This window comes from Anabrus simplex, chromosome 3 (assembly GCF_040414725.1).
Source record: "Anabrus simplex isolate iqAnaSimp1 chromosome 3, ASM4041472v1, whole genome shotgun sequence".
In the NCBI taxonomy this organism is placed as follows: Eukaryota; Metazoa; Arthropoda; class Insecta; order Orthoptera; family Tettigoniidae; genus Anabrus; species Anabrus simplex.
The window spans coordinates 33,882,500-34,026,678 of NC_090267.1; the positions used below are offsets into that span (position 1 = coordinate 33,882,500).

Genomic DNA, 144,179 nt, shown 5'->3' on the forward strand with positions numbered 1-144,179 from the left:
ACAGGTTATTATTAGTACTATGCTCTAATAGATTTACACGAAAGATACACACAAATACGGCAGGCAAGATACGGTACTATCTAAATATACTGTATCTACACTACAATTCTCAGCTGAAATGTGGTTATATGAATTTTTACCGCTGGTGGATTACTATTATTTTCCCTACTATGGAGGACGGTGAATAAAAGTGTCCTTAAATGCTGAAAAATAAGAGGTTGTTTACAATAATTTCTGTCAAAACTACGCCGGGGGCTTGAACTGCAATATTATTGAGATATAGGAATTTGATTATTAACTTTTACTCGATGAATAAACAAAGGTGGAAAGTACAAAGTATGCAGGGAACTAAGACTACAAATTATCAGAATATAGTAATCAGCTGATTTTGCATTTATTTACACAAGTACCATGTGCATGTAGCAACAATCGTCAACAATACAAAAACTGTTAAGTACTGTAATTATCCAGTGAAATTACCGCATATTCCCTTAAACTTCTTTTAAATCGAAGTTTACAGGTGAATCGTGTTATTTAATTTAATCAATTATTACTTTTGTGATAGTTTGAACGGATATCTATACAAAATATCGGAAAAGTTGCAGCGGAAGTTACAATGAGTTACAACTCCTTATGATAATCTGCCTTTGTAGGTATTATATCAACAGACCTACAGATATTTAAAAATATTGTTTTGAAAGTTAAAATTATTACCTAAAGTATTTCGTAAACCTAAATTCGAACAAGGTACACCTAGCTAGCCTACTTAACCTAGAAAACAATCTACTGAGCACCAAATGAATTACTTGTTATAAAATTCAAATAAATATCACTACTCCCAATTTCTACCAACAAGCACTAAACACCAATATATAAACAGCACTAAATGGAACACACACACAAAAAATTTAAACAGTTTCAATAGGTTTTAACTACTTTATAACTACAATAATCATTTTGGGGTAACTATACAGCTTGAGTGTGTTCGGCTGATCTGTAGCATACTGCAAGGATTAGATTTACAAAGCCCAAACAGTTCTACTGGACCGATTTTTCCACAGTAATTGCCTGGATCAGACAAGAAGAGACTCAGAAAATCCTTTGTAAATAATAGAAGTGACAAAATTCAAGAAATGACCATAAAAGGAGCATGAGGAGATACCCTGGAGCTCAAAATTCAGCTGATCTTCCTAACACAGGATATTCTGTTAGAAAGTTTGTAGCATCGAGATGGTTACAGCTTTCTCACAATGAGTGGCTGATAGAAGATCAGTTAGGTGAAGAAGCCTATGTTGAAAAGAAAAATACCTGTGTCTTTGTTGTGCAGACTTGAAAATAACAGTTGGTACTATAATTACTTTTCTATGTTCAGTTGGAATGTATGCTTGATTGGATGGATCCTTCGATTTATCGTTAACCGCCATCGTAAAATTGAAGGACCTAAGGCAAACAGGGATGGGCTTGCTGTAAAAGAACAGGAAGATGCTGGAAGAACAGTTGTGAAATTTGTATAAAAGGAATCTTGTAATGGAGTTGAAGATAATCATCCATCTTCTCCCACTCTATAGGAAGATTATTGTGGAATCATTAACCACAAAGGTGACATATAGGAAAGATTTGATGCATTTTTAGGTTGCCCATTTTACTTCCTTCTATACCTTCTGTTGTATCAAGGCTAATATTTATGATACTCCTGAGAAAAAGTGACATATTGGTGTAGAACTACTGTTAAGAATTGAGAGAAATTCTGGGTATTACAAAGAAGAACTGTATGAGTCATTGTTTCAAGATGTGTCAACTGCATAAGACCAGTGGGAAGAAGGTGACTACCTTTGCTAGCAGCACGTTAAGAGAACTTCAGTTTTTGAGATAAATGGTGTTGACATGGGACCCCTTCACGCCTGTCAAAAGAAGGTTTGGATTTGTCTATTCACTTGCGCCGTCTACCAAGCAGTTCACTTGGAAACTAGACAGTTCCTACAACATTTTTGCAGATTTGTAGTCCAAGGGAGTCCCACCCTTCAGCTAATGGAACAAACTTTATGGGGGTCTCTAAAGCTTTCACCGGTTTAAAATGTAAAAAAGTTAGCCAAATACAGAACTGTGGAAAGGAATGAGTGGAGATTCAATCCACCAACTGCTGCATGGTGGGGTGGTTGATTGGAAAGTTTCGATCTTCTGTAACAACTTTTATGGGCGACTCTTCGGAAAGAGACAGAAGAACTGTCTAGTGTATTGTGCAATGTTAAACAATGTTGAATTCCAGGCCCTTGACCTATGCCTCAAATGATGGTTTTGATCCAGTTCTTATAACTCCATCAATGTTCCCTCAAGGCAGTAAGGACATAGATGTACTGATTGTGACAGCATCCAAATCATTGATTTGGGCTACCGACTGAATTACTGGCAACTAAAATTGGAAACCCATAGACAGCGTTTCCAGACTGGATACAGAGTGTGCTCACATCCAAGAACAAGAAACACAACCTAGTTCTTGAAGAGGTTGTTCTCATAAGCTCAGACAACAGTAAGAGAATTGATGGGGCACTTAGGAATCTTGACCAGACCAGTCCAGCGGTTTTGCACTTTCCTTCAGAGAGTTGGGGTAGAGAAACGAGATACCCTAAATAGTTGAGCAATTGTCAAGACACGGAACTTCCTGCTGTTACAGTACCTGATTATGCTGGCCCTTTCATTATGAAAACAAGACATGGAAGTGTGGTGAAGTTGCCATCAAGATTTTATGATTGATTCCAACAATAGAAATGTTTAGAAGCTCACTATTTGAGTTAAGTTCTATTTGTTCACACTACAGAATTTGTAACATGTAAAGTGTTGAGACATAATGTCTCAAAGTGGGAGTTTCTGTGTGATGTTATTTATCTTCAAGAGAACTTTTCTACAAAGTGAATGATCATGTATTCTCTTCGTAACTTTTAGATAGTTGTTGTTTGCAGTCATGTTGATAAATGTAAAGGTTTGCAACCTACATTAAAATAAACACTATTCTTGTATGAATCTGTACGCCAGGTAAGCTTACAAGTTATGTTTAAGTTGTTTAAAACAATGTATTTTGTGCCGTATCAGAGTGGATGGTATACAGTCCATTTAAGGGACAAACTGTTACATGTCGAAGTTACCTGGAAATGATAACCAACCAGTACTAACTACTGTTTACACATTTCTCAATGAACACTTGCCAAACAGATACTTTGTCCGCAAAGGAGAAAATGACTAGGGGTTCCGCAACTGGCCCCCGAGATCACCAGATTTAAGTGTGACTTTTCTCTTTGCGATAGCTCCCTCTGTGGATCAGTGGTAATGTTGGCCTCCGGATCTCAAGATTGTGGGTTCAAAACCAGCAAAGGAAATTGGAAATTTGAAGTGCAGCAGAAAGACCATTTGACGCTCCATTTCCTACAACGTTGGCATGTAAACGATCACATTTGGTGTTTACCTGACAAAATTAATAGAAAATCAGCTGTAGATTTGCTCTGGCCATAGCCATCAGAACTGATGCAGAGACAGCCCAGATGGCATCAAATCAAAATGTCTACACATGGTAACCGAGGCCAGACGACTATTATTTCCTCTGGAATTGTGTGAAGGACAGTATGTACGCATCTCCACTACCCGCAAAACTGGCTGATGTGTAGGAATGCCTCAGTGAAGCTACAAGATCAATTACGCTGCAGTCTGGTTCAACGTAGATTATCGCATCAACGTTTGCCAAGTAACAGTTGGGCACACGCTGGGTGTTTATGAATACTACGGGAAGTAGAAGAACACGTCAATAAAGTTACACAATATATATATATATATATATATGATTGGCTGTCCCCGTGGTGTAGGGGTAGCATTCCTGCCTCTCACCCAGAGGCCCCGGGTTTGATTCCCGGCCAGGTCAGGGATTTTTATCTCGACCTGAGGGCTGGTTCGAGGTCCACTCAGCCTATGTGATTAGAATTGAGGAGCTATCTGATGGTGAGATGGTGGCCCCAGTCTCGAAAGCCCAGAATAACGGCCGAGAGGATGCGTCGTGCTAACCACACGACCCCTCGTAATCTGCAGGCCTTCGGGCTGAGGAGCAGTCGCTGGGCAGGCCAAGGCCCTTTCAAGGGCGTTAAGTACCGTGTTTCTAGTAGTGTTTCTGAATTAACCCTGTATTTCTGCAGTAGTTCTACTATATACAAAGGACGTCCAGAGTATTGCACAAAGAACAACTTGCACTAGGGTAGCAAAAGGAACGGTTATTAAGTATGTCCTTGATTTCTGCACAGTAAGGAGAGGTGAGGTTGCACTGCTCTGATAAATGTTAAAGCTCCTCTACTTCAGCTGTTGAAAATGAAAATTGTCGTAAGGTCATTAGTAGGAGAACAGAGGATAAAACTTTTGCAAGCTGCTTTACGTCACACACACACAGATAGGTCTTATGGCGACGATGCGACAGGAAAGGGCTAGAAGTGGGAAGGAAGCAACCATGGCCTTATTTAAAGTACATTTGCCTGGTGCGAAACCACGGAAAACCATTTTCAGGGCTGCCGACAGTGGGGCTCGAACCCACTATCTCCCAAATACTGGATATTGGCCGCACTTACGCGACCGCAGCTATCAAGTCGGTGAGGATAAAACTGACCTCGTGACTGGAAGGGCAGTTTGTTAAGAGATAATTAGTAAGAATGTTAGAAGAGGGACTACAGAAAATCAGATAGTAAAAATTTACATGACTTTATTCCATGAATTTCACAGACCTCAATCAGGTTTGCCATGATGGGAGAAATAGGAAACTGGCAACACTGGTATCCAAAATGAAAGACTTATGTGAAAAGTTCCTGGAACTTAGCATTATCATTTGTTTATTAACAAGTTATCACACACATGGAGAATCAACTATACAATATGAACCTACAAACAAGTAGTTGCCAACATACAACACAAGTCACTTTGCAACATTATTTTTCTTTTTACACATTTGAGTTAAAAAAATCAATGATTGATATCTATTTCATCTCTCTCCTTTCCTTTTATCTCTCAGCTTTATAACAGAATTCATTGCAATGCACTGTAATCCTCCAAGTTCAGTAGCAACTAGCTTCCTGAAAAACTAAACTTTTGAAAGACTAATAACTCTTAACTTCCATATTACATCTTTAAAATGTTAGCATCTTCTATGCAAACATTCCTGCTGCCACCTGGCAACAAAATTTTCAAACATATACACACACACACATTTATCCGAGGGGAAGATAAACATGAATATAGTATCAAACTAAAAGTCATTATTCACAATTATTCACTGAAGCACAGCCCTGATATCATGTCTCCATCGGGAAAAGAAAAACACAGAACTAAATATGATACACGTAGCTCATTTACTTTCCAGTATCAAAACTAATAAATAGTTAAAACTTAAGTGTGGTTCTTCAGATCGATGTCATACTAGCAGAAACCTGTGGAACGCAGTTCTTTACAACTGGAACTGCCTAAAATACTCATCTTAGGATACGTTATCAGTCAGATTCATTCCACTAGAGCCATTATTCAAACAATGGGAATGTTTTAAAATATTGATATGAGCCTTTCCTAAGGATGCAGCAACACCCTTGTCATACATATTAACAATAATACCAATTATTTAAGAATGTACAGGCTTCTTCCAGTTGTAAATATGTGTACAGATGTAGAATCAGCCCCAAAGCTAAACCTCAGTCATGCCACTTCTTTAATTACCATCCTCTCCCATTCTTATTCACCGGGCTTGATTTTCATTCCTTCCAAATACATCACCAAACTATTGCAAAATAAACAGGGTAATTTTCAAAAGGCTTTCAAGTCAAATAATTCATTAAGACTGGGAGAGGGAACTTGAAATTCAATTCTATTTTGGTGAACAGAATGTAGGACATTCATTTTTTGGGAAGACTACCAATTATAACATGCCAAATCCTTTTGAATAATTAATTGCTTTCATTAGTCTATCATTCAATTTCTCTTTAGTTTCATATTCTGGTAGGAGGAGAACATTGAAACACGTGTGAGCCGTTGGTAACCTGCAATGAGAAAATCACAGGATTAATGACGATACAAAACAGTTAATGATTTTACTGTCCTGAGTCAATCACAATAAGCACATATGAAATTTTAGTACACAATTTATGTAATCAATAAATATAAGATGATAAAAATACTATGTTCCCTTTCTACTGTTTCACAAAGAGTACCTGAAGAAACATGACACAATATCCATGCATACAGTGATTATCCTCAGGGTTAATATATTTTACGATAAATTTCAACCTTTGGCTAACTCATCATTTCTTATCTCTAGCAAGCCGGGTGTGGTAGTGAAACGAGCCTCCTCCAGTTTGTCCTCATGTTGTTTCATATATGCAACACGAGTTTCAACCTCTGATTTCAAGGTCCTTGAAAATCTGCTTCCCAAACATCACAAGGTCTTCTTCTTGGTCTCTTTAAAGGAACACCACGGTCATATTATGCTTAAGGAGTCCCCTGAGGATCCATTCTCTTTATGTGACCATACCATTGCAATCTCTTCACTTCGAGGCTCTCCGGCAAGGTTCTTTCCAATCCAAACTGTTGTCGGATAGCCACATTCCTTATTTTATCCATTTTTGTTTTTAGTAGACAAGAATGGAGGAACTTCATTTCTGTTGCCTAAATATGATTCTTTGTTGATCCAGTAAGTGATGCTGCTTCCAGACCATATGTCAATATAGGTACCAAATATATTCTGTACAAGCTGATCTTTGAAATTAACGGAAATGTTTCATCCCAAAGTATTTGATGTACAGCATGATAGAATGTGGAAGCTTTCTGTATTCTGTTGCTAATTAACTGTTGAAATTAAGTCATATATACGAGGGAGAACCCAAAAATAACCATATAACATTTTTAAAGAATACACAATTTATTCTTTTTGTGTTACAAACATTAGTCACCTTCAAAGTACTCTCCATTAATACGTAACATTTTTCCACAGCGCGACACACCTTTCGTGCTCGTCCTTTCGGATGTCTTGCAGCACACCTTCAATTCTCTTTTCACCTCAAGAATGTCTGTGAAACATCTCTCTTTCAGCTCTCTTTTCATCGGGGGGAAACAAAAAGAAATTATAAGGTGCGCGATCTAATAAGTAGGGTGGATGAAAAAGCGGTGTCATGCATTTTTTGCCAATAAATCACGCACAGAAATGCCTATGCACGCTGGAGCATTGTCAGGGTGGAAGAACCAGCCCACTCTTCCACAAATTGGGCCATTTCAACTGAATACTCTCACACAACCGCCTGAAAAAACTCAGGTAGAAAACTTGGTTCACCATTTGATGTTCGGGGACATAATCTGAGAGAATCACACCGTGATCGTCGAAAAAACAAATCAATATGTTCTTCATGGTAGATTTGACTTGCCAGGCCTTTTTAGGACGAGGGCAGTTGGGTGTCGTCCACTGCAACGACTGTTGCTCTGTTGCGGGTTCGTACCCATAATGTCACGATTCATCACTGGTGATGATTTTGTTGAAAAAGTTACTGGTCACTTCCAAATGGTCCAACAAGTCACAGCAAGCAGCAACACGAGCTGCCTTTTGATCAGGAATCAACAGGCCAGAAATAAATTTCATTACGATTTTTCTCAATAGTAAACATTCAGCTACAATGCGTTGCACTAATGTACACATAAGACCAGATAATTCAGCAAGTTCATCAATAGTACGTCTTTTATCCTCGACACAAGCATGCAAATTTTTATCAGGTTTTCATCAGTTTTGGGTGTGGAAGGCCAACCCAGGCGTTGAATGTCTTCAATCTATGTTGCTGTGTTTGAATCGTAAATACCACTCAAACACTTGAGTTCTTTTCAAAGCACATTCTTTATAAGCTGTAGACAACATATCAACCACATCCAATATAACCTTTACCGAGCAGAAATCAAAATTTCAACGCCGCATGTTGTTCTGGAATATTAGCCATTTTATAACTGTTAGGTTCTTCTGTCTGCTGAAACTAATTATGAGTAATAAATTTATAAACTATCTGCAAGAAAACATACGGTACAAGTATTATACCTGAAAAAGAAAAAACTTAATTAAAATAATAATAAAGTTATTGGCTTTAAGTCCTACTAACTACTTTTACGGTTTTCGGAGATGCCGAAGTGCCGGGATTTAGTCCCGCAGGAGTTCTTTTACATGCCAGTAAAACTATCGACATGAGGCTGACATAGAGCCCCTTCAAATATCACCGGACTGAGGCAGGATCGAACCTCTCAAGTTGGGGTCAGAAGGCCAGCGCCTCAACCGTATGAGCCACTCAGATGGCACTTAATTAAAATATAATGACATGTTTCATTCTCAAAAGAACATCAGATTCTATCATCTTAAACAGAAATACAGAAATGTTTATAGTTTTCTAAATAGTTAAGTACTTATGAACTTGAAAATCTGGAACTTATCGTAATGAAATCCTGCATTCTATGCTGGAGTGGATAGGAAACAGGACTTCATTAAGATAGGTTCCAGATTTTTAAGTTCATAAGTATATAAACAAAAATAAACATAAATGTTTATACTTTTCTACATATCTGAGTGTGATTTCACAGAATCTGATGATGTTCTTTTAAGAACGAAACATCTCATTCTAATTTAATTAAGCTGTTCCTTTTTCAAGTACTTTATAAATTTATTACACAAAATTACTTTCGGCAGACTGAAGAATCTAACAGTTATAAAACAAATGAGTCAAAATTGAAAAGAAATGGCTTCAGATATTTTTTTTTTTTAATGAATCATTTCACAAAACACAGGTTAGAAAACATGTTACACGAAAACTGTCACAAGGGCTCGCTACGCCACTTGGTATACTGACTCAGGAGGGGTTACTTAACAGCCACCTAAAGGGACGAGTCCAAACTGCAAGAGCAACGTACACAGCGAATTGCTGTACATCCGATCATTTGACACTTGTTTCTTTCCAATACTAACTACTGAAATTGTGTTGCACACTTGTTGAATAAGCAAATATTGCTGTATCTTTTCTTACACAGTGTACAGTAGACCTCGATTATACGTTCCCGGAAACTACGTTTTCCCGGATTATTCGTTCAAATTACGTGGTCCCGCGTGCATCCTAGTTAAATCACGCTGTAAAATTCATGCATTATCCGTTCCTCGAAGGAGCAATTTCCCGGATCAACCGTCCAGAAATTTCAGTCCCATCAATGCTAAATCCTCGATGGAGCGTTTTTCAAGAAACTATATCTCACGAAAGCATAGCTATGCCATACTTACGGATCTCGGTGTTAACGTCCCGTTATTGCGATATAGAGCAAGTCCTGTACTCGAAAAGCGATAGGAGGTGAACTTGCAAAAGGGACCATCTTAGTATTGCAATCGGGCAGTATTGTTTAGAGAATCCTCGAAAATCATAAAGCAGAGAGTGTTCACAGCAACTGGAAAGAGACACAGTGTATTTCGACAGCTCTACCTGAAGACGGATCAAGTTTCGTTAAATGTTCGTACTTGTAAAACGTGTACATTATGTCCAGGGTTAGATGTTTCGTTTTTTTCTTCGATCGTATCGCCAAACAGTTTTTCGGCACTTCCCTTGGGGCACTGCAGTCACTGGGTTTTCAGGCAGGAATCAAAACAGGTCCTTCTTAACACAAATTTAGTATTTTAATATTATCGCATACGATTATGCTATAGAGACCGGAACAGATGTTGCATCTTACATACATAAAGCCATGGGAGGTTTTGGGTTTGCCTATTACTGTTTTGGTCCTAATATAAGACTGGGAATTTTACGTTTTTTTTGTGAAAATGTTATAAAAAACGCAGTCCTTTTATTTGCCATGTTACATTTAAAACGTTTGTAGCATTTCCCACTCGTACTAACTTGTACATTTCTACTGCTTGTATCTTACTATCTTGTGTCTTATTAGTTACCAGTGTTTCTAGTCCGTATGTTACAATTGGTATGAAATACTGTTTATATAATGTTAATTTCGTTCTCTTGGGTACTTTGTCATCCCATAAAAGCTCTCCAACTTGTTGATAAAATGTTGTACCTTTACTTAGTCTGTTATTAATTTCAGGGTTGATTTCATTACTTCCATTAATAATGCTACCCAGATATGTAAACTGTTCAACATTCTCTAACCGTTCTCCCTCTGTGTTCACTTGGCTTCTCTTTTTCTCTTTTCCACAGTGCACGACTACAGTTTCCTTTTACTAATTACCATTCCAAACTCCTTCAGATTTTCATTCCAAACGTCCAGTCTCCTTTGTACTTCCTTTTCTCCCTTTCCCCAAATCACCACATCATCTGCAAATACCAGTACTGATACTCTGTTTTACACGTTTTATGATTTCATCCATCAATTTAATAAACAATAATGGCAACAGTGCACTTCCTTGCTTGAGACCTTTTTTCTGTATAAAATGTTTCAGAGTCACCACTCCCCACTTACACACTGCTTTTACTCTCATGATACAACATTTTTATCTTATTAATTAATGATTTTGGTACATTCCTTTTCAGTAGGCATTCCCATACATGTTTTCTCTTAACTGTATTATAAGCTTTTCCCAAATCCAAAAATACGAAGATGATTTCCCTGTTCCTTTCCAAAGGCTTTTCCATTATCGTTCGCACTGTAAATATCAAGTCTATTCAATCTAAAGCCGTATTGTCCTTCATCTAACTGTGTTTCTATTATATCCCTCAGTCTTTTGTCTGTGACTTTTTCCATTATTTTTAGCCCATGTGATAATAGGGTTATACCTCTATAATTTTCACATTTTTTCCTTTTTCCTTTTTTTGAACAATGGTACAATGCTTCCTTGTTGCCAATCTTCAGGTATCTTTGCATCCTTCCATATGGCATTGAGGGCTCGGTATAGCCAATGTAGTCCAATGCTTCATGCTGCCTTAATCACATCAGCATTGAATTAGTCTTTTCCACTTGCTTGACCTTTGGTCATTGCTTTCACTGCCCTTTCAAGTTCCAATCATGTTATCGGGTTCTCTTCCTTTTCTCCACCTATTATTTCCATTTCCTTATCTCCTCCTTCCTCCGAGCAGTCATCCTCATTATAAAGTTTTTCAAAATACTTTGCCATCACCTTCTGAAGGCCCTTTTTGTCATGTACTATGGATCCATCTTCTCTCTCTAATGCCTTGATTTTTTCTTGATTTATTCTTTTTGATTTTATTACTCTGTATAATAGTTTCTGATTTCCTCGACTATCTTGCTCAATTTTGTTGGTTAACTCTCCCTAACATTTCTCCTGTTCTTCCTTGATACTCCTCTTTACGTGTAGTTTCAATCTTTTGTATTCCACATGTAACCTTTCTATCTTATTCTCATCCCTCTGATACTTTTTTGCTTTTCGTTATCCATTTCTTTCTTCAACTTGTTTCTTTCTTTTATTTCTTTTTTATTTTGTCTGTCCACCACCGTGTCTCCTTTCCTTTAACCTTTGCTTTTGTTTTTCCGCATACCTCAATTGCTGCTTCCACAAATGTCTGTCTTAATTTGTCCCACTCTTCTTCTTCACCCCAAATCCTGATCTTTGGTTTCTTCTTCAATACAATTTTAGGGATTTTTACTTGTTTTAATTCCACAATTAATAATCTATGATCACCCTCCATACTTTCACTGGGGATTATCTTTGTATTACCGGGCAAGTTGGCCGTGTGGTTAGGGGCGCGCAGCTGTGAGCTTGCATCCAGGAGATAGTGGGTTCGAACCCCACTGTCGGCAGCCCTGAAGATGGTTTTCCGTGGTTTCCCATTTTCACACCAGGCAAGTACTGAAGCTGTACCTTAATTAACGCCATGGCCGCTTCCTTCCCACTCCTAGGCCTTTCATAACCCATCGTTGCCATAAGACCTGTCTGTGTCAATGCGACGTAAAACAAATTTGTATCTTTGTATTCATGACGTATCTTCCCCATTCTCTGTCTGTTATTATAAAATCAATGAATGTTCTATACTGTCCATCCCAACTATATCGGTTGATCTTATGGCTATTCCTCTTCATAAACCATGTGTTCTTTTTTATCAGGTTATTTCTGATACAAAAGTCCAACAGTTTCTCTCCATATTCATTTCTATCGCCATACCCATGAGGACCCAGAACATTCTCATATCCCATTCTATCAGTTCCCACATGAGCATTCAGATCTCTCATTATCATGATCCCATCTCCAACAATATGTGTTTCCAGTTCATTGAGGAACTCTTCTTTTTCTTCCATGCTACATCCCGTCTGTGGAGCGTACACCATGTAGATTAGAGAATTAAGAACATCAGTTAAAAAGGCAAAAAGAGATAGAATTCAAAATATTAGAATCAGAGAAGAGCTAAATATAGAACTGTTAGTATAGAAGATACAGAAAGCAAGAATGAGATGGTTCGGACATGTAAAAAGAATGGGAAAGGAACGGGTAGCAAGAAGGGAATTGGAACGAGAAGGTAAGGGAAAGAGACCAGCTGGAAGACCGAGAAGAAGGTGGATGGATCAGATTTGGAAGGACATTAGAGAAGCTGGATTGGATGTGGCAGAATTAATGGAGCAGGAAAAGTGGAAGGACAGAAAGGAGTGGAGGAGGCTTGTTAACCACACCCGGGCGACTGGAGTGGGACATTGATGATGATGATGACGACTAACTTGTACAGCGAGTGCGCTTTCCAGCTGAGTTCAAGGTCATGGATAACCATAATTTCCAAAGTTTTGATGACATTTTTTCTCTTTCCAATTTCTGATTAGTGACGGGCAGAATTGAATATAGTACATTTGAGAACTTTTAAGAATCAATATTTGCATTGAAAACCATATTCTCGAGCTCAACATAACCTTTAAAAGTCTATGTAGGCCTAATTTACGCGGTACAAGATTTCCAGAAACTGACTATGAACAGTATACCGGTGACCAAATTACAATGAAAGATTTAAAAGAGATATTTTGCCGTCCTGACGGGCGTTTTTGTATCTGATGTGCTTTATTTTATTAGATTAGAGAATTAAGAACTACTTGTGGTCGATTGTTATTTGTCTTGGTGTTATTAGATTTTTCGAAGATTTTGGCTGATCAAAGTTGCTGAACTGAAAGAAGTTTTCACAGAAAACTGACAAAGTTTCCCCGATAAAACTGAATGTAAAGTTTTTAACTCGCATACTAGAAATTAATGTTTGAAGCCGGCCCCGCAATCTAACTTGCCTGCCTGTCACCTGGAGGGCCCGGGTTCGATTCCCGGCCAGGTCAGGCATTTTTACCTGGATATGAGGGCTGGTTCCAGGTCCACTCAGCCTACGATTACCTTTAATTGAGGAGCTATCTAATGGTGAAACGGCGACCCCGGTCTAGAGAGCCAGGAATAACGGCCGAGAGGATTCATCACACTGACCATGCATCACTTCGTAATCTGCAGGCCTTCGAACTGAGCAGCGGTCGCTTGGTAAGCAAAGGCCCATTGGGGCTGTAGTTTAGTTTTGTGTAGGCGTGTTTGTAAGATTATAATTATACATATTTCATTTCTGTGACATTTAGCCAAATTGTTGATGGTTCATTCGTTCCTGGAATTTCAGTTTTCCCATATTGTACGTTCTTTCTCCGTGGTCCCACCAAAAACGGAGAATCAAGGTTCCACTGTAGTACTATTACAAGTTCAAGATAAGATTGCACCCTCCTTGTTTATGAGTGGTCAGTCCTTGGTGATACAGTGATCACTTTCACTCCAATGTCGCTGGCCCCTGACCAATCAACACAAATTCCATCCCAAATTCGTCCCATTGTTTCTTGCACTTGTAGCAATCCAAAATTATTCTCTAAAATGAATCCTGTCCTGTCGGTAATGCAAGACTCATGTGGTGACTGTACTCAACACACTGACACACTCACTGTTCGTCCCGCTGTCATCAACCAACAGCAATAAACAAACACTAGCGCCTCCTAGCCCAAGTACAGTCATATCTTGAATACATAAAACTAATAAACTGATGGCTTAATTATGGTGTATCATCAGATCTGATGTTGTCACTGGCAGTGAAACTTTGTGTTCAGATTCAGTATTCATTTTTGTTTATTTTCCTGTAAATACAAAAGCACAAGAATAACATACCTCTTAGGGCAATGGAAAGAAACAAACAAGAAATAAATAGTAATATGTGTAAAAAGACATTAACTAAGATAGGAACATACCTACACTCAGAATAAACAAAATAAGAGGTCAATGAGGGAATAGGGAACAACAGAGAGACAAGGGCAAATAAGAAAACACAGAAGGACAAGGAGAATCTCTCAATTTTCAAACACTGATGTCTTCACACAGATGGGCTCTTTCCCCTCTCTTGTTTCTTTCAATTATTTATATTGACCTGTTGGGTTCCTTACCTTCATCTGTGTCTTTCCTGTGTTCCTATTCTTGTAACAACCATATTTGCCTTTATCTCTTTCCTTTAGTGTCTTTATCTGGCTTTTCATTTTTATCCTATATTCCTCTCATCAGGACTGGTTTTGTAAAGAAATCAAGTCTATATGTGGTCTGACACCATGGTTAGCCAGTTCGAGTTCCCTTGGTCAAAAAGAATTTCACCATCAGAATGTTGGCCAGCAGGGTAGGAGAAGTGGTGGTATGAAACTTCACTAGAATGCATGCCAAAAGCCTGGATTCAATTCCAAACCTCTCTGCAGGGTTGATATGGAGTGAGGGCATATGACGCTGTTGATAGTGATCCGTGTGCCGGACTGAGCCATTTAGCCCTGAGCAGACCACGTGCTGATGCCCGGTTTCACCTTCTCCCTTCATATTATCATATATCATGTCATTCATTTCATTTTATTAACTCCTCTGATGAGATTGACGCCAAGAAGGCCATCCAGTTGTAAAAATTCACTACAAAGATTCATCTTGCTTCACCTGCAGAGAAACGGGACAAGGGTTGGGCATACAAACATACACACATTTCATATAAACATAGTTCTTATGGTTTATTCTCTTCATGTTTTTGAAACCTTGATGTTTAGATTCCTGAAAAGAAACCGTAACTCTCCTCATATGGCAGAAGCCCCCAAAAGACTAAACATGCCTGGTATTCAAGCCATGCAGACATAGCAAAGCAAACCATCTCCATACAAGCCATAAATGCCCTTGAGGAGTGGAAGCCAAACACTCCATCTATTTGTAACCCAGGAATTAAACTGGTACTAAATTCTGGTGTAAGGCTGAGCAAACCCCAGGGCTATGTGTCTCTGCAGAACTGGAAGTCTAGTTTCTAAATCTTCAACTTCCTGATTGGGAATCAAACCATATCCTTCCAGAAGAAACAAGCACGCCTTTACCACTCTCCAGGCCATATAAATATACATAAACAAATAACGATTATTATTATTATTATTATTATTATTATTATTATTCATTATCAGCATAAGTACAGCAATCCCTTCTTAATAACATGGTTTAACGTTCCATTACCCAGCTTTATAATTGGGGCAGTTATGGTTCATCTTCTTTAGCCTTGCAAAGTGGGCCGTTATCCGGGTGACATTCTCAGCACAGCCTAGGGCATGGTACTAAGTGGGTTGAAGAGACAGCCTCCAAAAATACCAATAATTATAAAGCTCACCTATAAAAATGGCACTTACCTGTCGGAATCAGGACCATTTCTAGCAATGATCAATTTTAATTTGCTAAGCCCTCCTACAGGAACACGGTCACTGCCCGTTGCAAACTGCAGCAATTTTCTTTTACTCTCTAGGGGCATCTTGTGGACAATGTCCCAAAAGTTTTTAATAACAGGACTATCTAATGCGTAACCACCATCATACTCTGTAGCTTCTTCCAGTTCATTGAAGTCAAAATTCTACAAAATAAAGTAGTGTAAAATTTGTTACCACAAAATGTACACTTTAAAAGGAAATGTACAGTGAAAGCAACAAGACAAATATCAAATACTGTCCACAATGAAAACAATAAATAACACATTAAAAACATGCAGATAAATGTCCATCAAATCATCTTTAGTATAAACAAATAACCAGTCTTATGTGGAAACTGAACTGTAACTTTTAAAATTCCAAAACTCTCTCAGCGAGAATCTACTAGGCCACGACAGTTCAAATATGCAGTTAGAAACAAAGTCAGTACCATAAAATATGACTGGGGTACGTACAATAATGAAGGTTCCTCAACACTTGACTAATTATATAAATTATTTCTTTCTAGCCTTCAAAATGAAAATAAATCAGATATATTCTCTGAACTTTCACCCCTTGTGCAAAATTCCTATGGAATTAAGCCCAGAAAGAGAATTACGTTCTTAAAATCATCCAGTCTTTGGAAAATAAAACTTCCATGGGTGTAGAGGAAATTCTCATACAACTCATTTAAAATTGTACTCTGTATCCAGAACCTACCTTATCAATGAATTATTTTCAAAAAGTCAGTTTTCTTATCTCTAAAGAAATAAATCATCCGTCCTCCAATGAGGGTGACCATTTGGATCCGGAATACAGTTTCCATTTCAATGGAGTTTAAAAATGTCAAGAAATGAAACTTTAATCGTTGAAGCTGTTATCTTCTTTTTTCCCAGGGTTAGTGGGGGAGAAATGTCAATCACGCTCTCAGATACAGATGGAAGTGAATGATTTGCAGATAGTCCCTCAGTATCTGTATTACTATTTTTTCTAACTCGCAGAATGGAACTTTCAAGTTTTGTAGGAAGTTTGATGTCTGACTCTTGCTCCAAATAGCAGGCCTCTGACAATCCACCGATCGATAGGTATTTTATACTTAGATGAAAGGTAAAGCAAGCATGGATTATAAATAGGTTGCTTTTCTAGGTCCACATCCCGAGCCTGATCCAGGTCCCTTTCAAAGCAAATGGTGGGATCTAAAACAACCGCTTTAATGTCCTCTCTGTTGATGGCTACGATGTCCGCCCTCCAATTAGAGTCGTCAGTAGAGACGCAGTGAACCTCCTCATTCACCTCCCATCCAAGCTGTCTCAAGCCTTGAGCAATCGACGATCTTACGCGGTGGTGGCGGTGGTTGCGCATTAGTTCAGTGCTTCGGCAGAATCCCAGCACATGTCCAAGGGTTTCTGTCTCGTTTCAGCCATTTTGGCGGCAACGGGTTGTGTTAAATGACCTACCGGGAACCGACCTGACTGCGATGAGTTTGCATGTCATCTTCACTGCATTTATGTATTCAGAGGAGGACAGAGGTGATTTATGAGTCATCCAGGAGTTTGCTTTCGGGCAGTCTGAATATAACACTACTCCTTTTCCTTTATGTGGTAGCTGACACCACGACTGAAAGAATCGATTTCTCATAATTTTGCGTAGTTTTCTTCCGTCAATCTTTGGGAGGGAGACTTTCTTAATGTGTTGAAGTTATCCCAGTCTTTAAATGTGAAAGGTTACACAATCTACATAATACCAAACACTTACTATTGACTCACAAATATTTGAATGTGCCATAAAAGATAAGTTCACTAAACTTTTTGTCAACTATAACTTTCTAAATAATGCACTGCACAGATTGAAAGCTGGCAGACGTACCTTGTCTGCTTTATCATATTTTACCCAATTAGTTATACATGTCCTCCCTAACAATGAATCTGTGATAAGATTATTCTTGGATCATTCAAAGACATTTGATACTAATGATGATGAAATAATATTGCATAACTTATATTAGATTGAGGTTAGGGGAAAAGTAAATGACAAGTTTAGGTCACATCTGGATAACCAAACCTGTTGAAATTTCACAGAGTAACAGTAAAATGTATAATGAGATGTATTAGTCTCAAGTATAGAAAGTAGACAGATTATTATTATTATTATTATTATTATTATTATTATTATTAAATAATAATAATAATGTTATCGATTTTACGTCCCAATAACTACTTTTACGGTTTTCGCAGACACTGAAATGCCAGAATTTAGCCCAGCAGGAGTTCTTTTATGTGCCAGTAAATCTACCGACACAAGGCTGACATATCTGAGCACCTTCAAATACCATCAGACTGAGTCAGGATCAAACCTGCCAAGTTGGGGTCAGAAGGCAAGCACCTTAACTGTCTGAGTCACTCAGCCCGGCCCACAGGTTAGTATTTCGGGACCTATTATTTTCTTAATCTATGTGAATGATCTCCCACAAATATCAAAGTGCAAACTGCAGTTCTGTGTGTTGATGACACAAACATAATTGTTAATAATCCTGATCATATGTCTACAGGAATTACAGCAAATGCAGTCCTGTCGAGATCAGAAATAGGCTTCAGTAAAAACAAATTAACTATGAATTTAGAAAAGATTCAATTTACGGAATTCAAGGCTTTTATCATAATTAACCTTTAATCTCTCACGGTAATGACCCATTGGTACCCTGATTTATTTTTAACTGTTACCTCATTTGCATGCTAGATGTCTATACCTGTCTGCTTTATTATATTTTACCCAATTAGTTATACATGCCCTCCCTAACAATGAATCTGTGATAAAATTATTCTTGGATCATTCAAAGGCATTTGATACTAATGATGATGAAATAATATTGCATAACTTATATTAGATTGAGGTCCATAGCCAGGAAATACTTAGAGGAGAGTTCTAACTTGGGTTTATACTCAATGTACACATATTCTTTGACTTGAAACATGCACTTGGTTTCCTGGCTTACTGACATTGTGATTGGCAGCAACAGCAAATGGGTGCTCAGTATTCTGTGTGTTTATACAATTTACTTGGTGATTTTAAGCAGTATCTTAGGCAGTATATATAGTTTATATGTTAGTTTCTTAGACAACTCAGTCTTTAAGTAATTTTAATGATTAGTGTAAGCATAGTATTACGTGTAATTCAGTATAGTACCGTGAAGTTAAGAGTGCACATAACCTTGCGAGATGGTGAAGCAAAGTTCACGTTCAGCTGACAATAATAAATAATGGAATATTAGACCATTATTCAAGTGATGGTGGTAATCTTTCATCAGTCTGAAAGTGAAGATGGTGATGTGTAGAATCCTGCATCGTCAGACAGTGTTATTGGTAGTGTGGACAGTGATATGGATGATGAAGCCCTAGAGCAACCCATCCCCCTTCCTCATCAGTATCAGGAACCGACAGGACCCAAACATATGCCACCATACCAGGTGTATGCATAAGTTTTTGCTGGTTTTTGTGGTAAAGGAAAACACATAATTTTCAAGGGAAATTAATTTTTTTGTTTATTCAAAATATTGGCCACCGGCTTTACACACTTCGCCTATCTTTCAGGTAAGTTATGAACACCATGCCAGAAAAACTGTTTGTCGTTTGCGGCAAAATATTCATCAAGCAATTCTCCAACTTCCTCGAAATTGCTGAAGTGCTGTTCTGTGAGCATGTGCCCCATTGCTGTGAAGAGGTGATAGATGGTGCCAGATCGGGGTAGTACGACGGGTGCAGATGTCCCATCCAAGCGAATTCAAGATGTCTTTCACTGGTTTTGCTGTGTAAGATGGCACATTGTCGTGTAATAAAATCACTTTGCCATGTCTTCTGGCTCAGTCTGGTCGTCTTTCAATCAATGCGCGACTTAAATGAATCATTTGTTGGTGATAGCGTTGTGCATTAATGGTTTCACAGGGCTTCAAGAGTTCATAATACAAAATACCACTCTGGTCCCACCAGACACAAAGCATGGTTTTTGATGTAAACATTGTTTTTGCCAATTTTTGACATTTTAATCTTTAAGTTCAAATAGGCATTTGATTTTTTTTTGGCCTGGTTGGCTAAATTACAGCTTATAAATCTCGTATTTTATCCCGTATTGGCTCAACACAACTAAGGTTAAGTTATAAGTAGGTTCCCACCTTCCCATACTTATCAATTTCTATATAATACTTTTATTAATTACATAATATAAACCAGCTTTATTCCTTTATTCTCGCCAACATACATTTTTACAAGGTTTTCTCCTTAAAATATCCTCCTTGTTACTCATTCTTTTCTCATTTCAGACTCATTTTAATAGTCCAACCGTAACTCAACTTCAACTACGGTTGTTTTTATCAAGAGTTCCCCCGATAACTATACGTTAAGAAAATCTTGCATATCTCTAATTTTATTTTCAAGATTAACAAATGTACACGTCTCCAACATAAAGAAGAACCTTATCACCGATTTTACTTCGTCACTTGGACACTGACTTGTTGAAATTTTTAACCAACATAAATGAACATTTTATTTTATCATCATAACTATCATATGTGTTTTAATTTTCGTGCCATTTTGTCAAATCTTTTAGCTATTGTATCATCATAACTATCAATGTGTTTTAATTGTCTTGCCATTTTGTCAAATCTTTTCCTGAAGATGTTCCATAATCGGAACTAAACATGTCCTAGAGATTAAGCTGGTTTATATTATGTAATTAATAAAACTATTATGTAGAAATTGATAAGGATTGGAAGGTGGGAACCTACTTATAACTTAACCTTAGGAGGCTGTCCCTCAGAGGGGAAGAAACGATGATCCAGGACTATTTGGACACGATGCTTTAGAAATGACTGCATGGAGAGGGTTTTGCAAAACAAGTGCACATAGGTCAGTGATGCATTACTACACATTTTTCAATATAATTTCAGATCTAAAACCATATTATAATATTTAATGTGCTAATAGACGATAAAACCAGCATCCTATTTATAATTGTTTGGCCTCTACAGACTGATCTCCATCGACATAGCAGACGTACTACAGCACTGCAAGTGAAGTATTTCTTTGGACCAGAGTGTTAAACAAAACTTGAAATGGAATTTGGAATACAGGTGGTCAGACGACGACGGCGGAGCATATTCTGGGGAGATCGAAGCTATCTGGTCAGAGAGCAAAAGCCAGAAGAACTGTACATTGATTTAAATTATTTTGAATGTGTACCATGTACGGGTAGCTCTCAGAACGTTATACTAACAGGAGATCATCGGGTCTTTAAGGCAACATCACAAGAGTATCTGTTAACTATATATGTCTGGACCACAGCATCTCAGCTCATGTCTTTAACTTCAGTAGAGGGAAGTCAGGTTTGTTTACTTCCCCGTACAATTTTAATGTTCTCTCGGCACGGCAAATTGTCACTGTTGGAGCAGCCACTGAAGTTTTTTAAAAAATTGGCTTTACAATTTGCTTTATGTCGCACCGACACAGATAGATCTAATGGCAACGATGGAATAGGAGTGAGAAGGAAGTGGCCGTTGCCTTAATTAAGGTACAGCCTCAGCATTTACGTGGAGTAAAAAAAATTGGCGAATTATATGTATTGCGCCGTTGGAGGAAAAGCAGCTGTTTGAAACGGTATCTAAACTGTGTAAATATGCAGTGTAAAGTTTAAACGCACCAACAGCTTTCTGCAAGTGATTGTGGAAACAACTGATAAGCGTGTAAAGTGTGCACATATTTTGTTAAAGTAATTATAGGTTTGGTAACAGTAATAATGTGCGTATTTGTTCTATGTTATTGAACAACTGGAAGAGGAAGTGTGTGCACATTATTAACTCTTCTTTCTTTAAGTTTCAGCTCATGTATGGATAATGGGGAATAATATTCCATGTAAAGAAGCCATGAGTACCATGTAAAATTAAGTCTAGTTGGGGATAAGACGATGGCAAAATGACACTGAGATGAGGTGATGTATCCGATCCCATGCAGAAGAGGAAAGAGCGGCTCAAGATAAGTGGAAATTTTCATCTTATAAAAATTTATTAATGCATGTTCTAACTCAGTGTACTCCTCCATTTCCTTTCTGTTATGTTCTTGTAATTCATTAAAGTAACGTTGTGTGCATGTACATTTGTTTAGTTATTAGGTGTTTTACATTAAGGCTGAAGATGGCCAGCCCCGGCCGAAACTAGTCCCTAATTAATGTAATTTAGAATATTACATATTATAGTATTGAAAGGTGGACCATTACTACATTAATTTAATAATAACATTGTACTTGCAATTCAATACGGATCAGAACCATGAAGTTTATAACCTATTATTATGTCTAGGTTGTTTTCTTGTACTTTGTGATGCACATAACATGAACTTTTCTTATGGCTTTAGTCATTTTAAGTTCATTTGTCTTTAATCTTGTAAAATGTATTGCGATTATGGAATTAGATAATGGATGCTTATTTTGCCTGACGTCTCTATCACGGTGACACCTTTGTTTATCATTTTAGCTCTTAGCAGTCACCGATCCCTTTTCTATGTACTGCCATTCTGTCAAGCGTATACCAATGCATCCGGTCACCAAGATGAACCCGTATCATGCACCCTTCCTTTGAGCTAATCGTTGCGGTAAAATAATCTTTGTGAGAGTGCACTATTTCCGTCTACAGTTGGTACAGAAAGCCAATAACTTAGTGCCAAATTACTTGTACATTTTCTTAATGATCAAAATTTCAATTATTTTTTTCACATTAAACCAGGTGGTATAGAGGCTTGATTACCTTGCAGTGTTATAGAGTGTCTTTTTATCTCTGTTTCAGATAAATTTCATGTCAATATCTATATTACATTAGATTCGTTTCCATTCTTTTTTTAAATTTTTATGTAAGGGTCTCTCATATAAACTCAGACCAAACACACGGTGTTTGTACACTGCGCTACGGCAGCTGCCTCAGCCGAGGCGTATGTCGCACGCGGCAACTCTGCTTTAAACTTGTATACAATCTTATATGAAATCTTACCTTATAAAAGATGCTGGAAGTGCACCCTTCCTAGGTTATACAGGCATTGTATTGGGTAACCACATTCTGGCTGGCGCGAGTGAGTTCTGCCACTGTAATCTTTCTGATTTAATTTGTAATGTTTTCTTTCACTTCCTCCAATGTGTGAGGATTTGTTCGACACACTTTTTCTTTCAGATTACCCCACAAGTAAAACATGCACACTGTTAGATTTGGAGAACGAGGGTGAAATAGACCAGCACTGATCATTCTGCCTGGAAACACTTCCGAGATTGTAAGAAGGGAATCTTCTGCTGTATGAGCAGGGGCTGAATCTTGTTGAAACCTCCCACGCAATCTTTCTTCTTCTGTTAACTGATGGAAGAACGGCATCAAAATGTCCTCTTGGTTTGTTTTTTTTGGTAGAATTTGCTTTACGTCGCACCGACTCAGATAGGTCTTATGGCGACGATGGGATAGGAAAGGGCTAGGAGTGGGAACGAAGCGACCGTGGCCTTAATTAAGGTACAGCCCCAGCCTTTGCCTGGTGTGAAAATGGGAAATCATGGAAAACCATTTTCAGGGCTGCCGACAGTGGGGTTCGAACCCACTCTCTACCGAATGCAAGCTGATAGCTACGTGATCCAAGCCGCCCGGCCACTTGCTCGGTAACGTCATCTTGGTACCTCCCTGCATTTACTGTTGTCTCAAAAAAATAGCCCCAGTTATTCATCTTGCACTAACAGCACACCAAACACATATCTTCCTATCAAAATAAGGAACTTCATAAACACCATTAGGATTTTCTGCACACTCAATAGCTAGAGTTATGACTGTTAACACGACCATTAACATGAAACCAGAACTTGTACATACGAAAATACAGTGTTGCAATGATAACTGTCTCTCCATGTTAACAGCTGAGATCCAGACTGGCAACTCATGCTTGCCAGGTCAAGAACTATGCACACTCCTCCCATACTGCAGCTGCTGTTGCACGAGTGCAAACAACATGTGTTTATATGAGACACCCTGTATAAGTGCATTTTGGCCGAATATAAGTCTACACAGGTCAATGACACATTTGACATGTTTCAATATAACTTCAGAACTAAAAAACATGGAGTAATAATATTTACTGCACTAAGAGAGGATAAAAGCAGTATCCTACTTATGTCAACAGTTGGTACAGAAAGCCAGTAACTTTAAGCCAAATTAATTCAAAATTTTCATTTTTTAAATTTGTTCTTATATTTAAAACATGGAGATATCAAAGCCTTCACATTTGCAGATGATGTTGCGATCTGGAGTGACTCAGAAGAGGAATTGGGAGAGAGAATACAAAGCTGGAATGAGGAGTTTAAGAAATATGGTTTAAACATCAGCAAGACCAAGACGGTGGTGATGAAAGTGTATGGGGAAGGAGCAGAACCAACGACATTAAAGATATATAGACTGCTAAACATACTCGTTACAGCGCCCCTGTCTGAAGCTCAGTGAACTACGGCCGCCATGACAGTTGTAGGCAAGAGAACTTGACACTTTGAGACTGGCCAAGCCGCGTGTCACTTTAGCCTCAGTCGTATTATCAGTTCATGAGTAGATGTGGTTATTTTTGTTGCAAAAATCAAGTCCTATTTAAAAATAGCGAGTCCAGACGTTTTGAAGACACTGTTGACATTAATAATTAAAAGACTTTTAATGAAATAAGCCCACAAAATCTGGCGGCCGTTTGGTTGGAAGAAGTTGAACAGTAGTATGTTGTAAAAATACGAGTTTTTATTTTTCAAGATGCCCACGTCGTGCGCAGCATTTAACTGCACCATTAGCCATCAGAAAGGGATTAACGTTACATTTCACAAGTATGTATGAACAATTAGGTACCGGTATTTGCAAATTATTTCAGTATAGGCCTAAACACAATTCCATATCCCATAGGCCATTCTAATCATGACACATTTTTTTCCTTCAAGGTTTCCTTTGAACAATACACCTTTGTTAAAGAAATGGTTGATTGCAGTAAGGAGAGACCATTGGGAGCCAACCAATGCAAGCAGATTATATTCAGATCACTTTATACCTTCAGATTTCAGGTAAAAATTATTATTAGCCTACAGCAATATAAACTCTTATTAGGGGAAAGATGCCTAGCTCCTCCAATATGTGGAGCCTAACATGTAAAATAGAGAAATTAAATCTAGAAGTTAAACTCTTCATTTATGAATTAATGAATTTAACTTTAAGCTCCTGTTGTAACTGCTAGGTCTTTCACAGGATTAAAGTCAGTGATAATGAGGTGAATGCCTTAATGGTGAAACAGTTTACCTATTACTTACCAGACACTTATCAAAAAGGGGCAGGGGAAAATCTCTGATAAGATCCTGAACCTCGTAACTAGGTTTGACAGCAGCTTTAACCTAAGCAGGCATTTTAGCAACTGAGCCACCACAGTGACCACTTCAGTTATGATCAGAGAAACCAGTAAACTGAGATTCCAACAGGGATAGAATTGAAGTGCCATGACATTTTTCTTTCATTACTGCTCTAACTGGCATCAAAGATCAGTAAAATACAGCATATAAACAATATTAATTCAAATCTATTTATGTTTTTCAGGTATGCTAATGACAGAAAATACCTGAAGGATAATGCTGTACCCTCAAAGTTTGACTTCCCTTCACATCTAAGGAAACTAATCAATGGTAAAGCAGGACTATGTTGTTCCTCCTATAGTGGTACTAATCACAGGTAACGTAGGCTCATGGTACTATCATGGGCACTAAATTTCATATTATTATACTGGTGGGTACTAATCACAAGTAATGTAGACTCATAGTATGTCACACATACTGTTTCCACTCACAGGTAACACAAACCTATGGTGTTTTGCACATAAGGGTTCTACTCACAAGCAATGCAGAACCATGGTATTGCTCACATAGTGATACTAATCATAGGCAATTTAGATCCATGGTGTATCACATTATGGTAATGCCCACAGGCAACACAAATCCATCGTGTTCCTCACATAATGGGCAACGCAGACCCATGCTGTTCCTTATAACGTGATACTACTTATAGGTAACACAGTCCCATGCTGAACACAGTGGGAGCGACTGGTGGAATGCACGCGATGACACTTATCAGAAACAACGCCCAGACCTGTAGTGTTTCTCGGATAATGGTACTGCTTCTTTGTAACGTAGACCTCGCAAGGTGGCACTAGTCGCAAGTAACGTCGACCCATGGTGTTCTGCACATAATGGTACTAATCACAAGTAATCACATGGGTTTAAAATCATCCCTTGGTCGCCCCCTTTAGTGGGCTCTTATAACAGGCAGGGGATACCATGTATTCTAAATCTGCGACCCCCAACCACAGGGGGAAATCGAAATGATGATTCATTTGAGATATTGTATTAGTTTTAATTATCTGATTTGTACTTAACTGAACTAGCCGTTAATAATCTGATGTTAAGTTCAACCCCTTACATTTGTGTGTGTATGTAGATACCAAAGTATAAAATATGGTGTATATTTGTACAATTATTTTAGTTTTAGTTTTTTTATTATGATCAGGAACTGTCTCAACTGTACTTGGAAGTTCTGCAGTAGGTAGGCACTTACAAAACAGTATATCATTATGTCAGTTATAAAGTGATATTTTCAACATAAATTGTGCTTATAATATTGTTTAAGGTATATTACTTTTGTATATTTTTCAAAATCTACAAGAGGATTAAACATTTTATTCTACTATACTAGAAGTAGTTTGTTTGTTTGTTTACATTTTTATATAGGCTACAGCCGACACGGTATCATAGCAAATTGTTTCTGAAGTATTATGGAGATGGCATTTATAATCTACATTTGAATAGGCCTGCTTGTATATATATAGAGACCACAGTGTAAAATATGGTGTATATTTGTACAATTATTTTAGTTAGGTTTTTTATAATGAGCATAAACTCTTCCATCTGTACTTAGAAGTTATAGGTAGTACAACAGAGTACAGAATTATGTCAATTATGAAGTGATATTTTTAACAGAAGTTGTGTTTATAATATGGTTTATGGTGTATTCATTTTGTATATTTGCGTTAAGTACCTACAAGATGATCAGATATTTCATCCTATTGTATTAGTTTGAGGTTTTGTTAGTTTACATTTTTATATGGGCTAACAGCTGATATATCCTAGCAAACTGTTCCCTAATGAACATATCTAATAGCATTTCACGGCACTTACGAGTGAACTGGCGATGGTTGGCTTGTGTACCGTAACCCCCTACTTACTTTGAGCATTCAACATTATTTCATTAAATATTGTTAATTACAGTAATCTGGAGCTATCTTACAACCAACAGTCTATTGTCACATAACCAATGAATTATTCACATTCGTTAAACACTGTCATCACACAACTTCTACTGTACATTTAATATATGTATTTTAAAAAGATTTTTATCATAACTAAGGCCGGTTTTATTGCATGAAACACAAAGAATAACGAATTTAACGTATACGTCTATACAAGTACCGTCACTCTGCCATGACACTTGTCGTTTGTTTTGCCTACAAGTGTCATGGCTGCCAGAAGTTCAAAGTGATTCAAAGATGGTCGGCAGATAGCAGTCTATATCTTTCATGTTGTTGAGCAGAACCAATAGTCATGTTAAATGAAGCTCAACTGGACAGCGTTCCAGTTTTCAAAAACTTGGGTAGCGTTATATCAAATGACAACCTAGCAAAACATGAGGTGAACAATCGAATCAATAAGGCAACACAATTTTACCACCAGGTAAGACACCTGCTGTGGAATGAGCAAATACCCATGAAAACAAAAATGACATTGTACAAGTCCTATTATACACCAATTCTTACACACAGTCTCGAAACCACAACACTGACCAATAGAGATAATTCCAAACTTCAGGCAGCTGAAATGAAATTCCTACGCACTATGATCCAGAAAACCAGGAAAGACAAGATTAGGAATGAGAAAATTAGGGAAGAAGTAGGAATAGATGATTCTCTCCTCAATAAGATTCAGATATCAAGACTGAAGTGGTTTGGTCACATGAAGAGGATGCCAGTAAACAGAACTGCAAGGAAGGAATTTGACAGAAAGGTAGAAGGAAGACGACCCGTGGGAAGGCCATGAAGGAAATGGATAGATTTAGTTAAGAGCGATGTACTGCTGAGAGGTCATGATTGGGACAAGTTAGTGGAGGAAGAATGGTACAAGGACAGGATGAGATGGAGGAGGCTCATATACCACACCCGGGAAACTGGAGATGGTTTAGGATGATGATGATGATGATGATGATGATGATTTAAAACAAGATGGTATAGAGGTTCAGTTACCTTGCAATGTTATCTTTGTTTCTGTTAAATTCTGTGTCAATATTTCCATTAGATTAGTTTTCACGCCTTTTAATGAAATAAGTGCATTTTGTAGTCAAAACAGCTGACAGTTTTAACAGGATCATCACTAAGAGCTATGAAAGTAAAAGAGTTAAACTACTAAATGTCATAAATTTAAATTAAATGCAAATACAGTACATCTGAAAAATAATGAAGATCACAAAACGTTTAGGTGTCCATATAGATGAAAAACTAACATGTGACTGCCATGTTACAAAAATAGGGAAGTCTCCGTGTTCTGTCTGTTTTGCTTTAAGGATTCTAGTAACTGTACTGAAGAATATGTTTTAATACCATATTCTGGAGATTTCCATTCAGTAATCTCTTATAATACTGTTCTCTGGGGGGTTCTACAATTAAAATCTAGACATTATTTCTCAAATACAGAAATGAGCTATCAGAAATACTGAGACAACAGATTAGATCAATGCCAACCTTTACTGATGAGACCAAGTACCAGGCATATGCATTCTATACTTGAAACACAATGTTAATCAATTTAGAGAGAACTGTGACAATCACAGTTACCAGACAAACGGGAAATGATATCCAAGCATAAAGGAAAAACAATTGCCCTGAAATATATAAACTCTGTTGTAATCAAATAGTGTTCATTCACTCCAGTATTAAAAATCTCTTGTTAAGTTGGTTCTGGAACAAGAAGAGGCTTTTGATGCTAATGGGAGACCCAATTTTGAGGTCAGATTTTGACAGAGCTGTGAGAGACCTACACAGGAACAAGGCACCTGGAACTGATGACATTCCCTCTGAATTACTGAGTGCCTTACGAGAAACCAGCATGGCAAGGTTATATTCCATCTAGTGTGTAAGATGTATGAGACAGAAGTGCCATCCGATTTTCAGCAGAATGTTATACCTATTCCCAAGAAAGCCGGTGCGGACAAGTGTGAAAACTACCGCACAATTAGTTTAGTATCTCACGTATTATTTACAGATGAATGGAAAGAAAAGTTGAAGCTCAGTTGGGAGAAGATCAATTTGGCTTCAGAAGTTTTTTTGTTTTTTTTTTTTGTTAGTTGCTTTACGTCACACCGACACAGATAGGTCTTATGGCGACGATGGGACAGGGAAGGGCTGGGAGTGGGAAGGAAGCGGCCGTGGCCTTAATTAAGGTACAGCCCCAGCATTTGCCTGGTGTGAAAATGGGAAACCACGGAAAACCATTTTCAGGGCTGCCGACAGTGGGGTTCGAACCTACTATCTCCCGAATACTGGATACTGGCCGCACTTAAGCAACTGCAGCTATCAAGCTCGGTGGCTTCAGAAGTAATGTAGGAACACTTGATTGAAGCAATCCTGACTTTACGTCTGATCTTAGAGGATCAAATTAAAAAGGACAAGTCCATGTACATGGAGTTCATAGATGTAGAAAAGGCATTCAATAATGTTGATTAGATCAAGCTATTTTGGATTCTGAAGGTGACTGGGATCAGACACCAAGAACGAACAATTATCTACAATCTGTACAAAAATCAGTCTGCAGTGATAAAAATCAAGGGCTTTGAGAAAGAAGCAACAATCTGAAAGCAGTGAGGCAAGGCTGCAGTTTGTCCCCTCTCCTCTTCAATGTTTACAGAGAATAGGCAGTAAAGGAAATTAAAGAGAAATTTGGAAAGGGAATCACAATCCACGGAGAGGAAATCAGAACCCTGAGATTGCCGATGGTATTGTTATTTTATCTGAGACTGCAGAAGATCTGGAGAAGTTGCTAAATGGTATGGACAGAGTCTTGGGTAAGGAGTACAAGATGAAAATAAATAAGTCCAAAACAAAAGTAATGGAGTGTAGTCGAACGAAGGCAAGTGATGCAGGTAATGTTAAATTATGAAATGAAGACTTAAAGAAAGTAGATGAATATTGCTACTTGGGTAGTAAAATAATAACGATTGCAGAAGGAAGGAAGACATAAAATGCAGACTAGCACAAGCAAGGAAGAGCTTCCTTAAGAAAAGAAATTTTCTCACTTCGAACATTGATATAGGAATTAGAAAGATGTTCCTGAAGACTTTTGTCTGGAGTATGGCATTGTATGGAAGTGATTCATGGACGATAACTAGCTCAGAAAGAAAGAGAATAGAAGCTCTTGAAATGTGATATTGATGGATAGATCAAATCACGAATGAAGAGATACTGAATCGAATTGGTGAGGGGAGATTGATTTGGCTAAATTTGACGAGAAGAAGAGATAGAATGATAGAACAAGACACCCAGGACTTGTTCAGTTGGTTTTTGAAGAAAGTGTAGGCGGTAAGAACAGTAGGGGTAGATCAATGTATGAATAGGACAAGCATTAGAGCAGATGTAGGGTGCAGTAGTTACGTAGAAATGAAAAGGTTAGCACAGGATAGGCTGGTGTGAAAGGCTGCATCGAACCAGTTTATGGACTGATAACTTGAAGAACAAGTTACTGCACCTATAATACTGAAGTTTTTTTCATTGCACCAATACAGACAGGTTTTATGACAGTGATGAGATAGGAAAGGGCAAAGAATGACTGAAAAATTGAGTTCAAAATGTATATTTGTATGCCAACTCAAACTGGATTATTTTCTTTCTTACACCCCAGAAACTTCTCAATAACATGCATGAAAATATGACCACAAAAGTTTTATACGCCGGAATGTAACTCTGAACACTTACCTTACTACCACATACTAATTGTTCCACTTCCTCTGGCCTGAAGAGTAGATGCAAAGGTGATTCATCAGTAACCATTTGAAAGCCTCGCCGAAATGCCCGAAACTGTTTCTCAACAGATGTATTTAGTAAGAATTCAGCATAGAGGTCAACGAATTCCTAGAACAAGAAGGTATAAAAGATTTAAGCTACTTACCCCTTTCCCAGAAGATCACAAAAACACATTCACAACACACAAATTTTTGTTTTCATAACTTAAGAAGAGGTCAAAAGGAGAGTTATAAAAGTAATACTATTAGCAGTACCATACGAATGATAAAAGAGGCATGAGCAAGTTTCAACAAAATGATTATGATCAGTGGAAAATCAATCAATCAATCAATCAATCAATCAATCAATCAATCAATCAATCAATCAATGATCTGCATTAAGGGCTGTCACCCAAGTAGCAGATTCCCTATAAATTATTTACCTAAACTTTTCTTAAATATTTTCAAATAACTTGGAAATTTATCGAACTATTCTCTTGATACATAATTCAAATCCTTACTCCTCATCTTATAAATGATTATTACCCCAATTTGCACTATTGAATTCCAACTTAATCTTCACATTATAAACTTCACTACTTTCAAAAGCTCCGCTCAAGCTTATTCGTCTGCTAATGTCATTCTATGCCATCTCTCCACTGATAGCTCGTAATATACCACTTACATTAAGATCTGGTGTTAGGTTTAATGGTCCACCCAATCAATACACTTCCCTTTACAAGTGAAATCACATTCAATATTAAAATATATTATACATTCGTTGGTACATGTTTCGTCTAATTTAAGACTTCTTCAGCCATAGCGTCTTTAATGGGTTAATGGTCTTACGCCCCCAGCCAAGTTCCGCCGAGTGAGAGGAAACATAATTATAACACTGCAGTAGCGTGGCGAGAAGCAAGTTAGAGTGAGGCTTGGATCGGAACCGGCTGTAGGGAGATTCACCAACTTTGATAGTAAGTTTTTATATCACGCAATTGTGACGAAAACTCATTTCTTAATTTCCAAGGGTTTAAACCCATTAAAATATATATATATATATATATATATTTCTTTCCAGACCCTGTCTTTTGAAAGGAATCTTCATAAGAATTAAAGCTTTTGGTATTCTGATGTGGATAAGGTCCAATTTTCCTATTCCAAGGCCAGTGTTCAAGTCTCCCTCAGTCAGTACACGGAAGCTACCAGCTACCAGCACCACATGTCATATTTTAAAGAAATATCAGTACAATTTTAACAAGTGAAGAATTTTCACAAGAAAGTGATGGATAATTTTATGAAAAATAGTGTGTATTGTTTTTAATGTATTCTCAAACATTTCGTAAAGGACATGGGTTCATCCATTTTTAAAAATGATTAGACAGTAATAATGATGTATTAAGTTGGAATTCAATAGTGCAAATTGGGGTAATATTCATTTATAGGATGAGGAGTAAGGATTTGAATTATTTATCAAGAGAATAGTTCGATGAATTTCCAAGTTCCTTGAAAATATTTAAGAAAATATTGATGAGACGCTATGGCTGAAGAAGTCTTAAATAGAAACATGTACCAAAGAATGTATAATATATTTTAATTTTGAATGGGTTTTCACTTGTAAAGTGAAGTGTATTGATCGGGAGGACCATTAAACCTAACACCAGTTCTTAATTTAAGATGTATCAATAGAGATCTATATGATAAAGTTTTGTAAATTGTAACAATATACCACGTAATCGAGCATCTCGTATTCACACTACCAAGTCTTCCCAGCCCAAAGTCTGCAACATTTTCGTAACACAACTCCTTTACAAGTTGTCCATTTCAAGAAGTAAGTATAAATAACCACCTAATCGATACTTTATTAATGCCTCAGGCAAAATTGAATAAAATTAAAACTTACAGGACATGTTTCGACCACTTAGTGGTCCTCTTCAGCTGTATAAATAAAGAACTGAAATCACCTACAACAAATCATACTGCTTTCCTTTGGATCTTTTCCAGTTCTCGTATCATATACTGTAATCCTGATGTAGGTCCCATATACTGGAACCATGCTTTAATTGGGGTCACCCTCTCCTTTACATCCTTACCTCTTCTTCATTTCCCATTTCAAGTCTTCTGGGTTGGGTTGGGTTGGGTTGGGTTGTGTTGTGTTGTGAATCAAGGACTTCCACAGTTTCCTATCTCTCCACAACTCCCTTCCTTCAACATTTTTTTCTACTTTTTACTCTTCTCTTCTCTATGCTGTCCTTCACTGTACCCATCCACCTCTTTATGGGCATTCCCCATTGTTTTCCTCCTATTATTTTCTCCATAAATTCTTGCTTTGGAACTCTATTCTCCTCCATTCCCATTATGTCCATACCATTTCAGCTTACTAGCCTCTATCTTGTCTTGTAGTTCGGAGTATCCAATTCTCTCTCTGATTTCTACGTTTATTTTATCCCTTCGTGTCTCCCTGATTATTCCTCTTAAAATATTTTTACTTCAGGTGCTTGATTCTGCGTTCATCATATTTTATTGTTGGCCAGGTGCCCATCGTATATGAAAAAATTAGTGTGTAATACATTCAGTACAGAATTTTCTTGCATTTTTCTGGGACGTTGTGGTTCCACACTATATCTCTCACACATTGGTAAAACCCACTGGCTTGTTGGATTCTCTTTCCAATATCTTTGTTTATTTTCCCATTTTCTGCAAGTATACTTCCCAAATATTTGAAGCTTTTCACAACTTCTAATAATGGTCTTCCATTTACTTCAATATTCCCTCTTCCTTTTCTATTACCTCTCGTCATCACTACTGTCTTACTTTTCATTCCATCCTTACTACAATCCCTAAATACCCTCATAACCATGTTAAGAGATTTGCAAACTTTCTTTACAATTCGTTAATGTGATTGCCCCAATGAAGATCTGACACAGTTAGCGACAGGAACATAAGGACAAGAAACAAGGGAGTAAGTAGAGATAAATAAACATTAGCCTCTTAAAGTAAATGACATGTGTACACTATTCTAAACACCCACTTTCCTTTCCTTTCCTAACAGACATTCCATTCTCTTCACATTCAACATCTATAATAGCTACTAATCTACTTTCAACCCATTAGCTGTCTACTCCAAATTTGCACATAACAGCAACTATGAAGGATGTTCCCTCAAGACTTAACAGCCCCACATGTATACTGCAATAAGTTCGGCCGTACAGCCCCAGCATTTCCTTGGTGTGAAAATGGGGAAACCATGGAAAACCATCTTCAGGGTTGCCGACGGTGAGGTTCGAACCCACTATCCCCTGAATACTGGACACTGGCCGCACTTGCGACTGCAGCTATCGAGCTCGGTATACCGCAATAAGTGTTAACGTGATAATTTCAAGATCGTACAAACTCTAAATGTGAACCATTAGGGTTTAATTTAACCAAGATCATAACATCTATAGCTTCCTGTATTTTTTGACAACGTAATATTTCAAGGTAGCACCATACATGAGTGTTACCCAATTAGACTGATAACAAACAAGGTAGTAAATAGGTTGTTTAACGTCATAACCCAAGCTTTTATGACTCTTCTCAATTTCACATGTCAACAAACAAATCACCATTCATCAAAAACTTGTAAGATTTATAGTCACAAGAGCCATGCTTTATTTTAATATCAATATGTTCAATTGACTTTGACTTCATCATTTTATAATGTACCTTCCAGAACAGACAGACAATTATTCTCATTGCTTTTAAAGATGAAGCAATTATAGTGAAATACCAGTATTTTAAACAGTTACTGTGTATTCGTTAGTGTGTTCATCAAATGCTTTTTATAATAAATATATTTTGAGCCTGAAGATGGTCCTAAGGGGACAAGAACTGGTACTCAAATATTAAATTCCACCTGATGTACCCGTGCTTCGCTACAGAATTCTTAGAAAAACTGTCTTTGTGGTCTTCCCAAGTGAAGTCAACATAGGTTATTACAATGACATCAGCAGGAATGTAGCGATTAAAAAGCAATGCTATCATATGAAATACTCAATCAATAGAAAAACTGCAATTTTTTTTTTTTTTCACTTTTAATGAACAGTACTTCGCTGCTGATCTAACAGTCCATAGTTCCAGAGCTGAAATGACCAGGCCGTAGACAGCCGTGAACACTTCTCTGCCATTATTCCGTTGAGTGTGCTCACTGCTCATTCCGTCCGGCTCCATGGCTAAATGGTTAGCGTGCTGGCCTTTGACCACAGGGGTCCCGGGTTCAATTCCTGGCAGGGTCGAGAATTTTAACTATGATTGGTTAATTTCACTGGCACGGGGGCTTGGTGTGTGTGTGTGTGTGTCGTCTTCATCATCCTTTCATGCTCATCATGACGCGCAGGCCGCCTACGGGCGTGAAATCAAAAGACCTGCACCTGACGAGCCAAACATGGCCTTGGGACACTCCCGGCACTAAAAGCCATATGCCATTTCATTTCACTGCTCATTCCAATCTGTGCCTCAGAGTAGGGATTGACTAGCTGGAATGCTATGATGAACCAGTATGTTACGTACCAGTATGTATGTATGTTCAGTCCGTCAGCACTAACGCTGGTGGGATCCTCAACAGCTCTGCCATCAGCTGTCATAGATGGCCTAGGCATCAGTGAGGAGGCATTTTCCCGTTGCTTTCCTCACCGCGCCAGAAGTTGCTATTACATTTCATTCTGCCAAGCCCACTGCAATGCATACACCAACCGACCCTATAAGCAACATTTTCACACCATTCATACCAGGGACTGGCTGCATAAGGAATGGCATTACTAGCATCGCTCATACCTCACTTTCATATTGTCAAAGCCAAGGATAAGACAGAGCCAGATCTATGAAAGTAACAAAATTGCTCTAGCCTATACCAGAAGACATAGTGCACTGTGAACACTAGGTCCTGCCAGCAAAGGCATTACGTACCAGCAGTATCAGAAAATTTATGATCCAAGGAATGGCATGCTAAAGAAGAGAGAGATCTAATTCCCCAGCTAATTCCTGCCAATATTTAGGCAGGCCGTTATACTCGGTACGCAGCAGTAATCCCATCTATTGTGGCAGCTAAGTGCCTTCCCCTAAACTACCATTTCATTTAGTTATGTAGTATTAATCGGTAGGACCAGTAATAACAAATATTTGAGAAATCAATTTTAGGCCTTCCCCTAAACTACCATTTCACTCAGCGTGAATAAAATTATTTACGGCCTAGATTGTAGTGACTTATTCCCCGACTTTACATACCAATTTTCATTAAATTCTCTTCAGCTGTTTTCTCGTGATGCGCATACATATAGACAGACAGACAAACAGAAATTACGGAAAAGTTAAAAGTGCATTTCCTTGTTACTGTGGACATGGCCAATACAGATATACCATTTTTTTTAATTCCGAGGAATGTACAGACAAAACTTTTTTATATATATAGATTGATATTGTACTTATATAGTGTTGATTGGTGGAACATCCTTTATAATACGTTTCAAAACTAGGTAATCATCCTCAGCCTACATGATTAGAATTGAGGAGCTATCTGACGGTGAGATAGCGGCCCCGGTCTAGAAAGCCAAGAATAACGGCCGAGAGGATGTCGTGCTGACCATACGACACCTCATAATCTGCAGGTCTTCGGGCTGAGCAGCGGTCGCTTGGTAGGCCAAGGCCCTTCAAGGACTGTAGTGCCATGGGGTTTGTTTGTTTTTGTAAAACTCGCAGTGAGTTTGCTTCTGTACCACTGTAAATAGAGACTCACTGAAGAAAAATTATTTTGAAGACACTAGATACCTCATCTTCCATAAAGGCATGCATGTATAATGGGCAGGACGAGTTCCTTTGTTGTTTGCAGAAGTGCATAATGAGCGGGATGAGTTCCTTCGTTATTTGCAGAAGAGTAGTGGGCATAACGAATAACTCGTTTAGAGTCAAAATATATTCCCCGCTATGAATGTTTGTTTCTCGGTGGAAACTCCTTGGTTAAGACATTAAAGATAAAATTAATACAGATTATTATTAGACTAGTGACAGGTTTCTACCTGATGGAATAGAAGTGATGTCATAATATAGGTACTGAAGCTTTTCTCTGAGTGGATACCTCAGTTATTAACCATTATAATATTTCAATTAATAAATTAAGACCCCAGTCAACCCAGCAAAACTCTTCCTTATGAAATTTGATGCACTGGATGGATGATAGATAGAGAGATAGATTGAGGGTTAAATTAAATCACCACACCAGGGAAACTGGAGCTAGAAAATGATGATATATGGCAAAATGAATAAGGTATTTGGTGACAAAACTGTCCTAGATTTAAAAAATTGGAAACCCAATCTCCATTTTTGGGTGACCTCAACTTCCAATTCATACAACTTAGATGAAACTTGCTTGCTTCATCATATGAGACTAATTCTCTCTTGAGTTTTGTACTACTACTACTACTACTACTACTACTACTTGACATTTAGGTCTCCGAGAATGATAGATTCAATACCTGACGCCATGCAGTCCTGAACTATTGCATCTACTTCAGCTTTGAAAATATCAAAAGGGATGTTAGGAGAGATATAGCAACAATAAATCTGATATTGCTGAAGTTGAATACACAAATATCCTTCTTCTGCCCTTATGCTTAGCACCTCCAACTTATCATTTAAAAAATATGCCTCTGTGGGGGGCACCAACTGCAGATCGTAGGGGAGAATATTGGGCAGAATGGATAGCGACCCTAGACTTCGTGGTTCATAACACTGGAATCTTACCAACTTTTTCCAGAGGGAACTCAGAGTCTTTCATAGACGTCACATGCTCAACGCAGGGTATAGCATCATTCATTGTTGACTGGGAAGTTATGGAAGATGAATCTCTCAGCGACCATCGTTTTATTTACTTTCAAGTTAAGGGATCGAAGAAGCTTAATGATATCACGAAAACGGTGTGGAACTATAATTGGGAAACCTTTAAAATTGCAATCGAGTGGATGTCACAAACTGTAGATACAGTGCAACATACTCTAAAAGATGTAACTGCTGCTCTTAAAGATGCTTGTAGGACCAGCCGATTGAGGGGATCAACAAAATATAAAACACGAGTCCCTTACTGGTGGAACAATGAAATAGACATGCAAAGGAAAGACTGCAATCGCAAGAGACGAATTCTTACAAGATCTAGGAAAAAAATCAGCCAGGTCAACTTAATACCATTAGAAGCTGACTATAAGGCATCAAAGAGGCAACTAATGAAGCTAATAAAGGATTCTAAGAGAAATCTCTGGCAAAAGCTATGCGAAGATCTAGACAGTGATATCTGGGGAGCGGGATATAAGATAGTGACCGGTCGAATAATCAACAGGGTACCAGTTCAGCTCCCAGCTGATAGAAGGAAAGCCATAGCAATGGAGTTGTTCCCTTGTACTAATGACAGACTTGAAACGGAATCAGATTTTTGTGTTGCAGAACCGTTCACTGTGGTTGAGTTACAAGAAGTAGCACGCAATATGAAGACTGGTAAGGCACCAGGTGTAGATGAAATCCCACCAGAAGCCATCAAGTATGCAGTTGAGGTGGCACCTGGTTGGATCTTATCAGTCTTCAATGATTTATTAAAAAAGCGTGAATTCCCCGATGAGTGGAAAGTAGCTAAACTAGTGCTGTTATTGAAGGCAGGGAAACTATCATTAGATCCATCAGCATACAGGCCACTGTGCTTATTAAACACCTTGAGCAAACTTTACGAAGGATTGATTAAAACTAGACTGGAGAAAGAACTTGAACAACAGGGAGGACTTTCTTCGAACCAGTTTGGATTTAGAAAGGGTAGAACCACAACCCAAGCTATTGAGAGAGTGATTCAAATACAGGCAGAAAGCAGTGAGAAATGGGCTGCCTTGATAACGCTAGATGTCAAAAATGCTTTTAACACTGCTTCTTGGAGCATTATTTTGAGAGAACTTTGTAGGATGAACATTTCTCAGTATCTACAACAAATAATCGTTAAGTACTTCAAAGGACGAAGAATACGATTTCATGATTTAGAAGATCTTGAAATGAGTGCTGGCGTTCCACAGGGATCTGTCCTAGGACCCACCTTGTGGAACATTCTATATGATGGTGTCTTACGCCTGCAGCTGACAAAAGGGACAACATCTATTGGTTATGCAGATGACCTTGCAATAGTGGTAATAGCAGAGAATGTAGAAGAACTGACCTTCCGAGTAAATGAATCACTGAGACGAGTTAACCTTTGGATGGTAAATAATAAGTTGAGATTGGCTCCACATAAGACTGAGGCTGTAATTTTGAAAGGTTCCAGGAATTGGAAAAATGTCCGTTTCTTATTAAATGACACAGTGATTATCCCAGGAAAGTCTGTACGATACCTTGGGGTTCTTATTGACAGGAATTGCACATTTGGTGCACATGTGAAGGCAGTAACCCAAAAGGCAGAGAAGAAGGCATCGGCATTAGCCAGACTTATGCCTAACATCGGGGGACCAAGAACAGTTAAGAGACAGATTATGTGCTCTGCAGTATATTCCATTTTACTTTATGCTGCACCTATCTGGCACAATGCACTCAGGAGGAAGATTCACCGAAGAGCTATGGAAAGAGTACAGAGGAAAATGCTGCTCAGAGTTACCTGTGCATATCGAACTGTTTCGACAGCAGCTTTACAAGTTGTAGCTGCCAGTATTCCCATTGACCTCCTCGTTGTAGAGAGAAAACTTTGGCATGAAAGGGGTGCAACTATATCTGCTGAGGAAAAGAAAGCCTCGAGGAACCAACTCTTACTAGACTGGCAAGACCGATGGGATGGCACAACCGATGTTGGCCAATGGACAAAAAAGCTAATACCCAACATAGGAGACTGGCTTAAATGTAGACATCGGCAGGTAGATTACTATCTGTCGCAGATCCTGACAGGACATGGAAGATTCGGCGTATACGCCATGAAGATGGGAAAGACGCAGGGAGATGGTTGTCGGTACTGTTCTGAAAAGGATACAGTAGAACACACCTTTTTCTACTGTGTTCGATGGGAAGAAGAACGAAGAAAAGCCTGCCAACAACTTGGCCGACAACTCACGCCAGGGAATCTGGTTCAGATTATGTTAGAGAGCCCGTTTGCCTGGAACACAGTAAAGGCAATGGCGACAAGCATTATGGGGATGAAGGAGAAAGAAGAGAAAGGAAGAACTTAATAACATACATCACTCCATTCTGATGTCATACCGACAAGCAGTTCCAGAATGGTCTGAGTGAAGAGGGCAGGGGTTTTTAGTTGGTGGAAATCCAACTCCCACACAGAGTGGTGTCTTTAAAAGATTTTCCCCTGCCATAAAAAAAAAAAAAAAAAAAAACACACACTACTACTACTACTACTACTACTACTACTACTACTACTACTACTACTACAACAACAACAATAACAACAACTCCCCTTTTCCAGGTGACACTGGGTGGAGGCAAATACGGTTCCTCTCCACTTCATCCTGGCTCTCCACCATTGTTCATCCAAAAGTGTGTTCCAATCCAGGTTCTGTTGTCCTATGGTGTTCTTCACAGAGTCCATCCTTTGTAATATTGGTCCCCCCTCATCCTCTCCTCTATCATTTGACTTTCCAGCACTTGTTTTGGCACTTGTCATGCCCAAACCACCTCAATGTGTTCTGTTCCAATTTGTCATTTGGTTTTTGCACATTTAGCTCTCTTCACATGTCTTCATATCTCACTCTATCCTTGTCTTCTGTACCATACTCCCCAGGAATTTCATTTCAGCTGCTTGTACTGTACTCTCATCTCTCTGAGCCACTGTCCAGGTTTCTGCTGCATACATCATTATAGGTAAGTACATTCGAACCTCAATATCTCGAACCTCCATTACTCGAATTTTCAGTATCTTGAAGTAACTTCAGCTTCCCGGCCGTTTGTCCTATTCTTCACGTGTATTTATTTCTCTATTAATCAAAATTCGGTTACACAAATTTCTTGATTTCTCAAACCAAATGCTTCCTCCGTTGAAGCAAAAAATACTCTGTAACTCGAATGTTGTACAACATTAACTGTGCACTACAGCATTTGTGGTTTGTGAGGAACAGTTAACAATTAAAGAAAGGATTACAGTGATGCTGGGAGTTAATATGACGGGAACCAAAAATAAACTTCTAGTGATCGAAAAATCGGCGAAGCCTCGCAGTTTCTCGGGCGTGAATTCATTACATGAATTCATTCATTACCGCTCATGTAGGAAAGCAACCCCGGAAGACGTGGATAACAAGCACCATTTAAGAATCTTGGCTGCATGGTTCTGATGAAAAGTTTCAACGTAAAGGGAGGAAAATCCTCCTTTTCATCGACAACTGTCCTGTTCATCACAAGGTGCTCGTTTGGGAGTTATGGAATGACTTATAAACGAGTACCTGTTTTTTAGCCTCATGAAACTTGATTTACAATACCCCTCTATTTTTAATAATGTATTAAATTGTGTGTAAACAAAAATATTACACTTATTTAGTACCGAAAAATTGACAATTGTATAGATTTTACTACAAAGCATATTGTAATAATAATAATAATAATGCTATTTGCTTTACGTCCCGCTAACTACTTTTTTAGGTCTTCGGAGACGCCGAGGTGCCGGAATTTAGTCCCGCAGGAGTTCTTTTACGTGCCAGTAAATCTACCGACACGAGGCTGTCGTATTTGAGCACCTTCAAATACCACCGGACTGAGCCAGGATCGAACCTGCCAAGTTGGGGTTAGAAGGCCAGCGCCTTAACCGTCTGAGCCACTCAGCCCGGCAAAGCATATTGTAAAAAGATTTTTTTTAGCATATCTCTCAATTATAATTATTATGGTGTACACCTCATCATATAAAACATACACCGATGTAATACGATTACCAGTTCACGTTTGTATAAACATTTTAGCCCTAATATGAATAATTCTGTAAATTATTGTTGTAATTTTACTAGAGATGTACATTTTAATGTACTTCTTATGTCTGTTTTCTTTTCTTGGCTGATGATGACATACAATTTTTGTCAAAACCGGTCCCATATGACTAAAGAAATGAAATGTGAAGATTCAACTGACTTGTAGAATCTATCACATAATTTTCTTCAGTATTGAATAGGTGGACCTTATAATTCCCTTCTTTATTTGTGACCAAACTTAATATCAGAAGTACAGCCTATGGACCAAGGGATGATTAAAAACTTGAAACATTTCAATAGGAAGGGTGCTGCTCAGAGAATTCTGAGAGGAACTGAATCCGAACATTAATTGATTACAGTCGACAACAGTGCTGAGTAAATTGTGGGCTGATATGAAACAGGAAACAAACTGCTTCCGAAAAGCAGGATTTTTGAAAGATGACTCAGGAGCTTCAGAACACGAAGAGGAAGAAGTCACTCCTATTCCTGAAGAATAGGTGGTTTACCACTGCGAAGCTGATTTTGAGGCTTACATAAATGTGGACTCAGACATTATAGTGGCTGAGCCTCTTATGGATACCATCAACATTGCTGACGAACAAGAGGAAGTGATGTTGTTTAAAGGGGCCTAACATCTAGGTCATCAGCCCGAAGAAGAAGTTGCCAACAAGAAGAGTTGGAGCTACCTTCTCCTGTACCAATAGCAGACCAGGCGTTAAGTGCAGTGGCTATTTTTCAAACCTACTTACAGAGTCAATCGAATATGAATGACAGTATTTTTCATAACAATAAATATGTGGAAGAAAAGAGGGTTAACAGTAAAACCAGAGGAGACTAACGGATTTTTTCCAAAGGTATTACTGTATTCTGTCTTCTAACAGTTACTATAATAAGGTTTATAATTAAAGTGATGCCATAAAATACGAGTTTGTTAGTATATTTTGAAATACTGTTAAAAATGTGGTATTCGGTATAAGCACAAAGGTTCATAGGATTCAATTATGAGCTATACTTGCTTAAAAACTGTATTCTCTATATCTCAAAATTCCGATAATTTGAAATAAAATTTAGCCCCTGAGGTGATTCAATATATCGAGGTTCCACTGAAATATCCCTTGTACATTACTTCTTCAGCCAACATTGGTACATACAACTTAATTTCGAAAAACAGATGGCTCACAATGATAAAAAAAATTTCAAGCCATCTTATAGCACAATATTTCAAAGGAAATATGTTTGAATCTGAATGTGTATAATCAGCACGTCTTGCAGGAATGCAAAAAACAAGAAGTGAAGAGCATGAAGAAACTGCAATATACCACTGGGTTTCTTTTACTGCCATTTTATATAAACTGTGCACAGTGTACAAGCCACAAGATCCAATGTTCACCACAAGAGGAGCATCTGGATCATCATTTAATAAATTACCGATATATCCTGAAGAAACTTTTTATTAACATTTGGACCATCCATTGAAATTTGTAAGAGTTTTTTTTTTTTTTTAGACTGAGTACTTGCAGTGCTCAAAAAAAAGTTTAACAAATCTGAGGAGGTAAAGTGACCAAGAAACACGGAAACAAAATAAAAAGTGCATACATCATTAGTATCAGGATTGGAACAACGAACTACAAGATCTATAAAGTATTTGGGTGTAAATTTCTCTAATGAAATTACTTTCCAGTCCGTAGAGGTCCTAAATAAGCTCAAAAACACCCTAGAGCTCATCATTTCTTCACCGCTTTTGTATTCCGATCAAAAATTTGTAATCATAAACACTTCAATCTGTCCCAGTTTGGTATATCAATTTCAGACAGTACCACCACAAAAGATTCCTGTCAAATTTATAAATGACGCTGATATTATGGTTAGGGGAGCATTAAAGGAAATTTTGCAACTTCCCATGGATGTCCCGAATGATATGATATATATACGCTGAAATGAAATTTAAAGGTCTGGGTTTATTCTGTGTATCATGGGAAACATATCTGCAACATATTAATGCATGCAAAATTTTGAAATCTTCCAATAACATTTTTTTACACTCAACGAAAAACTTATGTCAAGAAATCAGCACGAGCCTCGCCGCACTGAATGTTGCAGAAACAGATTCTATTCGAGACAAAAGGCATGGTTTTGTAGATACAAAGAAAGTTCGACTGGAATTGAGAAGAAGAGCTTTTGACAACTGGAGTAAGAGCATAAAGGCAAAGGTGTAGTCCTATTTAAACAGTATACTCCAGCAAATACATGGATTCGTGATCATAAAGGATTGTCTTGCAGTGAATGGCGTGATGCAATAAAAATGAACGCCAATGTTTCTGCTGTGTGTACTGTACCTGGCAGATCCCAGGGCAACAGCCATGTAGGCATTGCCACAGAGAATTCGAAACTCTTTCACATGTCCTGGGAGCCTGTCCACATGGTGAATTACTATGCACCCCACGCCATAATGTAGCCAGATCAATGATAGCTAACGCTTTGAGAGGACAAGGTTATAATGTCTATGAAGAAGTACATGGTCTCTCCAAAAGAGGAAGCAACCAACGCATTGACATTATTGCTTTAAAGCCATCCTGTTCTGAAGGTTTCATCATTGACCCAACAATCAGATTTGAGACTAACGAAAACCAGCCGGAAGAGGTCAATGCAGAAAAAAGAAAAATTTATTAAGAAACGGTAGACTTCTATAAGCAAAAGTATAAGCTCTCATCCATCTTTGTAATCGGCTTGATGTTAGGTGATCGAGGAACCATACCTACATTTTTTGTCAACTTCTGCAATACCTTTGGGCTGAATAGAGATTTCATCTATAACATCGCGATTACCACACTCAAGAAGTCCATCATGACCTTTAAGAACCATACTTGCGGACCTCAAATAAATGTCTGATATGCCTCACTCAACTGCCTACACTTAACATCATACGATCACATTATCTACTGTATCCAAATCCATTATTGTTGTTAAGGTCTTTGGGCAACCTGCAGCTGTTGCAGGAGATTGTATAATAAATAATAAATTGGCCCATCTGAGAAATTTTATTAAGTGACTCGTCAGAACCAACGGCGAAATGTGTGCACTTATTTCACATCTCAAGAATTTGTTTATGAAAATAGGGAGCCAAACCATGAGTGATTGTATATGCAACTTCTGTTCTGTGCAGTTGAACTTTTGAAGCTATTTCAGAGTCCGGAAACACTATTGGGAACAAACGTACGTTAGCTTCACTGGCACGTAAAGAATGGTGTTGCATGACAGTATGCGTGCACCATAGAATCTCAGCTTTGGTTACTTGCTCTCTTGAAAAATAATTCTGTAGACATCTGAAAAATAATTCTGTAGACACCTGAAAAATAATTCTGTAGACATCTCGCCTCTGGTGAACCATCTTTAATGGAAGAAGAAGAAGAAGAATAAATGAAGTCATATGTGATAGAGTTTGTTGTGGTAGCTGTGACAGGCAGAGGACAATTTGTGTTTGCGACCAGGGTATTATCTACTGAGTAAGTCTTTTGTTACTTCATTATTCAAATGTTCTTTTTTTAAATAACTTGAAAGGGATGATGAGAACTGGCTGAACTTGACACTACTGGTATGCTTCTTTCCTACCATGTGACTTTTTAACGCCTGCTTCTCCATGCTGCTAAGAGAAAATTATGTTTTACATATTATGCAATATGCTGAAAATTAGTCCTGAGGCATGGGTTTCAACCATGTTTTGAAGGATCACAAAGCAGCCACCTTTCATTAAACAAAGTTTTCCTTGGTTTTGATAAAGACATTGTTACCTGAAAAAAGAAGATAAAGATATTGTAAAAATCTTTAAATAGTCCTATACTCTGCACAGCTTTCTTCTAAATTGACAGTACGCAAAACATGTGAGCACTGCCTTACCTATGCTGCCAGCACTCTACTGTTCTGATAACAGCTGATGCAATATAACTGTGGCACACAGCCCTCGTAAAATGTAATACCATACTACTAAAATCACATGCGAATCACAAGTGAAAACAAATTCACAAAACTTACAAATATGGTGTATGCACTTCCTATCAATATCCAACACTAAAACAAGAATAGGTACATTCTTCTTCTTCTTTTATGACCACATAGGATCACTTTAGTCAGTCCGTCGTTCAGATCTCTTTGAAGGGATTGTTCGGGCTTTGCGGTCTTCCCAGTACTTCTTCAGACGCTCTGATCTTCGTGCCCTTTCCTCAGTTGAAAATATGAGTGTTGTTGGTTTGTTTTGTGTAAGGGTAAAGCGAAGGTTTGTATTCTTGAGTTTTGTATTCAATTTTATCTTATTTGTGGTGTCTTCTGTTGTAAGGCCTATTTCCTTCACATCCTCTCTTACTTCTCTGATCCATTTACATCCTGTTGTGGTATTTTTTGAGACGAGATTGTGTTGTACTAGTTGTTTCAGAAACCTCGAATCCTGCATCCTCATGATATGTCCAAAGAATCCCAGTCTCCTCTTACGCATGGTATCTGTAATGGGTTGTAGCTCTTTGTACACGACTTTGTTAGGTATTAACCGCCACTGTCCATCCTTCTGGTATTTTTTGTTGATGCAGGTTCTTCCAATTCTCCTTTCAATTTTCTGAAGTCTGTCAGTTTTGATTGTTTATTCAAGTGAAAAAGTGTTTCTGCTGTATATATAGCTTCCGGTTTTATAACTGTGTTGTAGTGTTTTATTTTTGCATTTATTGATAGACATTTCTTTTTGTAGATATCCCATGTTAATTTTTGTGCTTTAGCTAATCTATTTGTTCTTGTTTGGATTGAGAATTTTTCATTTAGGTTATGTGTTATTATTTCTCCACGATATTTAAATTGTGTTACTATTTTGATTTTATTACCATTTATGGTAACTTCTTTTAGTCGTGTTGGTTTTTGGGGCATAATTTCTGTTTTTTCAAAGGATATTTTGCGGCCAATTTTATTTGCAAACTACCTCACTCCTCATTTCCCTAGTACGCCTCTTCGGTGATGCCTAGGTCATCTATGACAGCTGATGGCAGAGCTGTTGAGGATCCAACCAGCCTTAGGGCTGAAGACTGAACATTGTACAACATTTATTTGCTATGTTTTGAAGTTCTGATATCTGGGTTTTTGCTTCTTTTATGTCCACTGCTAGTAATGCTAAATTGTCAGCGAAACCCAGGCAATTTGTTTTGATTTTTTGCCCAATCTTTATTTTGGGGGGACATTTCCTAAACCATTCCCTCATTACCATTTCTAGAGCACAATTAAATAATAGTGGTGAGAGCCCAATGTTTCAAATGTTTCTGATGTTTCACCCCTAAACTTCACTTTTGATTTGGTGTTAGTGAGAGTCAATTTTATCATGTTTATTAATCTGGGGTGTAGTCCAAGGTGTCTTAAAATTTTGAACAGAGATTCTCTATGGATGCAATCATACGCTTTCTTGAAATCTACAAATGTTATCACCATATCTCTATTTCTTCTCCTGTTATAGTCCATTATCAACTTAAGACTCATGATCTGATCAGGACAGCTCCTCCAGGGTCTGAAACCTCCTTGATATTCTCCTAGTTCTTTCTCAAGTAGTAAATTTATCCTATTACGGATGATTATTGAAAATATTTTGTATGTTATGTCTAGCAGCGAGATTCCCCTGTAGTTATTAGGGTCGGTTTTGTCTCCTTTTTTTGTGCAGTGGGTGAATGAGGGCTGTTGTCCAGTGTTCTGGTAATTCTTCTTTAATCCAGATAGAGACAAGTTGTTGATGGAGGGCAACTTTTGCTGATGTTCCTGCATATTTCCAGATTTCCGCAAAGGTTTGATCTTCTCCTGGCGCTTTGTAGTTTTACATTATTATTAAGAATAAAAGAAATAAATAATACGCGGCTAATGACTGGCATAGAAAGGAGGTTATGGCTGATCGAGACCAAGGTGCCAATTTTTGCCACTTGTCTTTCACGAACTATACTGGGGATGGTACACAGACGAACTATCCTACTAACCAACACACAGATGTAAATAAAATTACATCTAGACTGAACACTAATAAACCTATACCCCACACGCCGAGCGAGGTAGGTTAATCATGTGGTGATGTAGACAATACAGTTGGCATCCAGGTTTCGAGACTGCATCCAACCGATATAAATCGATATGAATGGCAGCTTGGGATTGACTGAATCAAGACTGAATAATACAAACATACTTCACAAACTCAAAATCTCCTAACCAACAAACAACCTTCATCTTACAATGTGATGTCACTTTATTTTAGATCTTGTTCTGTATTCACAAAATTACACGTGATATTACAAGCTACTAGTCGTGACTCAAAACTTCCGAACCCCTCACATGAAAGATAGGTTAGAAACTCAACATGGCGTGGCCCGAACGGTGTCACGACACATTACACCTTTACACAAGACTTACCTACGTCAGTGCATTTAATAATAATCATAAGCACTCGAATGAGTATTCAGTTTATAAGTGAATTTCACACTTTCCTGCATTCAGTCAGGGTTTTTGTCTGCTTTTACATTTTACAAGGTAGTAACAATCGCACACGCCATTACATAGTAAACAAACAGTTATCCGTTGGGTTGTGGAATTTTGTCTATGTGCATATTTTGTTGTGGAAACCATGTATTTAAGCAATTAGAAAAACTGAGAACACAATATAGGCCTAATTCATCAAGCTCACCATTCTCTAACACAGAATATTCAACAGTAAGCAGATTATAACATTGAAAATTCGATCGATAAATCGATCGATCATATGGCTACTGATGCTATCAGTTACTTCACATTCAAGACCACACTTGTTTTTTTAATGTTTATTAAGATTTCTTTACAATTTATTCCTGGCATAAAAGACATGCCCTAGATTAATGTTATAAAAAACTGAAAAATGCACTTCTATTACACGGATAAATACAGTATGTCAATTTCATCTGGTAGAAAGAATTTCCCAGATTTTTTCCTGAATTCCCCGACATTTCCTGGTTTTTCCGTTATTTATCAAATTCCCTGACATTTCCCAGTTTCCCCGGTTTTCCATACAGGTGGACACCCTGTTTAATGTGCTAAGTGTTATGGAGTGCTGCTGATTGTTGTTCAATGCTGTAGCTGACTTAACTCCCATCACAAATGCTAATCAAAAATGTTTACTTAATGCACTTGTTTCGCTACAAAGATTGTAAGATTATAAGTTTTTCAACAGATTTTTCAGAAAGCATTGATCCAACCAAGTTTTTGTCTTTGTAAAATGCTAAACACCGTCTCACACTCAACACTGCTATGTGAAAATGACAAAATAAGAAACATCGCCTTAGAGTTTCTGCCGTATTTAAGATCATCACAACACCTCTCCACTAATTCCAGCATGTCATTTTTTAAACGATCCAAGAATACTAAAGCTGCTCTCAAAATCAGGAGATAGGGCGATCAGGAGAGTGCAAGGCATGATGAAAATTCAGGAATCTCCTGCTTAAATTAGGGGAGATGGCACATCTGTGATCGTGGGATTCAAACTCACCATCTTCCAAATGCGCAAGCTCAGAGTTTTTTGACCCAAACGGTGCAGCCAACTTGCTCGGTACTGTATGCTCTCATTCATACTCCTATATTTCTATACATATCTAACTAAGGACATTAGCTAGTGTGCAGTAGTATAGATTTTACATAGTAAAGGAAATTAATTGATTCAACTAATTACTCGCTCAACTAGTCAATGTGATCTGAAACCTTATAGTGGATGAATTTAAATCACAGTTTCTAATTACTCTTCGTTCAAAGTTATTGAACATAATTTACTGTTCAATACATTGAGAAATAATTTATGACAGAAATGGACTTACCCGTTTGTTGTGTTGACAAACTAATATGTGATCACCACCATCTTTCAACTCGTGGAAAAACGTCGTCCCAAAGACATCTTGATAACAGATACGGAATGTTTGCACAAAAATTTCTTCCATATCATCTCCTTCATACTCCAGCATTTCTTTCAAACCATTGAATAAAGCCTTGAAGAAAAATAAGATTTCAAAAAGATCAATGCCATAATATTCAAATTAAAAAGCAATTAAGACTTTTAACAGTATTTTTCTGATAAACTTACTGGATTCCAGTCTTCAAGATCATAGTAAGTCCCTTTCTTGCCCATAAGTTTCTTATAAACTACCATAGGAAAGTGAACATCCAGAATAATATTGTTATATATTGCTAATCCCAGAACAATACCAATGAGAGTGAATTGAGCATCACTTTCAAAGGATGTGGGATTGAACCATACTGTTTGTGTTTCCAGTTGAAATGTGAACATGCCTGAAACAAACAATAACAAAAAAGGAGTTATTAACATTGATCTTGCCACAATCACTGTTGAGGTAATAGAAATAAATGAACAGTCAAACTGATAAAATATGAAGAACCAAACACCGAGTATCTCTTGACACAGGCTATTCCAACTTAGGAGGACTAGGGAGCCCTGAAGCAGCCCCCTGTCTAATCTCCATTTCTCTCTCTCGCTGAATCTGTAGCAATGTACGAACGCACATTCAGGAGGCTTTTACACGGAAGTGTTTTCTATCACCTTGTACGAAATCTACTATTATAAAACAAAGATATATCAATGAACAAAAAATAGTTTAAGTACAAGGCATATTACATAGTTACAAAGGCGGATCAAATATATAAACGGGAATTTGAATGTACCGCTGCTGTTAGTAATAATTCTGAGGTGGGGCTTTACCAGGATGTTGGTGGGAGTGCCTGGAGAAGGGGTTTGCGCGCGCAAACAGCAGTGAAGAGCTGGGCAGCTTCAATACGTCAAGAGTGAACAAGAGGTGCATACATCTGTTGCACGATGCATCATTATCAAATTTCTCGCAAAAGAGGGCACCAAACCTTCGAAAATCTTGAGATGGCTCAGTGCACAGTTTAGGGAAGGAACACTTTCACAGACTCGAGTGTATGAGGGGGCTGAAAAATTTGTGGCAGGAAGAGAAGCCATGGGAAATGAACCTCATGAAAGGACACCGCGGACAAGCATCGCTGCAGACAACATTGTTGCCATTCGTGACATTACTGGTGAAGATCGGCAAATAAAAATTTTGCTAATTGTTTTAGCCATAGGAATAAGTTACGGAAGTGCACAAACCATCATCCGAGATTAACTCCATTTCAGAAAATTGTTTGCCAGATGTGTTCTTCGTCTCCTCAACCAGGAACAAAAAACTTTACACCAGGAAGTTTGTCAGAGACTCCTGCATCACTACGAGGAGGAAAGAGAGGATTTCTTGCGTCGCATTGTGACTTGTGATGAAACTTGGGTGCCTCATTACACCCCAGAGTCAAAGCAAGCAAGCAAGCACGGAGTGGTGGCGAAGAGATGAAGGCCAAAACACGCCCATCAGCTGGAAAGGTGCTTGCAACCGTTTTATGGGACTCCGCGGGCGTTTTGCTGGTGGATTTTCTTCCCGAACAATGGACAATTAATGCAGCCTATTACCGTCGCTTTGTGAATGAAGCAAAAGCTGCATATTGCAACAAATGACGCGTGCAACCGATCCGAAACTTTGTTCTTCTCCATGACAACGCAAGGCCATATACTGCTACTTTAATGCGGTAAAAACTGGAGGAAATTGACTGGACACCTCAGGAACACCCTGCATACAGTCCAGATTTATCGCCCTGCAACTACCATTTGTTTGGACACTCAAACAAGACCTAGGAGGACAGTGGTTCGATGATGATGCAAGTGTAGAAAGTTTGTACGCAACTGGCTCCACATACGTTCCTCTTCTTTCTATCAGGACGACATCAAAAGCTTACCAATCCGAGGGAGAAAATGTGTATCGAAGGCAGGACACTATGTAGAAAAGTGATCTCTATATGTGTAATTTTTGGTTGATGCAATAAATTTAAAAAAAGAAGAAAAGAATTCCCGTTTATATTTGATCCACTCTCATGTTATATATGCAGGTAAAAATGTAAATGTAAATTTGTGTCTTCAACCCAAGATGGAGCAGCACTTTTCAGGCACATGTCCAATGGAGGTGAGCTGCATGTACCATTTTAACGACACATCAGTCCTCCCACCATTCTAAAATCTCTGGCAGTACCAGAAATCGAACCCAGGTCTCCAAGGATAGTGCTAACCTTTATGTTATCGAGGTAGACATACATGTAACTGAAAGTGGCTAGTAATGATGAGCAATGAAAACTATACAAGCAGCAAAAATAAAATTCCTGAAAAGTGTTAAAGAAAACAATAAGAAATAAAGTAAGGAATGAAGAGATATGGAAAGAAAACAGGTCAGAGTTAATGATAAAATGTGTAAAAATGGATTAAGTTACTTTGGCTGTATTCAATGGGTGAAGAAAGAATACCAAAATAAACTACACACAGAAACAAACCATAGAAATACAGATGAACAGAAAGAGAGTCTGAGGAAGTTCTGGGTGACAATGGACAATCAAGGTTAAGAACAGTGTAAGGAACGGGAGCTGGACAGGAAGAAAGTGGTGAATGAGCTGTGGAGAGACAAGCACAAAATGAAGAACCATATTTGTCCGATCTGCATCTGGACATGGGTAAATTATGATAAAACTATTCACAATGTATGAAAGAACGAGGACAGCTTAGAAGGATAATGTAAATGTGCACAAGAATCTTACGTGTAGGTAGTGACATTTAATATCATGTTGGTTGGGTGAAATTAGGTCTGGAACTTAAGCCTGAGAAACTTGTTATATCAAAATAATAATGGAGAGGTGGTCATCAGAAGGAAAAGGAACCCGGACGGAAAGCCATTTCATCTTCATGGGTTACATACTAATAAGCGAGTCTGACTTAATTTGGCGGGGGGGGGGGGAGGGGGAGGGGGAGGGGGGAGAGAAACCACACACTTAGGTCTTGGCTCACTTTCATATAATTTAATCCTATGGACTGGTCACTTTTCATCGATTTTGGAATTTTTAAATTAAATATTAGTTTTAAATGTACATCTTTTTTATTTCCCTATATCTGAGTTTATACTTTCTACCTGATAACTGAAAAAACCTGTAATGCAATTTATAGACCCTTTACCATGGAAACAGTGGATTAAAATCAGTATGACTCAGCACGTGCCATGTGGTTTGGGTCGCAGAGCTATCAGCTTGCATTCGGGAGACTGTACCTCACTGTTGGCAGCCTTGAAGATGGTTTTCCTAGTCTTTTCCTATCCAATCATCGCCATAAGACCTATCTGTGTCAGTGCGACGTAAAGTAGATTGTAATAAAAACAGTGTATGTTGTATGTTGGGTATTCAGCCCAAAGGCTGATTTGATCCTCCACAGGTCTGCCAACAGCTGTCATAGATAGCCTAGCCATTACTGAAAAGGCATACCAGGGAAACGAGAAGTAAGGTAGTTTCCCTGTTGCTTTCCTCACCGAGCCAGACGTTGCTATTACATATGACTGCCCAGCCCACTGAAATACATGCACCAATCGTCCCTATGAATGATTTTCACACCATTCGTAACAGGGACTGGCTGCATAAGGAATGGTATTACGAGCATCACTCATACCTCGGTCACCTTCATATTGTCAAAGCCAAGGATGAGACAGGGACAGGTCAATGAAAGTAACAAATTTATTCGGGCCCATACCAGAAGACATAGTGCACTGTAAACACTACATCTCGCCAGCAAAGACATACGGGAGACAGTAGCTTCTAGCCTCACTGTCGGCAGCTTTGAAGATGGTTTTCCATGGTTTTCCTAGCCCTTTCCTACCCAATTGTCACCATATAAAACCTATCTGTGTCGGTGCAACATAAAGCGGATTGTAATAACAGTATGTTTTCATATTTTAAAAAGGCCAACGTATACATCTATACCAGGGCCTCTCAAATGCCCAAAATCTCATGCGTGAAAACCAAGGCGCAGAAGCTCTGTGCACTATGCATCGGTCCAACTCGGCTTGACTCGGATGGTGTAGTGTAGTGCGCTGAAAGCGACGAATCGTTCGATGATAGACAACTTGTTTGTCAGTGAAACAGATAAGCGCAAGACAACAACATAATAATGGAGCAACCTGTTTCGAAGAAAGCAAAGACTTTAGAAAATCCATTTCAATCGAACAGGGAACTTTCGTATTTTTTCTCAGTCGATACGAAAAAGCCAAATACTTCACCTGTGGGACAATAATTACGTGATCATCAAAAAGAACTATTTTTCAATACAAAGGCCTTGCTCGAATTCTACGAGAATTTGTCGAAGAAAGATTTCCCTAAGCTGCATCGAGAAGCAGCTAAGTTTATTTCAATGTTTGGTTCCACATGTATATGTGAAAGGTTATATTTTTCTGTTTTGACTTGTACGAAAACTAGATTGCGTGCGAGTATTTATGATTGTAATTTAAAGTACGCTCTCAGAATTGCTGTCAGCCAGACACTACTGGTATAAACTTGTGAAATTTTTAATTTATAATTCCACCTTCACAATACTGTAATTGTCTTTATTAAAAAGACTACATTAGATTATACTCGTGATACATGTTTCGTCCTCTTATGGGACATCTTCAATCACAGATACAAAACATTAAAAATAAGGTGAGGACACGTTGAATAAGTAAATAAAAAGTCTTTGGATACTGTGACGCGGCGTGATGGCGTCTTGTCAATCTTGAACGTTAAAATGGTGCGGCATGAACATGATATGAAGCATGAAGTCCAGTTAAAATCACAGATCACAATTTAATCTGTGATTAAAAAGTGTACCTTATTTAGGCTGATGATGACCCACACAGTGTCGAAACTAATTCCCTAATACATTGTAATGTATACATAGGCATTACAATTATTGTATAATATCGAGTAGGTGGATTAAAACTTTGTCAATTAAATTATATGTACTCTTAATTCAATACGGACCCATAATTACGAAATTCATAACCTTGGATAGGTTGTGTTCAGTACATACTGAAGATGTAATTGTTCTGTCCTTAACATCTCTGCAATACAAGGGGATACCCAAAAATAACTGGAATAATGCTGTGGGTGAAGCTTGCGTAGTACACATTTCTGCCACTAGGCGTGTACAGCGCAACTCACTGCCAGTTCAGTGCCGCCTGTGTTGTCGGCCTGGCTTGTTCTGTTCATCAGCAGTGATTGTTTTTGATAGTGCTGTTTTGTTCTTTGTTCATTTTTTATGATGGCAAGTGAACAACATGCAAACCTTATATTGGGAAGTTTCAAGAAGATTGTGCAACAGTGTTTGTCAAAAAAGACCCGATTTGTGGCAGAGAGGAGACTGGTTCGTCCACCATGACAACACACGAACACACGTGCACACACAGCCATCTGTTAGATAGTTTTTGGCTAAAAATGGCATAGTACCGTTGTCCTACGTCTGACCTGACTCTGTGTGACTTTTTTGTATTTCCACGCATGAAAAGGGGCATGAAAAGACATCGATTTGACAACATTAAAGAGGTCAAGAAAAAACAAGTTAGTTGTAATGGAGTGTATTTTGAAGGCAATAAGGTTATTTTGTAAAATATTAAAAAATATATAGCTTTTAAAAAATAATTCCATTTTTTTGGGGGTACCCCCTCATATTTAATGAACATGACCAAATATGTTGAAAGAATCCAGATTTTTTATAGAATACTGCTAATATTTGGAAATAAAAATGATGCAGTCCTCAAGCAGATCTGTCAAAAAAAATTGGTCCCCCTGTTACATCCACCATGCTGTAGCACAATAATTCTTGTTTTCTTATCTCCCCAAGAATTTTAAAAGGGGATGTTATTTCTTTAAAATCTGAAACCCATGGAATAATTTGCATGAAGTCTCGATTTTATGCACAGATAACCACCTTTTGAATACATTTTTTGATTAATTAGAAATCAAAAACAAAATTATATGCTAAAATATTGCAACATGTTTCACCTATGCTATCCTTAACATTAAAGTTAAAATTGAAGGGGTAGAAATGGCTTAAGGCTAAGCTTAAAAATACTACATAAAATGGCTTATAACATTTAGAAAAATCATAAAATCACACTTATTACGGTAAAATGAGCACTTGAGTGAATAACATGTGTTGAGTTATAAAAACATTGTAGTGATTAAAGTAACATTCATTGTATGTGGCAGTTAATATTTATGAGCACTCAGGCTCACTTGTATTTATGTTCTTAAAACGTGTTTCTTCCTGGAATAAAAGTGCTATCACTTGACACCATAATTGTGGCTATTTAAAATCAAAATAAGTGGGCTTGCTTGTATGCTTCCTGTAAACAGAGTAGAAGAGGGGACTTCCAGAGAAAGTTCTTCCTATAGCTGAATGTTATGTTTAGTACAAGAAATTCCAGTTATGGTAGGTAGTTTTTTTTTTTGCTTTACGTCGCACTGACACAGATAGGTCTTATGGCGACGATGGGGCAGGAAAGGGCTAGGAGTGGGAAGGAAGCGGCCGTAGCCTTAATTAAGGTACAGCCCCAGCATTTGCCTGGTGTGAAAATGGGAAACCACGGAAAACCATTTTCAGGGCTGCCGACAATGGGGTTCGAACCTACTATCTCCCGAATACTGGATACTGGCCGCACTTAAGCGACTGCAACTATCGAGCTCGGTATGGTAGGAAGTAGTCCACTTGTCGGCCACACTTTGTTGCTGACAGCCTAGGTGCCGGAGTATGTTGATGCGGCTGAGGCCAAGGCTGCGCATCTAGTGTTAAGGATGGCACAGCTGATGATGCCTATATGATAGGCAAAACATGTCCCAATATTTTAGCATGTAATTTCGTTTCTGATTTCTAATAAATAAAAAAATGTATTGAAAAGGTGGGACTTCTAAGACACTTTTTTCATAAGCTTATACGCAGTTCAATATGGACCCCAGCACGAAATTTATAACTTGCAACAGATAACCATACGATACTAAGTATGTATAAGAGCTTATGACAAGCCTATTTTACAAACAATTACATATTTAAAATTTTTATGTAAGGGGTAGAAACAAATAACAACAAAACCATACCTAAACATGCTTAGAATATAGCTAATAACATTAAACACAGCTAATAATAAACTGTCCAAACTATTGTCCATTATTAATCTGTACATAAACTTATCTAGAGTATAACTTACCGTAATCTGGGTTGAAGATTTCTTCGACAATAAGTTGGAAAAATTCTTTTGAAACACCACCCTCATCAATACCTTGTTCACCTTCAAACTCAACCACCAGCTGTTTCTTTAAGTCTTTGGGATTTTCCATTGCTACCATTTCCAGCTAAGATGAAAATTAAAATAATTATTTGTCCACAAAAGTCAAATTCACAATACAAATATCATTATAGGGAATAAAAATAAACACTTAGTATGATCATAAATTTTAAACCGGATTTTTTTGGTTTGTTTCAGTTTGTTCTAGGATTATAGGACCCAGACGCAATGGGGTTTTGGTTGGGGGTTAAGTGTTAAATGACATACCTAAAACCACACAATATTTATGGAATAAATTATCCCACAGTCACAAAGATTCCAAGTTGAGTTCTCAGAGTAGAAAATTAGCAGATGAAGTATTTGATCTGTGAATGTTCATAATTTATTCCATAAACTGAGGCCCTAAGCTTTCATTCACAGAACAGCCTGATTAAATGCATGCAAACAGATTAAGGAAAAATGGAACATACTGTACATAATTCTTACCATAAACTCGTACACAGTTTCTAGTTCAAAAAGCAAAGCACATTTGAACTTTAAATATCTTAAGGTGTGAGACTTGATACAATTTTACTTGAGATACAATTGAAAATACTTAAGTCTTCAGTTTGAAAAAACACAAACACTAAATTATTTTGGCATTAACGAGCTCTCCATACAGTGAAATGACTTTTCGCCTTTTCTATTTGCTATCTGTTTAAATTAGCACAGATAGATTTCTGGCAATGCTGGGAGAGTAAAGAGCTCGGACTGGGTAAGTAGTAGCTATGTCCTTAAAATTCAGACCCAGAATTTATCTAGCGTTGAAATGGGAAATCATAGAAAACCATCTTCAAAGTGACAATGAATCAGTTTGATCCCTATCAATATCTCTTGAATGGGAGTTCACAGCAGAAGAAGTGACTGATAGAAGCCAAAGTGCTACTTTTAACATTAATATTTATGAAATGATGACAGTATGCAAGAATTCTAGTCATCTAAGCTGTTCAGCATTACTGATAGGTCGATTTGCAGATATTAGAAAGGAGAAGTCCAATCTTGGTTAAATATTTCTATGCAACGAAATTAAAGCACCTGTTCTGGAAAACTGAAAGATGCTAAGAACTCTGCTTCAATAACAGAATTTAGATGAGAACTAAGAGGAGGGAAAGCAAGGGTATTGGAAGAAGCCAATGTAGCAGAAGCTGACAACATTACAGTTTGCACTGGAATGCAGAAGAGTTTGGATATAAACATTTTATTTTGAGGTTCTGACCACAATTTTACTCTTTACTGTTGTACTGGAACACAACTAAATATATATAATATATTGATTTCTGACATTAAAAATGTGCTTATGGAATACAAGTCAAAAACTGTGAGCCTTTAAGGCAAGACTTACGTATGATATGATTTACAGGACCCAAATTAGTTCTTACATACTATTACGGTCTATTAACAAGCTTTCACTCACCTTATTAGGGAATGGCACTATGCCAAGCGTACAAATTTCTTTAAGATGTAATACTCTTAAAATCAGCCTAACTATAAACTAAATGCAACACCTCATTATTTCATAAATTAACCATACATTCCCAATAATGACTACAGCATCGATGGGGAAAATACTGAAATAAACAAAAGGAGGAAAATCTAGACAGGATAATAAAGTATATCATTACAGTATTTTAGTGTTAATCATAACTGCATATAAGGCAACATCATCCACATGGCTATGCTATGTACCCTATTATTACTGTATTCTACATTTCTAATTACTCTTTCTCCTCTTCTTAATTTTCATCTGGAAACTTTTTATGATCAAATGACAAAATACTGCATTTTCACCTTTTCTTATAACTTTTTAACAATTAGGGTAAGCATACCCTTGTAATCACCACCTTCCATAATATTTCTCCCAGGATCATGCAAATGGATAATTCTAAAATGAGGATCATCCAAATGGATAATTATTCTAAAGTGAAGTTAGACAAAGCAGAACTATATAATGAGGAATATCTGTCTATCTCATTGTAAATCTCTGTCTAGCACTTGAGCTAACTGGTTAGCACGGCCTTTAGTCTTGCCAGGTCGAGGATTTTAACTTTCATTAATTATTTCCTTTGACCTCGGGGAGGGGAGTGTTTGTGCCATCTTCAAGATCAGATTTTATCCCAGGTAGGGCCCCATCCTCACAGACATGTAGATCGCCTACGGGTGTCAAACTGAAAGACCTGCTTTGGAGGCCACAAGCCAGTGGTGTTGTTGTTATTATTATTATTATTATTATTATTTTGTAAGCCTTTTAAAATATGCATGTAAACTAGTGTCAAAAATTTTAACTCTCTCTAAAAAAACTCCAGTTCTTATTATTTATTAGGCAGCAAATTGTGATATTTCAAATAACATACATTTTAAATGAAAATACAACCATAGACATCCATTAGGCACAAACCGACACACTATAACATAATTTATGCTTCAAATAATGGAAAACAATCCCTTTTAGAGCTGCGCTGTGCTCTGTGTTCGTCTGGGTCCCCCTTTTACTCCGATTACTGCTCTACAAATACGTGGCATTCTACTGATTAATTTTTCCAAAATCTGCGATTTTACTTCCCCGTGATTGCAACAGGCATTGCCAGAGATCTCCAAAACTACTGACAGTAGACTGTTTTGTCTTATGATCGAGTTTATCCCCCAATAAATCGATGGGTGACAAATTAGGTGAACGAGAGGGCCAGATCATTATTTGTAGAACACCTGATGATTCTTTGTTCCTTACACACTTCTTGCTTAACAATAAAATGCATTGTTGTCCTGCTGCAGAACAAATCCTCTTTCCAATAAGTTGAGATCCAGATGGTATAGCAATGCTCGATAGAATGTGATGGTACTGCTCCTTCCTTAAGATACCTTTCATTATCAGTCTCCCACCTCATTGTTACCAAAACCACCTCAAGCCATAACGTTACCAACTCAATGCCTCACAGCTGTGTTAAGCAGCATTCTTGCATTCTTTCTCCTGGACGACAGCAGACATACTGATGATGATCTAACCCAAACTTCTCAAATTTTGACTCATGTCCATAGCACATTTCCTACAGATTAAGGGTACAATCCTTGTGTTGTCAGGCCCAATGAAGTCTCTGATTGTCAAAGGAGGCTCTTTTGGCAGATATACGTCCATACAAACCCAACATCACACAAAGGATATTCACAGTTGACACTGACAATGGGTGTTCTCTAGTTCTGTTGATTTCAGCACATGTCTACAGCTGTAAGCCTTCTGTTATGCTCGCTTAAGACCTCAATGTGTTTATCTTCAGCAGCAAATATTATTCTAGGATGTCCACAACATACTTTCTTTGTGAGTGTGTCTTTTGTCCACTTCAAAACTGACAAAAGACGTAATTCAGAAATCCCTAATTTTGCAGCAATCTCCCAGTTTGACCAATCATTTTGTAGGCACGTCATAGCAGACTTTTCTTCACTTATGCTAGTTTTTTTTTTCATCCTCCATTTCTGCAGAGAGCTTATCATCATCGTCGTCGTCCAGCTCCCACCGGGTTGGGATGTTTATGGCACCTTTCCATCTTCCTCTACCCATCCACCATTGTTCTTCCTTTACTGTGTTCCAATTCAGGTTTCTTGTAATTGTACTATTTTTGATCATTTTCAACCATCTTAGTCCGGGTCTCCCTCTTGCCCTCCCTCCTCCCATTTAGGTGTCCATCATTGCTTCGGCATCCTTCCCTCTTCCATCCTCTTAACACGTTCAAACCATCTAAGTTTATCTCTCTCCATTCTGTCCTAAAGCTTTCCCACTTCGATTTCCTTCCTAACATGCACATTTCTTACTCTGAAGGCCAGGTAAAATAAAACATTACTCACTTATCTTTCCTATCATACTTCTTAAAAATGTCATTTCACTGGCCTGGATTTTATTCCCCCATCTTTTTGTCAGTGTACAGATCTCTGCTGCATGTCAGTATTGGGCAGTAGTAAATCTTATGCATCATCTCTTTACACTTCATTGGAACTTCCTTCTTCCACATCAGGTTTCTCAGAATCTGAAAGTATGCATTTCTCTGTTGAATCCTTTTACTGATCACATCCAGTCTTGCATCCTCCATTAGTTCGCTACCCGTGTACTTGGACTCTCCACAATTTCAAGGTTTTGTCCCATTATTTTTATCATCCATTTCCCTTCCCTCTCTCTTCTAGCCAACACCATTGTCTTACTCTTGTCCATACTGATTTTCATTCCATAATTTTCAATAATCTCACTCAATATGTCAAGTTGCCCTTGTATCTCTCTCTGCTCCCCACACCACAATATCATCTGCTTCACCTTCAGCTTCTGTTTCCATATTTTGCCTTTGTCTCTTTCATAATTTAATCTGTAACCATTACAAATAACAGTGGTGACAGCACACTTACTTGACATACTCCAGGTTCATTCCGAAACCATTCAGTACTCCCCACGTGTCTGGACACTGCTGTATTGCTTGCATATATTCTATATTTGTTTTCCAAATCCTTTCTGCTGATTTCCATACCTTTATTCTGGATACTATTCTTAAGCCTTATCTAAAACAAGGAATGTCATCACCATACCCCTTTCCATTAACCGTCTCTTCACACAAAAATTGGAGCAGTACAGAAGAGAAGTCAATATTGGAAAAGAATCTAAATTAACAGACACATTCAAGGAGGGAAAGTATTTTCTGTATTATAGGTAATGATGGATGATGTCAACAACAAAGACAAGAGTCCTTTAAGGTTCATAAATTCTTCAGTATAGGAATATAACAGAAAATCCAGGCCACATTTTGTGCACATCGGATGAAGATTATGTTACAAGTGTCACTTTCCAGACACCTACATAATACCTAAATAATAATTAAATGGCACTATATTTTAGTGTGTAATAGATCAAAATGGGCAAATACCTGCAGTAGGAAATAGATGAGAAATCCAATAAATCTCAAGTAAGTATCAATTTCAAGAATATATAGAGAATTTCAAAGGTGAATTTAAATTTTCTGATGCTAATGTATGTATGTATGTATGTATGTATGTATGTATGTATGTATGTATGTATGTAAATTTACCTGGTGACACTTGAAGCATTATGAATACAATCAATTAAAACTTTTACTTAGAATTGCTCGTAAGTAAATAAATTTTAAAATCTACCAGAGAAAACACATACACCAATAACATGAATAATCAGGATGATTACTGCATATACTTAATAAAAGTTTCAAATTTCAATTATTTAAATAAATTAACAATTCTTCTAAATTATAAGAAAAACTTTTCTGAGAATAAATTAAAAAATAATAGAAATTCAAAAATTCATACCTATAGTAGCTGGAGTTCGTGTTAAAAAGGAGTGTATGAAAGCTGTTTTAATGTTCTGTCATAATAGAATATCTTGATTTTAGTAATAAATTGATACAAACCCAATCCCTCTATATCAGCATTTCAACAAAGCACATGCAAGTTGAATTTTAGCACATATTTTTATCAACTTCAGCAAAGCTTAGTTGTACTGCAAATTAAATTTGAAACCTACTAATGGTTTTGATACATATAGTAAAAAAATTTTACCACTTCATAATGCAAAAAGAAAGTGGTATGTCAATCTTTCATTTCTTGTTCCTATCTTCTGCTGTATAAATACAAATCAGTTTAATAATAATACCAGAATTTAAACACTAACATCACATCAATAAAAAGTTTTAGACAATGGAAATGACATTGTTAACACGCAGTCTACAGAGGCTCAGCACAACGTTTTCAAAAAAAAAAGGCATGTTACAATATTCGTTCCTATTTCTCCTTTAATTGTGCTACCTGCTTACAAAATAATAATAATAATAATAATAAAATCGACAGATACGCCTATGTTACTTAAACTTTGTCACAAACTTATGGTACAACACTTCCATGAATTTCATATCCCTCCCTTAATTCCCTCTTCCAAAAAAAAATGTTCTTTATTTCAAAAGTCTATAAATAACTTTAAAATATACAGTAGCCTATGTAATAAAATGAACAGTACTGACATTACAAACATACTTTGAATATCAAGATATGTCATCATAACATGCGAGGTGACGGCAGTAACATGTAACTAACTACAATGGTACAGAATGTGTTCAAAATGTGCACCCTCACATCTCACGGATTGTTCATAAGGGTCCTGTAGATTGCCGAACATGTTGATGAACACAGACTGATGCAACATACATACATACATACATTATCATTAAAAACTGTTATGCCTTTCAGCGTTCAGTCTGTAAGCCTCTGTGAATTTACTAAACGTCGCCACAATCGTCTATTTGCAACTAGTGCTGTGGCCTCATTTAGTCCTATACCTCTTATCTTTAAATCATTAGAAACTGAGTCTAACCATCATCGTCTTGGTCTCCCTCTACTTCTCTTACCCTCCATAACAGAGTCCATTATTCTCCTAGCCACCCTATCCTCCTCCATTCGCCTCACATGACCCCCACCACCGAAGCCGATTTATGCGTACAGCTTCATCCATCGAGTTCATTCCTAAATTAGCCTTTATCTCCTCATTCCGAGTACCCTCCTGAAATTGTTCCCACCTGTTTGTACCAGCAATCATTCTCGATACTTTCATGTCTGTTACTTCTAACTTATAAGATATCCTGAAGTCCACCCAGCTTTCGCTCCCGTAAAGCAAAGTTTGTCTGAAAACAGACCGATGTAAAGAAAGGATACAAAAAATTACTTATCTTCTCTTGCAATTCAGGGCATGCCGAAAGAATCAGCTTTCCGTTCAGATGGCCCATCCAAGAACATTTCTGAATTACGAGAGAAGATACAGACATTTTTTGTGTCCTTGCAGCAACCTAAATTTGTCAACATGTTCGACAATCTACTGAACTGTTATGAACAACGCACGAGACATGAGGATGCACATTTTGAACATAAACTACATAGACACAGATGTATGTTGCCATCATCACCTTGCATGTTACAACAATGTATCTTGTTAGTTATTTCAGTAGTTTGTTTTGCTGCATACTGTATATAGAGCTGTGGAAAACAGTTTCAACACTACAGACCTAATAATTATAACGCTAAATACCTGATGGGTCACCCTGGTTTACTTATGTGACTGTACACATATTAAGCCGATGATTCATTCCTGTAAATTATTCTGCCTTATATAGGAATAAGTCATATGCATTATAGCTCAACTCAGATGCCAAAAGGATACAGCTAACAATGAATTTCCCACCTTTCATCTTAAGTATTATTTTTAGAAATCCATGCTGTGAATGCATACCTGCCAACCTTTGGAAAAAAAATCAAGAGATTGTGGAAACATCACTTTTCATGCCATGCAATGCCATAAACTCACACTGGCAAACCGTACAATATACAAAATATGAACCTTTCTCAATAATATTACATGGAAACTGTTCCGAAATTGTTGCTGAGAAACAAAATTATATTTTTCTGACACAATAAAACATCAAACCTTGAATGAATACTCCATGCAGTATCGTAATGATAAACAATACAGGAAATTAAACTATTACACGAAATGATGCATTGTCTAGGCTCTTATTACATGAACAAACATATTTTTAATAAAACTGCATTAACAAATGAACACAGTTGAAATTATTCAACCTCCCGAACATCACAACCAAGCCAAAGCAAACAGAAACACAATGGAGAAAAGGAACACCAAATTTGAGAATTGGAATATTCACTTTTCATTTTAAAGCCAACAATGAGAACAGGACTTCAGACCTCATGGTGGCCAGAAAAAGAGACACCTTCAGCTACTCACAGCGACCACTGAAAGAACTTCCAGCAATCACAGTGACCAATAAAGCGACCAACTTCAGCCAATGAAGCAACATCTTGAAATGGCAGTAATTTCAAAACAAGTTCTGCTATCACTTAACATCAGGAGAAACAATTAACTGATAGGGAGGTTGGGAAGATATGTAAAGAATCAGGAGTCTAAATCACGAGAGTTGGCAGGTATGTGAATGGCATTCACACATTGTTTCCTAGCACAAAGATACATGGCATCATGATTGTACAAAATCAGGAAATGAAAATTAATTGAACTAACAATATAACAGAAGTTAATAAATCTACACGAATAAGTACAGAATTTATATTCACGAACTAACTGCCATTTTTATGGCCTCAAACATCATCAGAATGCTGAATGCAATATCATTTACAACAGGGTACTCAAGTTTTGCACATTACGATTTCAAACAGTGTATGTCACGGCACTTCAAATATATGTAGAGTATGTGCTGTAGGCCAAAGTCTGAGACATACTGTGACACTAAACCCAGATCAGGTTTGATGTTTGTCTGATAGGAAGCATTTGTTGCGTCGGTCAGTTCAACATCACCTTGCTGTTTTGTTGGTTTTATTTACTATTTAATTTATGTTGCATGGACACAGATAGGTCTTATAGCAATGATGGGATATGAAAGGGCTAGGAGTAGGAAAGAAGCAACCGTGGCCTTAATTAAGGTATAGCCCCAGCATTTTGCCTGGTGTGAAATTGGGAAACCATGGAAAACCATACAATCACACCTTCAGCCACTCACAATGACCATAAAAGAAGGAAAATTTTCAGGGAGATACAAACATTTGCTGATCGACAACAGACAGGATGCCTATAAAAACAACCGGCCAAGAGGATCGGTATTAATTGCTTTTAGCTGATTATAAATTACGATGCTTCCAGCATGTTGCAGTCCCAGTGCAACACCCACTTCTTTCCTCCAGGATCTTTTAATGACCACTGGAGTGAATATGTCAGATTACACTCTGTGAAATCGGCTACATGGTGAAGGATGATATCAACAGTGCCTATGCCTGAAGCCCGTATTAAAGCACACCATAGCCAAGTGAATTGGCCGTACAATTAGGGTAGCGCAGCTGTGAGCTTGCATTCGGGAGATAGAGGGTTCAAAATACACCATCAGCAGTCCGAACAGTTTTCCATGATTTCCCATTTTCACATCAGACAAATGCTGGGGCTGAACCTCAATATAGGCCATGGCCACTACCTTCTCAATTCCCCTTTGCCGTTCTTCCATCACCGAAAAACTTCGATGTGTTAGTGAAACATTAAACAAATAGGGGGAAAAAGAGAGCAGTTTGTGTGAGGTGGGCAACAAGTAATGGGCCATGGCATCAAAAACAGTGGAAGCGCAGTGAAGGCCTTTTTTTTCTTTTTCTGATGAGGTCACTATACAACAGAAACGTTGAAGAGTATGGAGACGATCTGGTGAGAGATGGAATGAGCTCTTCATCCCGGAGTGCCGTCAGCAGCAAAAAGGACCTGTCATGTTTTGAGGTGGGATCATGTTTAGTCTATGAATACCTCTAATTCTTATCCATGGCAACATGATTGGTCTGGTAAACAGTGGCAACATCCCCCAAACTGCAGTTACAGGATTTGCTGCCATTGTGGGCGAGGACTTTACACTAGTTGATGATGATGTACGTGCGGATCGAGCCCGAGTGGTCAATCAGTTCCTTTGAGATGTATGGAATACAGTGAATGATGTAGCCAGCATATTCTGTGGACATGAACTGAAGAAAGCAATTTCTCACTGTCCTATTCATCAACTGACTGATGCTGCTATCCAAGAGTGGAATAATCTGCCCCAAAATACATTGGATTCTTTAGTGCTGAATATGCCTCGTCGTGTTCAAACATGCTTCAGGGCCTGAGGTGGCTACATGCGATACTGATCGGCAACACGATACTGATATGCTACACAATGAAAATTTTGGTTTTTTGTTGTATTTCTGTTTTTTTTTTTTTTTTTAATAGCTTAGTGCATGTTGTTTTTCTTAGTATATACAGTTCATAAAGTACGTACATTTACATAGTTCCCCGTGGGTGAGAGCAGTAGAATAAATCCACAGTATTGCCCGCCTGTTGTAAAAGGGGGCGAGCGAGAGGCTTTCATAATGGGAGCATGGGTTGGCAACCATGGTTCCCCAGGTGAGTCTGGCTCCTTGCCTTCATCTTTCTTTCTGACTTCACTTGGTCAACTACTGTTCTCCTCTGATCACCCTGGAGGGATTACATTTGTGAGTCCTCGGGATTCTTGCATTTTCACACCTCTCGTGGCCCTTGCCTTTCTTTTGACAATAACTTCAGTCTTAAAAATGTAGAAATTCTTCAATTTTCCTTTTGATTTGTCTTAAGAGAGGATGGTTGCCTAGTTGCACTTCCTCTTAAAACAATAATTACTACCACATACACATAAAATGAAAAGGACACTAAACCAGAACATGCAACAAAAAGAAAAATATTGACCCCTGTATTATGTTTATATTAAGAAAATATGTAGAGGGTCTACAATATAAACTAAAAGATCACCCAAGTAGCGTTTTTACTCTCCGGCTGGAGGCGTGACCTTGCAAGCAGCGTGCACATGTTCGAGCTCGCAAGCATCAGTCACCAGTCTGAATCTCAGCTGTTAACAAGGTGAGACAGTTATCACTGCAACACCGTATTTTCGTATGTAAAATTTATTTTAAGTACGAGACGGCTCAACGGGAACTCTTGCTACTGGTGTACAGAAAATCCTAGTGGCGTTTATGAAGTCCCTCTGGTGTCTCGTGTGCTGTTAGTGCAAGATGAATAATTGGGCCTATTGTTTTCGAGATGACAGTAAATGCATAGAGGTACCAAATGACATTTTGATGCCGTTCTTCCATCGATTAATGGACAAAGAAAAATCGTGTGGGTGATTTCAACAAGATTCAGACCCTGCTCACACTGCAGAAGATTCCCTTCTTACAATCTCGGAAGTGTTTGAAGACAGAGTGGTCAGTGCTGGTCTATTTCCCCGTTATTCTCCAGATCCAGCAGTACGTAAGTTTTACTTGTGGGGTAAACTGAAAGAAAAAGTGTATCAAACAAATCTTCATACATTGGAGGAACTGAAAGGAAACATTACAAATGTAATCAGAAACATTACAGTGGCAGAACTCACTCGCTTCAACCAGAATGTGGTTACCAGATATAATGCCTGTACAACCCAGCAAGGACGATACTTCCAACATCTTTTATTCATTGTTTTTAAAAGAATTTGTTTTACGTCGCACCGACACAGATAGGTCTTATGGCGACGATGAGATAGACTTAGGAGTGGGAAGGAAGCGGCCGTAGCCTTAATTAAGGTACAGCCCCAGTATCTGCCTGGTAAGATTTCATATAAGATTGTATACACGCTTAAAGCAGAGCAGCCACGCAAAGACGTAAGTTCGGCTGAGGTAATTGCCGTAGCGCAGAGTACAAACACCATGCATTCAGTCTTAGTTTATATGGGAGACCCCTGTATTATTATTATTATTATTATTATTATTATTATCATTATTATTATTATTATTATTATTATTATTTGTCAAAATCCCTTCAATTGTTATAGATGAAAAAAAGACCAGGATTATGAAAGTTTGTCCTGCAGGAGTACAGAAGTCAACTATAAGGAGTTATCACATTTAAGCAACCTAAAATAATCAAAAGTAATAACCGCAGTAATAATTAAATTTTTGTTGGGTATTCAGCCCAAAGACTGGTTTGATCCTCCACAGCTCAGCCAACAGCTGTCATCAATAGCCTAGGCATCACTGCTGAAGAGGCATACTATGGAAATGAGGAGTGAGGTAGTTTCCCGTTGCTTTCCTCAAATTATGGAATACACATTTAAAAATGATGATAGGCTCATCGCAAATAGGATGAATCATGTTTTCTTTCCTACCTTAGTTTGTATACTAGAATTAAAGTTGCAATTTTTTTATTTACCTAATAATAATGTTATTGGCTTTACGTCCCACTAACTACTTTTCTTTTTCTTTTCGGTTTTTGGAGACTATTTACCTAATTTTGTGTTGTCCCTGAAGTAGGTCTTCCTTGTAAACCACTAATCACTCCACAAATGATAAAAGACACAGCAAGATCTTACTCCAGGTAACCATCCCTCAAATGAATCTTTAGAGACTCAAAGCTAATGGTACGGTGTTCTCGAGTGAAAGGGACCTAAATGAAAATAGCTTAAAAGTTCCAAGTTCGTTGAGTGGAAAGAACAGAGAACAAACTACAGAAGTTTGAAGACTTAGAAGATTATTATTTTTTTTTTTTTATGGCTCCTAATATTCCAGGAACATGGGCAACAGAATTTAAAAGAAAATCGCCAAAAAATGTACAATCTACAGTGAATTATTCTGAGATGTCTATTATATAATTGTAATTCTACATGTTAGACTTGAGTCTTCTGACACACACATGCATGCACGCATGCACAGAGAGAGAGAGAGAGTATATACTGTACTGTTTGATTTTCCCTGCCAAGAACCAATGAGCACGTACTAGAACAAGCAAAAAGGTGACACTGCGTTGTTTGTATACAGTTATCTGCCGTCTCTCATTTGCGAGTTTTTTAGAAGTAGTTACGCCTAATTAGTTTGTTTTGGTAACCAGTGGTACATCACGTAAAAAAATATTTTGTCCTTTGGGGAAAAAATGAAAGATTTCCGTTATATAAGTATAATAAAATCTACCCATAGAAGCATGGTACCATTCAATATAATAATTTGATGACTTTTCAGTATGAATGGATCATCTGTCACTGCCCTTGGAGGAGCTGATGACCTTCGATGTTAGGCCCCTTAAAACAAAAAGCATCATCATCATCACTGCCCTTGGCCCAACAGAACCCATTCAAAACTGGTTTCTCAATAAATCAAGCCTTGCTATAAGCAGTAAATCAAGTAAGAAAAGTGGGCCTGTAGATTTTCTGGCGAGTCTCTAAATATTCTGTGCTTATTTGTACTCCTACTCAAAATTATCAATAGTAAATACAGAGCTATATCACATACAAAAGGAGGGGGAACATGGATTATTAAAGCCAAGTATAGGTCTCTGGTACATGAAACCAAACATACTGCTGAAGAGCCTTCAGCACTTGTCGGATGTTAACTTATCTCACCTCTACTAATGCATCATCTATAATGTGATCTCTCCTAACTTTTAGCCTGAGGTACGGATTTGTCGGCTGGCCAACTACGGAGTGAAAGAAACTCATCCGTCTTTCACTATACATTCTTATTCTGTTATCATAATACAGTCCCAATGTTTTAGTGGCTGGAGTCAGAATAAATGCAAAGTTCATAAAACTGAATTTCTTCTGAGAACCTGACGAACCAGAGGGGTCACTTTTATAACAAGCAAAATCCTTGTCCATTTCTATGGCATCACTCAAGGGTTCATTATAAAATTCTGTGAAGTGAAGGTACGGCTTCCTAGAGTCCAGAACGTTCACGTGTAATTCTGCACCCAATGGGTCCTCATGCTGAGGTGGACGGGGATTCTTGTTGCTTGCAATAGCTCCCAGCAAGCTATCATCTGTACTAGGGGCAGAGGTATCTTCTTGGCGCAGCTCTGGAGGATCCAGCTCTCCAGCTAGCATGTTGGCATAATACAGCACCTATTGTTTAAAACAGAAAAGTAATTCATAATTAACATCACTGAAATTGAAGTGCTCATAAATAAGGAAGTTTTGCAGAAAACAAAACGAACAAGAGATTTAACCTTCAGTAGTCATTTTAGTCAGAAAACAGCCCACAGTAGGTTAACGAGCATGCAAAAGATGAAAGAAAAAATCACAAATACTACTTGATTACAAATACTGCTTGATTACTGTTACCTGCCCACAAGTTTTAAAAAATCTATAAGATATTCATCAAGCATCAGGAGTGACTAGGCTATCTAATATCAGATAGAAACAAGCTTGTTGTTGATGCAATACTTGAAATAAAACTATCATCAACATGCTGTATGTATGAGACCTTAAGAAGACAACTTTCTTATGCCAAAGAGTCACTTCTTACTTACAATAAAATTCCTCAACATGTGAAGGCTTCAACTTATTGCTGAAATCAATTGACTGAAAAGTGGAAAAAACTCTTAACCTTTTGATGAGTGCGCATGGCATATGCCGTGCAATAATGCCGGCCGCATCCGAGTACGTACTTGACCGGTATACAACCTCTGAGGAGTAGGATTTTTTAAAAAAATTACAATAAACTTATTTATTACAACTTTGAGAGACTTTGGGACACAAAAATACATTTTGGATCGAGAAAACACAGTCATTTCAAAACTTTTTTTAATATATCACCTACATTACTATCTCTCTTTAGTTCATCTATAATATCATCACTAGTGTCCAGAAACTCCATAGCATTACTTGTAATTTAGAAAAGAAGAAACATTCAGTTATATTTATGAAAACCAAAAATATATAACTACGAAGAGCGCAACCATCTTTCCACATCGGCGGCAATCGTAACACTGCTGTAACCTGTAGGCTACCGGCACGCCAAACTCTTACACTATAGGGAGTATACGCATTTCTGCCAGAGACCACCACCATACAGAACTAGAATTTGTACGGCGACATTATTCGAATAACTGAAAAAGTTTTTTTTTTTAAACTCCGCCAGATGTGATATTACGTCAGTAAGCAATTAAGTTCTTAGTCCTAGCCTAAAACAACAAATGCTGTGCTAGCTCATGTGGGACCAAACAACAAATCAACAGGTTATTTTTTATTTGCTATTTGCTTTACGTCGCACCGACACAGATAGGTCTTATTGCGACGATGGGATAGGAAAGGCCTAGGAAGTGGAAGGAAGCGGCCGTGGCCTTAATTAAGGTACAGCCCTGGCATTTGCCTGGTGTGAAAATGGGAAACCACGGAAAACCATCTTCAGGGCTGCCGACAGTGGAGCTCGAATCCACTAACTCCCAATTACTGGATACTGGCCGCACTTAAGCGACTGCAGCTATCGAGCTCGGTCATCAACAGGTTATATCTAGGATGATGGGCTATGGTGTATGAATTGTTATGTTCTATTACTGTGTAAACCAAATTTAAAATAAAATGAATCATGTAGAAAGTGCCAGAAGATGTGACATAGTCTACAGTAGTAAAGAATACGTTTAATGCTAGACCTATTCTAGAAAAGAGAAAATCCAATGCCTTAAGAAGAGAACATTATGACAACTAAAATGAAGGGAGAATTTCAGGCATGACCCCCATCACCACACTCTCTCTCTTTATATTCCACCAGGAGTCAATTTTAATACAGAGAGTATTTAAATGTAACAGCCATCTAAGAGTTGGTGAGCTAAGGACTGCAGCACCATAGTTCCATCCCTACATTTCCCTGGGTCCTGCTACTATTTTGGATTATTTTTTATTTTACAATTTGTTTTACATCATACCGACACAGATAGGTCTCATGGTTACGATGGGATGGGAAAGTTCTAGGAGTGTGAAAGAAGTGGCCGTGGCCTTAAACAAGGTAGGGTAAATTTGCTTGGTGTGAAAATGGGAAACCACGGAAAACCATCTTCAGGGCCGCCAGCAGTGGGGTTCGAACCCACTATCTCCAGATGCAAGCTCACAGCTGCACGCCCCTAACCGCACTGTCAACTCAGCCGGCATTTTTGGATTCTGTTACTCTCATGTGGATCATATCTACATAAAATTAGAATTTGTTTGTACACTTTAAAATTTTCCCTTACATTTTTTTTCACTGGCCCCGCAGTCTAGGCGTAGTATACCTGCCCCTCACCTGGAGGCCCTGGGTTCGATTCCTGTCAGGTCCGAGATTTTTACCTGGACCTGAGGGTTGATTCAAGGTCTACTCAGCCTACGTGATTACAATTGAGGAGCTATCTGACAGTGTGATGGCAACCCCAGTTAAGAAAATCAAGAATAACGGCCAAGAGGAATCGTCGCACTGACCATGCATCACCTCGCAATCTGCAGGCCTTCGGGCTGAGCAGCGGTCGCTTGGTAGGCCAAGGTCCTTCATGGTTGTAGTGCCATGGGGTTTGTTTACTTTGTTTTATCTCAGATGTCAGACTGTGTGTCAGTCTGTTTGTGGCCAGATTATGGGAAAACATCTCAACAGAATTTCTCCAAATTTGGTATTTAGTTCAAGAATAGCTGGGGTAGCAACAATATGACGACCAACACAGGAAAAAAGTCAAATTTCTACATTCATATTAGCTGTACTACAAAAATGTATTTAATAAATGTTGTGCAAATATATTTTTCCAATCTTCTATGTTTCATGCAATTTTACCATACAAGGAATAATAAAGGAGATATTTATGATATTTTATTTTTCTCAACCCTCCAGATATCTCTAAAAGTATCAGTTCTGTCTAAACTGTTAATAACAAAATTTATACGTAGGTTGAGTCATAAGTCATGGCAACTATTTTTTTTCTCGCGAACAGGAGACAACACAGAAAATCTAAGATATGCATTTGGAAACGTACGGTATGTACTTGCGTATGATGCCACTAGATGATGTATGTAAACAACAGTATGGGTCTAATCATGCCCCCAAGTTCAGTGTGTGAGTGAGAGCGTCAAAAAATGGAAGTCAACAAGCAGGAGCAACAGTCGTATATTAAAATAGCAGTTCTCCGCAGCAGGAATGCACGCCAATGCCATGCAGAGCTGCGGGAAGCATTAGGTGTGCATGCCATGCCCTATAGAACACTGGCGAGGTGGATGGAGGCGTTCAAAAGGGGTAGAGTATCAACTGCCGATTTGCCTCGCCCAGGCCGCCTAGTGTCCATGGACAAAGATGTATGGATAATGGTGATCGATCGGTGTTTACGTACATGGGGACAGGCGCTGGACTCTAGCGGAATTGTAAGAACATACAGCAATACCAGCGGCAACAATACAGCGCATTTTACACAAGGACCTACAGATGCGTAAACTTTGTGCAAAGTGAGTGCCACGTCACTTAACTGAGGTACAGAAGTGGACTCGTTACGAAACATGTCGCATCAATCTGCAGAGGTTTCAGCAAGGACAAGCCGTATTGAATCGCATTATTGCAGTCGATGAAACATGGGCACGTGCTTATGAACTTGAACCGAAGAGACAGTCAAGTGAATGGCATCGTCAGGGGTCACCACGGAGACACAAGGTTCGACAACATCAGTCGCCCAATAAGGTTATGGTAATCCTTGCATACGATGTTCAAGGTGTTTTTGTGTGTCATCCAGTGCGTGAGGGGCACACTGTCAATGCAGTTTATTACAATTCCTTTTTGTTGTACCAATTGCGCCGTGCAGAGCAAACCAAACGTCCCAATCTTTTGGGGAATGCCATAATCCTACACGATAACGCGACAGCTCACACAGCAGCCATCGTTCAGCATCGCTTACAACGGTGGGGATGGGATGTTCTTCCACACCTGCCTTATTCGTCTGATCTGAGCCCTTGTGACTATGATCTAATCCCCAAAATCACAAAGCCATTACGTGGATAACTGTTTGCTAACAAAGAGGATATCGTAACAGCATTTCGGAGAGAGGTGTCACACGTTAGCGGTACACATGCAGCGAATGGTATTCAGCACCTGCCCCACCGCTGGCAACGCACAGTGGAAACCTTGGGCGATTATTTCGAAGGTCTGTAACCAGTGGAGACCTGTCGTTAGTGTAAATTAATTCTTAAAATTTAAGGAAAGTTGCAGAGTTCTTCTGCAGCATTTATGGTACAAATGGTACTAGTACAAGGCTGTTTTCCCAGATGGACTCCTTGGGGGGCAAACAGAAAGAACAGGTTATCTGTAGAAACTGTGAATGTTATGTTGTTTGTTATTCTTTTTTTTTGAATAAGAACTATGTGGAATTTCATAACTTTGTATTACATAATCATTCTTTAGATGAAACAAAAAATACATCTATCTGAGAAGAGATTCATAGGGGAAAGGTTAATGCACTAGCCTTTCCTTTGGTATTACTTAATGTTCAATTTTGAGGTTTATGTATGTTGTTTCCTCTTTGCTGTTGTTTATTAGATAGGAAGAGAATTTTCATTATCATCTTATTAATTTGTAAGAATAGACAATCTAACCTATAACAAAGAATATGGTTAAATGTAAGAGGCCAAGAGCATTAATTTCAACACTTATGAACGCAGCAAACAACCAAAAATAATACTATCAGGCTATTTAAATCAAATATTTCCTGTACTTTATTTTCCTCTTGTTTCTTTTTCAACAAATATATGAACCCTAGATACTGTATATGGCAATGTTTTCCAAGTGCCTCTTGTACTTTGTCTTTCGACCACCATGTCTCCTTGACAATCTTCAGTCTTCCTTTTGAGCATCTGCCTTGCTTTCTCGGTGCAGTAAATTGTAAAATCTAAATAGCAAAATTAATAACATTGTCAACAACACCAAACTGCACAATTCTTTTGTATGTATTAGCCTGTCAGTTTCAAGGATTAATAACTTCCATCTATCTAAAAACAAATATGATACAAGGAACAACCCACACTTTACAAGACATCTTTATTTTGCCTTCTGTGTCCATGCACATACACAGGAGCTTAGTATGCTGTCAACATACGGAATTTTTTTCCTATTGGCTTTACATTGCATCGACAGTTAAAGGTCTTATGGCGACGATGGGACTAGAAAGGGCTAGGAGTGGGAGGAAAGTGTCCGTGGCCTTAATTAAGGTACAGCCCCAGCATTTGCCTGGTGTGAAAATGGGAAACCACGGAAAACCATCTTCAGGACTGCCGACAGTGGGGTTCAAACCCACTATCTCCCGAATACTGGATACTGGTCACACTTAAGTGACTGCAGCTATCGAGCTTGGTCATACGGAAATTAATTCTGTGAGAGTATGTTCTATTCCACTTAACAATACAAGCAAGTTGCTTTACGTCGCACCGACGCAGATAGGTCTTATGGCGACGATGGGACAGGAAAGGGTAGGAGTGGGAAGAAAGCGTCCGTGGCCTTAATTAAGGTACAGCCCCAGCATTTGCCTGGTGTGAAAATGGGAAACCACGGAAAACCATCTTCAGAGCTGCCGACAGTGGGGTTCGAACCCACTATCTCCCGAATACTGGATACTGGCCACACTAAAGCGACTGCAGCTATCGAGCTCGGTCCCTTAACAATAAAAGCTCTGTTAAATTAATTTAACTGCAAATGAAATTCTATTTCGATAGTAAGGAGCATCATAGGATATTATTCGTGTCATTTAAATGAGAAAAATATTTGAGTTATTTCTATGTCGGTAGTACTTTCTTTACAAGAGGTTTTCTCGACAACCAAATATTCGTACTGATTATTTTTTCTTCTATTGCTTATATAATGCAGCCTTGATTATTATTTAAAATGGTAATAATATTAATATCAAAGTCCGGAGTGTCAAGGGATTTTGTATTATTACATTCGCTTTGCAATAGTTCAGCGACAGCAAACAGAAAAGTAAACATTGTACTCAGCTCAAAAGATAAGGGGCCAAATAGAGAATTTTAGGTGCCATGGCGACCTGGCGCCTGGGATTTGTCGTTCCCTGGCCTAGACCATATCTCTTTACCCGGACTGTGTATGTGCCTGCAATGTTGCCACTGATGAACATCATCAGGGTCAGTTCTTCAGATCCATAGAGAGTATTTTCTCTCCTTCTGTATCTGAACAACTGGGATGTCCTTCCCCTTAAAGTTGCTACTGGGTGTCCTTGGACTGCCATTGGTTCTGTGATGGCAAGAGCTATGAGTAGAGGATGCTCATCATGCCACTTGATGTGTACATACCAGCGCAGTTGTCTCTCCTCCAGTTTCTCACCAACAGTGGTCATTCCGAAGGATCCCAGCATATGTTTTTTACACAATTTATCATGCAAGAAGTGCGTGCATGATCTCTAATTTTCAGTCACAGCCTCCTTGACTGGTAAGGTGGCTGGTTCCAGTGAGGGTTAATATGGTGTCAGTTAACCCTCTGCCAAAATAGCTTGGCGAAATGTGTGACTCGCAAAAATGAGTTAAAAACCCAGGGTTTTATACCTCCCTGATGAAACCAGGTCTAACTGTACTTACTGTAGGTACAGTACATATTTATAATCTTTATACATATGTAGTTTTCATTTCTACAGCAACTGCATTCCAAAGCTCATTTAAAACAAAGCAATGGTGGTGGAATGTGTTGTTCTGGTCCCACAAAGCTTTATGAATGAAAATACTCAAACAGTACTAGTTACGGATGAACAGCAATATTTTACAGCAAGGTATAAGATCAGCAAATACACTCTGCTCTCTCAGCTCTTTGCTGCTTGACTTACAAATGTGAATATGACTTTGAAGCTCACCACTTAGCTCTCCGCTCCACTACATTTTCAGCCTTAGAGTGAATACGGAAACCAACCATGTACTGTATATTACAACTGGTGTAGGTTAAAGCCATATTCTACGAACTAAACAAGATCGAGCACTTGACAGAGAAGTCCAAGCCTATGATGTTTGGTACAGCCTGTGAAAAGATGGTGGGTGCCAAATTGTTTCCTAATGAGTAGGGACCTGAAAAAAATCGCATTTACGATAAATGCAAATTTTTGAATCTTGTACTGAATCCAAGCCTAATTATAATGTGGAATAAAATCATTTTACGCATAAATAGAAGTGTGACAAAATGCGAACTGTGACCCAAAATGCGAAATTAGTATATGTGATTTTGGTGCAATTCTGTGAAAATGTGCTATTTTACTGGCGAAAACAACATATTTCGGCAAAATCACCAGATATAGTCAAATTATGATGCATAAATATTTCGACCGTTCCGATCGATGAAGAAAAGTAGCCGATCGATTGCTGCTTGCCGACTTTAATCGATATTTACAATGGGAATAGCAAGGGGAATAAGATCTGTATCGATTATTATTGAAATGTAAATCGAGTGTCACGGAAATAACAAGATAGACGCAGCGTTGTTTTCCTGTTGTTCAAAACTGAAACTAGTGAAGAGTAGAAAGTCGAGCGATCGTTTCGGTTATGAGGCGCACGACAAAAACTGCGCATGAAAGGACTCAGCAATATGCAAAGGATGGTTTATATGCCACAGATTCAGCGACAGTGTTTTGCAAGTATTGTAATTGCCGAGCTGGATGGGGGAAAAAAATAGCATTGTGAAACATGTTAAATCTGAAAAACATGTGGGTAAGCGACACGATAACGAAAGTTCAACCCCTGCTGCTAGTAGGTCTCAAAGAAAGCAATCTTCTGTGCTTACACAGATAGTTGTAAACAACAAATTTCCAGAGATAACTTCTCGAAACGCAGAGTTGAAGTATTTGCCAAAGCAAATATACCTCTGGAAAAACTGGAAAGCAAAGAGCAAAGAGAATGGATTACGAAGTTTTCGAATAAATAGCTGCCATGTGTGAGAACTCTACGTGAAGTATATTTACCAGGTAAGTTTCGATTTCATTGATCGGGTACGGTTTAGGTATTACGACATCGAAACCACGCGCAAAATTGAAGGATACCAGATTTGAGTGCGATTTCCATATTGAACTATCTTACCCGTACGCAATTGATCCAGTAATTTTAAATTATTTTGTTATAATTTGAGGCCTTTCTTCCTTTCTAGAAGTTGCATCTGACCACCAGAAAAGAACAGCAGATGCTCTAGTGAGGAAGAACATCAACACACTCTGTGATGAAACTACAGATAGAATGGGCTGTTATGTTTTTATCATCATATTCCAAAGTCCCAGCCAGATGAAGAGACCTGCACATTGTTTCTGTGAACTATCTTGATGCAGGAAATGCTACAAACTGCTCTCGTGCTGTTTTAGAAGCTCTGCGCAGTTATAGTGTACCATACGATGCAGTTAAAGTGTTTGTTAGTGACAGTGTCCCGTACATGAGGTTAGCAATAGTGGGTCGCAGTGATGACAGATTTAAATCATGTGGTTGTGATGGTAAAGTCTGCATTTTTGAACACAAGAAAGCAAAAATATAATTATTTACAATTCTTAATATCAAAGTATGGTGCTTCAAAGGAAGCAAAGCTTTTTCCTGCACCTGTCATAACCCAATGGAATAGCTGGTTTCAGGCTGTCCTCTATTTGAGTGCTTACTTTACTGATGATGTTACATTTTTCAAGATGTCTGACATGTAAGACATCAACAACTGTGGTATTAAGTACATGACTGATCTGAGTGACCGAGAAGTGAATAGGCTTCACTCCCACATGGTTTTTGTCACAGATCATGCAGCTGGATTGGTTGACCACCTTACTGAACTTGAAGGGTCTCTGTATCCTACCTCTCATATCCTTTACCCCAAACTTCACGAAATGATATCTGAACTGGTTACTGTTCTCTGAAACATGTAATTCAAACCCAGATGAAAGAAAGTGAAAAATGTGATGTCATGCTTGCATTAACTGCAGTTCAGACAGAGTTCAGCATATTTGCTAAATACTGTCGAGTTGTTGTGGACCCCAACGAACAATATAGATAGCGAGCGTGTGTTGTCTCATTACAACATAATAGTGGTTACAGACAAACGGTGCAATTTGAAAAAAAAAAAAGCAATGCCGAAGTACTGACGATGCTTTCGTTTGAACAATGAATTTGTATTGTGTGTGAACCAAGGACAATAATTGCACTTCATAAACTTGGAATCGTTAAAATCAATAATACCATGCAATTATTTTTAATTTGTAAATAGATGCGAATTTTGGAAAAAATAGATGCTAATTTTTCAGGTCCCTACTAATGAGATTCGTTAATAAAAAGACAAAAGCCTGTGTGAAGAACAGGTATTTCTGCAGGTCGTTGGTGCTTATCGACAAGGAAATATGTGAAGATGATTATAAAAAATTAGAAATATCCATAAAGGAACGATCGCTTGAAGAATAAGACAGGAGGGAATCATGAAAGAAGGAAGGAATGCCTTTACGTTAAATGCTCTAATATACCAGAGTCAGAACCATACCAAACCAAACCCCATGGCACTACAGACCTTGAAGGTTTGGCCTACCAAGCAACTGCTGCTCAGCCCGAAGGCCTGCAGATTGATGATGATGATGTTTCTTGTTTAGCTTCTTGTTTAAAGGGGCCTAACATCTAGGTCATCGGCCCTTAATGGTACGAAATGAGACGAAATGGAATGACAAATTAAAAGTCCAAAATCTTCCACTGACCAGAATTCAAAACGTGAGGACAGAGAATGAATGGATGGATGGATGGATATGAATTTAAAACAATTAGTGGATCCAACCCACAATGCCTCACGTTCACTTATACTGACGTGAAACAATAGTATTAATGACCAAGGGACTGCGGCTATAGCACAATACTAAATCGATGATGCTTTTAGTCTTAAGGGGTCTAAACTCCAAGTCATCAGCCCCTCATAATGGTACTTATCGCTAGGAAAGTAGAACCATGGTATTTGTCATGTTGCGGTACTAATCAAAAGTAGCGTAGACTCGCGACATTCCACACAGTATGATACTACTAGCAGGTGATGAAATTCGCACATGGAATACAGACCTATGGTGTTTCGCACATTGCAGCGCCATTTACAGGCATCGCAAACCTATGGTGTTCATCACATACGTGTACTAACCACAGGCACCAGCACTATCCCGTGATGTTCCTATATAGTGGGTACTAATCATAGGCAAGCCAGAACCATGGTGTCACTCCTAAAGTGATACTAATCACAGGTACTGTAGAAACCGGCAACGCACTCTGTTACTACTAATCACAAACATATTTGGTACCTAACATAGTGGAACTACATGCAGGTAAAAGCGACCCATGGTGTTCCCCTCGTGGTAGTACTAATCACAAGTAGTTTCATGGTTCTAATACTATCATCACTTGGTCGCCCCGTTCAGTTGCCTCTTACGAAAGGCAGGGGATACCGTGGGTGTATTCTTCATCTGCGTCCCCCACCCACAGGGGAATGGCCTGAAGATTACGAGGTGTTATGTGGTCAGCACGACAAATCCTCACGGCCGTTATTCCTCGCTTTCTAGACCGGGGCTGCTATCTCACCATCAGAAAGCTCTTCAATTCTAATCATGTAGGCTGAGTGGACCTCGAACCAGCCCTCAGGTCCAGGTGAAAATCCCCGACCTGGCCGGGAATCAAACCCGGGGCCTCCGGGTAAGATGCAGGTATGCTACCCCCACACCACGGGGCTGGCTACCAGAGTCAAAAGGAAACTAAATGTGAAGGTCTACAAAATCGAATACACATAAAACTGATCAACAATAACATTATACTGATCACTGTTGTGATGTGATTTGTCTCTTCTGCTGCCACTCATCTCCAACAGATGGGATTACTGCTGCAACCTGAGTAAAACAGCCTGCGTGAATACTAGCGGAAAGTAGCTAGGGAGTTAGAAAACTTTACACATTCAATATTGAATGGTAGTCCGAATGCTGTCAGACCATTTAAACTTCTATCTACTAAAGTAGAGAGTAAAGAACAGATAACTGGCAATAAAAAGAGACCTGCAGATATCAAAGATCCTTAATGAACTGCAATCAAGCATCACTGCTGACGGTCAATACTTCTTAACAGCTCTCTTCTATAATCCCCTAAAAACACAGAGCATAGTACTCTGAAATACTGAGTATCGTTATATTTAAAGTAATTTCTAGGAACAAACACACACGGAAATAAACACAAGAGGACTGTAAAATATCTAGTGTTCCTGACTATGAAATCTTAAGCCAAGGCAAAATCACTGTCTCGAATAAATTTATGTCCATAAGAGTTGTACTCATATTTCTTGCCGCTTTGCATAATTCAGGAATGAAGTAAAAAAATTAAATTGATTGATTACCTACCAACCTCATTTTTGTCCAGATCTACGTCACACATCTACTTCAATTAAAATGATTCTTTAGGGGAAAAATTATGGTAATAAATCAAAATGGATAAGAAATATATAGAAGGAAGAATGACAACAAATCAAGAACATGAAAGATACTCATTAATATACTAATCTATTACGTATGTGTATTTGACAGCTTTGCTTAAAGATGTTGCTTTCTCTCTATATTTTCCTGATCCAGTGTTATGACCATGGACATGATTTCATAGATGACCTAGTCCAGATTCCAAATGGCATTCCTACTTTAGAATAACCTTAACTACAATGTCAACAGTGTTTTTGGACTATTCTTGTATACATAATGTATCAATGAAATGTTGCCAACATCAGCTGAGACCTGACCTACTTACTAAACTATTTTTAAACTGAGTTAGACAACCTTCCACGAGTGCCTGAGATTACAAATGAACTAACCTTGTCTCAAAATAAATAAGAAAAAGAGACATTTGAAATCTACAACTTGGTCAAGATACTCAAATGCTGTTTGCTTTAAAACATTTGAGTGCAATATTGTTCTGTCACCATCACCACTTGACACTATTTAGTGGTTTAGCTGATGATTAAAATGGATTTTGCATCCGGGAGATAGTGGGTTCGAGCCCCACTGTCGGCAGCCCTGAAGATGGTTTTCCGTGGTTTCTCATTTTCACAGCAGGCAAAGGCTGGGGCTGTACCTTAATGAAGGCCAGGGCCGATTCCTTCCCCCTCCTAGGCCTTTCCTATCCCATCGTCACCATAAGACCTATCTGTGTCGGTGTGACGTTAAAAAATAAAAATAAAAAATAAATTTAAAAAAAGGGATTTCACAGTTTGTGTTTAAGGCCTTAAAAATATTCTACCATGGTCTAGAGCATGAGCCTTTAATCTTCTACATCTTAAGAGCCACATTTAAATTATAGGAAGGCTCAAGGGTCACATGCAAGAATAAGAATACTGTTTTCACCCATATACCCATTAATTGGAAATATTTTTCCTGAATACAAACTAATACAGGAATTGGCATCATGTACAATTTTATCTTATAAACCAAAAGTGAATTCTCTTTGATTATGAATTTAAAAATGTATTCATAAAAATGAACATTAATCATTTTGCTATTTGTTTTACATTGCACAGACTAAAACAGGTCTTATGGTGACAGTGGAATGGGAAAGGGAAGAACTTGAAAGGAAGTGACCATGGCCTTAAGGTGCAACCTCAGCATTTGCCTGGTGTGAAAATGGAAAACCACATAAAACCATCCTCAGGGCTGTCGACAGTGGGGTTCGAACCTACTATCTCCCGAATGCAAGCTCACAGCTGCAGGACCCCAACCATGGAGTAAATTCGCTTGGTGATGAATATAAAAATTACATCCTTATCAAAAGAAACATACTTTGTTTACACAAATTTCCTACAGCGAGGCATCTGTCACCGTTTGCTTTTCACCAACTTGTCTACATTTGGTTTTATCTATGATGTAGTTCTGGGCGAGTTCTCTAGATGGGTGTTGGTCTTTCGGGTCCTAATTTTACATTTAATATTCTTCATCCTTGAAAATAATTGCTCAAGAGCATGAGAATAAAGGTGTGGAAAACAGACTGTATCCAAGTACTGTATTTGGAATAGAAATCAGTGAGTCCACCATCACTAGTATTCTGCAAATCTAGTATTCCCAATTGCATGTCACCAGGAACATCATAAACAGCCACACTGAAGGAACTATATAACATACTAATTGACATCTGATCTAAAATCCAAAAATATATTACTACTGAGTACACCTTTTAGTTCAGCAACTTCTGAAGCATATTCTGCAGTGTTAGAGGCCGCACAGTCTGACAAGCAGGAAAAGTGTGTTATGTACAACTGCTGAAACTGGAGTTCCCACAATTCATTTTCAAAGGACTTCAGATGGTCAAATAAATTATGAACTAAATTTTCTCTACCCTGCAGATGTCAATTCAAGTCATTCAGATGTATTGACATGTCTGTTAAATATCTAAAGTCAAACATCCATTCATGATCACTGGAATATCCAGAAACTCTGCCAATAGCTTCATCAGGTCAAATTCTCTTTAACATCATTCCACAGTTTAGACAACGAACCTCAGAACCACATCTCCTTATTCTACATCAGTCTCATTCCTAAACGTTTGGAATTCCATGTGGTTAATCCCCCTGTGGGTGGAGGTGGTAAAATATCATCCACGGAATCCCCTGCCTGTCGTACGAAGCGAGTAAAATGGGCCCAAGGGGCTCTCTACTTGGGAGCGTGGCTTGGCAACCACGGGGCCCTGAGTTGAATCCTGGTATTGCTTCCACTTACTTGTGCCAGGCTCCTCACTTTTATCTAACCTATCCAACACTTCCCATGGTCAACTCTTGATCTTTTCTGACCCCGATGGTATTAGGTATCGAGGCCTTGTCTTTCTTTGGCCAATATCTTCATTTTTCGAAGTTGTGGATCCTTACCATTTTTTCTCTCTGATTAGTGTTATATAGAGAATGGTTGCCTAGTTGTACTTCCTCTTAAAACTACCACCACCATCCTACGGTTAAGCCCCTTTCCATTCCTTAACAAATTCACTATCACAGAATGGTTTTGCTTTGTTAGTAATTTTTTGTAACAACATATAACTCATCCGAACTGCCAATTCATTCTCCGTTTTTGATCTTTGCAATGGACGTTGCCAATCTTGAAATTTTTTTCTTCAAGGCTGTTTTTTGTCTGATCAAAGTTGTCCTTGAATCAAGCGAAACTAGCATGCTTACCTTCATGTCTCTTAATACTGTGGTCCTTCATAACAGTGATTGATTTGCTGCGCACCAAATAAACAGGTTTCTCTTTAATTGCCGTAAACAAATATAAAGTAGTCTACCCATCTTGAAATACTCTACATTCATCACTGATTTTCTATTTCTTATTGGCTGAAGCCGCTGTAGACAACATACAGTGAACACACAGACCACGGAGACACGCCGATGCTGAAACCACACCGAGTCAGTAGCATTACATACACTGACTTTCACTAGCTTTTACTCACTCTCGTCCATTGTATGGAAAGCAGTTTGCTAAAAAATCTTGCTTGTTATGTGCGGAGTTCCTCTGCAGATTACATCAAAACAGGATACTAATGAAACTACAACAAATTTCTGAGGGACATTCCACTGGCCATGGGTTGATTTGATAAGGAAAACCGACAAAAGTTGTTTCTTCTTATTGAACTGAACTAATTGGCTGTCCCCAATGAATAATTAGTATAATTTTAGATCTGTATCAACATCAGATCAATGTCATCCGGCTCAGAAATAAAGTTACAGGCTGTGCAAAGATCTGTAAAAGAGCAAGACAAGGATGTTTGCTTTCTCCCTGGCATTGATATCAGGAAATCTAAGGACTAACAAAAATGTTATAATGCTCGAATGACACAGTTACGCACTTTGGTATGAAAATCAATCTCAAAATGACAAAAATGTTGATAAGTAAACACCCACAGATGTTACCATAAATGGTGGAGGAGTACAAGTGAAACAGTTTAACCACTTGACATACTTTGACAGATCTCTCCGTCCTGGCTCTCGACCGCACTCCGGTACAAAGACGGATCTCTCCGTCCACACGTTGTGTTTATATCCGGACCCGCTCCAAGCCAGTTTCCTTTGTGAAAGGATTTGATATTGGTAAGGTTACCTCTTGACAGATGGAAGCACTGTTTTATTCCGCTGATGCATTCGATAAACACTTCTGTGCAGTTATTCCGTGGAAAGAATAACCTGTATCTTAGCAACCTCATCGTAAGCGAAATCATGGCTGCCTCCAAGTTGAATGACGAAGCGAATACAAGGGAACTTTTAGAAGAGAGTGACATTGATATAGAAATAAGCGGCGAAGAATTTAGTGGAAGTGAAAGTAGATAGTGTGACAGTGACGTGAACACCAGTAGGGGTGAACAAAGTGCTGTTTTGCCCGTCAAATGTGTCAATGAATTTTAGGCCTACATCTGATGCCACACCAATGGCTTCTAATCATCTTTTACACGATAGGGAATGAAATTGGGAGCATGTAAGTAATAATCCAGAGTATCATTCATGCATCGCAACTGGTGAAATAAACAGTGTTGTTCAAAGATGCCTAGGACAATGCCCTAACGAACTGCATGTTGGGAACTTCTAACAGCAGACTTTTGGGAACATCTAACCAAAGAGACAAATATCATATCAGCTGCCGAGGATATAAATAGGGTTATGTCATATGGAAAGGAACACTGGTTTCCTGTATCCGTGGATGAAATGAAGGCCCATTTTGCTCCGCGTATCCTAACATCACAAAATAAGAAGCCCTCACTTCAAGACAATTGGTCGAAGTGCAGGATTATGGAGACTCCAATTTTTGGAGAAACCATACCTTTCAAGAGGTTCAAATCTATAAATAAATTCCTCCACTTATCTAGTGATGCCCCTGAAACTGGTGGTGATAAACTTAGGAAAGTAAGGCCTGTGCTTGATTTACTTTTAGATAGATTTCAGAAGGTCAATGTGCTTGGAGAAAAAGTGCCTATAGATGAAAGTCTGATGAAGTTCAAGGGTAGGCTTTCCTACGTACAATATAATCCATCAAAGAGAGCCAGGTTTGGCATCTAAATATACAAGATGTGTGCATCTGATAATGGGTACTATTTGAACTTCAAAATTGATACTGAGAAGGAGAATGGCAGTGAAGTACCTACAGTGGGATTACTTTCAGGTGAAAAAGTAGTTATGGAAATGTGTGGACAGCTTTTGGGTAGCTGGAGAACACTGTACATGGACAACTAGTACAGTTCACCAACATTTTTCAGAAATCTACTGGATAATAAGACTTATGCTCTTGGTACAGTGAGACTAAATAGGAAGTTCATGTCCAAGGAACTCAGCAGCACAAAGCTGAAAAAGGGGGAACTCACCTCCATTTCCAGTAATGGGGTTTTGGCTGTGAAATTGGTAGACAAGAAGGTGGTGCACATGCTCTCTACACAACATAGCAGGCCAGATTACCGAGAAGTGGTGAATTATGATGGCAAGAAGAAGTTCAGGCCAAATCTTCTTGTTGACTACAACTGTGGAATGGGTGGTGTTGATTCTCATGACCAGAGACTCGCATCATTCCCCTTGATGAGGAAGTATGTGAAAGGATGCAAAAAATATATACTTCTACATACTACACATGACACTTCTGAATTCCAACACCATTTATCGCCTCCTCAATCCTTACAAGAAGTGGCCGAACAGCTGTTGGCAAGTGTGACCTTGCCTGACTATCCAAAACGTGAATGCCCAAGCCTTGGAGATACACCACTGAGACTTCAGGGAAGGCACTGGGGACACTTTCCAACAAAAATACCCACAACGACGAAAGTTATCGCATCACGGAGATGCAAAGTCTGTATGACACGTGGTCTGAGGAACGAATCTTCATTTGAATGCCACCGGTGCAAGGTGGCCCTGTACGTAGATGACTGTTTTATGATCTACCATACACATACAGACTTTACAAAATACAACTGATACGGTAGTAGTTTGGATATTTCCTCACATTAGGTTTCTGTAAAACATACTTTTTCAGTGTCAGTGATATCCTGTAAAGTAATGAAAATAAATGGTCCACCAAGGCATAAATAAGTTCAATTAAATGGCATGTGAATGGGTTAAATACCTTGGAGAGTTTCAGAAAGAAGTCCACTGCAAAAATAAAATTAGATGTTGCATAGCCATGGCAAAACAACCATTTTGTGACAAACAGTCTCTGATATATCAACACAACATGTCCCTCCGTTTAATAAAAAGGTTTGTAAAGACTTAAGTGAGGCCAACTGCAATACATTGTGGCAAAAGCTGGACACTGAATAAAGGTGACATAAAAAGCCTTTGAGATGTGGTGTTGGCGACGTTTGTAAAAAAAAAATAAGCTGGGTAGAGAAGATGACCAACGTGGATGTACTCAGGCAAGTTAACTAAAAGCATCGGCTAACCAATCAACACAACAAAAGAAGATCAACACTGAAATACTTGGGGACAAAATAACTGAAAGACTTCCCCGCGGGAGGCCAAGAAACACACTCATGAAGATGTTCTTCAGTTGTACTAGTCTAAGACACAACACAGAAAGAGACCCGTTGTGTGACCGAATACATACTGCAGCTTTATCTTATGGCAAACAATTCAATAAAGAACTTTTCTTTCATAATGCTGGAAGTTTGTGTGAGTCGGCTACCTGGTATGGCCGTATACTTGTAAGCTTGCATGCACAACCAAGTCTGTAGTGACATGAGAAATTCTCACAAGCAGGACCAAATTTAATTACTGCAGTGCCCCTGGACCCAAGAAATTTTGTACCGCACCCTCGTTTCCTAAATCTTTAGTATGTATGCATGCATCTGAAAAAGAGTAATCAGCAGCATGGTGGTTGCTCAGTGGTCTAGCTATTCCACCGACAAATTTGTCTATGAAATATTCATAATCTAATCGCACAGCTAAATCATTTTCAATGGCAAGGACAGCATGATGGACAAAGTGTTGTCGAGTTTGAGATAATCTTAAATAACTTTTAATCCTTGAAGTACTGAAAACAACACTTCTACTGAACAATTTGAAACAGGAGTATATAAATATTTCATTACACTCAGTAAATAAATGAAACACACGATGACACAAACACAAAATCCACAAAACAAGCAGCAAGTACTGTAAGTAGCAGTTAAAACCATTACAAACAGCATGAAAAACCAATGATGCAAGGTTAGCCTGATCATTTTCCCTGAAACCAAAATAGTTAACATTGTGACCAATAGCATCCACAACTCACTGCAATATGAAACTTCCCTACTTTACATTGCAAGATATCCCTTCCAAATGAATTCAGAAATTGTTTTTATAGTTTTATGGACACAGTTAATTGTTTGCCGCCCTGTCCCAAGGCCCCTTTGGCCCCTGCCTAAATACAGCCTGGCTCACAAGGTTGATTGTGCCCCGTTTCAACTATCAAACCTAGATTAATATCACTGAAGCCAAACACAGGACATTAACATGAAGGCACCAATCCGAGTCTAAAATAATTGTGAACTTGTTCCGACTTAGCCCTTAACTCACCAGCCATTTAACTCTATAGGAATCATGAATTATTAGATTATATCAGAAAAAAAGTCAATGAACTGGAAAAGGTCTCAATGCTTAAAAGCAAAAGATGCAGTCATCATAGTAATAATCCAGGAATAGTTGCTGAAGATGGCATCAAACAAAAGATTTGATAAAATAATATTTTTAAAATCACTTTTAGATCATAACATAGCTGCCAGATTAACATGTAATATGAAAGATTTCTTGATCAATTTACAAGATTTGATACTACAAAGAAAATTTCATGTTCAATATCCTGAATAGAAATTTCATGTTGTCGCTATAAAAATAATATGCTCCTATGATTTGTATATTAGATTAGAGTTTGGAATAACAATGGAATAATAAGTACCACAAAAACAATGAATATTGAATGAAGCTCAATTGGTAGAGCAACCGACGCAAAATCGGGAGGTTGTGGGTTCGGATCCCACTGGTGTCCGGCTGGCCATTTTTGTTCTGTACTTAACATCTCTTCAACACGTACTACATGTACGTAACACGACCTAATACGTTGAAAGTCTGTTTCGATTTCGACCACAAAAACATTTTACAGTTTTCTTCAAATTATGGATTAAGCACAGGGTGTATGCCAGAAAATGCAATCATCTCACTCTTTTACTGACAGCACCACTCTGTTAAAAGTCTGTGGTTGTTACCATCCAATGGCAGCATGAACAACTAGTTGATTTACGCTCTTACTTATGTTCATATAGGAAAGGAACAAACAAGAGCCAATTCAAGTCACATAAAGAGAAAGAGGAACATGAACACACTGTGTTCCTTTTCATGTTTCTCTCTCTCTTTATATGACTTGTTTTATTTATGTTCTTTAGCATATACATACATCTACACATACCTTCATTTTTGACTTTTGCACCTTTTCACAGCCGGTCTGCAGACCAATGATAATAAACTCCACAAACTCCCATTGGTGGAAAAAACTTTCACCTTCAGAATGTTGGCTGGCATGGTAGGATAGGTGGTGGTATACAATTTTTAATCACTACAAGGCATGCCAAAAGCCTGGGTTTAATTCAAAACCTGTCCACAGTGATCGTATGGAGTGAGAGCATATGACACTGTTGATGGTAATTTGTCCTTTGGATGGAGATGTTAAATCGTAAGCAGACCCCTTAATGTTAATTGACAGGGAAAGGCTACGCGGCGACACCGGGTTTGGTTTCACCCTCTTCCTATATCATCATCCGCACGCACGCAGACGTGCAGGTTGCCAACAGGCATCACCTCATAAGACTTACGCCAGGCCTCTCCAGAGGCCATACGACATCACATCACATGATTTTTTCTTTTAACGTTGCACCGACAAAGTTAGGGCTTATGGCGACTATGGGATAGGAAAGGGCTAGGAGTGGGAAGGAAGTGACCGTGGCCTTAATTAAGGAATTAAGGTACAGCCCCAGCATTTGTCTGGTGTGAATATGGGAAACCACGGAAAACCATCTTCAGGGCTGCCAAAAGTGGGGTTCAAACCCACCACCTCCTGACTGATAGCTATGTGACCCAAACTGGGCAGCTGCTTGCTCAGTATTATTATTATTATTATTATTATTATTATTATTATTATTATTATTATTATTAAAAATTAAGGGATCCTATGTTGACATCTGGCAACAATTTACCCGGTTTTAAGAAGTATTATTTTTAATAATGAATAGTCAATAGGTAAGTTGACAACTTCCAGTATTTTCCATAAGGTAAGCTAATAAATTACATAATACAGTGAAACTCGGTTAAGAAGTTCCCGCATAAGAAGTTTTCCCGCCTAAGAAGTGTGATATTCTTGGTCCCTTGATCAGTTGCATTAAGACATATGTATATTTTTCCCGTTTAAAGTGTTCTGTTGTAAATATATTTCCCGCTTAAACAGTTCAGATTTTAGAGCCCCTTGAGATAGAAAACGTCCGCTCAAAGCAGCCCGTGGTTAGAACCCTCCAGTCTCCGCGCAAGTTGCACCCTGTGTTAGAACGTGCGCTCGCTCGCGGTGTGCGTCTGGTGTCACGGAACATGTGCGGGCCTGCCACGGCCATATGACGTCACGCTATGACAACACGGACAGCAGATGCTCACTCTCGACTTGTGGAATCGAATCGAACCTATCAGTCAAAATTTCCACTCCACCGTTCCATCTAGCGGAATAAAATCGAACGGGATTCTACGTAAGAAACATAAAGTACGCAATGAATGATTTGATAAAACTTTAATGCAGTAATTTGCGGGCCGCGACAGGGTGAAGTCATTAATCGAGGTGGCCTAAACATTAATTAAAAACCGTAAAGTGCATTTGCCCACAACATTACTGTTAACCTACCACAAAACTGAATATTCTAACCTGTCTGATTTTTCATTCCCTTGCTTATTTCCTTCCAGGCATTCTGTCTTACGTTGTTGCAATAATACTTGTGGGCCTTGCCGTAGAGGAAATTACGTTTTTGAACCAAACTGATAAGATTTTCCGTGTCTATTATTAGTGAGGTGAATAAAAACAACTTCGCGACTCTATGCAGGAAACAGCCGATTTGCCAGCAGCCAGCTGATACACATGCCGCCAAACAGCCGACCGAAAGATCCCGATCGTTTACGAAGTTGAACGAATGTTGATATCCAACTGGGTGTTGAGGGAGGCACATACAGGCATTGCAATACCACGTGTTGGCATAAAATTGAAAGTTATTTTTAATTTTACCTTTATACGAGCTAAACATTGTATTATCGTGTCACTCGTAATTATTACATCGCATTATTAGAACGAAGCACAAGGATGAGGAGACATGAAATAAAATTCTCGCGGGGAAAGAAACTGTTTACGTTTAGATGTGCTATAGCGTTGCTACTGCACCTTTATCTCTCCCACGTAATACACCGGATATATTTCCATGCACTAATTTCTACCAACTTCGAACCTGTGTTTCTTTTCTTCATTACCTACAGCATGAAGAGGATTGAAGCGGGAAAATAAACTCAATACTGGCTTGGCCATGCGGTACTTGTGAAACAGCCAGAAACTACGCCCGTTGCCGTGACAACCAGTAGGAATGCAGGGGCGATTTAGGCCTAAGTTCTAAGAATCTCTTAAGAGTAAGTTGCTAGATTTCCCATTTGCTGCCGTTATCCTTGAAGCAGGGGCCTGTTCCACGAACGAACTTTGCAACTTTTCAACTTTGCACTTTTCACTTTTCAATTCTTGCAAAGTGCAAAGTCTTTCTGTTCCACCATTATCAAGCCAACGTACTGTTAGGAAATATTACATTTACTACAACATCTACGACTTTGGTAACAGTTCAGCAAATAATTGATTTTGATGTCCCATGCATTGCTGCTACACCGTGCAGCACTATTTACTAACCAATGTAAGCATATAAGAATAGGAATTGACTTCTGTCTTTGTACGTTCTCTTATTGGATTCTTCATCACTGTCCTCACTTGATGCTAACGAAAGCTCACGTCGTAACGTGTTTATATCACTAAATCAATACTTTTCAATTTCTTCGCAAAGTGAAAAGTCTTTGCGAATGACTGATCCGATCGAGTATATTTCATGAGCAAACTGTATAGGCCTAATACTCTATGATTTTAATGCTTTACTTTTCGCGGGGAACTTGGCGGTATATTCTAATTGTCGTACCGTTAAAGTTTTTATCATGGGAAAGAAAGGTCATTACAAGAAGCTGGCTGTGCTGGAAGTTGTCAAGGAGAAACATGACTTCCTTTTTTGACAACTTTAAAGGTAACCTCTCAAATGATGACACGCATCAATATTAACGAGAGTAGGCTTGCGTCAACACATCCACACACAGAAGGAAATTCACCCTTCATTAGAAATCCCGTCGCTATATTAAGTGGATTATCAAGCCAACGTACTGTTGGGAAATATTACATTTACTATAACATCTACGACTTCGGTAACAGTTCAGCAAATAATTGATTTTGATGTCCCATGCATTGCTGCTACACCGTGCAGCACTATTTACTAACCAATGTAAGCGTATAAGAATGCGTTCTTTTTCGGAAAGGAATTGGCTTCTTTTTGTTACATGTTTCAATAAATGATCGATCATTTCAAGAATATAGTCAGTCTGTGTTGGGGTAATACGAAACCACTCGCGAAATTACGTCGAAGTGAGGTTATGAAAATTAATCCTGTCTTTGTACGTTCTCTTATTGGATTCTTCATCACTGTCCTCACTTGATGCTAACGAAAGCTCACGTCGTAACGTGTTTATATCACTAAATCAAATTCTACGCCGAGAAACTAATGTACATACTTGTTAATTAACATATGAAAGGGAATCATCTCTTTGCAAGATTTATGAAAACTTTTCACTTCATTTCTTTGCACTTTGCATATCTGTACCAATGGAGGAACATAACAGGCTTGAAAAGTGAAAAGATTCCTAACTTTTCACTTTTCACTTTGCAAGCTAAATCTGAAAAGTGATGGTGGAACAAAATCTGAACTGAAAAGTGCAAAGTGCAAAGTGAAAAGTTGCAAAGTTCGTTCGTGGAATAGGCCCCAGGTGTCAGGGGTGTGAGGAAGATAGAAAGCACATGCTAACAAACTAGTACACGTCTTGTCTTTGCTTCTTGTAAGCCTAAGCTACGGATTGCCGAGCATAGTGTAGCGTCGTAATTAGTATGAATAGGAGTAGGTGAAGTTAGTTGTACTTGTAATATCAACGTACAAGCTTTTTTTTTTTAAAAGTGAAAACGAGCGCAACTCAGAGGAAAGAGATCAAGCTAAGGGCACTAACAATAAAAGACAAAGTGGAGATTATAAGGAAAGTGGCGTCATCTACACTTTCTCGTGTTGCTTTGGCAAAGGAGCTGGGGGATGCCGCCGTCTACTTTGAACGTTATTATAGCGAAGAAAGAAGAGATCTCTGCTTCTGCAGGGAATACTTCAGCAAATTGTAAGGAAGTTAAATCTGAAAAGTACGATGAAATAGAACAAGTTCTGCTAATATGGTTTAAATAGCAGCGAAGTTTAAACATACCTTTCAGTGGGACTATTGTGCAGGAGAAAGCCTCATGCAAATTAAGGGTACCTTTTACCGCGTCGAGCGGGTGGCTGGAACGCTTTAAAAATCGAGCCGGCCCCGTGGTGTAGGGGTAGCGTGCCTGCCTCTTACACGGAGGCCCCGGGTTCGATTCCCGGCCAGGTCTGGGATTTTTACCTGGACCTGGTTCGAGGTCCACTCAGCCTACGTGATTAGAATTGAGAAACTATCTGACGGTGAGATAGCGGCCCCGGTCTAGAAAGCCAAGAATAACGGCCGAGAGGATTCGTCGTGCTGACCACACGACACCTCGTAATCTGCAGGCCTTCGGGCTGAGCAGCGGTCGCTTGGTAGGCCAAGGCCCTTCAAGGGCTGTAGTGCCATGGGGTTTTTGGTTTTCGCTTACAAAACAATTTGTTGCGAAGCAGAGAGTGTAAGTTTGGAGGGAAGGGAAGTGTGGAAGGACATGGTTCTGCCTGCTAAAATAATCAAACCTTGCAACGTTCTTATATAACTTAATATGTTCTCTTCTCTTATCAAATATATTTATAATATGGTATGTTCAATTATTTTACTTTATCTCTAAAAATATTGTCATGATAATCGAATTTTTATATTGTGGCTTTCTGTAAGCAGTTCTTATATCGGCCTATTTCGGTATTGTTCACAAACAAGGAAATCTGTTGGCTGTGTGTTTCACATGTATTTCAAAGTACAGAATAAGTTTTTGGGTATTACCCCTTTTAAGAAGTTTCCTGCTTAAGAAGTTTTTTTTTTGCAGTCCCTTGAAAAACTTCTTAACAGAGTTTCACTGTATTTTATATTCTCATAATACACACACAATATTATGATTAGCAATTATCACAACGTGATGTTCCAGTTAATATCGAGAGAGAGAGAGAAAGAGAGAGAGAGAGAGAATGAGTGTGTGTAACTGACCCTTCACTTGCACAGAGCAGTTCTCTCCTGTTGCAACGCGCAACAGATTGTGTTACCCAGTGAGCCTCCACATATCATACATACATACATACATACATACATGATATGAGGGCCTGGCCTTTCCCAAGGTCTCAATACTAGCAATGATGATCGTTGTCAAGTTCTGTGTTGTGTTGTTCCATATCCATTCCACCCTAATACTTTGAGCTACAGGACACCTTTCAATTCCTAGCCCAAAAATAGTTACAATGCTAATACACAGACACCTACACCCCAAAACCTAGGATAACAAAGAACAAACAAATTCATGAAGCCTTCTGTCAGGTAGCCACTACCTTCTAAAATACGCAATGACATCAGACAGGATGAAAGCAGTTTTGTACAAAAGTTAATATGACAAAAAAATACTATCACCCTGGCAATGCTGATGACTTCATCACTCACAGTTACATAAGAAGACCCCTCTCAGCCACAAGTTTTATTTTCTTCCCCCTCAGTAATCAGTGATCACACGACACAAACATGCAAATGGCTACTAGCAACAGATAACACACATAAATAAACTGAATACCTTACCTTCATGAGTTTTGTAGGAGCTGTAATATGATCTTCATCTTGCACACAGTAATCTCTTGTGAAGTGACCTGATATAACTTTTAATGTGATTAACTGTTGCAAGGTCTCTAATAGTGGTTTGAGGCGAGGTTTACAATGTCTTGCCAAGATACGGGCCAGCCGTGCTTGCAGATTAAGAGGCAAATGTGATGCTGCTTTACACACTTTTGGTAAGGCCAACTCCAGGTACTCAGAAGAACCTAACATGGGCATCTCCAGCACGATAACAAACACATTGAGGATGTCTTCAGGGTTCTTCCAACTTGTAACGCCAAACACTGTCAAGTCTAAATCCACACCACTCGAGAGTGTTAATAACGCATGGACAAGGGCACTCTCATACACATTACCAGGCACTTCTAAAAGTGCTTTGTATGACCGCCTCAATGACGGGATATCGACACTAATATCATCTGGAGCACTAGGCTTATAGCTATTACATCCCTCAGAACAATCTGCCTTGTCTGTAGCTTCCTGGCTGTCCTCGTCCTTATCCAGATCACCTTCGAGCGTTCTCACATCTTCTTTCTTCAGATTTTTTAAGTCTTTTGGGGCTTTATCTAACATTGCATCAATGGGGGAATCTGGATGTTGCTTAAGAAAGCTCTGACTGAGGGACACTGAACTTGAGTACACTTCTCCCAGAGTACGGATTAATAGTGAATACGAATTCTCCCTTTTGCATGTTTCAAGAATTTTGAGAAGTTTCTCTTCCGTTAGGAAAGGAACCTGTTTACCTAAAATTGACAAAACAATGGCATTACTTTCAACACGAATTACATACATACATACATACAGAAAATCACTTATTTTTTAAAAGGTATGCGTGTTCAAAAATATATGTTTTGGTAACAGGAAGGGAATATCCATCAAAAACAGGAAAGACATCGACGATGGTAGCAAGATACGAAGATGAAGTGTTAATCTCTCTGCTGTTTCCACTGCCCGCACAAGCAAAATGTGTTTATACTATCCTCTTTTTTTACCTTCCTGTCTTTGAGAATATTGTGATTAATACCAAATTACATAACATCTTACATTAGTTTTTAACCATGTTACTACAGCTCCGAAAATAAGAGACAATAGAATCACACAAAAAACAAAATACTAAGGAAATAATATGAAAATAAAGGAAAGTTCATAAAACCGATGATCACATGAGAAAAGAGGATAAAATTGGCTGATATAAATATAGTAAATTCACCATAAATTGAATCAGAACTGCCTTCATAAAGATCAGCAGTCTTGCAGATTGAAGACAGGAAGCATAACAGAAAAAGAATACAAGTGAGGTAATCAAAAAGTAGTGTGAAGTACAGTACAGTATTAGTATTGTGTAGCCACACTGCTGAAATAAAACTTAGTAGAACAGCGTGTTGTCAAACATTTCTAAGATTTCCATTATGTAGTCTATATCTGCAGTTTTAGACCAGGTCTGTCCAGACTTTGTGCACCAGGCATGCAACTCAAGTCCTACAGTGCGCCAAGCCCCCGTCGAATTGCTTGCGGTCACCTGGTACCACATGTAGAACAACTCCACAAAACAGCAATCGAGTGCGCTTGTGGAAGTTTCAAAATTATACATTTCTACTCCTCGCTCTTTCGAGTTGTACACTAAATTACATAAAATCAACTTCAAGATCCATATCACACTTTAACAGATTCACAACTAGCCTAAGTAGTTTTCATTTTCCACTTTGTCGATGCATTAGTTGCTTAAGGCAACTTACTATTTAAAAGTGGTACACGTTTCATATTTTAGTAACATCTTCAGCCACATAACAACACTGTTTAATGAAAAATTCATATATCTCTAAAAGCATTGATACTTTGTCAATAAATGAATTTTTCATCTAAACAGTGTAATTATGTGGCTGAAGATGTTACTAAAATATGAAACATGTACCACTTTTAACTAATAAGTTGCCTTAAGCAACTAATGTATCGACATGGTAGAAAATAAAAAAGACTTAGTTGTGAATTCTACACTAAATGTTGAAATTCTAAATTAAACACAAAGCATTCACATACTACATACAGGAAGCAATTATTGATTTTTTTTAAATAATCTCTTTTAGTGGGTGCTTACATATTGTGTTTATTTACATATATACACTAGTGTGTTTCATACTTTAATTTATTACTGCCAATATTTTATTTACAACTCTATTTATATCAGAAACAAGGTTGTCGTAATAGATGCTAGCAACCTGGGCTTTATGAGCTTTAAAAAAAGGTAAATACTTTCACATATGTAAGAAGAACTGAACCTGGACAAAAATTTCACCACCTCCTTTTGAAATCTCTTGACACATTTGTAAAGAAATTTGCTGTAAAACTCCTGCAAAGTAGAACAACATTTTTTTCAGCACAGTACTGTACTGTAGTACCATGAGTTTCAATTATCATCTAATTAATAAATCAGTAGACTTGAGCTCTGCAAAGTCATTAAATCATATGGAAAATCCCTCTTTTAATCTCTGAATAACTTCCCTACTTTTGATTATGCTCACCATTGCCAAGAAAACTTCTTTAAATTAAAAATGGCAAGGTCACAGAGATATTTTGCATATCCACTATATGGAATGTAGAAATTAGCCACCTCCCATTCTTAATTAAATATTGATGTCTTTCTGCATCCCTGTTTCTTTTCAAGATTTGCCATAGTTGAAATGCTACCATCAAGCAAACACATTTCATCCTATCACAAGCACTGAACAACTGAGAGGTAAGCAAAGTAGAGGGAGAGAGTTAGAACAAGTTGTACAACTCTCATGCCAGTGCACTGTCTGGCACACGACTGGTGTGTCAAGCCAGGAGTGCTGTTTGGAAACCTCTGCTTTAGAAAACTAGTACAGATGTAGAATAAAATTACTGTATATTAAAATCTTTAAACAATAACCAGCAAGGGTTTCATCTTCAATTGTAATCATTTCAAAAAGTAAATATTTATCTGATTTAGTGAGTAAAGTTTTATTTAAATATGTTATCAACACTGAAAGAACAACGAAACGATTTAGAATCCCTTCCATGCAGAAATAAGATGTTACAAAAAATGTCAATGTTTATGGACTTGAAACTAGGATACAAGAGACAAACATTTTGATCGTTTCCTATATCCTACAAGAAGTTATTAAACAACTATATTTTGAAAGTAAATATCAAACGAACATATAACAATCATTCTAAAGAATTATTTGATTAAAATAAATCAAGTATTTATGTTTGAATGTCTAGCAAAGAGTGGAACAGGATTGTGATCATTTACTTTTCAGTTCAATGCAAATTTTAAATGTTGAAAGAAAGTGGAAAATCTTATAAATATGCCACAGAGACAGTAATAAATCCAAACCATGCATTCAGACTACTACAAAATGGTCATACTTGTTACTGTCAGTGTATCAGACAATTGTGTACATGAATATATTGAGACACTGTATCTAGAAAACCAAAACTAAGATGAAGGTACATCACCTCTCCTCCGTTCCTTTAATGAATCAGAAAGATTGTATATTGTTGTCATGATGGAGACAACAGCAGAGTGCTAGAGGCACTGTCACCAGTCCAAGCACCTACTAAGTGAACGAACTTTCCCTTGTTCACATATAAATAGCACCAGTAGTTTTAGAACAACTGTTGACTGCCCACCAAAACACTGACTATTACTAAGAGGTCATTACATGTCCTTACCCTTCCCACATCTCCCACTCTATACAAAATCTATAAAAATAGATTTCATCTTCCATTGTGATAAACTTCATTAGTAGCCAAAAATGTTCAGGGTCTATGATCCAAGGAACTGAAGAGTGAGTGAATGAATTAATTATATCAGTCTGCCCTATAAATCAATCACATAGTGAAGCAATTTCATTATGGTTTCTTTGCCAACAGATTAAGTGAAGAGTCATCATCTAAAATTTTGTAACAGAAAAAATGACTAGTATAACAAATATTTAACCCAACTTATAATCTTACATTTTCATTGAGAAAAAAATGTTTTGTTTCAATTCAGAAAGTCAACGGGTCATTTATATAATTAAATCTGTGGGACTATAATTCTAGCTATTTGACAGTTACAATCACAACCCTCACCACCTGCAAAAGTTGGACAGTATTTATTGTGCCTAATATAAAAATAACAACATACTTCTGCATAAACACTGTGGACTTAAAAAAGTTTATTCCACCTATATTCTGGAAGACAATTTTTTCATTTTTTAAACACTGGTCGCAAACAATTCCTGAATCTTCGCCATAATGACAACATACCTCTTGATTTCCGTGGGGGGGGATGCATTTAACACCCAGGAATGTTGTCCTGATGAGAGAGAATTCCATGAGAAAAGTTTCCCCATCCTATTTTTTTTATTGCAATCACAACGTTTAGTAATTAATATTACATAATACTGGCTTCTAATTGTTTGGTCACCATCCAGTTAACAAACAATGAAAATTCCTTCAGCATCCTGAACCACTGAAGTCACAATCTAGTCCACTAAAGCTAGACTCCAAATCTTTAAGGTGTTCAAGATGCCACCATTATATGACTTCAAGGCATACTCAAGACCTAAGGTTCATCTCCTATTACTTGAAGGAATCTTGTAAATCCATCAATGTGAACAGCTTCCAGTCTGACTTATCTATTGATAAACACTTCTCCAAATACCCTTTCTGCCGTTAATTTACTATCATCCAGTTTCTCCTAAATCTTCAACACTCGTTCATTTAATTCAGCCATATGTAGCATGCTCTTCATATAAATCTCTTTCCTTTTATTTTCATACTGAACATCCTTCTTGGTATTATTTCTTCATTCTCTTCAATTCTCCATACTACTTTAATCTGATTTGTATACTCTATTCTGTATGTATTCTTCTAATTCCCTCACTTGAAAAGAAATATAAATAAATAATGCAATTTCAATTTTGAAAGAATTGTTACATCTACTAAATGATCAAATCACAAGACAGTACCAATATTTCACTAAGTGCACACAGTTTGTTGTTGTTTTTTTGCTTTACGTCATACCAACACAGATAGGTCTTATGGCGATGATGGGGTAGGATAGGCTTAGGAATTGGAAGGAAGCAGCCGTGGCCTTCATTAAGGTACAGCCCCGGCATTTGCCTGGTGTGAAAATGGGAAACCACAGAAAACCATTTTCAGGGCTGCCGACAGTGGGGCTTGAACCCACTATCTCCCGATTACTGGATACTGGCCGCACTTAAGCGACTGCAGCTATCGAGCTTGGCGCACACAGTTTATGGCTGACCAGAGCCATTTGCATCTTCACAACTTTTACATCCATATTCCTGAGCTCAATTATTTATGATTTCAAATGAAGGGACATCACCCCCAAGTGAGCTAACTTTACCTTTATTAATGTTTCAGATGATAAACTTTTCTAGTGCTAATTCAATGAGTGAAGTTTTGTTTTCTTAAAACTTGAGCAAAATTTCTAATTCTACCTAATAACCCACTGAATATTACAAGTATAATAAGAGATTTAATATTTTGACAGAGAAACTATATAAAATTTGTTTCAAAACAAAGTACAGATCAAGGCCTAATGTCACAGCAGTACATCCTATTCAAATATCAGTTGATTCCGAAGTTGGCACTTGGTTGGGATTCCACCATGAAACGGAAAAGGGGAAAAATTTTTTATGGAGGATACAATGAAAAATAAGGAGCCAAGTCTACTACAAGAAAAGACAAAAGCTGCCTACTGCCAGAATTCTTACATTTATTCTTGGTGCAGGCAAAAGTAAAATCGCTTACAGTACAAGATTGTGATAGTATGGAAAGAATTGGATGGTTCTGCATAATAGCAGTCAGTGCTTGCCAGGCACTTCTCACAGGGTCATATAAATGGCAAATTTGCTTATTTTTTAACATTTGTTTTAAAAAGCAAGCAAGTGGATTCTCAGCTCCCAAATTACTCTTCAGAGAAAAAATTCCAATATGCCATTGCACAATTAGTGCTTCAATTTATGGGTTCATGAATTACGCAGATCTGCACCACATCTCCACAGCAAACACGAATTCATCACTGAAGGCTATATATTCCCATATTTGCCTGGTGTGAAAATGAGAATCAACGGAAAACCATCTTCAGGGCTGCAGACAGTGGGGTTCGAACCCACTATCTCCCGAATGCAAGAACACATCTGCGCATCCCTAACCATATGGCCAACTCGCTTCGTGCCTAATTGCTTCTTGAGCATGTTCCCGATAAAGTTTGGCAGTAGAAGTAGGAACGTCTTCTCTATGACCAGCTTCTGTTGCCGAAAAGCTAGTCTTCACTAGCGCCAACATGGTTGACCTACGATCCACAAGCTCTGCCATTATAGGAATTATGGTTGTAAACACAGTATGGGGGGCTACATACCAACATGCAAGGATATCAGATTTTATACATAAAATGAGTAAAAAATGGACAAGGAAAATAGAATGATTACGATTAACTTTAAGCAATTTAACTAGCAACAAGAATAGGTTCATACTGAAAGGGCCTCAGTAACATTTTGGCAAAAATGAGTTATTGTCATATTCATACTCCTTGGGACTAACCTAATGTGCTACAACGAAAGGACCTCAGTCCCGTCCTCATAGAGCGGAGGAATCGACGAATCGTTTCGTAACTCCACGGAGAAAGGACCTGAGTACGAGACTGAGGCCCTTTCTATGTAGGCCTTTGACAACACTGAGAACAGTTGTTAAGCGTATTTACTTCATGCTATCCATAATCTCATAGGCAACGAGTGAGCGGATTATTGCTGTTTGTCATGCATTGTTGTGAAGTGAAAATAGACTATTGCTTAGCAATGGAAGAATGTGGTATTGAGTCCAAAACGAGACAGAAATGTATCATCTTGGGAAAAAAAAAAACACATCAAGTGTGCAAGAGAGAAAGGTGAATCATATGTAAATTATAAGGGCACGGTAGTCCCAGCAAAGGAAAAAAGTAAATAGCTACTTGTTCCTCAAACAGTATAATATGGTCATCGCCAGGTTTTTCTGAGTTTACTATGTGTGCACATACAGGTTACCATACATGTATAGAAACAGAAACACATTCAACCATAAACAAGCTTTTGCAACACTTCCATAAAATGTGATAAGTTACTTCAATAATTAAACTAATATTGTTTTATTTTCCTCATTCCCTGTAGCTGCAAGAGGAAGAACTGTTGTTCTGCAGTTGGAGATGATCAGAAGGAATTTCCCACCCCACTTTCATGGCTGCTTTGTTACATACCTGAAGAGTACAAACAATTTTATGATTAACTATGTGCACGGCCAGTGGACAAAAATCAAAATGACTAGCGTTTTTCCTCAAAGACTCAAAATGATAAATGTTGACATGTTCGACAACTAGGAATTTTAAAGACCCTGTAAATATTGGAACAAGTTACTGACAACATTATGTAATGAGGTCTGTATTAACCTGTAATATCTGAAAATACGTGGCATTTTATTTACTTTTGTATTACCATAACTGCCAATGTCTATGGCCTAGCACTTGTGAATCTAGGTGGTATTTCTGTATATTGCAACAGAAACATAGACAAAAATTAATAAACGTCAACATACATCATGTCATGCCGAAAGGACTTCAGTCCATTGTCATTATTTCATCACGTTAATGTATGAATGACAAGTAAGGTTATGAAATAATAATAAACTTAATGGCAGCTATGATACTGGATAGTTTTTAAATATTAAATAGACATTGTAAGAGAATGAAACAGCTTGTTCTTTTTTTTACTTGAAAGTAACTCAACTGGACTGAGGCCCTTTCAGTGTGGACCAATTATGAGGTGAATGGCAAATGACTTGTATTTCTTAACTTACCAGATTAATAACAGCTAATATGAACTTTAATTCCTTACATTCCATTACCCAAAATAATCAAATAACATTAGCCATACAGCTGAACTTTCCAGGTGCTGAGCTAGTTAGTTCAGGCAATAAAGCAGTGGCCTTCTGAGCTCAAGTTGGCATGCTTGATCCCAGCTCAGTCCAGTGGTATTTAAAGGTGCACAAATACATCGGACTCAAGTCAGTTATTTAGCAACATGTTAAAATACTTCTGCAAGACAACATTCCGACACCTCAGAGTCTCCGAAAACCATAACAGCAGTTAGTGGGGCATAAAACCAATAATATTATGATCTTTCCTGGAGCACGTAAACCATACTCGATGGACTCCCACAAGTGCAGATATGGCTACAAGGAACTTTTACAATACCAAGCACTCATTCTTTTTTTATTCTTTTTGAGCAACTGCACATGAAACTAAGTCATAACAGAGAGATAGAAACAAGAAAGGAACATAGGATAGTGTGGGAAGAGGGAGCAACAGAAATAGGAGACAATGACAAACACGAAAACATCTCCTCGCCTTCATACACTGCCGTAGGCTCTCTCTTCAGCAATCCCAGTTCAACATCCATCTCTTCTCAGCCCCCGATGAGCTTGTTTCTACTTCCCAGCCTCATCCTTCGTCGTAGCCTGAGTAGGAAAGCAACAGATAGGGAATCTGCCACCTGGGCGACTGTCCTAAATGCAGATCAGTACTGATTGATTGATTGATTGATTGAAGAGATAGATGTTGAAGAACTGGGATTGCTAGGGAGAGAGCCTACGGCAGTGTATGAAAATGTTGAGATTGTCCTTGTCCTCTTGTGTTTTCTTGTTTGACCTTGTCTCCTTTTCTGTTGCTATGTGTTTCTCTCTTGTTCCTCTCTTACTACTAGATCTGACACTTGCTTGTTCTTTTCCAATACTTGTACATGTAACTTACCTTCTTGTTTTCTGTTTTTTTTTATTTTTTATTTAGAAAGTCAGTACATGATTTCGTATACAAGAAATACATCAGATTTGCAATGAAAATAATCTTCAGTTAACAGCAATGAAGATGGTTAGCTCCGTACTTGGTGAAATGATTTATGACCTCACTCTACAGTAAATATACATAAATCATGAGCAAGCAGCTTGTTGTTTCGTGTGACTGTTGAAATCGTGATCATGGCCACAGGCCCACCAGTTTTTGGAATCTGAATCACATGGGCACGATATTTCATTTTAAAAATCGCACATGTATTGGCCAGGATTTGAACCGCACCAGCCTTGGTGAGAAGCTAGTGACCATACCACTCGTCTATCCCCCCTCCCCCCCAAACAATAAATCTTAAGAAAAATAAGAAGGACTTTGCTAATGTAACTTAAGTTAGAGAATTGTTCCATTTATATTAAATCCAAAAGCAGTTTTGAGGCTAGTTCCATTTTCCAGGAGTACCACAATATATATTCAATGTTCAAGTTAAAAGGGACCCTTCCAATGCTGTCTTTTACAAACACTTTACCCTCGATAAAAGTTGGCTACTCGGGGAGCCTCTACATAAAAATTAATCTGCAGTTGATAACAATGACAGGAGTGTAATAACCCAATGACCATCACAATAATGTATTCTTGACAATTGTCCTCAATTATTTTTGATCAATTCTTTAGTTCAGTATTTGTTTACTTCCATTTCAACGTAAGATAGGATCTACTGTATAACAAAACACACTGACATAGAAAAAAATGAGATTTTTTCATTCATAGTGTTCACTATTATTTATTTATTTAGCGTATGATGCTACAGTTGACAATCGACTTGTGTACATGTTCTTGACACAAAAAATATACAATCGTCGATACGTTTAACCTTAACCCTACACGTGTCCTCTGGGTGGTGTTAATAGAGCAGTAACAACGAGATGCCGCCGTACTGCCCTACTGGGCCTCACGGCTATGACAATCAAGAAATCAACTTAAATAATTCTTGGTGTTAAAAACGCATGAAAATTTTGCAACGCGAAACTAATTCAGTTGCTGATTTCAACAACTATGCTTCAACTCTGACTTGGTTTCATGCAACTTCAAGCAATAAAAAATTAATTAAATTTAAAATTAAATATACAGCTTACCTTGTGGAGAAGCAGAAGAGGGTTGACTGCTATCAATTTCAGATTTTGGAAAACTTGTACATGTTTTGCTAGAAGTTGTAACTGCTTCAGCCCCTTTCGATGCTTCAGGACTTGAACTATTTGTTGATATTCCAAACTCATTATTTTTTCCTCTTATATCTGACTGTGTCCTGGCAACTTTAGTGCGCTGTGTATCACACAGTCTAGCCTCCTGGGAAAATAACTGAATGGCCTGGGCTGCAGCTTGATTTGGAGTCAAGTTTTTAACCTATAAATCAAAATGAAAAGGTATTTATATTTCCCAACGTAGTGCAAAGTATGGTTTGTGAAGTTGCAAATGTTCTTTCATGCAGTCATAGGTATCAATGCAATCTTAATATATTTTGATAAAATCTTCATGCAATTTTAAGTTTCTAGAGCCAATAGATATTTCCTGCTAGTGGTAGCAACAAGTATGGTATGAATGGGCAAAATTACATACATACAAGCAAACTGTACCACCCATTCAGAAAGGGGGGTAGCAGCCTTTCGGAAGTTGCAAGGGCGGCAGTCTAGATGATTGACTGATATGGCCTTGTAATAATACTTAACATGGCTTAGCTGTGTTGATACTGCTACATGGCTGAAAACAATCGGAAACTACAGCCGTAACTAACTCCCGAGAACATCCAGCTCTCTCTGTATGAATGATGGAATGATGTACTGATGATGGCTTCCTCCCGGGTAAAATATTCCGGAGTAAACTAGTCCCCAATTCGGATTTCCGGGTGGGGATTACACGAGAGGGGGTGAGCATCAGGAAGATGGATACCGACATTCTGCAAGTCGGAGCGTGGAATGTTAGAAGTTTGAATCGTTTTGGTAGATTAGAGAAAATGAAAAGGGAGACGGATAGACTAAAGTTAGATGTAATTGGTACAAGTGAAGTACGTTGGCAGGAAGAACAGGATTTTTGGTCAGGCGACTACCGAATTATCAACACAAAATCAAACAGAGGAAATGCAGGAGTTGGTTTAATAATGAATAAGAAAATAGGGCAGCGGGTAAGCTACTACGACCAGCATAGTGAAAGAATTATTTTCTCTTGAGTTTTTGTTTGTTTTAATGTTGTCAATCTTATGTTAATTTTAAGGACACTTCCTCTTAAGCATTACTTTGTCAATTTTATATATTTTTCATCTAAACAGTGTTATGTGGCTGAAGATGTTGATAAAATACGAAACATGTACCACTTTTAACCATTAAATTGCCTTAAGCAATCATTGTATCGACTAGGTGGAAAATAATAAATACTTAATTGTGAATCTATTAAAGTGCGATACGGACCATGAAACTGATTTTATGTAATAAGCAGTTGTGTCGAGACGAATTAACACTAGTACTACCTAGCGGTCAACACTTGGTACTTCATCTGTTACAGTGAAGGCCATTTCTTTCTGGTTTTGACTCAATTAATAATTAATTTATAACTCTCAGGTTCTTCAGTCTTTTGAAACTAATTTATAAATAAAATAAAATGTAGAAAATACCTGAAAAAGAAAACGAATAATAGATTATACCTGAAAATGTTTTTTTCTTTCAGGTATAATCCGTTGTTATATGTTCTAGATTAATAGGAGCCGAGAACCTAACTGCCACAGACCACATAGTGTTAAACTAATACTCTCATACATACACCAAATGAGGTCCAACCCTTATGCCTTGCTTCTTTCAGCTATATACTGTAACTAGAACTAACGGTCCACCACACCAACTTACCACCAGGATTCAGAAGAGATGCATTACAAACGAAGCCTAAGTCACAATTAAAATATTATAATCTGCTCTGTACAAATACCAAAACTTTACTAGCAGGTATTCATATTTAGGGAGGAGAAAATCATGCATAAATTACGTGGAATGTTACCTTAAGTAGCAGAGAAGCCAAAGACCCACCGACCTATCCCGAGAAGTATTCTTACTAATATAGAAAAATTAAAACTGAGACCAAGTCAATCGGTGAAATTCGACCATTTTCTATGTTCCTACTGAATGGAGAGCAGATTGTTATTGTCTCGAATAGAGCTTGCATCCTGTCACATAACATGATACCGCAAAGTTTGAATATGGTGTGCCATGGTGTGTGCCGGATGCAACTGCAGTTTCCGTAATATTAATACATTAAGTACAAAACGAATGAAATTCACACTGTTTAGTGATTCATGGGTTAATTAAGCAACTGAATCATGATGATTGATTGATGTTTGTTGTTTAAAGGGGCCTAACATCGAGGTCATCGGCCCCTAATAGTACGAAATGAGACGGAATGAAATGACAACTTTAAAATCCAAAATCCTCCACTGTCCAGAATTCAAAGTGTGAGGACGAAGAATGAATGGATGAATGGACCCACAGTGCCTCACATGCACAGAAGCTGGCACAAAACAATAGTATTACTGACCAAGGGACTGCTTCTAGAGCACGATAAAGAATCGATTATGCTTATAGTCGCAACGGGTCCAAAATCCAGGTCATCGGCCCCTCATAATGGTATTTATCCCTAGGAAAGTAGAACCATGCTATGTGTCATGTTGCGGTACTAATCAAAAGTAGCGGAGATTCGCATTCTACACATTATGGTACTATTCACACACATGTAACACAGACCTATGGTGTTTCGCACATTGTGGTGCTTTTTACAGGCAACGCAAACCTATGGCGGTCCTCACATAAGTGGACTAACCACTGGAACTCGTACTATCCTGTGGAATTCCTTACAGAGTGAGAACTGAGCATAGGTAAGGCAGAACCATGGTGTCGCTCATATCGGGGTACGAATCACAGGTACTGTAGGACCCACCTCCTGATTCACACACTGTCGCTACTAATCATAAACCTATTGCGTACCTAACATGGTGCTCCTACACGCAAGTAAATGTAACTCATGGTGTTTCCTGCGTGATGGTACTAATTGCAAGTAGTCTCATAGTTCTAATTGGATCAATCCTTGGTCGCCCCTTATAGTCGCCTCTTACGACAGGCAGGGGATACCGTGGGTGTATTCTTCACCTGCGTCCCCCACCCACAGGGGGTAGCAATTGAATCATTGCAGAGTTTGTGGCAGAAATCTTGAAGTTAAATCGTGTGCCAGAAACGGGCCAGCTAGTTCAAGCGCTCGGCCAATGAGGGTATATTTTTGACATAAGGCCAAAAGAAAAACCATTTCATTGGCTACTTAGCAGAAATTAGTGCTACCCATGCGAAGAACGGATCCACGGATGTCCTACTAGCAGTGGACATATTGTATTCCCCCGTCATAGTGGGCAAGTCAGTGTTTAATTAATTCAAGTTTTGTTCACTGTCAAACATAGAATGTGGTGATCTCATGTTCCTGTCACTAGCCAATGGTCAAACCTATCCAGACCAATGGCGTTTTCACTAGCCAATACTGTCACAGGGCATACTAGAGGCCTGTGTGCTGCTCCATGCCTCTAAACCCCTTTGCTTGGCCCCAGACCAATGGTCTAACCTATCCAGACCAATGGTCTTGTCACTAGCCATATCTATGTGAGCAACCTTGTGTAACATCTTATGATGTTGTACAAGCCACGCCATGTTGGATTCTTAACCTCTCCTTTGCACCCCCATTAATTAAGTTTTACTTACCAACGTTGAAAACACAGCAAAACTATGTCCATTCCGCAATGTTCTTTTTATATTTTTTATAAACGTATGGCCTCAGCTACTGTGTGCAGACATTTCAATCTGACGCCATCTGGCTGTCAGCTCGTCAATTTCGAGTTCCGTTTTACTCTAGGCCTACTAGATGGCAGACCGAGTAAACTGAAACTCTCCTGGGCATCTTTGGCTGAGATTTAATGAATTTTGTTGGGTAAACACCAAATGTGTTGAGCCCTTATTGAAGTGCTCCAGTCATCTATTCAAACGTATAAAGAAGATTTTATTTTAAGTCTCAGTTATGGCAGGAATCATCTACATTCAGCAGCACGTCGCAATTTCTACAGGAAGCTTGAAGCCCAGGTCTGTTTGCTCGCCAGCTAAATTTAGGAGGCGACCCGGCGAAAGGTTAGAGGAGCTGGAAATATACGTTTGAAGCAAGCATCACGAGCATGATGTGCTGGACCAATGATACGATAGCATCACCGTCGTTTTGGCTAGGCATTGATTGGTCTATGCGAGTGATGGCCCTGATCTAGGATACAACAGCGTATGAGATGAGGAATTAATAAAAGCGATTAGCGCGTGGACTAGCTACCCCTATTATTCGGTGAGATTCTGTGCAGGTAACATTGAGAGAAGTATTATTTACGCAAGTGCTGGTCAGAACTTATGTTTCCTGATTGTGTGGGGACTTGAACTTTGGTTTAAGATACTCAGTCTGCAATTCAATTATTCAGGATGTTAAACTTTTAAGAATGGCTTTTATTTCTCGATCTCCTGAGGGAAGAACAGTTTTCAGTTAGTCATTCAATGTTTAGTAGCTTGCCGGTGTAAACAAATTTTACAAGGACAACAAATTCGGTAATTTCCAGTACTGCATTTAAATGGGAAATGTTTGATCTAGTTACGGGCTAGATAAGAGAGGAGTTGTTCCGCGCCTGAATGGAACTGGTTTTTTCACGGTCAGTGGAAAGTACCTGGCCGTAGTATTCTAGTAACTGGCTGGTTTAATCTTGACCCAGTTTTTTACATCATGGACGAGGGGATGTTTTAAGAATAACATCCAGAAGCAGCGGCGGAGACTATGAGATCACCACTAAAACGCCAGGAGGATGGAGACCCAAGGGCTGACCCAGTTCTTTACTGAAGGCACCAATTCTGATATGGCTGGCGGCGATAAGTCAACGAAATAGGTAAGTACAGAATTGTCAATGTAATTATGTGAGTGTGAACGTGTTTTAATGTTGCAAAAGGGGATAGTTAGTTTAATATTTAATTTCAGTAAGTTTAGCTTTTGTTTGGAAGGACTACGTCCATAAAATGAAAATGTTAGGAAGCTTATTAATGTAAATATAATTGTAACGTAAATGTGGACCGATTGCACAAGGTCGCAGCTTGCCTTTCATTTTATTCAGATTTTTTTTTTTTTACTGAATGGTTAGCGTCACTTCATTTACGAGTCAGTTTCTTATTTTAACCTCATTTATTTTGATTTGTTTTCCTTTGATGTTTGAGACACGGTGTACAACGAGGGGTTTAAATGTAAATAAGGATTCAAATTAAAGTCAGGAAGGACTAGATTAAAGTATTCTTAATGGGAGCTCAAAGTGCACGAAAACATGCTGTCACGTTTTCTGGGATTTCTGGAGTTTGGATCCACAAACTTTGACAGAGCCATCTTCATGACTATTTTAATATCAAGATGAGTGTAAATTAGAGTTTGATTCACGAGTTCCACGAACGCAGTTTCGTATTTCAAGTTCCGAATATTAGAATCAATTTTTCTGTAAAATTTTTTTATTATTATTATTATTATTATTATTATTATTATTATTATTATTATTACAAGCAGTTTCCCACTGGCTCCGCTCACAATGTACGAAGTATGGCGTTCGTTACTATTCTCACGGATGCATTTGCAAAGTTTCGAGTTAATGAAATAAAGCACATGATCTGCTGTGGTAATAGAATGTAAGCTAATATTATGTTAACAAAACACAAAAAAATTCATCACACAAAGAAACTGAATTAAACGTTCCTTGGAACAACACCGCGCCGAACTGTTAACTTTTCTCAGAATCTACCAATTTAAGTAGTTATTGCCTCAAAGAAAGCGCTTCATCCACTGAGTGTTTTTAGACCACAACAAATTGTGTACCTCAATTAAAATGAAAGATATGATTGCTTCAATGAGAAAAAATGTTGAAGAAATGAGACGACAAATTGAATGTGCACTCATAACTTTCCTCAGAATCAACCAATATGAATAGTTAAGAGCTGAAATGATAGAGCTTGATCTACTGAGTGTTCTTAGGCCAAAACAAACTCTGTATCTCAATTAGAACCAAAGATATGATTGCTTCAAAGAGACAAAAAATTGAAAAATCAAATAATTTGAGGAAGGCGGAAGTTAAGTGATTTATAGTACCTGATGACAGATCAGTGCATGAATACCCTTCAGTTTAAAAAAAAATGAAGGAAATCAACCGGATAGAATGGCAGGACTGACTGACTTTAGTTTTCATAAATTTTTTAATATATAGATTATTATTATTATTCATGCAAGTTTCTTATGTTGTGAGGACAAGATATTTCAGTAACTTTCAGATGTTCAGACATGATCGATTGTCTATGTGGCAGTTCCTTAGTTTCAGATTATGATATTATAGAGGTGGCCACTGTATTATTCAGGTTTAACTGTACGAGTACGAGTGCTTTGATTTGTGACTAGCGCGGTCTTTTTTCTTTTCATGCACGAGCGAATGTTAGACGACGTCATTTCATATACTTATTCAGTTTTGGCAACTTTAGAACAAGTGATATGGCTTAGTGTAATTTTGAGTAAGAGGACGTGTTCCTCGTTTGACAGGCCTGCAGTTTCTTGTTTGTGTGACTTGCCCTGGGTAGACTGTTGAGCAGCGTCTGTTAAGGGTTGGACCCTGTGTGTTTTTTTATATTTGTTGATTTATTTTGGGAGATTGAATCTCCACTTTGAGTCATTCCGCCGTGTGTTGGTGAGGGTAATATGTTTGTCTACCGAGGAGAGATTTATTTTAGCACCCTATACTTCGTGATTTTATTGATTTTTTGTCCATGTCACTACGGTTGTTGCAGTAGACGAGGTTTTTATATTGCAACGTTTAATATAGATTTTGCTTTGTGATATAACCGCACTGAGGAATATTTTTGTGTCATGTAAACTATTTCAGGAACCAACGTTGAATTATGTGTTGAAAGTTAAAGCCTACTCTGTTATTTTTATGAATTTGCGACAGGTAATTTATTTCAGGAATCCACGTTGATTTGTGCGTGTCGTTATAAAGTCCACCAGTTGATTGATTTTGTATCATGTAATTTATTTCAGGAACCTACGTTGAATAGAATGTGTTGCTTAAAGTCTAAAATTATGTTTCCTTATATTTTCCATCGAGGCTTTGAGTGAATGCGAGTTGCGTGAATGCCGCATGCCTTCTTGATGAGCTCTGGAAAATATGACATCATGCTTTTTAGTTTTTGTGTATATTTGCCATTTATGTGATTTTGTAGTGTGTGGTTCCGATCCACTGTATTTTGCTGTGATGATTCAGGGTGTATATTTGTGCGTAGGATGTTTTACCACTCAACGTGTTATATATTGTACAGTTAGATCAGTTCCCGTCTCCCCTTTGCGCATTAAATCATGCCTTTTCTTAAGGTTAGGGACCCCCACTGCAATGTTAAGTATGCAGGAAAGGGAAATGTACTCATCTACAGTTCAAAGTGTTAACAAAAAGTAATGCCAGGAGCGTGGTGTGAGCACACAAGCCCAAGGTGTAAAATTAATGAAACTTCAAGATTTGTTAAGCATGTATGTCGGCATACATTGTATATTTGTAATATATTTTTGATTCTCAAGATGGACTTTATCAAACTGAAAGAAAAATTCTGAGTCATGTAAAAATTTGGATTTGATACTTTTTGCTATTTTTTCTTGTTCATTTTAATAAACAGATTTTCCTCCAAAAACTGACCTCATGCTTCGCCTTACTTTATTCATAGCTTTTAGTAGACCTCAACGTGTCCATATTAGTTATATGTTCCCCGTCAAAATCCAGGGTGTATGTATTTTTAGGGCATTTTTTTTATCATAGTTCAAACTGAGCATCCCTGGGAGTGGCTCAATAGTCTGGGGCAAATTACCTAAAAATGGAGACAGTGTCACCAGAGATCTTTTACATGTCGACATTGTACAACATGGAGTGTCGAATGGACATTTTTCTGCCCTTCAAAAATCCGACTACCTCTGCCGGGTTTGAACCCGCTATCTTGGGATCCGGAGGTCGACACTCTACCACCGATCCACAGAGGCAATGTTAGTAACAAGAGGCAACACTGTGTGGCACACGCAAAGCAACTGTCCTTTGTTTAATACTTGGATTTCCACCAATAGCACTGAGGTAAGTAGAGGTGAGTAGATAGCACTGCTGCCAACTGTTGGTTGCTGGATATGGCCATCCTTTTATTTTCTTGCCGTGAGGACAGTACGCGCCGCAGCGAAAGGAAAGAGCCTGTCGAAGGGAGTGCTCTCAGAGATTGGCCTGGATATGCAAAAATATGTTAAAGCTAATAAATGACCTTTATTTCTTGCCGTAAGCCATGAGATTAAAGGAGGAGAAAGTGTAAGGTTACCATCCGATGCCATGACATTTTCAAACTTTGCAGGCCTCTTTAGTCTTTTTCCTTTTGCAGCGGTTGATAACGTCGGCCAATGCCCGTGATCCATGGCAAAAGCAATGGATAATGGTGCCTGGACCACTACCTTAGGTTATAAAAGTAAATATACTTCTAGGGGCGGGTAGGGTGGAATCTGGCAAGTGTAATGAACACTTCTCTCCTCCAGAATCAGCACTGAATCCAGCAGCACTGAAACCAACATATTATGAAATAATCCTTGTGGAGTGGACTCTATATTTTTACCGAAAACATTAACTGTCCCCATAACGAGCACAATGACAACTGTCTAGGATTTCATATATAAGAAAGTATCAAAAAAGGATCTGTCCTCTGCATTCAAGTGAACCATAATGCCACTGCTAACTATCCTACGACTATTCTGGTGTGATTCGTAAATGTTTACCCTTAGTATCACTTTGGGTAGGTATCCATTAATCAACAGTTTTACCATTTAAACTCATTTAATTATTTTCCACAGTCAGTTCCATTAGCAACGGCAGATATCACACAAATAATGACGGACTCCCCTAAGACTACTCTAATAATGTACGCTGATGACATGGCTCTGGGATTGAGCTTAAAGGCAGAACTACAGTCGACAGTGATGAAGTTAGAAGCTTGGGCTTCAGATAAATTTGAAATTAACCAGGAAAAGACAGTACAGATGGTGTTCAGAAAAGGTGGCAAGGCGGCCAAGGACGACACTATATCATTAAATAATAAACCACTAGAAATAGTCAAGAAATTCAAATACGTGGGCATCACGTTCCAAACGAGCATGACATCCTTCAATAACCACGTCATAGACAGAACGACAGCAGACATCAGAGCCATTCACAATATCAAGAATATATCTATGCTATCCCTTAACAAAGCGATGACTTTATTCAAGACCACAATAACCCCAATTGTCACATACGGAATCGCAATAATATGGGACAACCTGACAATCGGTGACTTGGAAAGGATAGAAAGAGTCAAAGCAAGGTTCCCGAAGAAGGCCCTAGGAGTAGGTAAACTGGCACCCTCCAGACTTGTTCAACTGACACGGGAAACCTACTTCATTGAGAATCTACAACTCAATCTACCACTGCCATCTACCGGCCCATTCCAAGAGCTTCCGAAAAAACTTCTTAAGAAACGCGCGGAAACAGACGCCGAATTCTATGGAAATGACGCCATGATCGATCGAAACTGGACCAAACAACTTCAAGAGCAAAGACATGTCATAAGATACGCAATACATGGCTTCCACCACAAAATATGCGCAAAGACAAATTCCACAACCCAACAGATGACTCTGTTTGTACACTGCGTAAGGAAAAGTGCGACCGCTACCATCTGCTAAAGTGCAAAACAGAATAAAAACTAACAGAATACAGCAAAATGTAAATTGGCAGAACAAACAAACTTAGTGCTCCTTATATAAGCATAATTTTACCACACATGCACAAATGAAAACATATGTAAGGAGATAATCAAGTAGATATAAACAAAATCAGTTTTACAGTAAAATCCACTGTACACTAAATGTGTGACCAGACAAGACAAACACATCCCTTCAGACTTAGAAAAATAATCACTAACCAGCTCGTGAGAGTTCATGTATAAAGCTGATTCTTTCTAGACGGACTGAATGAGTTACACTATTTAAGAAAGTTATGAAGTAATTGAATTAACAAGTTATTAATAACATTATATTTTTTTGTCTCACTAACTATTTTTTATGATTTCTGGAGATGCCAAGGTGCCAGAATTTTGTCCCACCGTTCTTTTATGTGCCAGTTAATCTACTGACACAAGGCCAATATATTTCAGCACCTTCAAATATCACCGGACCGAGCCAGGATCGAACCTGCCAACTTGAGCTCAGAACACCAGCACTCTACCGTCTGAGCTACTCGGTCAAGCAAGTGTTTACATTGTATGGAATGAGGAAAAATAACTCAAGAACCATACCAATTATGTACCCACTATTTTCTCACCTGTGACCAAAATAGTCTTAAATTTAAATCCTTTAATTCATATCCATCCAGATTCAGCTCTCTGTATTCCACTCACAGTTGTTTCATCTTAATAGGCACTTGAATATAATCATGTACAAAATGAAATGCAATTTGCTGCAGCCCTACATCATGGACAGTTAGAGTTTCATTCGTTTAGTTATGCTGAGCATAAACTACTTGCAACTTAGGATAGATCTGCAACCGTTGCATGTGAAATCTGAACCAGAGATATGCGACTTATCATTTCAAAAATCCCACGTGCATTGGCCGGGATTTTCACACACACACTCCTAGATTTGAGTATTGCTCACCTTTTCATTGTTTCTCTGACTCGCGTCACGTGAATAGTGCATGCCAGTACGGTAAAAAGTTTTTAAAACTATGGATCAAGGTTGGAGTGAGGATTGAGGTGAGAAACCAGTGACAATGTCACTCAGCTATTACGCCTTTCAAATGTAGGTCGATAAACAGAATTGTTACAACCTATTTTTTATGCCAGTATAGAAGCGATGCAAGATTCACAGAGAATGATGAAATCTCCTTTTTATAAACATCTACTACTAACTACCAAACCCAACAAAACATTTCATAATGATGGAATGACGAATATCTTTAACCGTGGAACATGGATGCAAGAGTTGGACTACCTTAAGTAAACATAGATTTATCGTCAATTCTACTGCAATGCTTGCAAGTGAATAATAATAAAAATAATAATGAAGACCAAATTTCTATAAAGAATAAATATATTTAATTCAAACAAAGCAAAAATTCCGTAACATGTAACAGTCTTCAATGTCACTACTACATTTCCAGTTTCTGAAGGTAATGACTCAGATGACAGCTCATGTTCCCAGGAATGAATGAATATGGACCTGAATAACATGCGCCGTATAACCTCAAAATTTGAAATTAGACTTACTTTTCCACTAGATGCACAAAATTCATTATCACAATTGGAATTTCCACAGCCGTCTATGAGCTGGTAAAAGTACCGTTCAATTAATTTCTTTGCAGCTGCTCTCTTCATTGTATCGTTTTCTGCTGATAAATTGCTAGGTGATGAAGGTGAGAGCTCTGGCGACGATAAAGCAGTGGCGGAAGCACTGGAAGGTAAACATTATTGTCTAATAGCTTGAAATAAACAATGCATTCATCTGCTTAACAGCTCGTGAAACCATAAAATGTACCAACTGTATCTATGACTATAATTTTCAAGTCATTCTTGTAATAAACAAACGAAGGATATTACCTTGAGGCTTCACCGTCCCCTGTTCGATACGCCTTGTCCTTTGGGTTCATAGAATATTGGTACTTTCTCTGTCCGATAACAATTTAACAATATCAGCGACAAACTGTGTGAAGTGCCCAATACGAGAAAAAAACCAATATACGTACTGTATTCATCAGCACCACAACAAATATTAATTTAGATACAGGTCTGCAAATGTAATTGATCGATACGTTTTGCCAGGTGCGAGCAGAATGAACACAGAGGATATAGCTACTTTAGTGAATAGTAATGTTGGCTGACCTGGTTGTGGAGTTTCCTCGATCAAAACCCTCGATACAGTTTTTAATGCTCGATACTAGAATACAAATGACTGCCAGATTATGATTCTCAAATGTTTCTGGAGACATCCTGGATCCTTGAGACATCGTGAATGTTCAAAGATGTTCACAAAGATATACCAACAGAATAGGCAGTATTTAATAGCAAAATAATTATTGTAATTAGTCACTGATCTGCATTTATCGCTGTCGCCCAGGAGGCATATTACCGATCAATTATTTACCTCGTCTTTTCTTAATAAGGCGTTCTCAGATCATTAGGTTAGGTTAGGTTAGGTTAGGTGGGGCGGGGGGGAGGGAGGGGTGCTGTTCGCTACTGCACTTTCGTGGTAATTTGGCATTATGTCGCTCCTACAACTTTCTCGCCCAATCGTATACATGTTCAGCATTGTATTTAAACTATTCATTGTCATAGATTTTGAACTGCCGAAAGCTACGATTGAGTGATTTGTAATTACTTGCAGGGGGAAAAAAAAATCTTCCATCGATTTATTGTATCATATTCTTAGTTCATCTTCCCCGTTGACTTTCCTTGATTAACTCTTGTTCTCTTCTGACTTGTACAGGTTTCACCTAGGCCTACTTGTCTAGATGTTTATCTTCTTCAATTTGCACTAGTCAGTGGAACTAGCCTACTTGTGCAAGCCTCTTCTGTTTCACTTGTTTCTGTTCAAGTTACCATTGTTAACAGTTTTATTTGGGCCTAGTTTTGACTAGAGATGAGATTAATCTTCCTTCATTCGGCCAACAGTGTTACAAACTTTGGGCTGGGAAAAATTGTGAGACCGAGCTCGATAGCTGCAGTCGCTTAAGTGCGGCCAGTATCCAGTATTCGGGAGATAGTGGGTTCGAACCCCACTGTCGGCAGCCCTGAAGATGGTCTTCTGTGGTTCCCATATTCACACCAGGCAAATGCTGGGGCTGTACCTTAATTAAGGCCACGGCCGCTTCCTTCCCAATCCTAGCCCTTTCCTGTCCTATCGTCTCCATAAGACCTATCTGTGTCGGTGCAACGTAAAGCCAGTAGCAAAAAAAAAAAAAAACTTGGGAGTGGTATGTTTCAAGCTGTCAGTGGTAAAATGGCAATAGCAGATGAATAAGCTTTAGCAGAGCTTTTAAAAGTACCAGTAGGAAAGATCGTAATATGAAAATAAAGTTTGAATTCAAGAGGGCAAATTGGAGCAAATATTCATTTAAAGGATGAGGAATAAGGGATTGGAATAATTTATCTGGGGAAATGTTTGACAAATTTCCAACTACTTTGAAAATATTTAAGAAAAGGCTGGATAAAAATTAGCAGGGAGTCGGGCGACAGCCCTAAATGCTAATCATTGATGACTGACTGATTGTTTTGACATGAAGCGTTATTTTCTGTTATAGGTGCTCAGAGGACAGGGAACTCGGTGACTAGTTTGTTAATATGTCAAGAACTATGTCCACCTACTTGGTAAAACTCGAGGAGAGTGGGTGCTCGTGAGGCAATATGCAGCACTTGATTGTCTCTCTCCAGAATCTACCTATGTCAACCAACACAGATATCAAAAAACACACACCTGAATGAGGTCTAACTTGTCACATTGCCAAAATAGACCAATAATCTGTTATGAGAATCTGTATTAGGACAATTGTAATAAATTAATACACTTGCACATCTAGTTGAAATCCAACCCCTTCACTTGGCAATTCAACATATAAACAGATCAATGGTAATGAATGAATAGGCCCTACACACACACAAATAAGTACTAACACCTTACACCTACAATGTACTGAAAATAGGCCAATAATCTTACATCTATTACTACCGTTGTTTTAATAACATGTTTACCTGCAATCATTACTTATATTCTTAATGAAAACAATATACATCTTCACTATAGACTGTTCAGGCATTCAGCATTCAGTGTATATGTCCTTTTCTAACACAGTTTCCCTCGGCATCTCTGTGCGCCCAAGTCCATTATTCTCTTGGTTAACCTATACTCCATTTACCTCACCACGAAAGCCAGTTATGGCTATGGTTTCATCCACCAAATTTTTCATTCTTAACCATTAGGCCTATTTCCTCATTCCAAGTACCCTCCTGCCATTATCCTAACCTCCTTGTACCGGCAGTCATTCTAGCTAATTTTATACCTGTTACTTCCAATTTATGAATAAGATATTCTGAGCCCACCCAACTTTCACTCCCATGCAGCAAAGTCAGTCTGAAAACAGATCATTGTAAAGTTATATTTGTCTGTGAGCCCACTGCATTAGCTATTCATCATTTTCATTCAGTTTCACTTAGTATATTACCATCCTGTGAGAAAATATGTCCTGAATACTTGAATACTGATATTCAATCCTTGTAGGTTTCTTGCCTACTGACATCACTTGAGTCGCCCGTTGGCAAAGAGGACCAAATGCCAAAATTAAAGAAAAAAAGTTGTTGGCACTACTAGGCAGAGTTTCTTATTGGCTGTCGAGAGGATTATTTGACAGGCAGCAAATTCGGCTAAAAGCTGTTTAAAAGGCATTTTTTAAAATGCATGCGCCTGCAAGGTGGGTCAAGTGACTGCTGACTCAGTGTACAAAATGGGCTATGTTCACATGAAAACATGGCCACAAGAAAGTAGGGCAGTTACAAAGTGGGCTGTCTTTCCATCAGGTAGTCAAGGCCCTCTTTTCAGATGATGATGATGCTTGTCTTTTAAAGGGGCCTAACATCTAGGTCATTAGCCCCCTCTTTTCAGGATATAACATGCAAATGTGACTGCTGTGATTGTAGAAGTGTAAGTTGGCAGTACAGGAGATCTGCATTTGTTTCTCCTGCCATGCCGGCGCAGTAAAACATGAGGGTTCTGACTGTAAACAGTAGTCTTTTTTGGTGCAGTAGTTTATTGCATCAACGTTTTAGTTTCGATTTAGCAGTAATAACTGTGTAAATAGCAGTTTGAAATGGCTGACGTTACAGTTGAAGAAGTAAACCTGGATGGGGATAGCGGAGCATCCGTAGAAATATGTGCTGCAAGTGAGTTAGGCACTACCATGACAAATGTGACTACATTTAATTCCAGAAAATGAAAGAGGCATCTGGAACATTGAAAAGAAACGAAGGTAAGAACAGCATTAAGGAGCAATTATTTAAAATAGTTTGCTTTCTGGTTTTATTTCAAGTAAGCTTAAATAATGATGGTTATCATGGTCAATAATAAATTTAGTGCTCAGTCTGCCAAACACAATTTACAAATTTTAAAAACACTATTACTTACCTGGAAAAGAAATACAGTTTTGTAACAATAGAATTTGTTTCGTTCTATAAGAACATCCACATATTCTATCAAAACATTTTCTTCTAGATACCAGCCACAAGGATTTCCTACACTACCCTGTTGCAAACATCCCCCTGGGATGCTGCGATGTAATGAACTGATGATGCAAGGTATACATCATATTCATCAAATTTTTTAAATACATTTTGCAGCATGTATCTGTATCATCTCCTGCTCGACAATCCACACCCAGCAATGGCGTAAAAAGGGGACTGATTACTAAACTTCATGTACTGAAACGCCAGAGGAACATTGTAACCAATGTTAAAGTATGCCAGGCGATTTTTTTTTTTTTTTTTTTTTTAATTCTTCAGATCAAGAAGATGAGAGTAAACCAAAAAATATGTCAGCATGTTTTAAAGCACAGTACCTGTCAAACCAAAACAACTGGTGGTGATAGGCAATCAAAAGTATACAAAGAGAGGAAAGATGCAGTTATGGAACACATTAAAGAATTCAAGCCTAACCAGAATCATTACTCCAGGGGACAAATGTCTGATTGGAAATGTTTGAACAGCGAGCTATGTGTGAATAAAATGTGGGACGTGTTTTGTGAAAGACATCCTCATTTAGTGGTGATGTATGATTACTACTGAACAATATTTTGTGGGAATTTTAATATTGGATTCGGAGCACCATAAGTTGACACATGCACTACATGATCTGCCCTCGAAAGTAAGATTGATTTAGAAAATCAATGAGTGGAGAAGGTAGATTTAAAGCATCAGCTCAAGACTCATCAAATTCGAAGCAGTGTCTTCTATGAAAGGCTGAAGGAAGAAAATGATGGAGAACTTATGCTCAACTACGACTGCCAAAAGAATTTAGTGCTTTCAAAGGTTCCCGGCCAAGCTGCTTACTACTACTTGTACAACTTGTTGCCAGGGCTCATCCACAAGCACTCAGACTCCAAAAAACATCACATGCTACGTTAGGTTAGAGAATGAATTCGCCAAAAGCTCCAACAAAATCACATCTGCTGTACATCACCAACTAGTGCATGTGGATTTGGAAGGTATTACCAAAATATGATGGTTTTCAAATGGATGTAATGTTGATGCATTGGTTCTTATGCGAGACTCCAATATACATCCAAAGGATAGAAATTTGGTTCTCGGTAATCGGCCATTCATTCATCTCCCATGACAGAGTCTTCGAAAACTTGGAAAGGAAGTTTAAGAACATGAGCGTGGCTGAAAACCCAAAGGTCTACTTCATCATAATGAAAATTTTTTCGAAGGTAGTTTTGTTGGTGGGGTGGAAGGTTGTGAAGTAGGAAATTGGAAGCAACTCGCCAATGTCATCACCAAGAGTCTGGGAAGCTAGCATTTCCAAAGCTCTCAAAGAGCTAAGGAAATGAAATCATCATTACCTAAACAACAAACAAGAAGGCATGGCCTTGTGCAGAGAAAGCCATTCTACAATTTTGAATGTGGAGAGTCCAAAACTCTTATCAAAAGAGGCAAACGTTTCCAAAAAGATGTCATTCATGATCTGATTCCTAATAGAGTCAGACTGAAGCCAGCTAAAATAAAGGACATTAAAAAGTTCCTACAATTGCACTTTGGGGAATCATGGCTTAAGCTGGAGAAGTTGGATTTCTTCAAAGAAGTGTTTCTGCAGAAAGAAAGTTTGCAGTTTAACTCAGCACCAAATGAGGAAAATGACACTGAAGGTCTTGCTTTTGAACTTATGGATGATAACGATACAAATAATGTTGCTTGACTTATATTATGTGCTTGTGACTGTGTCAGAATAAAATCAAAATAAAAAGTCTTAGTTAATAACATATCATGTTGTTGTTTGAGTCATCAGTCCATACACTGGTTTGATGCAGCACTCCATACCACCCTATCCTGTGCTAACCTTTTCATTTCTACATAACTATTGTATCCTACATCTGCTCTAATCTGCTTGTCATATTCATACCTTGGTCTACCCCTGCCATTCTTACCACCTACACTTCCTTCAAAAACCAACTGAACAAGTCCTGGGTGTCTTAAGATGTATCCTATCATTCTATCTCTTCTTCTCATCAAATTTCGCCAAATCGATCTCCTCTCGCCAATTCGATTCAGTATCTCTTCATTCATGATTCGATCTATCCATCGCATCTTCAGCATTCTTCTGCAACACCACATTTCAAAAGCTTCTATTCTCTTTCTTTCTGAGTTAGTTATCGTCCATGTTTCACTTCCATGCAATGCCACGCTCCACACAAAAGTCTTCAAAAACATCTTTCTAACTCCCATATCAATGTTTGAAGTGAGAAAATTTCTTTTCTTAAGAAAGGTCTTCCTTGCTTGTGCTAATCTGCATTTTATGTCCTCCTTCTGCCATCATTAGTTATTTTACTACCCAAGTAACAATATTCTTCTACTTCCTTTAAGACTTCATTTCCTAATTTAATATTTCCTGCATCACCTGCCTTCATTCGACTGCACTCCATTACTTTTGTTTTGGACTTATTTATTTTCATCTTGTACTCCTTACCCAAGACTTCATCCATACCGTTCAGCAACTTCTCGAGATCTTCTGCAGTCTCAAAATAACAATATCATCAGCAAATCTCAAGGTTTTGATTTCCTATCCTTGGATTGTGATTCCCTTTCCAGATTCCTCTTTGATTTCTTTACCGCCTGTTCTATGTAAACATTGAAAAGGAGGGGGACAAACTGCAGCCTTGCCTCACTCCTTTCTGGATTGCTGCTTCTTTTTCAAAGCCCTTGATTCTTATCACAGCAGACGGATTTTTATACAGATTGTAGATAATTCGTCGTTCTCGGTATCTGATCCCAGTCACCTTCAGAATCTTAAATAGCTTGGTCCAATCAACATTATCAAATGCCTTTTCTAGATCTACAAATGCCACGTACATGGGCTTGTCCTTTTGATTTGATCCTCTATGATCAGATGTAAAGTCAGGATTGCATCACGTGTTCCTACATTTATTCTGAAGCCAAACTGATCATCTCCCAACTCAGCTTCAACTTGTTTTTCCATCCTTCTGTAAATAATACGTGTTAAAATTTTGCAGGCATGAGATACTAAACTAATGGTGTGGTAGATTTCACACCTGTCAGCACTGGCTTTCTTGGGAGTAGGTATAACAACATTCTGGCGAAAATCGGATGGGACTTCTCGTGTCTCATACATCTTACACACTAAATGGAATAACCTTGCCATGCTGGTTTCTCCTAAGGCAGTCAGTAATTCAGAGGGAATGTCATCAATTCCAGGTGCCTTGTTCCTATTTAGGTCACTCACAGCTCTGTCAAACTCTGACCTCAAAATTGGGTCTCCCATTTCATCAGCATCAACAGACTCTTCTTGTTCCAGAACCAAATTATCTACATCTTCACCTTGATACAACTGTTGGATATGTTCCTGCCATCTTTCTGCTTTGTCTTCTTTCACTAGAAGTGTCTTTCTATTTGAGCTCTTAATATTCATACACCTAGATTTCCTTTCTCCAAAGGTTTCCTTGATTTTCCTGAATGCAGCATCTACCTTTCCTAGGACCATACAACCTTCGACATCCTTGCACTTCTCCTTCAGCCAATCTTCCTTAGCTACCTTGCACTTTCTATCCACTTCATTGTTTAATCGCCTGTATTCTCTTCTGCCCTCTTCATTTCTAGAATTCTTCTGTTTTTGTCTTTCAACAATCAGGTCTAGTATCTCCTGAGTTATCCACTGATTCTTTGTTGATGTTTTCTTCCTTCCTAACATTTCTTCAGCAGCCCTACTGACTTCATTTTTCAGGACTGCCCACTCTTCCTCTATTGTGTTTCCTTCAGCCTTTTCATTTAGTCCTTATGCAACACGTTCCTTGAAAGAATCCCTCACACTCTTTTCTTTCAACTTGTCTAGATCCCATCTCTTTGCATTTTTTCTTTCTTCAATTTCTTCAACTTCAGATGGCATTTCATGACCAAAAGTTGTGGTCAGAGTTCACATCTGCTCCTGGGAAAGTTTGTAATCCAGCACCTGGTGTCTGAATCTCTGATTAATCATAACTAAGTCTATTTGATACCTTCCAGTGTCTCCAGGTCTCGTCCACGTATTGTACCGGTAACGGCGGTACAAAACTAAGTCCCCGTAATTGAAATCCTAAAAAAACTTACCCGTTACGCTCCGGGCCGGCTACGAAAGACTGACTGGACGGCGAGCAACAGCTGTGTGTGTGTGACGTAGAGAGCGGGTGACGTCACAGCATGCCTCGCCGCGACACACAGCCTAGACTGATGTGGAATGTTCTTCGAATTTCTATGGGTAATAACTTTCCTCACAATAATAATTAAACAAATTTAACAATATCATCGTGTAACCCGATCCCTTATCTACGTTCCTGCAGAGTTTCGCGTAAATCTGACATGAGGCGATGAAGTTATGGAACGAGATGTGAAGGCCCGGATCAGATATAAATACAGCACTGCTTCACTCAGCAGAGCAGTGTGTGGCCAGAGTGTGTATGTGCACGCTAGGCAGTGGAGTTCATACAGTCGGTTCGCGAGGACCGTGATCTAGCGTGAAGCGGCTATCAATCTTCGAGTCCGTGGACTTTAACCCAATCGCATCGAATATGGACTTGTACGGATTTCTTTATACTGTGAGTGACAAACTTTTACTCCGATGGGACGTGATATAAATTGTGCTTCGTCTGAACATTATCAAGTGACTGTTTATCCTACACGAGTGTCTTAAGACTTGCGAATGTTTTCGAGTGCTCGTAATTTGAAGTTTAATGTTCTGGACAGGACTTAGAACAGTTTGCTCCTTACAGAGTACTAAATACTTCAAGTTTATGAGACTGTGTTTTAATCCAGATTTACTCGATTGAAAGCATGACTACGTCACTAATTTACCATTTCATGAACTGTGTAAATATTTGTAGGTCATGAACTGTGAACTGTGCATGTGTGAACTGTGCATTTCAATTCTTCTAAACAGCACATTTCAATTCTACGAACATTCAGTTGTGCGTTTCGATTTTACAAACAGTCGAACCGAGGACTGTCAATACATGATTAATTTCGTCTTGTAATTTCATGTTATTATCAATACGTGAATGAGTTCAAATTCACGGGTGAAACATCTTTATTTTCTTATCCAATTAAATTACGTTGAACAGTGTTTCAAACTAAGAACTAAGTTGTGCAGCATTACTTTACATTATGCCAAGTGCCACAAACTTCAAGTGACTCTGTTAAAATTCAACGATAAGTTTCGAGTGGACTTTTATTTTTATGAGTATTAAACTTGCATGCTCATTCGAGTCTAGTGGCCTTCTCTCATTTAACACGGGACAAAATTTAGTGACATTTCACCGTGTGATAAACTCTCAAAGATACATTTTTTTCGTGTTTGAACCTTGTTAAAACCATTGATAAACTTTCCTCTCATCTGTGCAGAAGCAGTCTTTGCATTAACTCGCCCCAAGGCTTAACAATGTTCATTCACGTTCATCATTCACGAGGACTACCTGAACGCCCTTCATTAGCACCGTATGGATCTTCAAGACGTCGAATGGATCTTCTATAACTTCCATCGGGGGAGGAATGGTGGTTCACTGGTATGGGAAAAGGAGCTGCCGGAATCCAAGGACATCACCAGCCCTAGGACGAGGAACATTTTCTACTGTATCTGCTGTACAGAGGTGACATGACTTTGAATTTATTAATAAACTCAGAGGAAACATTTTAAGATTTATTTCTAAACAAACCCTCTCCCTCTGTACGCACTTCAACGAATGGTACACGCCCTGCGTCTCATGTCTACCGAAGTACCACATTTACTGTTACAGTATAAAGCTGTCGTTTGTGGTGTTTGAACCAAGTATTGGCAAGGACTAAATTATGATCAGTGCAGAATTCAACCAGCCGACTTCCTCTTTCGTTCCTTTGTCCCAATCCAAATTCTCCTACTGTATTACCTCTTCCTTGGCCTACCACTGCATTCCAGTCTCCCATCACAATTAGATTCTCGTCACCTTTTACATATTGTATCTTCTATCTCTTCATATATTCTTTTGATTTCCTCATCATCCGCTGAACTAGTAGGCATATAGACCTGCACTATTGTGGTAGGCATTGGTTTGGTGTCTATCTTGACAACAATAATTCTTTCACTATGCTGGTTGTAGTAGCTTACCCGCTGCCCTGTTTTCTTATTCATTATTAAACCAGCTCCTGCATTTCCCCTGTTTGATTTTGTGTTGATAATTTGGTAGTTGCCTGACCAAAAATCCTGTTCTTCCTGCCAACGTACTTCACTTATACCAACTACATCTAACTTTAGTCTATCCATCTCCCTTTTCAGGTTCTCTAATCTATCACGATTCAAACTTCTGACATTCCACACTCCGACTCGCAGAATGTCTGTATCCATCTTCCTGATGATCGCCCACTCTCGTGTAGTCCCCACCCAGGGATCCGAATGGGGGACTATTTTACCTCCGGAATATTTTACCCGGGAGGAAGTCATCATCAGTACATCATTCATACAGAGATAGCTGCGTGTCCTCGGGAGTTAGTTACGGCTGTAGTTTCCCGTTGCTTTCAGCCGTGTAGCTGTATCAACACAGCTAAGCCATGCAAACAAAAATATCTGGTTATTTCATTTTCACCATATACTCAGTCAGTCACCACTGATCTGCATTTAGGGCAGTCACCCAGGTGGCAGATTCCCTATCTGTTGTTTACCTAGTCTTTTCGTAGATAATAGCAAGAAATTTGTTAATTTATTGAACATTTTTCTTGGTAAATTATTCCAGTCCCTTACTCCTCTTCCTATAAACATATATTTGCCCCAATTTGTCCTCTTGAATTCCAACTTTTATCTACATATTGTGATCTTTCCTACTTTTAAAAACACCACTCAAACTTATTTGTCTGCTAATGTCATTCCATGGCATCTCCACTGACAGCTTGGAACATACCACTTATGATACAATTCCTTTAGTTTTGCCAATTGCCACCTTTCCAATACAATTGTATTGTATTGTATTGTATTGTATTGTATTGTATTGTATTGTATTGTATTGTATTGAAAAGGTGGCAATTGGCAAAACTAAAGGAATTGTATCACAAGTAGATCTTCAATACGGACAAGGAAAATGAAGTTTATAACCTGCTTTATAACCGGCAACATACCACTTAGTCGAGCAGCTTGTCTCCTTTCTCCCAAGTCTTCCCAGCCTAAACTTTGCAACATTTTTGTAATGCTATTCTTTTCACAGCAATTATAATAAGAAGTTTTTCTTGTCCACCTATTCAATACAAATCACCTTTTTGGTGATGCAATTTAAGAATGTGCCAGTTATTTAACCATATCTTTGGGTACCGTCCTTGATTCAACCATTGAAAATGTCCAGCAGAGGAACATTTCAGCATTTTCATGCTATTTTAACAACAATCAATGGAACATTTTAACATGATGCAATGCATTTTATAGCCTGATTTTAATTTTGTCATATTTTAGAAGTTGTGCACATAGTTCATCCCAGTTGTTTTTAACACTTTTTAATGTCATTTGTATGTGTTTGTACATTTGTTTTAGTTATTGGATGTGTTTGTACATTTGTTTTAGTTATTGGATGTGTTTGTACAGTTTTGCATTAAGGCTGATGATGGCCACCCAAGGCCAAAACCAATTCCTAGATTAGAAATGTAATGTAAACTTGCATAATATAGCATTGTAAAGATGGACCATTACGACATAAGTTTAGTTATTATTGTGAAGGAGTTGAGCTAGACAAACAAAATTTGGGAGGCATGTTGGCACATCTGAAAGATGACGCCTATTCAAATTGGCATGCTAGTCAACGAAGAGTGGTGTTAGTAGCCACTATGCCCTTGCAAAGCAAGTTTGCTTTAAATACGCACTGTACACTTCGTGAGCGTTAGTCATCATCTGGTGTTGACGTTATGAGGTAGGTGTGAGTTTAAGGAAATAAAGAATGCAGTATCAAGAGCTTACCGAGTTTGAACGAGGCCATGTAATCGGGCTATGAAAAGCTGGATATTCTTCCCACAATATTGCAGAAAGATTTGGCAGGGATGTATCCAGAGTGCACTGGTGTTGGCATAAAATGCTGTCTGGCTGTACACGGGCCACTACGGAGATGAAAGACTGTCGTATTCGCCACATGGGTGTGGTGGATCGTACTGGATCTGCAGTGACCATTGGACCTTCAGGTAGCACCAGAGTAACAAATTGTAACAAATTGATTATTTGAGAGACTGCTCCAAGCCAGACGCCCTGTAGCGTTCATGTCACTAACTTTGAATCACCGCCCATGGTGTCAAACTAGAGCTCAATGGAGGACAGAGTGGAGAACTGTTGTGTTCTCAAAAGAGAGCCCTTTCTCTTTTGGTGCCATTGATGGCCGTAGGTTGGTAAGGAGGAGGCCAAGTGAACTCTTGGAACCAAGCTGTCTGTGGCATCGACACACTGGACCTACACCAGGGGTTATGATCTGGGGAGCAATTTTCTTTGACAGCAGGAGCACTCTCATCATTATCCCAAGAACCTTGACTGCAGATTTGTATATCAAAAAGGTGACTGATCCGATTGTGCTGCTATTCATTCGCGGTATTCAAAAGGGATGTTTTCTCAAACAGGATAACGCTTGTCCTCTTACTGCTGCTGTTTTTACCCAACGTGCTCTACAGAGTCCTGATGAGTTGCCCTGGCCTTGCAATATCACGAGACCTTTCACCCATCGAGCATGTATGGGAGAACAGATCCAGCATCATCCAATACCAGCATTAACTGTTGCTGATTTGACAGACCAAGTGTATAGGTGTGGAACTCCATCCCACAAAATGGCATATGGTACCTGTATGATACAATTAGAGCCCGGAAGTTTGGCAAAATGCCTTTTTTTATCTAGGTGGATATATCGAAGTGTCACATAGAGACAAATATCTTTCCGTATGTTTGGGAACAGTAGGACCAGTTATATTATTTTGCTTTTTTTTTTTTTTTTCTTCCATAGCCTATAAGAGTTTAATGTCTTTTCTTAAGTTGTTGTAGATATTTTCTATTATTTATGTATTAAAATTAATCAATGGAAAGAAAAAATATAATTCCAATGTACTGTATTAATAATAAAGAAAAAATCCCTTTAGCTTAATAGATAAAAAAATACCATTTACATAAATGATATTTTCATATGACACAAATCTCTACTGAAAACTCCACAAGCCAAATGGTTGAGAGGGTTTCCAGTTCCCATACTTGTTACATGAAATTAAGTGCTGGTGGTGATTATTGTTTTAAGAAGAACAACAACTTGGTAACCATCCTCTAATAACACTAATCAGAAGGAAAATGGAAGAGGTCCAATACTTTGAAAAATGATATTATCGGCAAAAGAAAGGGAAGGATTACGAAGAGCATGAAAATGAAAGACTCCCTAGGCCTCGCAAATCTAATACTGTTGGGGTCAGAAAAGAACAAGAGTTGACCAATGGAAGTCAGGCAGGAAAGGTAAGAGCGAGGAACCTGTCACAAGTAAGCCTCAGCTAGGGGAACCCTGGTTGCCAACCCACACTCTCAAGTTGAGAGGCCCTGGTCCCCCATTTAGTTGCCTTTTCTTACAACAGATAGGGGATACCATTGACGTTATTCTATCATTTTCACCCACAGGCGGATGTAAGATTAAAAACTAAAATCTGATGCAGGTGTGTGTTGTATAGCTTACATTAAAGCATCTTTATTATTTTAGTGCCCATTTTTGACATAAATGCCTATTTCAATTATTTTACTGCCCATTTCCTAAATGTTAAGTGCTTATTTGCCTGCCTAGTTTAGCAAAAATAAATGCCTGAACTTCCGGCCTCTAGACATAATGTATGCACATTTGCATGCTTGCATTAAAAGTTGTGATGACTTCAGTAGTTTCTAATGTACCACCCTGTCACATGTCTTCATGCACATATTTGAACCTGTGACCTGGAAATTTTAATCAAACAAATATGTTACCTATACAGTTGCTTAGCATAAATTGCATTTCTCTAAACTAATGTCTTGTTGGTGTTACAGATCTCATTTCCCCCCAGTGTATTTGTGCGATGATCAGTCTAGGGAATTCTCAACACCCCTATCCAGCAAAACATTTTGATTGCATCAATCTTATTTGTCTTCTTCTTTCCCACTGTCAACAATTCACATTCTAGACAGCTAGAAATACTAGACAGCTTACCAGCCTTATTTTCAGGTTGTTGGATATCTTTTGGTCTTTCCACAGTTGTGTTAATTTTTTCATTGCCACCTTAATGAAGTCTCATCTTCATTTTTGCTCTTTTCCTGATTATCCAAAATTTGTTATCAGAGATCTAAAATAAATTATTGACTAAAAATATTGAACTATCTGCTATTTTTCTGGACAGATGTTATTTTACCTGTCCACTATTATTATTTTTGTTTTCAAAGTGTTCAGTTCTAAACCAAGTTCCTGGCTCTCCTTTTCAATTAACTGAATGAGTTCAAATAACTTTTCTGTTCAAATAATTCTTCTCGACCCTTTGCTAAGAAAGCTATATCATCAGCAAAGTTCAAAGTGTTAGTTTTTAGGCTATTAACTGAAACACCTCCTTCCCATCTGTCCAGAGCTTTCCTCATGATGAACTCTCTGTGTTGAAGAGTTGAGGCAGCAATATACAATCCTGTCTAACTCAGATTCTGGGTGGATCTCCTTAGCACTCTCATTGATTTTGTAGTCTGTTCTTACAATTTAACTGGTGGTAATATGAGGTGAGTTCACACGCTTATTACCTTTAACACTTCCATAGATGATGCCACTTTACTGCATCACTTTACTGGCTACATCAGAAGTCAATTATTACTGTTGCAAACTGATCCATAGCTAAGCAATTCAGTATAAATTGTGCCTTTTCTCTCTTCTAGAATGCTTTCATGAGGGAAGTTGATGGTGCAGATGGTCCAAGAGCAGAGTAAACAAAATACTAGTAACACAATGACAGATTATGACTTACAGCATTGTCCCAGTGATACTATAATGTTTGAACTAGGTCCCAACCTTACTGGATTATTAAATATTCCGGTTCAAAATGTTAGTGAAGTAGGGGATATATGTGAGGAAAACAGCAATGTGACTGGTAGCTGTGACAGGGAACAAATTATGCAAACACGTGTTAATAAAAAAATTTGTTTACAAGTTATTGGTGAACTGTCTATGGAAGATTTTCTGGAAAGTGGACATCTAAATGAAGAGTGTGGCATAGAGGAAAGAAATATACAGGATGCTACTGGGAAAGGAAAAAAGAAGCCGTGATATGGAAGAAGAGGAAAGGAAGAACTCTGAGGACAGTGACAATCAAAACATTATAGAATGTTATTCGAAGAGGAAGATTAATAAACATAAAAGACTCAAGGGGCTGGAATACATAGGATTTCAGAAGACTAAGGATAAGGTGGTTCAAAATCGTTTAAGGGAATCCAAGCAAGTTCTGCATAGATGCAAACACACAACCACTACTAAGAAATTTGAGCGCAATTTTTGGTGCACTGAAATAACAGATAAGGAGGAAAATAAAGTATTTAGCACATTCTGGAACTTAAATTCATGGTGTGAAAAGAAAACATTCATTCGTGGTTGGGTAACAACAAGAAATGTTTTGAGGAGGAGAAAATCAGCAGAGGAAGAACACAGGCCACGATGTATTTTTACGAAAACCATCAGGTGAAAAGGTTAGAGTATGCACATTACACAGTATAAAAAACACACCCAGTGCCTCACATTTGAAAAGTATGTGTTCAGCTGATTCCTCTAGCAAATGGCGAAGATACGTTTAAAAGGTGGACAAGCAACGACGATTGTTCTCAGTTCAATGACTGTGGGCATGCAGTGGACTCAAATGAACCAGTTGCAAAGAGAAAATGGGTTAGTGAGTGTGGCAAAGTGAAAGAGTGGCTAGATCATCTGCCTAAAGTTCCTAGTTACTACTACATGGTCAGTTCCAAGAAGACGTATGTAGAGTCCTCATTCCATTTGATCCTTCACATGTATGAAGTACAGGGTCTTTATTTATGCTTAGCAAGGACTTTCTCCCTCGACCTTGGTCGCCAGTGACTGTTCAGTTGCCGGCTACCATGCGTTCGTATGTATGGCAGAATATGGTGCTCAAAATCATTATCATGCATTTTACTCACCATGTTTTCAGTTTATGCTCAAAATCATTATCATGCATTATCATGCATTTATCATGCATTTTACTCATCATTTTTACAGTTCATGCTGAAAATGTTTCCCATGCCGTGCCAAACAATCTGCATCTCCTAATGAAGTTTTTGGTTACTCTACCAAGTTCTTAAGCACTGATGGATGCAATTGCAGCTCTTATATTGTCTTTAAGTTTAGTGTGTGAGGGTTGTTCCCATAAGCTATATTTTTAACATTCCCCACAAATAAAAATCACATGCCGTTAAATCTGGGCTACGAAGGAGCCACAGATTTTTACTTATGATCCTCGTACCAAACACGCTTCAGTAAGGAGATAACGACCTTTAAGTCTATTTTTATTGTTTACTGTACCTGTACGTTTGAATCTCTTGGCCAATTGTTTTATTGTCCGATTGATAGGAATGGATCTTCCTGGAAATTTCGCTCAAAAATTTTGTCTTGTCCTAGCACACGATTTTCTGCACTTATTGTAAGTATTGTGCAGATATACACATTCACGTAATGAATATTTCACGTACATTACAGCACTATACACTATCACAATAAAACACTATACAATACAACATACAGTACGCAGTAGCTTCATTGAACACCCTACTATCTCGGAGCTCAGTTCTCAGCAACTGCAGGAAGTGCTGGAAACCGCGTGCGCCAGCGGCCGGTAGCGGCCTGTCATCGGCGGCCAAGGTTGAGCGAGAAAGTCCTTGCCAAGCATTAATAAAGACCCTGTATATGTGGCATGGTGCAAGGATAATAGTGTACAGCATGTAGAAAGGAGGTCTTTTTCCAAAATTATGAAGAAAAACAATATAGCCATACATTCTCTGTGGAAATATGAAGAGGAAAAATGAAGCCAGAGAAATGAATCAGATGAAAGAAACTGCCTCCAAAGAGAAATTGGTAATCACAATAGACCTCCAAAGTGTGCTCTTGTGTCCAATACTAGCTGCTTCGATAACCTACTACAAACAAAAACTGCAACTTCATAACTTCACTATTTACATATTAAACAACCAAGATGTGTTATAATTGAAGCCCTACTTTTCAGTATAGACTTAGTTAAATGTAAAAAAAAAAAAAAAAAGAAACCTTTTCAGTCTGTCAAACACACTACAATTTCAATATAAATTATAACACTATAAACAGACCTATAAAAATACACACTATTATACAAATAATGACATGTTTCATTCTAGAAGAACATCCTCAGATTCTATCAAATCACTTAAAACATGCTTATATATGTACAGTATTGTTTACATTGCATAAACTTGACAAAAAATAAATTAAATTTACAAGTACTGATATAATGAAAAATTCTGTACTTATCTAGACTGCCGATGGTAAGTCCATTGTCACCAAACACTATTTCAGGACTGTGGTCATGGGGAGGCAAATGGAAAGTTTTGGGTATAGCACACTGCTTGCGGAGAGGGGAGGGGAAGCGTGGGGGAGGGCGTGTGGAGCGTTATGGATCCCTCTTATTGGATGTTGAAATCTAGTATACTGTACCGTGAAAAGGGGAGGGGGAAATAGGTCGGAGAGAATGGAGCGCTGTGGAACCTTCTTTCAACACTGGAGAGGGGAGAGAAGGTTATTAACCTACTTCATGTAATACAGTATGGATCAACACAAGTTAATGATTTTAGGTAAATAAAGTAAGGAACTGAAATAGCGAATATCTATTAGATATTATTATTATTATGACAAAAGCTAATTTAATGAGTAAGTGTTGACCAGATGTTACGTGAGTAAAGCGAAGAGGGGGGAATTTTTTAAGTGTGTATGGTCATTTAGGTTGGTTACATCAGCATCTTTTGCGATGTAAATTTTGACTGCTTCCTTTATATTCATAGATTTACCTTCTTCTTCTTCTTCTTCTTCTTCCTTTTTCATGGGGGCTCTAAATATTAGTTCCTAATGAGCTTCGACCTCTAAGATCTTTTTATACCATGTTTTTCCTTCATTCCCACCTAGACATATCTGCTCCCTTCACAAAGCTGCAGGTTGTTCTTATTGGGTCTTCTTGGATTTTTTCTCTCTCTTCACCTGGTAGTCCTAGAGTGGAGAGTCTGATTCTACCGAGCGCCTCACATTCGAAAAGTATGTGTTCAGTTGATTCCTCTACTTCATTGCATTTCCTACATACATTGTCTCTTATTATAGGTCCCGCAACAAGAGCTTGCCAAAGAAAGCTGCGCAGAACATCGGCAGTGTTCGGGTGGGCTCGGTAGTAGCACTGCACACCCCCCTCACTTCGCTAAATCGCCTCACTCCCAGCAGTTGTTAATGAACCGTCTGCGCTGGCGGTCTGGCCAGCTGGACTGAGTGAAATCTCAGCGCGTGAGTGTAATGCCTTATTGTAATTATAACCAGAGCCAGGACACATTATCCTATAGCATAATGATATTGTTGTACATGCAGAATCAAAAATATTGAATGAAATAACAATAACAAACAAAGAGATTAAGAATTATGTGATCGTAAAATAGCAGTTAACTTACCCAATGGCTTGTTCTAGTCTGCATCTTGTGAAAGAGGTTGAAAGCTGCTCATATCGCCTTCACTGTCATCCACGCTATCACTAACGCTCTCTCTGTCACTGTCACTATCGTCCTCCAGATTAATGATTATGCTGTCTGATACTTCATCCATTATGTGATCACTCGCAATGTACTTATTCTCAGTGTCGATTACGTGCCTACATCGACTCGACCATTCTTCTGCCCCAATTGACGCAATTCCTTCCATCAGCAATGTTCTTGCATCATTGAGTCTGAAAGTAACATTCTTTTGTGCTACATAATCTTTAACTTGAGCCCAAATCATTTCGATTGGGTTCAAGTCTGGATGGTATGGTGGTAGACGCAAAATCGTATGCCTACATGTAGCAAGTAGTCTGTCGATTTGATATGACTTATAGCGTGATTTATGGGATTTAATCAAAGCGTACAGTTGGGATTTTATCATCTCTGTAGAAAACGGAATACCCTTATTAGTCAACCAATCCTGCATAACTGTTTTTCTGGATGATGATGTGGGTGCATGCTCACATTGGACATTATGGTACGAGGCATTATCAATCACGACTACAGAGTTGGGTGGCAAATTAGGAATTAATTTCTCTGTCAGATATTTCTCGTAGTTTCTATAGTTCATCTCATCGTGATAATCCCCTGTTGTTTGGTTGGATTTGAAAACCAACAAAGCATTTGGAATGAAACCTGCATCTGAACCGGCATGTACCTCTATTAATCGTTGCCCTTTCGAGATAGGTGACTTCAGTCCATGAAGAGTACCGTCACTCCAAGCACTTGACTTGGTGTGCGAACTATGCAAATATGTCTCATCAGTGTAAATAATAGGCCTACCCTCTTGTCGGTACCGCTTTATGCTTTGTATGTACTGCACACGTAGGAGCCTTATGTCAGGCTTCTCCATAAGTATTCTACGCATGTCTTCTGTCTTTCTCCATCGAAAACCTAGGCCTCGAACTATCTTGCTTAGTGTTCTTACGCAACCTTTAAACTGTATAACCTCTACCAGTTTCTTACGGATCTTTTCAAGCGTTGGTCTCTCGCCTTCGGTATTGTGAAAATTGTGAATCGTGCGCCTGACCGCGCATTTCTCAAAATCGTCTAATTCACACTTCTTGACAGACTTCGGTCTTCTCTTTCCAGGCGTTGAAAATGAATCCACTTCACCCCTTTCGATCTTCTTTGCGTCTCGTATTACATTCCGCACGGACCTTTCCGACACACCCGTAGCTTCGGCCACTTTCTTTTGAATAGCACATAAGTTTCCAGTGGGGTGGGTTTCGTTTTTCATGAATTTATACACATTATAAATAACTTCTCTAGTTTGACTGTGTAAAGTTTTAGCACTCCCTAATTTAGAACGAAACGGGGGCATCGCTACGTACACTGAATATAATACTACAACAAATTCCCTTTCAGCTACGAAGTATAAATAAAATATTAATAATACAAGCACACGCTTCTTGCTTCTTTTCAATACACGCTTGATAAAGAGCTGTACACTGTGCCTCTCAGTGAGCGGTTGAGTAACAATGAGCCCGGTAATCAGCATTCGGGCGACACACAGGAGCCCCGCAATGAGCTTAAACTTCGCCAACAGATATTGGTCTCTGCGCACGTTGGAGTTTCGGCAAGCTCTTGTTGCGCTTAGTATACTCCAATTCTGTGTAGGTGTTTTTTTCAGATGGGAGTGTCCTGTCAACAGTCCTACTACCCATCTTATATTTTCTCTGCTGAGTTCCAACAGTTCTTTAGTATGCTTCTTGTTTGGTCCTTTTATCAGTTCCTTTGCAAGCCTGCATCCTGGAGTACTTTTCCATTTGTTTCTTTTGTACCCATTTTCCTATCAGGCTTGTCCATAGGAAATCCCGCATACAGGTTCTGGGCCTACAAAATGTGTTTCTGCCCCTTTCCTGGCCAGTTTATTTGCCTTTTCATTTCCTTCTATACCTGCATGCCCTGGTACCCATATTATTTTGACAATGTTGTGCTTTGAGAGCTTCAAGAGAAGTGAGTGGCAATACCAGACAATTCTGGATATCATCCAGACTGTCTCTAGTGCCTTAATGGCCGCTTGGCTGCCCATAAAAATGACAATGTTCTTATTCCTATAGTTCATTTTCAGATTTTCTTCAAGACATGTGATAGCTATCATTTCAGCTTGAAAGACTGTCTGCCCAGGCTCATCTGGATTGATCTCTCAGGTCTTCCCCCATTAATCCCTCCTCCTGTGCCATCCAGTCTTTGAGCCACCAGTCCACCACACTACATCTTATTTTTCAGTATTCCATTTGTTGATATCCCATTCTTCTTTTTTTTTTAATTATCTGGGGCTCAAACAGTTTTTCAAAGTTGTACTTTGAAGATTTACTTTTATTTTCGATGTGTAAAATTTTTAGATCTGTGTTGATGTCTGTGAAATGGTGTGAACAGTCGTATATGTGCTCCCCAAGGCTGAAAGCTGATTATTAGAGACGGGAATGTGCCTATTTTATTCCTTTGTTCAGAAACGTAGGCTTTTGAGATATAAATCCATTTTGGGGGCTTTTTAGCTATATTTAGTTGGTTTTATTGTGCCTACTAATGCCTTTGCTGGCAAGATGTAGTGTTTACATGCACTATGTCTTCTGGTACGGGCTATATCAAATTTGTTGCTTTCATTGACCTGTCTCAGGCTCATCCTTGGCTTTGACAATATGACTGAGGTATGAGTGATGCTAGTAATACCATTGCTTATGCAGCCAGTCCCTGTTATGAATGGTGTGAAAATATCACTCATAGGGTCAGTTGGTGCATGCGTTTCAGTGGACTTTGGCAGACTGATATGTAATAGCAATGGCTGGCTCAGTGAGGAAAGCAACAGGAAACTACCTCACTCCTCATTTCCCTAGTACGTCTCTTTAGTGACGCCTAGGCTATTTATGACAACTGTTGGTGGAGCAGCAGAGGATCAAACCAGCCTTCGGGCTAAATATACAACATACATAAATGCCTATTTCAGGGTTTTGTGCCTCTTTGGAGTATAATTGCCTATTTGATGCCTTTTGACTGTATTTTTAAAAAGCCAATTTTCTTTCAATGCATTATAATTTAGCTGCTGTGTTCAACAGAATTATCTTCTCTTTTCTGAATATCTGTTTACCCCATGAACAAAAATGGGAATTCTCATAATAAGTCACCAGAAATAGTTCTAGGGAAATCTCCATCAGGAGAAACAAGGGACAATTTGACCTTGAAGCCTTCAACCCCTCCAACCTCCTAAGACATAGGCCTATGCGAGAACCAGTCAATGTCGAACCATGCTGCACAACCCATCAGTGGCGTATGCTGGGATCAAGACGTGGGCTATCAGTAGACTTAGGTTACCCCTTTTTGATGGTTGGTTTAGTGAAGTCAAGCCTTCAGCGTTTTGAGCTGCAACCAACAGCCAACAGAGAAGCCTGCTGTGTTGTCAAGGCTGCTTCACAAGCTATTGCCCTGCCTCTGCTACTGCCAATGTTCAACCCCTGATCTGTGGAGAAGGTAGCCTAAGGTTTAGCAAATTAAAGTCCAGCTGTGTGGCTAAATGGATAAAATACTTGCCTTTGGTCCAATGGCCCTGGTTCAATTTTCAGAATCAACCTCCTCATACTGTTAATTCCCCTGGCTTGGGGACTGGGGTTTATGACGTCTTCGCCATTCATTTTATCCTCATTAGGTCACTACCAAACCTATACAGATGCCATGCACCATTATTATTATCATTATTATTATTATTATTATTATTATTATTATTATTATTACCAGTACTGTTAAATAAAAATGTTGAATTTTGCAGCGGTCATACCCATTGTTCACTGGTTAATTAGCTTCCTCGGGTGATCAGTGGTGGTGTCCGACCCATGATCACGGCTTTGATTCCAACCAACAAAAGAGAACACTAAACCTGAAAGACTGCATTTCAGGAGATCTACAATAAAAAGAAAACTATATTGTAGCCCTGCAGTGTCTTCCTACAAGGATGTAGAAGTAAATGGGAGTGAAAGGTGGTGGTGGTGGTGGTGGTGGTGGTGGTGGTGGTGATTATTGTTTTAAGAGGAAGTACAACTGGGCAACCATCCTTTATATAACACTAATCAGAGAGAAAAATGGAAGGAGTCCGACACTTCGAAAAATGAAGGTATCGGCCAAAGGAAGACAAGGGCCATGAAGGGCGTGAAAATGAAAGACTCCCTAGCTCTCGCAAACCTAATAGCGTCGGGGTCAGAAAAAAACAAGAGTTGACCAAGATAGGTTGGATAGGATAGATGAAAGTGAGGAGCCTGGCACAAGTAAGTGGAAGGAATGCCAGCACTCAGCTGGGCCCCGTGGTCGCCAACCCATGCTCCATAGTTCAGAGCCCCTGGGGCCCCTATTAGTCGCCTCTTACGACAGGCAGGGGATACCATGGGTGTTATTCTACCGCCTCCACCCACAGGGGGAAAACGGGAGTGAAATACGAGCACTCTGTTATCTATAAAATTAAGTCAGAAGTATGAAGCGAGGAAGTATATGCGATGAGACGCATGGTTGATAGCAGTGGCGATCTGACGAACCGAAGCCTAACACACCTCTTCTCCCCTGTCACCGCTCCTATGTGATATACAGCAGCAAGCCATGACAGACGAGTCGAGGGGAGAGGGACGAGAGTCTGGGCTGCAATATCAGTTTCCGATGCCTTGCTCTCAGAAATACGTGCAACGTTTTTTCTCACTACTTTGAAGTTTTTTAAATGGAACAGTGTGTTAGATGCTTACATTATAATGTGCTTTAGACTCCCACCATTCTCAATTGAGGTTTGGGCTTCACTGATAGCCTTGGTAGCCCTCAGAATACACCACTGCAACCCATATGCTGTGTACCTCCATTTCGATGCGAACTGTTGTACGCGTACGCTGTATGTTCAGAATGTATTGTGATTTATTGTGAAGAAGAAGAACATACAATAGAGGGAAATATGATTGATCCACCTTTTTTCATTATACAATGAATCACAACATTTTTATTCAGTACCAGTTTTGGTGTCTATGGACACCATCATCAGCCAAAACAGGTCGTATGAACAAAGATATACAAGTATGTAGTACATATAACAGACCCTTGATAATAAGTGAAGTAAAAATATAATGTTTAAAAGAATTTTAACAAGTTATGTGCTTGTTGGTCAAAGTATAAAATAAAAGTGAAGATATTAACAAATGTTTAAAAACTTGATCACTTTGGAATGGTTAAAAAGTCTCAAGCATAGCTCTGCTAAACACTAGGTGAAAATAAATATGGACATCCAAAAACAGACGTAGTATTCAGTCCTTCCATAGAATATTGATAATAATGTAACATAAGTAAGTCTGATGGTGGCTTGTAATGTCAACTCATAAAAAGAAGCCGTCAGTTATGAGGTACTCAAAGAAGTGGATCATGTTGCAGGCAAAGAGAAAGTAGATATATGGCCAGAAAGATCTTGATCCAATGCGGAACCTGAACTATGAAAAGAAAGTTAAGAGTTAAAATGAAATATTGGAAATATGTATGCGTGGAGAGTGGCAAGGAGCAAGTGCTAGAGTTTACTGGAAGCATAGAACATCGTTAAGGAGGGGAAAGGGGTGGGTCAGGAAGGAGGAGAGGAGAGGAGGGGTGATGGAGGGGGCGAAGTCAGGTTGGCGTGGTAGGGAAGGATAATGTGTGACGTATAATATGGAAGAACAAGCTGTTTTTAGGGAGTTTAACACTGTTGAGAATTGAAATAAGAGAATCAAATAAAATTCTAGGCTTTTTGGAAGTGTCGTTCAAATTGAGATTTGGGTTGAAGTATTGGTCCATGATATCTAGTTAGGGCCCTTTGTTCAATGTGTCTAATATTGTTAAATCTAGATCTAATCCATAGAATTTGTGTTTATAATCCTGTATATGCTGACCAACTGCAGAAAACCTATTGTATTTAATTGCATTGAGATGTTCGGCATATCTAATCTTAAAGCTCCTACCAGTTTATCCTATATATGAACTGTTACAGTCGCTGCACTGAAACCTGTAAACTCCTGACTTAGTGAAAGGGTTCGATTTGTTGACCAGGTTGGAATTGTGGAGAATATCCATATTTCTATTGTTGGTGCGGAAAGCAATGTTGATGTTATGTTTCTTGAATAGGTTGGTAACGCTGTAGATATTTTGATTGAATGTAAAAGTTGAGAATAACTTAGGCTTGGGATTATATTTTATTAGGTTGGATTTAGGACGATATCTGAATTTGTTGATAATACGTTCGATGAAACATTTATCCTAATCATTAAACCTGGCTATCGCACGTATAGTATTAAGTTCTTCAATTAGGTCTGCTTTCGACATTGGAATTTTGAACGCGCGATCAACTAAGCTATTGTAAGTAGCACATTTGTGGGAATAGGGATGTATGGAATCTTGTTTGATTGTTGAGGCTGTATGGGTGGGTTTTCTGTATATTTTATAAGAGAAAGAAGAAAGGAGTCTGGTGATCATTATATCTAAAAAGTTGATGGAAGCATTAGTTTCTGAATCTAGTGTGAATTTGATATCAGGGTCTATGTTGTTGAGGTTTGAAAGGGTATTCAGTTCATCGAGAGAATGCTCATCGATGACCCGCTCCTTTCCCCTCCTTAACGATGTTCTACACTTCCAGTAAACTCTAGCACTTGCTCCTTGCCACTCTCCACGCATACATCTGGCCGCTCGAGGTGAGTCTCCTACTTAACTTTATAGATTTTACTTTTATTTTCGATGTTTAAAATGTTTAGATCTGTGTTGATGTCTGTGAAATGGTGTGAACAGTCGTATATGTGAGGAATGATAACCTATCTTACAAAGTACACAGAAAGCTCACTCAGACATCACACACTATTGACGAGTCGAACCACCCATACACACATAAAATAGCAGGACTGAATACAATGATACACAGAGCAATTTCCATACCAATGAGCACAAGGATTTCAATGAAGAGATACAAATCATTAAACAAATCGTAAAAGAAAACAACCACCCTCCAGGCACAGTAGATACACTATTAAATAAATATAAGAAAAATCCCCGGGAAAACAACCACCCTCCAGGCACAGTAGATACACTATTATTATTATTTATTTACATAGTTTATGCCCACATTGGAGCACTTAAATCAAACCCAAATACATTTATGTTAACAAAGAATTAAATGAAGATTTAGCTTGCATCATCTTCTTCCTTTCCCAAAACCTCTTCATTCTGGCTGACCTGGCTGCCCTTTCTTCATCAGATATGACGTATTGTTTGTCTTGTACAGTTTTTAATGACAATCTTATTTGTTTGTTCTTGAGAATCCTTTTTTCTTCTCTATTTTAAATTTTCTTCATTGTAATATTCAGCTCTTCTAAATCATTCTGAACTTCTTTAAACCAATTATTTTTTGTTTTACTTTTCCAAAAGTAATTAAATATTTGTTTTATTATCCTATTATCATTTAATCTAGAAAGATGACAGAAAAAGGCAATTCTTCTTTTTCTCATCGTATCTATTACAGATTCACTTTCCCTATAAACCACTGCATTAGGCAATAATCTCCATTGTCCATCCACCTGATGTTTTTTATTAATGATTGTTCTGAGTATCCTTCTGTCAATCTTTTGCAGTGTATCAGTTGTTGCTTTGGTGTTCAATTTAAATAGTGTTTCACAAGCATAAGTCACTTCAGGTTTAATGACAGAACAGTAATGTTGAAGTTCAGCATTTATTGAAAGAGATTTTTTTTCTTGTACGTTGGCCATGTAATTCGTTGTGCTTTTTTAACTTAAATGTTCTGCTTTTTGTTGATGATTTTTCATTGGTGTTCCAAGTTATAATTTCACCATGATATTTAAACTTATTCACAATTTTTGTTTGTTTGGTAATGGCTAAGGTAATGGTTGGTGCTGTAACAGGGAAGGTTGGTATTATTTCTGTTTTTTCATATGAAACTTGCAAACCAACTTTTCTTGCTATGTTATCAAGTTCTTCTATTTGCAATTTAACTTCTTCCATATCATTAGCAAGTAGTGCAAGATCATCAGCGAATGCTAAACAATTGAGTCTTATTTTTCTGCCAATCTTGATGTTAGGTTGACACATCTTATTCCATTCCCGCATGATTTTTTCCAGCACACAATTAAACAATAATGGTGAGAGTCCATCTCCCTGCCAAAGTCCAGTATTAATGTCAAATGGCTTTGAGAGTTCATTTCTAAATCTGACTTTAGATTTAGTGTTCTTAAGGGTAATTCCAATAAGGTGAATAAGTTTTGGATGTTTTGCTTCCACTTACTTATGCTGGGCTCCTCACTTTCATCTATCCTATCCGACCTCTCTTGGTCAACTTTTGTTCTTTTCCGACCCCTACGCTATTAGGTTTGCGAGGGCTAGGGAGTCTTTCATTTTCACGCCCTTTGTGGCCCTTGTCTTCCTATGGCCGATAACTTCATTTTTAGAAGTGTCGGATCCCTTCCATTTTTTTCCACTCCACAAATTCATCATTCATCAATCCATATTTCATTAATCATCCTTCCAGATCACATCTGGAATGGTAAACCCTGACTACGGTCAGAAACATTGATCATTGATCAGATAATCAGCCAAATATGATACACTATTAAATAAATATAAGAAAAATTCCCAGGAAAACACCACACATGACAAGG

At 38.3% G+C, this 144,179-nt stretch overlaps 1 protein-coding gene across 1 annotated transcript; it reads right to left on the minus strand.

Moving 5' to 3' along the window:
* Positions 1-5,631: 5,631 nt before the first annotated feature.
* On the minus strand, positions 5,632-117,331 carry Ube3a (ubiquitin protein ligase E3A). The gene is made up of 11 exons (XM_067142511.2): positions 117,099-117,331; positions 116,769-116,952; positions 105,468-105,735; positions 95,451-96,226; positions 70,007-70,504; positions 56,907-57,051; positions 49,883-50,088; positions 49,620-49,787; positions 30,807-30,962; positions 15,664-15,881; positions 5,632-6,050 (listed from the first exon to the last, which is right to left on the minus strand). The coding sequence occupies exons 1-11, from the start codon at positions 117,146-117,148 to the stop codon at positions 5,930-5,932; spliced, it is 2,790 nt and encodes a 929-aa protein (XP_066998612.1). The 5' UTR covers positions 117,149-117,331; the 3' UTR covers positions 5,632-5,929.
* Positions 117,332-144,179: the final 26,848 nt, after the last annotated feature.

Coding starts and splice junctions, on each gene's coding strand:
- Ube3a (XM_067142511.2), bottom strand. CDS start 117,148: ATGAACCCAAAGGACAAGGCGTATCGAACAGGGGACGGTGAAGCCTCA. Junction 57,052..70,006: donor TAGATGATGCATTAGTAGAG/GTGAGATAAGTT, acceptor TTTTCATCTTAG/CTGGAAATGGTAGCAATGGA. Junction 15,882..30,806: donor AATTAGTATGTGGTAGTAAG/GTAAGTGTTCAG, acceptor TTTATTTTGTAG/AATTTTGACTTCAATGAACT.